Below are 101,947 nucleotides of genomic sequence, written 5' to 3'. Positions count from 1 at the left end.
ATAGGACACATAGGTCATCGGTTCACTGCCGAGCGAGGAATCCCAGATCACAGTGAGTTTGTGCCAGGTGGGCTCAACATCCGGAGCTCTGCATGTCCTGCTTAGCCTGGGCAGGAGGATCTCCCAGAACCAAACGGCATCCCAACATGTGAGCGTGCACACACACTCAGCAAGGCCAACCCTGCACACCCCTGCCACGTGGCCGTACCTGGATACAGGGGCACTCAGCTTTCCTCACCCAGCAAGCTCAGGAGACAGAACGACAGGACAAGGTCTCCAGAGAGGAAAGAATATGGGTGGGAGTGGCCGGGCACAATCCGCCTTCTGGGCTAGGCACTGGGCCGCCCAGGAGCCTGGATGGCCTGGCAGGCATCTTGGCTGGGCCAGAGCCCATATGGGAGAGTAGATCCAGCACTGCCTTCCCCCAACACACACACACATCCACACACGCATGGGACACACTCTCCGCCTCAGCGCGCAGAAGCCCTGAGTTCCTCACTCGATAGGAGCGGGCACGATCTCCCGGCCGGGGCCCCACCTCCAGGCCTGGGGAGCTGAAAGAGCCCGTCGCCCCAGGGACGCCAAATCCCATCCCGCAAAGAGGGAACGGGAGGAAAAAATAAATAAATAAAGGGCGGGAGAAAGAGGAAGAGTGGGACCTCCCAAGAATTAACCCTCCTCCCTTGCTCCCTGCGGAGCTGCCCGAAGCTAGGGGTGGGGAGGCGGCCGCAACTGCCTGGGTCCTGGGTCCGCGGGATTCTGCCTCTCCCTGTAGACCCGCCCCGATCCCCCAGGAGCGTGCGGGCGTCCGGAAGCCCATCCGTGGACCTCGGAAAAGTTCGCCGGACAGAGACCCGTAGTTATTGGCACTGAGAGACGTTATTTGTGGAATGAAAATTGAAAACAAAACCCGGCAGGGTTCAGCAGGGGCTGTTCTATTTTTCTTTGAACAGAAACTGGGGCCGCCCTGTGGCCGGCAGAAAATCGAGGGCTTGGGGGTCGGGAAGGTTGGAGCCTAGTGTTTACTTTCTGCTTCTTACATGAATAATAAAAATAAGTAAACTTGAAAGAGTTAGAGAGGAGAAAGACTGAAATGCAGAGCGAAGGCGACCAGCGTCCGAATGGGCAGGGGTGGAGGGCACCCTGGCCCATGTGGGGGTCACTGAAGAGTTCTGCCGCCCTTCCAGCGCATGCCGCCTGGGTCCTTCCAACCGAGCTCGGATCTGCGGGGTCGCACTGCCTAGGTCCTCCTGTAAGTACAAACTTCCTTCCCCCCAGAGCCCCAGGGGCCACCAACCGTCAGCACGCAGAGCTGGTCCACGCTGCTCTCCCCTCTGCACACCCTGTCCAGCACCCCCACACCGTCCTGCGCTCCCCTGCCCTACCCAAAGTACCTAGTGGCCAAGTTTCTTTCTTTACTATCTTCCTTTCTGTTAGTACAGAGCAGCAGTCCTCCTCCCCTGCACCCTTTACCCTCCCCTCTTCCTACCTCTCAAACCCTTCACCAAGGCACTGTTAGTCACTCAATTACACAATTGGGGCGTCCAGCCCACCTCGCCTTCTGCTGGGGACATTTGAGATTGGACAGAAGCACACGCACACTGGACACACGCTAAGGCACCGACACACGCAGTCACATAACGGCTCGCCGAATCATGGAGGAGGCACCAGCCACACACTCAGCCGCGCCACAGCCGCTTACCCCAGCACATCCATGGGCCCTGCCCCCGAAGACACTCATCCAGACGCCCGGACAGACTGGAGCACCCTCGCTCACCCGAGCCTGCGGGCCGGAAAAGGAAGCAAAGTCTGTAATGACGGCGCTTTAGCGGAGGGGTCACTGGCCCTCCCGCGCACACACACCTTGTACACACATCTTCGCTGAGGTCTCTCAATCTCTCTTCGGGCCCCTTTCTGAGTCAAACGAAGGGAACGAAGGGCCTGTCCTGTCCTGGTGCTGTCAAAGGAGAAGCTAGAGTCGGGCGAGCACGGGCTCCTTAGAAAGTGCTGGGAACCGGGACGCCTCGGAAGGCCGAGCGCTCTGCCCAGAGCCCCCCACCGCTTGGCTTCCCAGCGCAGCCGGCTTCTAGCAGCGCTCACCTCCGCGCTTCGCTTCTCCCACCCCAGGGCTGGGGTAGGGGGCAGCTCCACGGCGGCGGCGGGGTGGGGGTGGCACAAGTAAACGCCCACCTGCTACCCTAGTCTGAGGAGGCGGGCCCCGCGTGAGGGCCTCCGGCCGCAGGGGAACCCGGCGTTCGCTGCCTACCAGTCTCGGCCTCACTCGACCCTCTTGGTTCCTGGCCCCGGCAGTCTATCTGCACGTGTTGTCTCTGCCCCGGCGAGTGCGGGTCACTCCGTCACTCCCCTGGCCTCACTCAGGTTCACTGACCACATTCCAGGCCTTGCTCTCCCAGGAGCGCCAGGACTGGCCTGCGGTCGGTGTTCGTGAGTGTGGATGGAGGTAGGAGTCTGGGGGCGGCGGTGGAGCACTGAACCCCAGGCCCGAGTCCCTGCCTCCATCTCCCGACCCCGCCAAGCGCCGGAGCAAGGCCAACCTCCTTTCTGCTTGGTCTCTCTAGGGTGGCCTTCCTGGAGCACTATGGTTATTGATCCCTCTGAAAGAGCCAGAGCGCGGAGCCGGCGCTCCCCCGGGGATGAAGGGAGTGGGGAGGAGAGTAGGCGAGGGTTGGGGGAGGGAGTTGATAAACTTTAGGGGAGGACGTAGGACAGGACCCCAGGGCCGCTCCAGCCTCCCTCTGCCGAGCTGGGTGTGGGGCTAGACTAGGGGTAGAGGAGTGGGGCCACCCTCTCACCCGCCCCGCGCAGCTCCCGAGGGAGCGGCTGGGAGTCGGAGAACCCCGGCTCCCGCCCAATCAGCAGGGACGGGTGGAGCAGCCGGGCGGGGGCGGGGCGGGGGCGGGGCCGGAGGAGGAGGAGTCGGGCGGGGGTTGCGAGGGGCGGGGAGCCGCGGGCTGGGCTAGCGTAGGCTGGCCAGGCGGTGGCGAAGGCGGCGGTGGCAGCCGGCATGGGCGATGGGGGCGCCGAGCGCGACCGCGGTCCCGCACGCCGGGAGGCGCGCGGCGGGCGCGGCGGGGACAGAGGCGGAGCGGAGGACTCGGGTGCTGATGCTGGCCTCCGCAGCCCAAGGGAGATTGGAGGGACCTCTGCTTCTAGCCCCGAGGGCTCCAGGGAGAGCGGCGCCGACAGCGACGGCCACCCCGGGCTCGGTGAGGCAGACCACTACCGCCGCATCCTGGTGCGAGGTAAGCGGACAGCTCGCGGCCCTGGCCCACCGGACCCCCACCCTACCGCTTCTGCTGCCTCCACCTCCCAATTCATATACTCAACCAGTCAGTCATCGCTCAGTCATTCATTCAGCAAATATTATTCTGAGCGTCTATTGTGTGCTGAACCTTGAGCTGAGTGCAGGGGACAAAGCGGCGAATGGGACCAAAGAGATCCCCGTGTCACTGCCTTACAGTTCTCAGCCTCTCGGGCCGGCCGCTCACCCTAGGCCCATCCCAGCCGATTACGTTGGCGGGGGACAGACGCGAGTGCCGGCTGCCGAGAGCCAGTCCCCGCCCCGCGTCCCTAACGGCGGGTGCGGAGAAAAGCGTCACTAGCGCTCGGCGGGGTCAGGACGAGGTGGGACCAGCGTCCGGAACCACGGGAGGAAAAGGCCGGCGCTTCCCCGCCGCCTGGCCAGCCTCGTTTCCCACTCCCAGCGACGCCGACCGCACCGGCTGCTCCCGGGAGAGGGCACCGCGACGCGGAGCGCGGCGTGCGCGGCGCTTGCCCGCCTGGGCTTCGCTCTTTCGGCTCCCACTTCCTCGCGGCGCCTGGGCCCAGCCGGCTCTCGGCGCGGCCTTCTCCCGGCCTGGCCTTTCGCGGCGCTCCCTTTCTCCCTCGCGCTTCGCCCTCCTCTCTTCTTTCCTGGCCTTTTCTCTCTGCCGAGCTCTCCTCAGCCCCCTTTTCGTGCCAGCGCTTCTGGACTGCTCCCGAGTACCCAGCTCTGCCTGGCCTCCTCACTGCGAGCCTGAGACTTCCCCGACCCCCAAAGACAGCCTCACGCGAAGCTTTAGGCTCAGCTTTCGCCGGATCCGGGCCTCGCCCAGAGAGATGGGAGGAGAAAGGGGATTCCGGGGTCTCGCGGTTAGCCCGTCCCTAGGAGCCTAAGGTCTGGAGCGCCGGCACCCGCAGACCGGGCGCCCAGAAGAGGCCACACGCGGGTAACGCCCCCCCCCCCCCCGCCACCCGACCTCCTTCTCCAACTCCCTGGCCCGGCTTCCTCCCGCTGCCCTTTTACTGCCTCTGCTTCCTGAGCGCCCTCTTGCAAGCCACGAGGCTTTAGGAGTCCACCGGCCAGAGCTGATTTCCCCCGCCACCAGGGCGTGGGGAAAGGTAACCAGCTTCACGCTGGCCCCAGGACACTCCAGCACCAGGATCCCGACTTTGTCTGATCTGACCTAGGCCACCCACACACAGACTAGGACAGGTTGGCCTGGTTTCACACAGCCTCCCCACAGTGGCTGGGTTTGGGTGGCTCTGGGAATGGGGGACAGGGCCAGTGTTGAGCATGGAGGCAGTCCAATGTAAAGTCGACTGATGACGGTCTGGACACAGACTCAAGGACCTTGGTCTTCTGGAAACACTCCTGGTGTCAGGTGTGGCCACCTAAAGATGGGGCACTAAGTGCTGTTTTGAGGGCAGGCTTGGGTCAGGCAGTTACAGGACTGTGTATGAGGATGGTCCCCACCCAGCAGTAATTCCAGCAGGTGTGTGGACTTGTTGGGCACCTGGGATTAAATTACATCCCTTCTCATAGACTGTAGGGTGTCCTGAATACAAGATGTCAGCAGCTAGCTTGGAGTTCCATTGAGAAAATCTGCAGGGCTTCCAGAAATGAAGAAATCATCTCCTTAAGCCCACACTCCCAGATTAAGACTCTCAAGTCCCTGCCTGTGACACTCACCACCTCAAACCCCATCTGTGGGTATTTGTGAGTTCTGGACAATTGTGAGTTCTATGCCCACCTATCATCCCTTCCACTCTACTAACTCTGCATGTAGAATAAATAAATTCTGTGTACAGATGGCCAGTTTAAGAACTCCCAGGTGTAGACTCAAAGAAGGTAGGAGTGACGTAGCATGGAGGCCACCCATGCTAGGAGCAGTCCACAGGTGGACAGAGATGGGCACCCCCCACACACACACACACTGTACGTGGGGCAGCTTGTGTGCATGGTCAGGAGATACAGTTTCATAAATGCATGTATGCACATACAGCAATGTCATTATATTTGTACAATAAAATCAAAATACAGCACAGAGGGTGTATTTACACACCTAAAAGAAATGAAAGGTAAACAAGACCCTCATAAATCCCTCTGCCCTTTCTCATTTAATGAAAAAGAGTTTATTTCAGGCCTGAGATACCTGGCATGTTATTTAGCCCTCATTCCTCCTAGCCAGGGTCACCTATGTCACTCCTGGCCCCATCGGGCCTCAGGGTAGGGGCTCTAACAGATGGAAGTCCTGGCACTGGTCAAGGGAAGCCTGTAGTGCCTTGGCCTCAGGATGAATGTCCTCCAGTGTGCTTTAAGCAGAGAGTCCATTTTGCCCTTGACCTCCCAGGACACATCCTCCCAAAGTACTTTTGCAGCAAATCATAAAAAGGTGGAAGGGAGGTGTTTGCCATCACAGACCGTTAGGTTGCTGATGGGGTGAGAATTCTGGAAAAGAACCCCACTTCCTCTGGGTCTTTGCACTTCTTTCTGTTTCTTTTCCACGCTGATCTGTTGGGGGGAGTTCCAAGGCACAGCGGAATAGAAGGAAAGTGTGTGTAGTGGAATTAAATGAAGTTGGTTTGGAATACCGGCCTTAGAGTCTTTTAAATTTGAGCCAGTTTCTCTGCCCCTCTGTGCCTCAGTTTCCTCATTGTACACAGAAACCCACAGCTGTCACTTTGAAAGTCAGTGCTAAAGGTCAGAGGTGATGTCTATAAAATTGCAAACACCCGGCGGTATCTCCAAAAATATTCTGTTGAATGAAAGGGGCCCGCTCTGAGGTGACCCACAAACCACTCAGGGAATGGGCCTCCTTCCTCAGAAGCCTCTCCCAGCTCAGCTCACCCCCCTACAGGGGACTTGGTGTCTTTTTGCTTTGGCAAAATGCTGCGCCTGAGTTGGGCGGTGAGCAGCCAAGGGGTTGAGAGCCGGCTGTGGAAAGGAGGATTAGTGCCACCTTGCAGACCACGAGGTGTGGCCTTCCCCAAACCCCTTAGAGGAACCCTCACTCCACCCATCGCTCAAGTTTCCTGCTCCCTCTGCGAAATGCAGGTCAGGGAGCCAGGGAGGCCGACCTTGCTGCATCCCCTCCTCAAAATGGAGGCCACTTCAAGCCGCACATGGACGCAAACAACTCGGCAAGGCTGTGAGGCGTGTGTGCCCAACAGGCATGCCTGCACACCCCCCGGCGTACCCAGCCACGGTTCTACGGGACCAGACCGCCGCGTAGGCCACCGCACACCTCTGCATGCACAGCCCGTAGGTCAGTGAGGAGCACGGATGGGGGATCCTTTTGTTTTGTATTTGGAAAGGGCGCGCCAACCACGAGCTGGAGGCGGCTGGACAGACCGCCTCCCAGCCGTGGCTCTGACCGCACTTGCAGACCAGATGCAGTGGCCTTTTCGGTGGAGCAGGGATGCCGGCAGTTAGAAGACGTGGACCAACTTTCACCCAAAACTTCCAGCAACCTCACAATCTGTGCTCACACCCGTGCACTGGAATACGCCTGCGTGATTCCCAGATTAATCCAGACGCAAATTCAACAACCCTTCTGGATAGAGCCGGCAGGGTCGCCCGCTAGTGTCACCGACTTTTACGAACAATGCTCAGCGCCGCTACCTGCTCATCCCAAGTGGTCCCTTACGCCTCTGGGTGTCAAAACCCCATTCTGGCTGCATCCTCTGTCCTCGACCCAGTGTGAGCACCTTGGCCCCGGTGAAACAGGATCACGGCTGCCCCCAGAGCGCTCCCCTGCTGTGAAAACTGGGGAGCTCCCCTCCTCATTTCTACACTTCTCTTTCTGGGAGCAGGAGGACAGGAAAAGTTAGAGATCCCTTGACTGAGTGAACAACTGGCCCCCACACCACCATTCACTAGCTGAGATGCTTTCACCTGGGAAGTTGATGGATGCACCTGGTGGCTAAGGACATAAGAAAACACAGGAAGACCAGAGCCTCTGGCTCTTTCTGGCAATTCTTGCTTCGGATGTGGGTGTGGGGAAGGGAGGCATTGAATTTAGTGGGGGCAGTGCTGGTGTGGTCCAGAACAGGGAAACTCTGGACGCTTACAGAGGGCACAGAAGCGTACACCAGGCAGGGCCCTGGCTGCCAGACTCATCCGAAGACGCTGGGCAAGGGGCCAAGGCTTCTGGGGCTTGAGCTGAGAGCGGCCTGGGGGGGAACAGACTCCCCCCTCCAGCAGCCAGATCTGGGCTCAGCTTCACTTCGAATCTGCTCGCTTTCTACTCGGATTTACAGAAGTCCCTGGACGTACAGCGGCTCAGCCCTGACCTTGCAGGCCCCACCCTGCAAGTTGGAGCAGCTCCGCAAGGGCACACCTGCCCGCTTGCCCAGAGGGCATTTTGGCAACGGAGAAGATGGAGCAGACGGGGCAGATCGTTGTATCTAAATGAACACCGGATTTTGAGTCCCAGCTCTTGGGCCTTCGGTGGACCTCAGGACCCTAGCCTCCACGAGAGTCTGTTAATAGACGCGGTTACCCAGGACCAGGCCCCAGGCTGCAGTTGAAAGGTTTGAATGGTTCATGCAGGGGACCGCACTTTGGAATTTTGGTTTTATTTTAATTTTTAGTTTGGGAGCCTGTGCAGATGTATTAGGTTTCTTTTTTTATTTCCCTGGGATTGTTTTATGTTTATTATGTTTTTCCTTTTGCTTTGTTTTGGCAGAAGGACCCACATTCTCATCAAGGGTCTGGACCCAGTGCTATCCTTTTGGTCTTTATTTTTCCCTTTATATACACGCCCCCCCCACCCTAACACACACACAGAAGCAGCCCCCACAACCAAATGTGTCGTCTTGTTGATGTGTCTTGCGTGCACTGTTTGCATTTTCAGGGAACTATGCAAGGCTCCTTGTGTTCTCATGCTATTTTTGTTGTTCTGGGCCATAGCTTGGATTCCAGGGCCTGGGGCCCCACTGCCACGTCTCCAGTGTGTGCACCGCGCCCACGTGCAAACACACACACACGCACCTGCAGAGTCAGAGCTTCTAGGTGCTCCCCCACCCCCTCCACCTCCAGCCTCTTCACCCTGCAGGGCCAGGAGGCTGGGACTGTGAGTGAGTACCTGCACTGGAGGGGAGGGAGGGGACCATGGGGGTGTTTGTCCTTGGGCTGATACAGGTCAAGGGATGGCTCCGGTTTGGGACATTGGCCCATTGTGCACCATCTGTAGGGAGAGAGAGCCTTTAGGCGTCCTGTTGGCTCTGGGCCATTTTCTCAATTACCCCTGACTGAGCCTGGGGCCATAGTGGCCCCGAGATCCCTCCCTATATCTCTTTGATTTGCATTGGGGGGGCACAGGAAGCATATTAATTATTCTTCTATTTCCTGTTTGCTTAATATAAAATAAAGATAGCTCTGGGGTGCCTGGGTGAGGCAGTTGGTTAAGCATCCCACTCTTGGTTTCCACTCAGGTCGCCATCTTAGGGTCATGAGATTGAGACGCGCTTTGGGCTCCCTGCTCAGCGCAGAGTCCGCTTGATACTGTCTCCCTCTCCCTCTCCTCTCTCTAAAAATAAATAAATAAATTTTTTAAAAAATAAAAGATTGGCCTTACTCCTCATAAAGTCGGTAGCGGGTTGCACAGCAGTGTATCCCGCCGAGTTCCCTACCCCAGTTTGAGAAATTCTGATAGAGGACACCGAGGCTGAGTGGGCCTGCCTAGGAATCCCTGGGAGCGCGGGGGGGGGGGGGGGGGGGGCGTAGGCGTCTGGTTCGTCCTCCACAGCATCCAGGAGGGAGTTTGGAGGGCGTGAGGGTGCCAGGGTGGCGTCGAACAATGCGGAAAGAAGTGGCAGCGCCGGACCGGATCTGGCCCACAAAGCAGATGAGTGGACGGATGTGGGAAAGCCAGGACCTCGAGCGCAGCCGGGGAGGTGGGTGGGGTCGGCTGTTAGGTGCTAGTTGGGGCCCGCAAAGGCTTCTCGAACCATCTCTCTCTCCCACGTTCTCCTGCGATCTTGCCCTTCACTTGTTGATTGACATCAGTCAATACCTACTAAGTGCCAGGAGCTGCTAGCGCTCAGCTTCCCAAACAAGAGACTGTCTCGGGCACTGGGAAGTGCGGGGTTCCCGACCCGCCCCCGCGGGGAAGCGAGGCCTGCGATAAATTCGAGCGAGGCAGGTGCCCGGAGCCCGGGTCCTGATGCCGCGCCAGGACCACGGAAGAGGTCCCCCGCGCCCGCCAAATCCACGATCTCCCCAGATGTGTTCCTAGCACACAGTACACAGTCGATATTTGTCGAGTGAATGAAATGAGACAAAAGGGTCAACGTCGCGTATTTCATTAGGAAGAAGACTGCAACGCCCTTCCCCGGGAACAACGTTCGTTCTGAGAGGACATCCTCATTTTTTGACGTTACAATACTGTTCCTTCTATGAAACGGTGATGGTGCCAGAACACAGGATAATTGTTAAAACATAAGATTGCCAATGCCATATTTTTGGAATTTTGTGGAGCCCTGTACTTTGGGAACCACCGAAATAGAAAACTTGGAAAACCTCCAATATGTTTCTTTGACTCGGAGCTGGGTCCCCAGGGCCAGCTGGGGAGGCCGCCTAGAGGCCGGTCCCGGCTGGAGCAGGAGGTCGCGGGAGGCGCAGGGCGGTGAGGTCGGTAGTGAGTCTCCCGCCTCTCTGTGGCTGTTAGCTGGAGGTTCCGCGCGCAGAGCCAGCCAGGGGGCGAGGAAGAAATTGCTAGCTAAATCCGCGCCCCTCCTCCGCGCGCAATCCACAGGCCTCCAGCCATGCGCTGGAGTTTAAAATCACTGGGTGACCAAAGCCTGTGTTGGCTCGGTGTTGCCCCTGCTACCGCGCACCGCGTGGGCTGGTGCGGCTGCGGGCAGCCCCGGCCACACTCGCACGGTGGACAGAAGACTGCATTTCAAAAAGCCGTCCGGGCTCCCCGTAAACCGAACCAAACCAAGCCCGAAGCGGTGGAAGGCTCCCCGAGATGGCCGCGGTGCCCCGTTTCAGGTGTGTCCTTCCAGGAGATTTCCCCACTCTTGCGTACAAACGTTAGCAAAAGCCGAATCCTATTACAGAAGCCGTTTTGCAACTTCCCTAGGGGTCATCTTTTCGGGTCAACCATTTCGCGCTGTTCCGTGACGGAACCGAAAGCATCCCTTTGGTTGGGGAAAGCCCGAATTCTCCCAACCTCTGGAGGGATGCTCCGGTTGTTTATCGCTAATGGAAACACTGTGGAATAAACTCCCCCCGAGGCACGCGTCTTTGCGCACTTGAGTGTTTCCGTGAGATAAATTCCTAGCAGTGCAATTGCTCCTCCAAAAGGTTACACACACGACAGTTTTTAAAAACGTGTTTTGTTTAATTCGAAAATAGTAATTTGCTCCTATGATTCGAACTTCAAAACGTTGTGTTGTTTTGCGTGCGCAGTGAAAAATCTCTCCCATCCCTGCCCTCCGTCTTCCAGTTCCCACCCAGCTCCAAGGCAGCCATTTTTTTACTTTCTAATTTCTCCTTCCAAAACCATTTCATGCTTATGCAAGTCGGGCCGCTGTATTATTTTGTCTTGCCTTTTTTTTTTTTTTTTAAACCCATATGGTGACATCTCTCTATATTTTTCAGCACCTTGCTGTTTTCACTTACCAGTATATTTGGGGATGTAAAGAATTTCTTTTTAGGTTTTTCACAGATGCATGGTATTCCATTTATATGGAGTGGGTGGACCATAATGTATGTTGTATAATTCATGTCCTATTGGTGGACATTTAGCTTTTTTCTTGTATGTTGCTATTATATGCAATGCTGCAATAAGTAAACTCCTTCTTCGTCATTTGCACGTGTGTAGGTATATGTCAGGGAAGTTCCCAAAAGCAGGTCACTTGGGTGTGTTTGTAATTTGGAAGATAATGCCAAATTGCCCTCCATAGATGGTATACCACTCCACTCCCCTGTCCCAGCCCCAGTAGGTAGCAATGCCTGAAAGTGCTTGTATCTCCAAATCTTGCCATCAGTTTGTACTGTATATCTTGATAGATATTGTCAAATTATTCTTTGCAATTTACACCCTCATATTGTCATCTTGTTCTTTGTAGTTTATAACCTCATCTTTTCCCTCTGCCCATATTGGGCATTACATATCTTTTTTATCTTTGTTAATGGTATAGGTGATAAGTAGTACCTCATTGGCATTCTAATTTTTATTTCATTTACTATTAATGTAGTTAACTATCTTTTCATATTTATTGGCCAGTATATTTCTTCTGGTGTTATCTATTAACTGATTTCCTTTGACCATTTTTAATTTTCAAATATTTCTTTCCTTATTGATTTGTAGAAACTCAGCATTAAGGATAGTAGCTCATTGCTTTCAATATGTGTTGCAGTTTTTTTAAGTTTATAATTTCCTTCTAATTTGTTTCTGATGTCTTTTATTTTCTGATGTATAAAATAACTTTCCAATTACAAAACCAACCATGCTGTTTTGCTATATCATGTATAAATTGAAACTTCTTCATTTTTCCCTCCATAAAGCATGTACACTCCCAGGATGTAACCTCCCAAACTTTCTCTACTAAATGAAAAATGTAAATATATAAGTTATATATTACAAGAGTGGGATTTTTTTTGCAAATTTTTTTCCGTTTTATAAACATTTGTCAACATCTTGCTGTCTAGAACTGACTTGTTCTTTGTAACAGCTGCATGATATTCCATTCTGCAGATATAATTAACTTAACCAGTCCCCTATTGATGGATATTTAGGTTGGTTCTACTTTTCCACTACTACAAACAATGCATCAGTGAGCATCTTTGTATCCTAGTTTGGACAGATGGTTTTTTAAGGTCTCATTTATGAGACAATCTGAAAAATGTGGAAACATGTAGGACTTTTTTTATATTAAGGAATGATTGGTAATGATTTTGGTTGTGACAGTAGTATTGTGGTTGTTTTTTTAAAGGAAGTCTTTTTTAGAGATACATATAGAAATATTTCTGGATGAAATGATACGATGTCTGAGATTTACTTAAAATTATGAGGATAGAGAAGAAACAGGATTGTTCCTGAATTTGTAATTGTTGCAGTTGGGGGATAGGTATATCAGAGCTTATGACACTATTCTCTCCAATTTTGTATATGTTTGAAATTTCTCATAATAAAATGTTTAAAATAATAAGCATTATTTCACATATATCATATTAAAATTGTGATAGATATTTCCAAATTTCATGCCAAAAATGTATACTCCCAGCAATTGTGTATAAAAGTGCCATTTTCCTCATCCTTCCAACCTAGGTATACTGGATCTTTTAGAGTGAGGTCTTTTCAAGTGAAAAAAAAAATATTTTTATTAGCATTTTTAATTACTAGTGAGGTTAAGCCTATATTCATATATTTATTCTTCATTTTAATTTCCTCTTCTGTGAATTTTTATTCATGTGCTTAGCTATTTCTGTATTGGTTTATTATTTTCTTATAGTTGTGAATGCTATTTTTATACTAAAGAAATAATCCCTTTTTCTGTGACATGTGTTGCAAATATGCCCAAATCTTTTTCTTTTTAAAAAATTTGCTGTGAGGTTAAAAAAATTTTTTTTTTTTTTTTTTTTTTTTTTTGCTGTGAGGTTTTTTTTTCTGAACTCAAATTTAAATTGTAATCATATCTAATGGTCATTTGTCTTGGGGCTTTTAGTTCTCTGTTAGAAAGTTCTTCTCCAACCAAAGATAAAACTCAATTTTGTTACGTAGTCTTTGCAACAAACCAAACAAAAAAGTACACAAGGTAAGATTAGGGAAAATTTTTCCTCCCTCACCAGCTTCCACTGTTGAACAGTGGACAGAAGAGAGGTGTTTATCCTGCAGACTTGATCCTATGTGGACACAAGTACACACACACACACACACACACACAGAGTGTAGTCTTAGTCTTACTTTTTGTTCTTTATAAAAATAGGTTTGTACATACTTGCTGTTTTTATATAGTAGTATATAAGGGACATCCATCCAGGTCAGTGTATGGGGATGTTCCTCATTCTTGTTAATGTCTACAAAAAAGCCAAAGGCATGACTAATCCTGTGATTTTATTAACAATATTTCTGGTGATAAACATTGAACTTTTTCCTTTATTTTTCTCTTACAGACTGTGCCACAGTGAGTCTGTCTTTATCAAAGTGTATCAATATTTCTCTGGAGTAGAAACCTCTATCAGATTTCTAGGACAATGGAATTAGGTGGTTTTTAATTTAGCTAGGCATTATGAAATTGTCCTCTACAAATATTCTTTTTTTTTAATTAAAGATTTTATTTATTTATTTGACAGAGAGAGACACAGCAAGAGAGGGAACACAAGCAGGGGGAGTGGGAGAGGGAGAAGCAGGCTTCCCGAGGAGCAGGGAGCTCGTTACAGGGCTCAATCCCAGGACCCTGGGATCATGACCTGAGCCAAAGGCAGACGCTTAACAACTGAGCCACCCAGGCGCCCCATCTCTACAAATATTCTTAACAATGGAGCTTGAGAGAACCTATATGTTCCCTCATTTTTGCCAGCACATTTTCTCCAGGCTGATAGATAAAATATGGCATCTGGAAAAAGAAAAAAACGATCTCATTTGCTGTTCTAACTTTGATTTTCTCTGATTCCCTCTGAGCTTGAGTATTTTTTCATAGTTATTAGACACTTGCATTTCTTCTTCTCTGAATAACCCTTTCATAAATTTGCTCAGTTTCCCACTGCTTGACTTTACTCATCTCAGTCTCTAGAGGCTGTTTGTACCAGATATTAGGACTCTGCTATGCATGTATTATGAATATTTTCTCCTAATCTGTTGTTTGTCTTTTAACTGTCTCTCATCCTGCAAAAGTTTTTATTTCTAGGTACTCAAAGCTGTCATTTATTTTCCTTTTTAAAAATTGTGTATGTTTTTCTTCAATTTTTGGAGCTTATTTTTATATGAAAAATGTTCATCTATCTCGTGTTTATTTTTGCACACAGTGTGAGATAAATTACTTTATTCCAAATAATGAGCTAATTGTCCAAAAGCCAGGCCTTTAATAATCCTATCTTTCCTCCCACTAATTTGAAATGTCTTCTTTATAGAAATCCTCAAATATGCATGGATTTGCTTCCAGACTCTGGTGTCGGCATCACACCATTTTAGTTGCTGTAGATTTGTAATATGTTCTGCTGGGTGGTAATGCAAGCAGTTTCTCCTCATTCTTTCACATTGTTTCTTCACTATTCTTCCATTTTCAATTTTCCCAATCAACTTGAGGATGAATTTTCCATAAGGAATTTTTATAATAATCACATTGTAGATTAGGCAGGAAGGACCTTGTCACACTTAAAAATCAGCACATTACCAGCTTGTCATGCAAAGGAACTACCCAGGTGGTAGGAGATGGAATCAGGTAGGGCTTCGTGGGAGTCTACTGGGAGAGGGACCAGGAGTGGGTAATATTTGGTCCTAGAGGTCAGGGGCATTGGCTAGCCATTATCAGACAGGAATGACCACCTCTCCCAAGGCAAAGGCTCCTGGGACAGAATCACCCTCTCCCATCCCCCTTGGGCTCACCCCTCTTTGAGGAGACCAGAAAGGCAGCAAGCCTCAGGAGTCATTCCCTTTAGACTCATGCATTTTCACCCTAAGGAGTCCCTACCCACAAGGAGGCCCTGGAATTAAAGCTGTCCCTCCTTCCAGGTGCTTCCCCCAAACTCCACCCAGAAAAGGAACAATTCAGGGAAGGGGGCTCTGTCCAGGGGGCTAGGTTTTGCATCCAAGACAACCCCAAATCTTTGAGTTTTAACAAAACACAACTGTACTTCTCACTCACATTATAAGTCCATCACAAGTGGGCACGGGCTCAGCTTGGTACTCCGAGATCCAGGCTATGACAGTCCATTTTGACTCCTGCTTCCAGGACCATCCCAGTGAGAGGAAAGGGGTGTGGCAAAGTATGAGTGTTCATCTGAAGGTGACTTCACCTTTTCCTTTTGGCTAAAGTAAGTCATATGGTCATATCTAATCTCAAAGTGTAGAAAATTAGTGCAACCCTACCATGTGCTTGGGAGGAGTTGGAAACACTGGTGAACAGCGTTCACGATTTATCCACTAACTTAACTTTGATGAGTGGCCTTCTCTATTATAGCTAAAATAGCAACCACGCACACACACACACACACACACACACACTATGGTTATTGGGTTTCAGTTATGTGGAGAGGGTCAGTAATATCCTCTTATCTTGTTTTATTGTCCTCCCAACATTTGTCATTACATACATATTCATTTTAAAAATTTATTATTTTTCTCTGTCCCCAGTACAAGATCTAAGGAAACAAAGACTTTGTTTATTTTGCTCATTTCTATATCTCCAGACCCTGGAATAGTATTTGGCACATAGTAGGTGGTCATTAAATATATGTTGAATGGTTGAATATGCATAGTTGTTTCGTTTACATAAGTGGGGTATTACTGCATACGTTGTTCTATAACTTTCTTTCACTTAATGTCAGTTCATATAGATACTTTGTCATTCTTTTAAATTGCTGCAATCTGTTTTGTAGTATGAATTACCATGATTTGTTCAGCCATTTCTCTTGTGGGGAACCTTGAGGTTGCTTTCAATATTTTGAAATTTTCAATATTTTGAACAATGCTACAACAAACACCCTTATATATGCTCGGGAGCACGTGAATGTATGCTTTTCTGGATAAATACATACTAAAATAAAATTGCTAGGGCAAAAGTTATGTGCGTCTTTAATCTTGACAAATGCAGCCTTAAAAGGTGGTGACAATTTACAGTTCCACCAACATTGAATGGGAGTGTGGCATTCCCCTACAGTTCATCACTGATTTATTAACCATTCATTAATGTCTTTCCAGTCCTATGGGAGATAAATGATTTTCCATTGTTGTGTGAATTTGCATCATCCTGATTTCTGTGAAGCTGTGCTCGTTTTTCTTATGTTTATTGGTCATTTGACATCTTTTTCTGTAAATGGCCCAGATAAATTACTTGACCATTTTTTTCTAATAGACTATTTCCTTTTTAAAAAATCATTTATTAGGGCGCCTGGGTGGCTCAGTTGGTTAAGCGACTGCCTTCGGCTCAGGTCATGATCCTGGAGTCCCGGGATTGAGTCCTGCATTGGGCTCCCTGCTCGGCAGGGAGTCTGCTTCTCCCTCTGACCCTCCCCCCTCTCATGTGCTCTCTGTCTCTCTCATTCTCTCTGTCTCAAATAAATAAATAAAATCTTTTAAAAAATCATTTATTATTGCATTATATATAATTTTTTTACCATTTTAAAAAGTTTTTTCTTCAATTTTTTTTCTTAATTTTACCTTGATCTTGGTCCTTTTGTCCTACAAAAGGCGTTAGCTTTAATATAGTCGGATATATCCTTTGTCTTTCCTTTACAGCTCTAGTTTTATATCTTGCTCTTCCCAAGCTCAGGATTATAAAAATATCATCCTATATTTCCTTTTAGTACTTTTATCATTTTATAGTCTATGATTTTCTCTCTAATCCATTTGAAAATTATTGTCATTTATGATGAAAGATAGGAATTTAACTTAATTTTATTCCAAATAGATGATTTATGGTCACCCATCTACTTAACTCCATTTATTGACCAGATCCACCTTTTTCCATTTAGAATGCTCCCATTATCATAAACTCTACCACTATGTATATGTGGGTCTTCTTGTGCACTCTTGATTCCATTGTTCTCTGATTTTCAGTCATTTGAATATCATCTTCACCATTTCTGTTATATTTATATTCTGTTTACTTACTTAATATTTTAGCATAATACATTTTAAGATTAAATACCTACTTCTGCCTTATCCTAAGTACATAAAATCATAGGTTTAAATTTTTTCTAGTAAACATTAAAATAAGTACATAACTTTCAAAATGACAAATGTTTATTTATGTACCATTTAAAATCACCTTCCAAATCACAAGTGGAATGTGGAGGCATTTTGGGGAAATGCTACTGTATTTTTCGCACCGATGGATTTGTCCTCATCGGGGACAAAACCTCATTGTAGCTTCATGGCATGTTTTGTTGCTGTTGTTAATGTCTTATTTTGAAATAATTTTTGACTCAAAAGAAGTTGTAAAAATAGTACAGAGAGGTTCTGACAGAGAGGTCCTATGTATCCATCACCCACCTTCTCCCAAAAGTGACATTTTACATATCTATAAAACATTATCAATTAGTTTTGGCTTGTTTTTAGATTTTATTTACTTATTTTTCAGAGAGAGAGAGCACAAGCAGGGAGAGCGGCAGGCAGAGGGAGAAGTAGACTCCCTGCTGAACAAGGAGCCCCATGTGGGACTCGATCCCAGGACCCTGGGATCATGACCTGAGCCAAAGGCAGACTTTAATGGACTCAGCCACCCAGGCGTCCCTCTATAAGACATTATCAAAAGCAGGAAATTGACATCAGTACAATATAATTGACTAGACTACAGACCTTCCTCAAATTTCACCCATTTTTACATGCACTCATTTTTTTGTCTTTATATATAGTTCTATGACACTTTACAACATTTATAGATCTGTATATCCACCACCACAAATCGAGAACTGTTCTGTCACCATCAAGGAACTTCCTCATGCTACCCCTTGATAGTCACACCCTCCCTTACCTAACCTCTGGCAACCATGGATCTGTTCTCTTCTTCTATAACTTTGTCATTGTGATCATTGTTATATAATCTTGGGGACCGACTTTGGTTTTCTTACTCAGTAGAATTCCCTGGAGATTCATCCAAATTGTCGTGTCTGTCAATAGTCATTCCTTTTTATTGCTAATATCCCATGGTATAGCTCTACCCCAGTTTGCTTAACCACTCACCCATTGAAGGACATTCGGCTTGTTTCCACGTGGGAGCTATTGTAAATAAAGCAGCTGTGAACATTCATGTGCAGGTTTTGCCGTGAACCTAAGATTTTGTTTCTCTCAGATAAAGGCCTAGGAGCGTGGTCACTGGGTTCTATGGTAAGTGTATGTTTAACCCTTTAAGAAACTGCCAGATCATTTTCCAGAGTGGCTGCACCATGTACATTCCCACTGGCAGTGTATGAGAGATCGAGTTTCTCTTCATCCTCACCAGCCTTTGACACTCTCAGTATTTTTTATTTTAGCTATTCTAATATGTGTCTCCTGTGGTTTTAACTTGCCTTCCCCAATGGCTAGCGATGTTGAATATCTTTTCCTATGCTTATTTTTATGGCAGGTTTTGATATCTGGCGGGCAAGTTGCCTTTCTTATATGATTCCTGCCTTCCCTAAACCTGAGAGGAAGAGCTGACCTTGTCTGTTCCCTGAGGCAGGAATGCTTGTCTCAGCTCTTCTACAAAGAGGAAAGGACAGGGGACATGTGTGATTTGACCCCAGTGGTCGGGAACGCAGGCTCCAGTGGTCTCCAGAGACTCACTGAGGAGATGTGAAACTGCTATCACCCATATGACACCCACCACCCTTCCTCCAGTCTACACCCCCCAAAACACTTTTAATAAAATCAAGGCCTTTAGGGGCGCCTGGGTGGCTCAGTCATTAAGCGTCTGCCTTCGGCTCAGGTCATGGTCCCAGGGTCCTGGGATCGAGCCCCGCATCGGGCTCCCTGCTCAGCGGGAAGCCTGCTTCTCCCTCTCCCACTCCCCCCTGCTTGTGTTCCCTCTCTCAGGTCTTTCTCTGTCAAATAAATAAATAAATAAATAAATAAAATCTTAAAAAAAAATCAAGGCCTTTAGAGATGGAGTCACTTGGGTGTTGTGAGGAAGTTCTGAGACAGATCTTGCAATTGGAAATAATAGGACCTGAGCAAAGGGAACCCAGTCAATGGGGTTGCAAATACAACCTCCCCACCTTTTCGGAATGTAGAAAGTATCAGAGAGGGAAAGTTTGAGTTGTCCCAAAAGGCCTGTGGTTCCCACCACCACCTCAAGAGCAGGGCCCATGTCCATCTGATGAGCTCTGCCCAGTCCCCTCACAAGACACGCCTAGTAAGGGGAAGACCACCTCTGAGAGTGACTGTATTCCCTGACCCAGACACAGCTTCTCCCCAGGCTCGACTGAGCACCTCCGAGGGCAGGGGCAGGACCTGCGAGCCAGGAGCCTACAAGGAGCTAACACATACCCTGGAGGAGGAAATGTGAGCAGGCCCTGGCAGGAGCCAGGAAGAACCATCTCATAAACCATATGGTGGAGGATTCAGAGGGACAGGGGTCAGGGTCACCCTCTAGAGCAGGGATTCTAAAAGCAGAATCCACAGTGGTGAGGCTCACAGGAGTCCCCTGACAGATGGTACATCCCAAATGCAAGTCTTTTCCTCTGCCTTCCAGGGCACTGAGGAACCTGTCCAGAAGATTCCATTTTTTTATACCCATGACCCAAGTTCTCTTCATTATAACCTATCCATTGAATCATTAAGTATTACCAAAAGATGGTATTCATAAAGTAAAGTAAGGGTATTTATACAGCTGATGGAACACTGTCAGTGTGGCCTCGGGTGAGTTACTTAAAATGTGTTCCTTCACTTCCCTATCTGTAGAATGGGACTAATAGGGACGCCTGGGTGGCTCAGATGGTTAAGCGTCTGCCTTCGGCTCAGGTCATGATCCCAGCGTCCTGGGATCGAGTCCCGCATCGGGCTCTCTGCTCCTTGGGAGCCTGCTTCTCCCTCTGCCTCTCTCTCTCTCTCTCTGTCTCTCATGAATAAATAAATAAAAAATCTAAAAAAAAAAAAAGAATGGGACTAATAATAATCCAGCTTCACTGAGACATTGGGAGGGTTCGAGTGCTGAAAACAGTGCCTGGCCCAGAGCAAACACAGCAGAGGTGTCAGCTTTTATTATGCCTAAAACATGAGCAGCTCTGCCATATGCTTCTAGAGGGTGAACATGGATCATCTCTGCCCCTATAGTTAAAGCTGGTGTATATACAGAAGCCCCCCCCTCCAATTCATATTTTACTTTTGCGAACATTTTGTTTTTGTTTCTCAGTTCTTTGAGTGGGAATATCCGGTGAATATAGGCTGCAAGGTTTTCAACCTCTCTTAAGTAGGCTTCAAAATATTAGAGACTCTATGCATGGATGGTATTAGGTTAGGACCCAGGAGGGTGGTCCTATTGCTCAGAACTAGGTACATGGCGAGTGGTAGAAATCTCCCCTCTGGAAGGCACCCCAGCAGCTTGATTGGTGGCAGTGGTCCTTGGACTCTTTCCTGGGGATCCCAGCTCCCCAGGCTGCCCTCCACCCCATACTAGCTAGCCTCTTTGTGGACCCCAGGAGGGTCTGTGGACTGAGTGCTCACCCATGCATGCACACCTGTCCACAGGGCTCAGGACCTGGCTCTGGACATCTCCTCCAGTAAGCCTTACCTGACTGATCAGACCCAATTCTAACCCATCCTCTCCTCTATACTTGAGGACTTGGTATATCTCTTTCCATTTGTCCTTTTACTCTGCTGAGGGAATAGAATCCTGGCTGGGTCAGAGCAAATCCTTTCTGCCCAGACTATGGCAGTGGACTTGAAATTTGTAATGAGGCCCATTCACATATATATGCTGAATAGATACAACATACTGCATTGAGTGATTAAGGAAGCTAGGCCCAGAGAGGGTAAGCCACTTGTCAGAGGTCACAGAGCCAGACCCAGGCCCAAAGAGCTCCCCATTAGATCACACTACCTCTTGTGAAGATGATTGTTGGTGGCCTAACTCCTTACCTAGTGAACTAACCAGCCTCTTTTCATGGCCCTGCAGATGCCAAAGGGACCATCCGGGAGATCATCCTGCCTAAGGGTCTGGACCTGGACCGGCCCAAGCGGACTCGCACATCCTTCACGGCCGAGCAGCTCTACCACCTGGAAATGGAGTTCCAGCGCTGTCAGTACGTGGTGGGCCGGGAGCGCACCAAGCTGGCCCGCCAGCTGAACCTCTCTGAGACCCAGGTAAGCCAGTAGGGCCAGGCCGCTCCACCCCTGCCCTGCAGCCTGGGGACTTTGTGGGGTATGAGACCTGTGGGATGCTAAAGGGAGACCCAGCTTTGGAGGAGTTCAGATATGCGTTAGGGAAAAGCTTAGAGGTAAACCAGAGTAGTAAATATAGTGCGGACAAGAGAGCGCTGGCGTAGACCAATAGGGGGCCCCGCGACTGCATCAGGCACTTTGGGGTGGAATATGGGAAACGGCCAGAGAAATAGGAAGGAGGGGCGTCCAGGATGCAGGGAGTGACTCAGGGAGGTGTTGGTGCGGGAGGGACCCTGCAGTAAACGATGGGGAGGGGTTGGCTTGCCAGGAGCAAAGATTCCAGGGACGAGAAGAAACATTACAGAATTGGGTTGAGGACTTCTCATTTCCCCATTCTGGGCCTTTCCCCACCCTCCATACATTCCCTCCATACATACCCTTGATCCCACTGTGCCTCAGAAGTTCTTGCTGGAGAGAAGGAGTCTGAACACCCCCTTCACCCAGGAAGGGCTTAGCATTTTAACAATAATAAGCTTAAGCCAAAGGAAAAGCGTTTGCACTCTGTGTGAATGGAGGCATTTTCAAGCTGGTAACAGAGATTCAGGATAACGATAGTGATAATAAGACCACCGAGTGCTCAGTGTGCCCAGGAGCGGCTCTGAGGGCTCCCCATATGGTAATTCACCAATGCCTCCCAGCAACCCAGTGATGTAGCTCCCTGTCTTATCCCATTTTACAGAGGAGGAGAGGTTATGCCCAAGGTCATACAACTAATAAGCCCCAGGGCTAGGACTTGGGCAGGCAGTCTGGCATCTTCATGCTACCTATCAACCGGCAACCATCCTGGAGCTTTTAAGGAATGACTCGGGGACCCTTAGTTGAGCAAGAGCTCTGGTAGGTTAATGTCATCTATGAGGGAGCTCAGTCAATAAATGTATGACAACGGCCAAAGCAAGACTTAGAGCAGGAAGAGGCAAAGAAGGAGAGGAGTGAGTAGGCAGACAGTCTGGAAGGGGGCGCTGCCGGGGAAGGCGCGGGCGGATAAGGGAGGCCCCGCAGTGCCTGGCACCCTGCAGCGACGTCAGGGGTGGCTGAGGTCCTGCGGGCCTGGGCCATCTCCGCCTGGACCTCTTGTCCTGCTGTTGCCAGTTGCTGAGTCCCAAGAGCAACCCTGCAGACGGCCTGGGCCAGCAGGGGCCCTCGCTGCAGCTATGCTTGGTCTGGAGGCTGGAAAGCCGGGTCCTGCCAGACAGAGGGCTGTGGGGGCTGGGCCAGGCCAGAGCTCCTGGGGGGAAAGTCAGGCATAGAGTCACCCCTTGATACCTGCCCCTCCCTGTCCTAACTCCCCTCTGCCTGGCCTAGTTTTGCCCGCACACTCTACCCGAAAGCTCTACTCTCCAAGGGCACCTCAGATGCCCAGGCTCCTTCTCGGTCCTCATCCTTCCCCTGCTCTGCCTCCTAGACACCCTACGTGTACCTGCCCTTGATGGTCAAGGTCAAACCCCTCCTCTTCCAGGAAGACTTCCGTAAGACCTCATTCCGAGAGACCCTTCCACATGGCTTGGTAAAGTGTGTGTGTATATGTGTGTGTGTGTTTGTGTGTGTGTGGTGTGGTGGGCACCAGCTAGCGCCCAACTTCCCAAGGACAAGAATGTGTTTGAAAGCCCCATCTCCTTTTCAGGTCTCCTTGGGGAGCTTAGCACACAACTGGGCAAACAGAGACCCCTCAGTGAATCCTCCACTTACTGACTCTTGCTTACCCCCATCCTTTCTCTGTCCCCAGCCCCAGGTCTTGCAGATACTATAAGGCACAGTTAACCTTTACAGAGACCTTCCTCTGTACCAGGCTCTAAGTACTTGACGTGGCCTAAATTATGTAGTCCTCACCAAGACCTCGTGGGAGGGGAGTGAGGTTTTTCTTCCGACCACACTTCTGACACCCAATGTGTGGTGTTTCCCAACACCAACAGCAACCGATTCTGCCATTCTCTCTCACCAGCTGGGTGTCAAACTAGTCAATGCAATTCTGACGCCAACTCCTGCTGTGAGCACAGACGACGCGGCGTAAGCCTCAGTCCCACAGGACAGTCTCCCATCAGGTGCCAGATGCAAGTCCCCAGGGGCCACCTGTACTTCTGACTGGCCAGCTCTAAAATTGGGGGCGCCCACGTCTCCCTCCTCAGGTTTGGCAATGTGTTGGAATGACTCACAGAACTCAGGAAAACATTTTCCTTTCTTTTTTTTTTTTTTAAGATTTTATTTATTTATTTGACAGAGAGAGAGAGATCACAAGTAGGCAGACAGGCAGGCAGAGGGAGAGGGAGAAGCAGGCTCCCTGCTGAGCACAGAGCCCGATGTGGGGCTTGATCCCAGGACCCTGGGATCATGACCTGAGCCGAAGGCAGACGCTTAACCATCTGAGCCACCCAGGCGTCCCACATTTTCCTTTCATTTACAGGTTTATTGTAAAGGATAGAACTCAGAAATAGCCCAATTTGGTGGCAGGGGAGATAGAGCCAAATGGAAGAGATGCATAGAGCAAGATGTTGGGGTGGGGGTGTTCGAGGAGCTTCTATACCATTTCTGGGTGTGCCACCCCCCAGCATGCTCATCAACCCAGACGCTCTCTGAATCCTACTGCTGAAGAGTTTTTATAAGCCAGCCCCATTCCCTCCCAGGAGGGCAGGGGTGGGGACTCCAAACCTCTAATCACAGGTGTGGTCTTTCTGGGACCAGTGCTCCTGAAACTGTGCAAGGCCCACTGAGTCACCTTGTTAGCATAAACTCAGGTGTGGCTTAAAGGGGCCTGTTATCAATGACAGAAGACACTCCTCTCACTCAAGGAGTTCCAAGGGTTTTAGGGGCTCTGTATCAAGAACCAGGGACAAAGGTCAAATATGTACACTTTTTAAATACCAGAATAGGCCTTTATTATTTCTGCTTTAAAGAGAGGGAAACTGAGGCACAAAGCAATTAAATAACATGCTCAAAATTTAAGGTAGGCATATGTGGGGCACCTGGTTGGCTCAGTCAGTGGAGAATGCGACTCTTGATCTCGGGGTCATAAATTCAAGGCCCACACTGGGTATAGAGATTATTTAAAAATAAAATATTTTAGGGGCCACTGGGTGGCTCAGTTCGTTAGCATCGGCTCTTAATCTCATCTTAGGTCTTGATCTCAGGGTCATGAGTTCAAGCCCAGCATGGAGCCTACTTAAGAAAAAAAAAATCCTTAAAAAAATTAAAAATCAAGAAGGCACATTCATTAGCTCATGTAATCTATAAAAAGATGGTTTTATGGGTAATGCTATCCCCATTTCAGGAAACTCAGAGAGGTTAGTAACTTGCCCTAGGATATACAGCTAAAATTTGGTGGAATTCTCTGTATATTCACCCATACCTCTGTTCAAAATTATTACTGAATGCCTACTATGTGCCAGGAGATACATAGTATCTTTTGAGATCTTTGAGGAGATGAATGACAGTGGGCTGAGGTGTGAATGACAGGGAAGAGTCAGCCAGAGGAAGAGCCAGAAGAAGAGGAGTCAAGACTCAGGGTAACTGTGAAGACCTGGAGGTGAGAACTAGCATAGAATGTTCTGGAAGTGTCCGAAGGCCAGTGTGGCTGGAGTTGGAAGGTAATAGGAAGGTAGGTGGGGCAGAGCAGATAGTGTCTAGAGGCCCTGGTGAGGTGTTGAAGGGAGGACTGCTGGCATTTTACAGAGGTCACTCTGACATCTGGAGAATGGGGACGAGAGGACGAGGTGGGGCCACTGCCGTGTTGTCTCAGACTCTGAGTGATGGTGGAGGAGAGAAGTGAACTGATCTGAGATGTACTCTAATTTGGAGAACCTGTTAGGACTTGCTCATCATGAATTACGTGCACAGGGCAAGGGAGAGAAGTGGCTGGGGCTGGAACAGGTGTATGGTGAAAAATGGTCACTGATGCCACGTCAACAGGTTGAGAAAGCTGGGGAGGAGCAGGACAGTGGGAGAAGAACCTAGAGTTTTGTTTTGGATCAGTTCAGTTTGAGATCCAAGGGGAGAGGTCAGGAAGATATGTCAGAGTTTTCTCTGGGGGTTGGTGTTTCTCTGATTTACCTAAGTGTCTTGGTCTGGGCTCTTCTGGGGGAAAGGATAAGAGATTCCTTCAAGTGTGCTCAAATGACAGATGGACTCCGAAGGGGTAAAACAGGAGACACAATCTTCTGGAAATCCAAGAACAGGAACCATGGTGTAGCCAGGCCTAGTAGACAGCGGAAGCTGAAGGTCATTTTGGACCCAAGGACTTCAGTGCCACGTGCAGCCCTCCCCTCTGGCGCTCCCCGGACTATGCCCCCAACTGCTTCCGAGCAATTGCCTCTGTCCACTTCTCTTCCTCCTGCCAACCAGCATCTTTACCCCCTTCCTGGATATCAGTAGGGTCCTAATTCAGGCAGAGAGAATGTGGGCTCACTCAGGGCCCATTCTCATTCCCTATCTCTTCCTTAACCTCTATGTGCCCAGTTCAGTTGTCTGCACTTTTAATGAGAACCCCCTTACAGGACCTGGTGGACAGAACAGTGAAGCCTTCCCTCCCCACCACCTACAGAGTTCTGCAGGCTGAAGTGTTCTTCAGAGCTTGGGACAGCGAACCAGGCAGAACACAACTGACCTCTGGCCCTGGGATTGCCGAGACTCCAGGGCTAGAGAGCAGGAGGGGGTCTCAGAGAGAGCTATTTCTCAGAACCATCAGAATCACCCCCACCCCCCATCCCCCTAGAGTGGCATGTGCTCTTCCCCACATCAGAGAACTAGGACAGTCCCACTTAGCCCAGTTCTCCCTGTGTTTAGAAACCCCCTGATACACCTTGTCACCATGCTTTGTTTCAAGGAGAATATGTAGCGCGTGGTTAAACCAGTGTTTCTCAAAGTATGGTCTGCAGACCACCTTTATGGAGAACCCCTGAGGTTCTCATTAACATACAGAGTCCTGATTCAGATTCCATGCTCGGCCCACAGTTTCCAAGTCAGAATTTCTAGGAAAGACCTGACAACCTCTATGTTTTTCAGCTAATGTGGTACCACCCTATTGGAAAGACTTCAGCATCTGCCAGACATTTTACTAAATCCACTAGTATTAGCTCATTGAGTTATCACAGCAAATCTATGAGGAAGCATTATTACAATCCCATTTTACAGATAAGGAAACTGAGGCACAGAGAGTTTAAGTAACTTGCCCCATGCCATTCTCACTAATCAAGGAGAGAACTGGCATTGAATCCAGGTCTGTCTGACCCCAGGATCTTCTCCACTATCTTGTTTGCTGCTTCTACCAAAACATTTACTGTCTTGTAACACTTGCTGACCTGTCCACCTCCCCCACTGCTGGTGTCTGAGAATTAAATGGGTGCAGATAAAGTTTTAGGTATTCCTTTTTTCTCAGCACCTGGCAATGCTGACATGGACTGGATGCTTGCTGTTTATGTGTTGTATGAATGAATGACTAGAGGCAGAGCAGGAAACAAGAAACATGGCTGTGGAGAAAGGGAAGGTGGGAGGCTGGCTTCAGGACTCCCCTCACTCGGCTGACCGGGGGACTTTTTCAAGGCCGGGGCCCCAGGCTCTAGGCTGAAAACAAACTGCCAAGTCCCAATACTGACTTAATCACCACTTAGCTTGGATAAGAGCAGCTCTGGCTCTTCGACAATTACTTCAGCCCCATACCCATCACCTCTGCCCCAGATGACTTCGTCCAGAACAGCAGAGTAGGTGGTACCTTCCAGGTTACAAAAACCAGGGCCATCCCAGATACACAAGTACCGTTCATAGGAATGTGCCCACAGTCACAGGAAGCAGCCTCTTAAAGATTAATGCCATTTCTAAATCCACAGTGAGGCTTGGGATTTAACACCAACCATGAGCCCAGAGAGGAGGATAGATGATCTCCCAGAAAACACCTCCCTAGTCTTGGCAGCCAGCTGGAAACCATGCCCCTCCCCTGGTGTGTGGCTCACAGTGTGATCCAGCAAGGGATGAGGGCATGAAGGCCCCAAGCATTCACTGAGTTCCAGAGGAACCAGGAGAGGGAGGAGGCAAGATGGCAGCCTGCAGGGAGACCACAGCAGGGCACCAGGAAGGCAAGGGGAGGCCAGCACCTCAGGAAGTATGCTTCTGCACAGGACCCAGGCCTATCCAGTATGCAACTGAATTGGGCATTAAAGGACCTGTATCCAGATTTAACCCTGAGAGAGGGTGGCCCCTTGGTAGAATCGAAAGCTTCCTGGAAGAAAGGGGTGGATGAGCCCAGACGCTCTGAGCCTGTCTCTTACTTGTTTGCTGAGCCTTATGAATTCACCCTTTAGGCACTGTGGGACTGATGATAGGAAGTAGACAGGCAGGGTGCTTCTCCCCCACCTTTGCAGCTCCAGGACCTTCTACCACAGTTCACACGTTAGAGTCACACCCAGAAATATTTTAAAAATATGGACGCCTAGGCCCCATCCCGCAGAGATTTTGATTTAGTGAGCTGGGATGGGGCATGGGCATCAGGCTTTATAAGAAAATGACTCCATATAATCTCAAAGTGCAACCCAAATTGACAACCCCCAATGGGGCCCATAAGGGCCCAAGAAATGGGCATGCCAGACCCCAGCCCCTGCCTCCCTTACCCTCCTCCCCAGGAGACTCCCCCACCCAGGGCCAGCCTACATGTCCTCCCTGCTGCCCCCGCAGGACAAGACGCCCTGTAAAATCTTTGTCCATCCTTATGGATCACATTCTTTTTTTTTTCCTTAAAGATTTTATTTATTTATTCATGAGAGACAGAGAAGAGAGAGAGAGAGAGAGGCAGAGGGAGAAGCAGACTCCCAAGGAGCAGGGAGCCTTATGCGGGACTTGATCCCAGGACCCTGGGATCATGACCTGAGCTGAAGGCAGACGCTTAATCATCTGAGCCACCCAAGCGCCCCATGGATCACATTCTTGTTACTGCCACTCCCTTTGTTGCTGGGAGTGGGTCAATGCCACCCTCCCCCTAGACCCTCAGCTCCCCCAGGACAGGAATCCTGACTTCTGGGTCTGTCCTCTGCCCTGAGTTCAGAGCCAGGAGCTCACAGGAGGGTGGGCCAGGCACCATGCGGAGCCATCTACATGGACTTCCTTATCTGATCCCTGCAACAGTCCAGGTATTTTTGTCCCCATTTTTGAGATGAGAAACTGAGGCTGGGATGGTCTTGGGGTGGTGCCTAGGGCCTACAAGGGTGGCTGCTAACCAGGGCAGAGAAGCCAGGGGACTTCCCAGCAGGGGAGAGGAATCCAGTGACATACAGAGCCACTTCCCCCGAGGGTCTGGTGGGACCCTTTCCTGGAGTTTCCGGGAGTGACAAACTTAGAAAGGTTTTCTTCTTTCCAGTCGCTTCCTTCAACCATATTTGGTCGAGTGCTTCTTGGCCTTCCCTTGCTGATATCTCCTTCAAATGTCACCTTTTCAGAGAGGCTGTGTTTGCCACCCAGGAATAAGCTAGTCCCCTCTGCTCCCTCTCCCCCTTTTTTCCAAACCAGTGTCTCTCCAAGTGGTGTTCTCGGGCTGGTGTCCCCCGCAAACTGTTATCTGTCCAGGACCGGTTAAGTGCAGAAATGGAGAGTAAGTGTAATTCGTTTTAACTGTATTTGACAAAAACATTGGTCTATGACAGACTGGAAACTTTAAAAAGTGGTTCCTCAGCAAGAACAATTTGAGAGACACTGCTCGAAGCCCTTCGCGCCGCCTGACAGTCGCGACTGTTCTCATTTGCCCTCTTCATCCGGCTCCCCCTCCATGCTGTCCCCTCCACACCAAAGATTTGCTCTGCTTTCCTCACTGCTGATTCCCCACGTTGAGGGCAGCGCCCAGCAGGTAGTAGGCACTCAGCACACATCCGCTGAATGAATGATTGAGCGAATGAACGAATCAATCAACCTCAAGTAGATCCCATAACCTTCTGGTTAACTTCTGTCATTGAAACTCAATCCAGTCCAATTTAAAACACCAAACTCATGTCTGTTGCAAATCCCTTCTTCCCCTTCCCCACTCAGAACAGGTCTGACTCACTGTTGAGGGCGCTGGAGGGGTGGTTGCTCCTAGGAGGTGGGGTCCTGAGGCATCGCCCTAGGGAGCCCTCATCCTCACCCAGGCAGCCCTCCCACTCCTGCCTCCTCCTCCTTGTCTCTGAGCTCCTTCACGGGAGCCATAGGAGTGGCTGGCCTCCCTTACACCCTCCCAAAGCTGGAGGCCACCAGCAAGCCCCTCCCGTCCTTTATCTTTGTGCGCCCTCCACTCTGCGGCATCCCCCCTTGTCCTGCGGGCACACACTGTCCCAGCCAGCTGCCAGCCTCCTGAAACCTCCAGGCCAGAAGCAAGCCCAGCCTCTGTACTCCTGGGACACAAATCTGGGCGCAGCAGGGCTGGCTTTGACAAGTGTTCCAGCTGGGGAGCTACGTCAGACTCTCCTCTCAGGCCTTTCTAGTCGCTACACATGGTTCTTCCAGAGCCTGCTCCTGGCTGTCCGTGAAGGGGGCACGCTGTCCTTCTCACAGTGGGGAGGAAATCCCGGCACCATGAGGGCTGACCACTGAGCTTCCCTCCCAGCCTCCGGTTTCTTCTACAGACCAGGGCAGGGCTGGGAGCACCAGGCGCTGGGTGATGGTAGAGGTTGGTCCTGCCTCCTCTCATAGACCTGGGAAAGGGGCTCTCTCTGCCCTTTTGTTGGTGGCTTCACTTAAGATGTGGAGGACTTGGCACTCTTTGTCCCCAGGTTTGAGAGTGTCGCCCTTGGAAGCCCCCCCTCAACATGCTGCTGTATGCTGTCACACCTGGTGTCATGTGAAGAGACCTGTCATGTTGTAGGGGATGAGGTGGGAGGTGGCTGCTGAAAGGTTCAAACAGATGGGGTCAGAAAGCTCACTTCAGAGGCAGTGTGGGGGTCAAGACCAGGAGCCGTGGGATGGTCCTCACACCGGGCAGGGGCGGCTGCCCGAGGCCGCATGCTTTAGAGGGCCCTGCTTTGGCCCTTCTCGGGCCATGCCCCTCCCTATGGGGTGAGCACTCTGCGAGGCCGAGGATGCTGCCCACCAGGAGTCTGTGCCTGCCTTCTAGAACACACCCCATGTCCGTGATCTGGAGGGCAGGGTCCCTTATTGGCTCACCCAGAGCAGGCTGGTGTGGGAAGGCCTTAATGCCGCTCTGAATGCTCTTCTTCCCCCTTTCGCTCCACCCTTGCTCCCCCACTCCCCACTCCCTTACCCCCCATGTCCTCCCTCTCCTCTTCTCCTCCCACCTGCCCCACTTTGCTTCGCCCTTCCTGACACCCCTCCCCACCCTCTGCCCCAAGGTGAAGGTCTGGTTCCAGAACCGCCGCACCAAGCAGAAGAAAGACCAGAGCAGAGACCTGGAGAAGCGGGCGTCGTCCTCAGCCTCCGAGGCCTTTGCCACCTCCAACATCCTGCGGCTGCTGGAGCAGGGCCGCCTGCTGTCCGTGCCCAGGGCCCCCAGCCTCCTGGCGCTGACCCCTGGCCTGCTGGGCCCGCCTGCCGACCGCAGGGGCACCTCACTGGGTGACCCCAGGAACTCCTCCCCGTGCCTCAACCCAGTGACCTCGGCCCCGGCGTCCCCGCCGCCGCCACCCCCACGGCCAGCCCTCTGCTTTTCCGCTGCCGCGCTCCTGGACCTGCCCGCCTGCTATGAGCTCGGCTCCTCGGCCTTCGAGCCCTACAGCCGGAGAGCAGGCAGCCCTGGCGGAGGCAAGAAAGCCAACGTGTAAGCCTCCACCGCCCCCCCCTCCCCCCCCCCCCCCCCGCGACACCGAGTCCCCAGGCACCTCACGCCCCGCCTCCCCTGCCCCGTGCACCGCCCGGAGCCGGCTCGCAGAGCGCGGGGAGCAGCGCACGCCGGCCCGGCCGCCCCCCCGCTCAGAGACTGTCCACCGAAGGCCTTGGTCCCGCAGCTTGTGTGTGTGAGTGCAGTGTGCGTGTGTGCCGCTCACTGAAATAAAAGGAAAACACTGACAAGAAGGGAAATAGAGTCCCCACAGCACCACCACTGCCCTCAACCCCCTCTCTCCTCCTCACGGGGAAGGAGGACGCGCTGAGCCAGGGACGCGCTAAAGGGCAGAAACGAGAGCCCCGACAGCCACGGTCACAGTTGCGGGGTGGGGATCGGGGCTCCACACGTGTGGGGGCTGACGGGCACCTGACTCCTACTCCCAATTAGAGCTTCCACCTGCACCTAGCAAAGCCCGTGGTGGCAACATTGATGCTTTCGTTGGTTAAACATTGCTCTTTGCAAGCTCCTCTTTGAAACAAAAATACTTGGGAGGTAGCAATGTTAAATCCTTCAAGAGGGGTAAACGATGAAAGGTCAGATCAGAATCCAGAGAGCCAGAGACGGTAAATCCAGGCAAGATCCCACACGCCCTAGAAAGCACGCCTGTCGCGAGCACCACCCCACAAAGCACTTTTTAAAAAGTGTTCGGTTTTTGTCTTTTTGTTCAAGTAAGACGCTTGTATTTAACTTTTTGTTGGGCCATGACTGTGGATTTATAGCAGGTTGCAAAGATACTGTAGAGAAATCCTGTACCCTCCACCCAGTGTCCCCCTTGCATTTTCCAACACCGAAGCTTGATATCAGAAGCAGGAAGTGGACATGAGTACCGTGTGTGCGTGGTTCCCTGTCATTTTGTCACCCATGTGAGATCTGTGCACCCGCCACACTGCGGTCAAGGTGCAGTGCCTCCAGTTACCACAAAGCTCCCCCTTCATCGTCACCCCCCGACCCTGGAGGCTTCTTTGAAAGAATGGAAATCCTGAGAGAGGGACCAGGGACCGGAAATGGGTCCTCAGGCCAGAGGTTAGAGGTGAGAGTTCAACTCTCTGGGGAAGAAAAGACAAGCACGTCCACTCCAGTCTGCTCCGGGAAAGACATATTTGGTTTCAGACTGGCTGTCCTGAGTCACCCAGACGGGGGTTCCCCATACAGTTGTGCTTCCTCCCCTCCCTCTGTGCTGCTGGAATCATTTGGCGAGGTGCTTGGAAATGCCCTGACATCCTGAGTCTGGAATGAAACGTGGGGGTGACCAGGGCAGACCTTGGGTTCAGTGGGTCGAGCCACCACCTAGTGCCCACCTTGCCTTGTCCAGCAGACCTATGCCCCATGACTCCTTTAGCCACTTGACACAAGGAGGGTTCCTCCATTTGTACTTTCTGCTCCGAGCTGAAAACTGTCAGGGCAGACCTGCTGCATGACACCCTAGAGGTAAAATATAAAAAGGTAAGACAGGGTCCTAGGATCGGATAGAGGGAGACCTACCCTGGTTTCCAGGAAGCTCTCGGTATGATGAGATCGAAAGGCTTAAAGAGACCCAAGTCTGATGGAGGAGACATAAGATCAGCTCCGTGGGGGCTCAGAGTCTAGGGGCAGTGACAAGAGGCAATGCTCCAAAAGGGCATGACAAAGGGAAGACACCAGATGTGTGGTGAATCCAGAGTGCTGGAGGATGCAGGGAAGGCTTCCTGTAGGAGGTGGCCCTGAAGCTGGCAGAAGAATGATCCTCTATAGATGTTCAAAAAAAGATGATGATGGAATGGTGCAGGGGAAGAAGTACCCGGGTACGATCAGGGTAAGGGGTGCAGGGTGAGGGCAGGTCAGGGGAGACAGTGAGGAAGCGACGTGAAGAGAGGGCAGCCTGCCAGAAAGTGCATGTGGTGCGGAGACCAGGAAGAGATGTGGTCTGGAGCAAGGGGCTGTGAGAGCACCTGGAGTTCCAGGGGGAGGAGCTGAGTTCATACTGGCTGCAGGCTGGGGGCGAACGAAAAGCCAAATTCAGAGGTTAGAGGGCCAGCCTTACCCCTGCACGCCTCCCCTCCCCTCTGCTGCTGCGGCAGGTGGCTTAGGGCCCCTCCCAGATCTGGAAGAGCTCCAGGACCCGATTTCCCTGTTTACAGTCAACTCAGGGAGGACGGGAGTGGCGAGGGGAGGGGTGGCCACCGGGGCGGTCTGATCAGTTCTCTCCGGCTCGGGCCTGGCTTGAAGAGTTTGCGCTCGCCACCAGCAGGCTCAGGTCCTCAGCTCCCAGGCTGCCGCCTCGCCATGGACACAAGGGTAGGCAGTAGGCCCAGGGGGCTCCCCGGCAGTGGCTGTGACCTGGGCAGAGCCCGGGAACACATGCAAGCGGTCACCCGAAACTACATCACCCACCCCCGTGTCAGTGAGTACAGTCCCCGCAGTGGGTGAGGGTGGGGGCTGCTGGGTGGCTCGAGCTTCTTAGGCTCAGGGAAAGAGGAGGCTCTGAGGCGGAGGAAGATCTAGGGGGCTCTCGGTCCAGCAGAGTGAGGCAATGGACCGCCCAGACAAGGGGCCACCTCTGCAGATGGGGGATGGGGTCCACAGCCCAGGCTACCCCAGAGGAGAAGGCGGGGGAGTTCCTTGTGGGAACCTCTCGGTCATCACCCTTACCCTGCCCTAAGACCCCAAGTCCAGAAAGAGTTCCCCACTGCCCCAAGGGTGTGTGTTCATGATACATGCTCTGTGTGAATGTGTGTGTGTTGGGCGTGTGTGTGCGTGTGCGAGGAAATGTATGATCAGGAGTTCTCAGGGAATGCGTGCGGCAAGGTGGACCATGTGTGCATTCTCAGGATGGGGACAGACACGCCACTGTGTGTCACGTCAATGGGTCCATGTCATGCGTGCCTTTGGGGGAAGGTGTCTGTGTGTATAACCCAGGGGAAGGAGCGTGTCTGGGTATGTGCGTGCTCCCACCTTCACTTGGGTGAGGATAGGTGTAAATATGTGCGTGAAAGCTTTCAAGTGTGTATGATCAGAGGGAGGAAATGTGTAACAATATATGTGCATCCTTGTACAGTCAGGGTGAGTGTGTGGTTCCGTGCACAAGCATGCGTGCTCGTGGGGAGAATGTGGGTACGTGGTCAGGTGATGTCATATGTTTGTGCCTCTACAGCTGGGGGCGGGGGGAGTGCCTGGCACGGGGAGAATTCAGAATTCAGAGGGGACCATCCCGAGGTGTGTCCAGGTATCTGGGGCACAGAAACCAGTAAGGCTCTGAGGACCGAAGGGAGTACCCCCTCCATCTCTCCTTGCCAAGGTCATTCTCCAATTCTCGAATTCTCGGGCAGCTCAGCTCACTGGACTAAACCGGCCTGGCCAGCACAGGCCAAGTAGAGCCAGAGGCTCCTAACAGCGCGTGTGTGGAGAGAAGCTGGCCTAGAACAGCCACCCCGCCCTCCGCCCTCGGTCTGTTGCTACCCAGACCACAGCGGGAGGAGCCAGCTGGCGGGGCAGCCCAGAGAGCCGGGTCTGCATTGAATGGGGCTGGCATCTGCCCAGAATGGACCAAGTGCAAAGCGGGCAGGCCCGGGGTGCAGAGGAACGGAGCAGGGGGTATGAGGCACCTCCAGAGGCCTGAGGCAGGCACTGAGGGGTGGAGCACATTCCAGCTGAGGAGGAACTGAATGGGACCAGATTTAGCAAGGAGGCCCTGCAGGCCCTGCGCTATGGAGGCATGGGGGAAGTGCGGAGGCCCAGATCCTCCCCTGGGGCAAAGCAGGGGTCATGAAGGCCCAGAAATACCCCGTGACTGGCCCCCCCCCACTTGGGCCCAGAGCCCAGGCCTGGTGGAGATCTGAGCCCACCCTGGCAGGCTCTTCCCCCACCCACCCCCTGCAGCGTGCCTTCCCCAGGACCCTGCTGGGTGGCACCTCACCCCAGGGCCCCCTCCAGCCGGTTGCCTCTAGCCAGCACCTTATTTAAAGTCAACAAGCCCTGGTACAGGGAAACACCCAGGAGATGTGACCCAGGCTGGAACCCAGGGGTGGCAGCGCCCTCGTGTCTGCCTCTGTGTCACTTCATGGGGCCCTCACTCAGGTGAATGTGTCACACCCAACAGCTGACCCCGAGACAAGGTTCCGCAGACGGGGAGCCCCTCCACCCCTGACTCTTCTCCGGATCTGCATTAAAGACGTTCCCGCCTTTGCTGCACGCCAGTGCCCTCACAGGGTACCCCCAGGGGCCAGCCCCCAGCCCCCCGACAGCCTCCCCCACCCAGGAGCAGATCGGATTCCTCAGTGTGCTTCTCCACCCACGGCATTCTCCGGTTCCCACCCCCTTCCTCCTCTGGGGGGCCTGAGGGGTTTCCTCCCTGAGGGGTGAGGATGGGGGTGGGGGGAGTATGTGCAAAACTAGAGCTGCGCCGTCAGGTCAGGAGAGGCAGGACTCCTGAGTCTCTCTCTGCCCATGTCCCCCAGCCTGGCCTCCGACTGGAGGACTCTATGGACTCTACGGATTTCTGGGCAGGAGAACTTTAAGTAGAGACAGAAAGTCTAGGAGGAGAGCTGGGGGACCAGAGGGACAGGGATGGGGCAACTGGCTCCCGGCCCCAGGGCTTCCTCAGCCATGGGTGGGGTGAGTCGAACAGAAGGCTTCCTGGAGGAGGAGGTGGACCAACAGGCCTAAGGCCTTAAGGGTGATTTCACTGCAGTGGCTGAGGGAATAAGCCAGAAAGGAGGGGGCAGGGTAGAATAGGATGGGGGTGAATCCCAGCAATATCTGCCCTGGTTAAGAAGGGACCCGGCTGCCTCCCTCAGAGCTAGAGCTCTTTCCCCAGGGGAAGGAGGTGGCATGGAGCTTTATCTGTTGTGTGGGGCAGAAGGTGCTTGGCGGGGGCAGGGGGGAGGCAGTGGGAGGAGGGAGGGCAGGGTGCAGCGGGAGCAAAGGTTGGACCGACAGGCTGTCAGCCAGGCTGGAGGGGCAGAGCCAGGTCAGATCACCCAGGGGCTGGAATGCCAAACCCCCAGCTTTGCTGCCTGTCTCGGTTTCCTCGACCGAAAGGCCAGAGAGTTCCACCCGGCAGGTCTTGGGCTGATTCTAAGAAGCCTGGGCTTCCAGCCTTGGCCCTCCCTCCCCTAATCCGTCCGGAGGGGATAAGGGAGGAGGTGGGAGACCTACTGGCCCCCGGCTTGCCCCCACCCCGGCTTCACGCCTGGGCAGCCGGCTCAGCCCTCTCCCAGGACGCTGCAGGTGTGGCTGGGCAGGCCCTAATTAGTGGGCTGCACGGAGCCCCGCTGAGCCTTTGACAGGGGAAGGCAGCGGGGGAGATGGGGGCAGGGAGGGGCGCCAGGCCTGCAGCCCTAAGTGCAACCCAGAGTGTCAGCTAGGACAATGGAAAAGGAGAGGGGGCAGAGCAGAGGGAGGGAGTGTCTGCAAAGTCTCAGGAAGGCCTATTGAGGGAGTGCCCCTCAGAGGTCTTCTGGGCCAGCCCCCTGCCTCCAGCATGACCCTCCCCCACTTCCCCTCACCAGGGTTGACCAGTAGGTCCCAAGGCTGGGGGAGTGCCACAGGGTGCTGACTGACTTGTGGGTGCCCCAGGAGAAATCAGCCAACTTCTGGGCCTCAGTTGGCCACTGCATGCGATGGACACAATCAGTTGGGGGTGGGTACACACAAAAAGCCTGGCTTCCTGACAAGGACATCTTTGTTGCTCAGCCACCACCTTGGCTGTGTCCAAACGAGACAGCCTCGAAGAAAAGATGTTCTCTAGTCTGACCGGGGAGACACAGAGCTCTGGTCTGAGGGGGGAGACATAATCCATCTCATTAAGGACCACAGGCTGGGGAAGACACCTCTAGGGTGCCAGCCTGGGGCCTGTGGGACTTCAGGGGGGAGCAGAGCCAGGGGGCTGCAGGACTCAGTCAAGGGCAGGGTGTTGAAGGATATGAAAAGCCGGATGCTGAACAGAAACAGAAACAGCCAGAGTGGATTATCTGCAGTGAAGGGCCCAGGTTATGGAGTGACGACTCCCTTAGGAAGCCCAAGAGAGAGAGCCAGGCCTGTGCTTCTGGAAACCCAGAAAGCCCGCTTATGGCTGAGGCTGGTGGGATGGACTGGGGGCTCACAGACCACACGCTGGGCGCCCAGCCTGAGGGCCCTGCTGCAGGCAGCATTCCTCCTGGCCTCTGGGCTGCCCCCAGCCGCTCACCACTGCTCCCCCCACCTCAGGTGCCCTCCCCAAGATAGCGCTGTGGGGATTTCCATGTAACACGTTTCCCAGAAAGAAGCTGTGAAATGGGGGAAGCCTGCTGTGAAGGAAGGGAGGAAGTTGAAAGACTTGACTGACTCTGAGGCAGAATTGGAAAGAGTTCCCTGGGGCTTTGTGGACCTTGAGCCCCAACTGCCCCCCCCCAGCCCACCCACTCGGCATGTTGCTTTGGTCATCTCAGCCCTTTTGGCCAGTCTGGTATTTTCTCTATAGGGCCAGCAAGAGGCCAGCTCTTCCCAGGGCTTTTTAAAATGAGGCTCTGTTCCACTGTGCCTGATCCCTTGGGGTGGCCTAGAGAGAAGCCAGAGTGGAGAACGGCAGGAGAGGGTGGAAGGTGAGCAAAGGAAGTCAGCAGTGGAGCATACTTGCCAGAAAGTAGGCTGTGAAGGGCAGCAGCTGTGCAAGGACTGGGGCTGAGGGGGTGGTTTTTGAGATGGGAGATACCAGGGGCGCCTGGGTGGCTCAGTCGTTAAGTGTCTGCCTTCGGCTCAGGTCATGGTCCCAGTGTCCTGGGATCGAGCCCCGCCTTGAGCTCCCTGCTCAGCGGGGAGCCTGCTTCTCCCTCTCCCACTCCCCCTGCTTGTGTTCCCTCTCTTGCTGTGTCTCTCTCTCAAATAACTAAAATCTTAAAAAACAAAACAAGATGGGAGCTACCAGAGCTTGCTTGATGGGAGGGCCAACAGAGGGGGAGATGCTGGCCCTCTGCCCTAGAGAGCAGTCATCTCTGGGGATGGCCCCAGTGGGGAGGAAAGGTGGGCCTAAGAGGGAAGGTTGGATAGATACCTCCTCCCATCTTCTGAAGGAAGCTGAAGGAGTTCCCCTGCTCCAGGTCCAAGCCCAAAAGGATGGGTCTTCTCGTGCCCTCTTCTTGAGTTTTCCTAGCAGTCCATAAGCTCAGAAGAGCCTTGCAGACATCCCCACAAGGATCGCCTTGCCCAGTCGGTCTTCCTAGCCCAAGTCTCAGTGAAAGGAATATAGATCAGACGAGGGGTTTGACCACTGAGCCCCAGACTGGGGAAGACGTGAGCTGGGGGCATTTAGTTTCTCTTAGTGTGGGGTGACTTGGCACCAGGCTTTCACGGAAGCATGAGGGCAAGTGGCTGAGATCCCAGCCCCAGCTCTACCACAAGCATGCTGGGTGACCCTGGGCTAGCGTTTTCACCCCCATTCTCCTCCGCTTTTGCAAAGAGGGTTAGACCACTCTTCCCTCTGATGTTCTTCCAACCTGTGAGTGACCCAGTGACCTTAGAGACACTCTGACCATCCTGCCTTGTCAGGGCGCCTCATCTCAGCTGTCCCACTGGTGCTCCATAGGGACCCCAGGGAAGAGCTGTATATCCCAGGGTCATGGGTGAGGGAGAGTTCCACGGTCTCCCAGCTAGCCTCCAGCAGAACCAAGATAGGCTTCCTGTCTGCCAGTCCATGGCTTTCCTGTTGGGGTCCCCAAGACTGGAGTTAGAGGCTCTCTGTAAGGTGAGCTCATTTCTCCATTTGTGGGTCTCTCCAGCGACTAGGACTAGGGCATTCTTCTTCCTCCTTCCTTCTCATTCTTTCCCCTCCCCCACAGGCACTCAGGGAGCCCAGGTTGTCCAGGATGCCCCCTGGCAAGGCCTCATGACAAGGCACGGACCCTGGCTGGTTTTTCTCACTGGTGCCTGACCCCTCCCCCCCCCAACAGGTGCACATGTGCACAGACACAGTGCTTAGTCAGTGTCGAGTGACCCCGGAGGGCCACAGAGGGAGGGCAGTTCTCTCATCATCTCTAGCTGGGGGCCAGAAGCTTTTGGAAAATGTTGTGGGTCAGAGAGGAGGGAGTGGGTAAGATGGGGGCTGAGGCCAGAGGGGAAGCAGCCTCAAGATAAGAAAGACTTCTTCGCGGCTGAGGGGGAGGAGAGGACTCTGAGGGGCCTCTGCCCTCCCCCTGGCCCTCCCCTGCCTCCTGCAGGTGTCCAAGCCAGCAGGTGGCCCTGCGGGCAGGGGCATGACCCTTGCAGCAATGGTGGCTGGCCCTGTCACAGCTAATGACCCTGACAGCCCAGACTGGGAAGGGGGTGGGGGTGGTGCTTACAGGGAGGGAAAGCGGAGGATGCCTCTGTGTGTGTGTGTGAGAGACCCTCACCTACCTCCACCCCTCCCCCAGCCTACAGGACGGTGTGCGGCGTCAATGGGCCCCTGGTGGTGCTGGACCAGGTCAAGGTAAGATTTCCACTTCTTCCCAGGGCTCCCAGCCCCTGTACGGGATTTCTTCTAAATTGCCCTGCCCCTAGCTGTCTCCCATGGGCCCACCCATCCCTTGTAATTCCCTGTCACCCATCCCCACGTTCTTCCTCCCCAGCGTCTCCCCAGCCACCCCTGGTTTCCCTTCCTGCATTTTCAGTGCCCCCGCTCACTCCCGCTCTGGGCCTTCCGGGACCCACACCTACCACCAAGGACCTGGGGGATCCAGGCTATTGTGCCTCTTTATCAGTGGGATGGTTGTATTGAACTTGCTTACAAGGCTGGACTCTTCCATCAGCTGCTTCTTTTCAAAGGAAGGGAAGGCAGAAGAGCAACGTCAGCTAACTCTTCTCCAGAGCTCAAGGTTTTCAGACGTTTTTGGAATATCTCAACCTGGGAACCAGCAGCATGGGCAGAAAGTAAAGTGGGCCTCCCAGAAAGAAATGGGATGTGGGCTCCTTTGTGTCCCCTGGAGAACCGCAGGACCATGGCAGAGACTGACAGCATTTTGAGTCTGCGGTTGGGGATTCTTAAGGCATAAAGGGCCCTGCAAAAGTATGAGGTCACTCTGCTGTCCTCCTGCCACCAAACACTTCCACCCCCAGGTTCCCACCCCAGACTGGAAAACTGGTGCCACCCTGGAGTCATCCCTTCCTCGACCCCAGTCCATCAGTGCCAATGATCTATGAGCAATCTCCCACCCCACTGCTCCCTGATTATGGCCATGGCCTCTGGGCCCCCAGACTGGGGCCCTCCTCTCCATGCTGCCCCCCTGCAACCTGAACCCCTTCGCTTCCCTGCTTCAAACTCACCTAGTACTCCCAGCACCTTCACCTTACAGGCCCTACATTCTGTAAGGTTTCGTGTGCACCTCCCCGCTCTCATGCCACATCCTCTCCCCTCCCTACGTGGAAATCCACGCTGCCTCTGCATGGAGCTGCCATTTGATGTCTCTAGGCCTTTGCTCATATTTTCCCTCTGCCTCTCCCACTACCTTTCCCCCATACCTTCCTCCGACTCACCCCCAGGGCTAGCTGAGAGGTCACTTCTAGAAGTTTCGCCCAGGCCCCTGGGCAATGAGCCTGTCCCTCCTCTCCCTCTTCTGTACTGTCCCATTGGCAGCTCCATCAAGTCATTTGATCACCACCTGGCCACATGGGCCCTCCCTGCCCCCCCAATGTCCCTCCAATTGCACATTACTCCTGAGCCCCCAGAGCCCCACACGGCACTTCTGCTGAACACCCAGTCCATTGTGGGTGCTCAGTTTGTTCAGAGGAAGGGTGTGTAAATGAATGAGAGGCCTGAATGAATAAGTGTTAGAATGACTAAATCCAACCCTCTCATTCCTGGAAACCAGATTCCGAATTCATACAGACCTTCCCGTTTGACCCACTAGCCTTGGGGAGGCACTGGGAAGGAGCGTGATGGAGTGTTTACGCGTGTGTGGGTGCACGGGTCACGCAGTCTGACTCCTTCCCACTAGCTACCTGTCAATTCCAGATCGGCAGCATCAGTACTACCTGAGAACTTGTTAGAAATACGGATTCTAGGGCTCCTACCCCAGACCGACAGAATCAGAAACTCTGGGGTGGGGGGATGTGGGGTGGGGGGAGGATGCAAAAGTCAGTCTTTAAAAGCCCTTCAGGGGCTGTGATGCTCCCTGAAGTTTGAGAAGCATCTATTTAGGCTTGCAAACTCTAGTTTCCTCATCTAGTAAATGAGTTGCTGTGAGGATCAAATCAGATAAATGTATTTTTATGGGTCCTCCTTGAGAACGGTTAGCACTCGCTCTGCTTGGAATGCAGAAGTGCTAATGCGCCTGATTAACAGTTGGTGCCATCTGCTGCCCCCTCGTGTGGTATGGAGTCAGTGCCTTCACAGACATCCGCTCTCCCGACTACTAAATGGGGCTAGACTAGGAAACGAGAGAGATCTTCAGACCTGTGGCTCTGTGACGATTAGATGCATCTGTAACTCTCTTAGAACAGACTGAGTGGTTGATGGAGACACCCTGAACTTGCAGAGGGAAAAAAAATCAGTTATGTATAGTCTCATAAGTTCAGGAGATGGAGAAGACAGCTTTACGTACCCCTCTCCCCATCCCACAACCACTTCCCTCTTCCGGAGTTGCTTGGGCAAAATGCCACAATTCCTCCTCCACGGCGCCACCTTCTGCCCAAATCGAACCACACCAGCAATTACGCTTCCTGCTTCCATCTTTCTCAAATGGAAAAATGCTTGGGGGTAAGAATTTTGTGCAGACTGGAAGATCTTAGCCCAGGGAATAAGGGCCTCGAGGTTGTACGCAAACCTTTGAAGCCGTATATCCGTGTGCCTGTGCATTTTTCTAGAGGTAGTTTCCACAGTTCCATCTGATTTTTGGAGGTGTGAGTGTAGGCTGTAAAATGCTAAATGCTAAACCCCTGAGTGTAGACTGTAAAAATGGCCCCGCTAGATTATTAAACATCCACACTCCCAGCCCTGATCTCACAAATGGTCACACACAGGTTGTGCAAGCATTAAAGAGGAGTCCGGTTAGTGGACAGCCACCTGCCTGGGATATATTAGAGAGATTTCACTAGAGCAGTGGTTTTTAAACTTGAGCATGCATGAGAATCCCCTGGAAGGATTCTTTGGGTCCCAACCCAAAGTTCTGATTCAGCAGTCTGAGGTTGAGGCCCAAGAATCTGCATTTCCGGCAAGTTCCCAGGTGCTGCTGCTGGGCTGGGGACCACACTTGAAGATTCACTGCTCTAGAAGATCTTCTTCCAACTGCTGTGTTTTGATGCAGACCAGTCCTTACTGAGACTCGAAGGCAGCTGTGCTAACCACTATACCACCAACGCCTTATTGAGTCTTGAAGATAGCACTCACCTTATCCACCAGACTTGGTTCCAAATGTCTGTGGCTACTTCAAACTTTTAAAAGAAAAAGCTTTCAGAAGCATGTATATCAGCTCTGAAGACAATTTCCAAACGGGGCTTCCCAAACTGCCCTGGGCATTGTCAGAAGGAAAGGACTGGAGGCCAGTGCTTCCTCAGAGGAGTCCTGCCAGGCTTGCTAAGAACTTTCTAGTCGGCCGAGTGCACGAGTGCGGGCAGCAGCTCCTCTCTGCCTGACCCCTGGCTGGCTGAGAACTCAGCAGAATCCCCAGCGGAGGACGCGAGCGTCACTGAACCCTCCCCACCCCCTGCGGTCCTCCTAGGGACCCAGGGTGGGAGTTGAGAGAATCAGCCTCTGAAATGGGGTTCCTCTGAGGATAAGCTCATTGTCGCGCCCTGGAATTCTCCCCCAGCACTCCCCGTTGTAACTGGCTGTGACCACCCCTGCCCCCACTGATAACTCACGCAGACACACACAGAAGAGCCTGGTACTCTCTTCCTAGAGGGTTCCAGACCACACCCTCCATGACGGGGTGTGATGGTTCTGACCTGGTTCTGCCCGTTCTTCCCGGCGTCAGACTGCAATCTCTCTGCTATGCACAGTTCGTTTCCTCTGATTTCACTGATTTCATCTTTCAGGGACACACAGGGCGCCACCTCCTCTCCGTTCCCCTTTCCTCTGCCCTCCCTCACCCACATAAACCCACATAAAAAAGGAGGACTTTATCAGCCGGCTGCCTGGTTTTTATCGGGCCCATGGCCTGCGCTCTGTCGGGCAGTTTTCCTCCCGAGGCCCACAGCCCACCCGGCAAGGAGGCCGGCGGCTGCCTCGGAGAGAGAGACCGCCCGCAGAGCGGCCGCCGAAGGCCAAGGACTTGCGGTCAACGTCGGTCCCGGGGCCTCCCAGCCCTTGCTCTTGGGCGCCCTCTTGTGGTCGACGAGCCAAAGACCGCTAGACTGGAGCTGCCGCGCAGACCTCAGCTCCTTCCTCCAGGGGCCGGCCCTGCTCTCCCAGCAGCCCCGCTCGAGGGATGGTTTGGGGGAGAACGAGGGCGCTTTCCTGGCCTCCGAGGACGGGCCTGCGCCGAGCTTCCTCCAGTGACTGTCAGAGCTGCAAACGCTCTGGTCTCAAGTTCCACCCTCCCACGCCCGCAGGGGTGCCCTGGGGGAGTGTCCCCCCCTTCACATCCCGTTAGGAAATTGAGCCATCCACACACCGCCCCCCACCCCCCACCCCCAGACCCTTAACGTCACTATGTTAGGTAGAGCGGGGTATTTAATATAGTGGGGATGGTGATAACCAGTGGCGCTGTACTTGAACATCCCAAATTACATTTTAATTACCAAAAAATAAAAATAAAAAACATGCTCCTTGTAACTAGTGAAAGAAAAGACAAGTTAACTGTTTGTCCCTAACCTCTTTATTCCCAGCCTCTTGAGATAACCAAGGTAAAGATCCTGATGTAAAGAGGCAAATAAGGTGCACGTTGAAGGGTTTACACTGGTGCCAGTCTCTTAAAAACCTGATTCCCTCCTGGCAGTAGCATTCTTCTTGATCGCAGTGCGGTAGCCTGGACGCTCTGTGATTGATTCGGTGGTTTCATTACCGGCAGACATTCGGTGTGTTTCCAGGCTTTGTTATTACAAGTAGTACAGCAAAATGTATCCCTTTCATACTGGTGCCTTTATTGCTATAGGGTAGATCCCCCAAAATGAAATTGCTGCTTCGAAGTGTATATTGGTTTGTTTTTTTTTAAGATTTTATTTATTTATTTGAGAGAGACAGAGATAGCGAGAGCAGGAACACAAGCAGGGGGAGTGGGAGAGGGAGAAGCAGGCTTCCCGCCGAGCAGGGAGCCCGATGCGGGGCTCGATCCCAGGACCCTGGGATCATGACCTGAGCCGAAGGCAGACGCTTAACGACTGAGCCACCCAGGTGCCCTGTATATTGGTTTTTTTTTTTTTTTTAAAGATTTTATTTATTTATTTGAGAGAGAGAGACTGAGAGAGAGAGAGCATGAAAGGGGGGAGGGTTGGAGGGAGAAGCAGGTATATTGGTTTTAAAGTAGATTTTAACTAGATATGGATGATTTGGGGGCAACATTGCTAGCCCAGCAAGGTTGTGGGGATTCACATTCCCGTCAGCCATGTGTTGGAGGACCCACTTTCCAGCATCCTTGCCAGCCCCAAACATGTTCTCTCCTGGAATTTTGCCTGTCTGATCAATGAGAATAATACTACCTTGTTTTTTATTTACATTGGAGTATCTTTTTATGTGTTTGGATTTCACTTTCTCCTCTGTGAAATCTTCCTACATATGGAGGTGTACGTTTTGAGTTGTGGGAGCTTTGTTTGTTGTTCACATTTTTTCATTAAGATTTTATTTATTTGCGAGAGAGAGAGAAAGATACTGAGAGAGAGCATGAGCAGGGGGAGAGGGAGAAGCAGGCTCCCGCTGAGCAGAGAATCCTGATGTGGGGCTCGATCCCAGGACCCTGGGACCGTCACCTGGGCTGAAGGCAAACGCTTAACTGCTTAACCGACTGAGCCACCCAGGCACCCCTACAATCAAATATCTCTATTTTTGCATTTATGGCTTCCAGATTTCTTATCTTAAAGACATCTCTCTCACCCAGCTTTTCTAGAAAAGCTAAGAAAAGGAAAGAAGAAAGGCTCTTGTATTTTGTTCATCTTAGCTTTATATGTAAAGGTTTTATATGCCTGGAACGTATGTGTGTTTATGATGTGGGTATCTTCTAAGTAGATACCTGGTTATGTTAGCACCATTTATTCAATAAATTCTGTTTTTCCTGTGAAGTAATGTGCCACATTTGTTCTACAACAGTCTCCTAAAATCTGGGATTTGTTTCTGGACTCTGATCTGCCCCACTGATCCATCTGTCTGCCCCACACCAACACTTAACTGACTTCAGTAGCTTTAGAGCATGTTTTCATGTCTGCTAAGGCAAGTCCTCCACGCTGATCTTTTCCGTAACTATTTTTGGATATTGTCAGACACTTACATGAATTTTAAAATGATCTTATTAAATCCCAGAAGAAACAAGAATCCATTGGGAATGCATTTAATTTATGTACTTCTGAAAAGGATTGGTATTTTTATGACAGTCATTCTGCCTTGGACAACAGTATTGTTTTCCATTTGTTCGGGGCTTGTTCGATGTCCTTCAATAAGATTTTATTATTCTCTCGTGCCTCTCTTGTCAAATTTATTTCCAGATATTGTATGGGTTTGGGCCCTATTGTGGATGGATCCATTTTTCTCCATTTCCTCGTCCGTTTATGGCTGGAATAGAAAAAAAGAGATTCTTTTTTTTTTTTAACTGAAGCATATTGACACAAGTGGTACAAGAGATTGATTTTGTGCATCTTGTGTACAGCTGCCAACTTCTCATGAATTCTGGGGCTTCTGTCTTTGTTTTTGTTTTGTTTTTTTTGGCTAGAGCCTCTTGGGTTTTTCTAGATATACAGTATCATCAATGAAGGGACTTCTGTCTCTTTTTCCATTGGCACACTTTAATTATACTTGTGATTTGAAGCAATTTCAAAAAAATAAAAATAGTACGGGGAACATACACCCAGTTGTTAACATTTTACCCCATTTGTTCTCTTTTGCTCTGCGTGTTTGTGTGTACATAATTTTTTCCTAGATCTTTTAAGGGTAAGCTATCCCCAAAACTCCGGTGTTTATTTCCAAAGAATAAGGATATTCTCTTACATAACAACAGTAGTTACCAACTTCTGAAACTTACACCGATACATTTATCTGATCGACCATCTATATTCCAGTTTACCAGCTGCCCTAATAAAGTCTTTTATAGCATTTTCTCCCCTGCAACAGAAGACCCAGCCTGGGGTCAGGTTCCGCCTTTAGTGGTCACGTCTCTGTAGCCTCCTTTAATCTAGAACATTTCCACAGCCTTTCTTCTCTGACATTTCTGAAGAACACAGTCTCCTCTCTTCCTCTCTCACTACTTTTTTTTTTTTTCTAAATAAAGCTTTCTCCACCTATGTTTATTAGTATACTTTTTCATTTCTCTTTTTTGGGTCTTATTGTATAAACTATAATTTCCAAAACAATATTAAGTAACAACAGCGATAGTCATCTCTGTGCATTACTGATTTTATTAGAAATAAAAGTGGATTTAGCGTTTCACCATTGGGAAGCTTGTTGATGTTGGTTTGGTAAATAGTGTTCAAGTCATTGCCTTCCATTCCCGTCTTACGGAAGATTGTATTAGAAACACTGCTGAATGTTATCAAAAGCCTTTTGGGTTTCTATTTACATAATCCTGTAGGGTTTCTCTTTTAATTCGTGTTTACAAAAAAACTCCCTATTATTACAAATTATATTGTGAAATGTTGACAAATTCCCAGAGGTTGATTTATCTAGGCTTGCATTCTTTTGATGAATCCTATTTGGTCATACCTGTTTGTTTACTTAATACACTGATTGGACTGGCTAATAGTTTATTTATAATTTCTGTATCTACATTTATAAGAGAAATTGGTCTACATTTTTTGGAGGGTCCTATTTTTTTTTTTTTTTAAGATTTTCTTATTTATTTGACAGAGAGAGAGAGAGCCCAAGCAGGGGGGTCAGCAGAGGGAGAGGGAGAAGCAGGCCCTTCGCTGAGCAGGAAGCCTGATGTTGGGCTTGATCCCAGGACCCTGAGATCATGACCTGAGCCAAAGGCAGCCACTTAACCGACTGAGCCCCTCAGGTGCCCTGGAGCGTCCTATCTTTACTACATTTGAGATTTGGGAAGTTTTCTATTTTACAGTTTCCTTGCCTTCTAATGTTTCTTTCTGTTCATCGTATTATGTTGGCTGATTCTTCCAATGTAATGCTGAATAGAATGATGATAGCAGGCATTGTTGTTTTGCTCCTAATTTTTTAACAATTTATTTGACAGAGAGAAAGAGAGCAGAGTGAGCAAGAGAGAACACAAGTGGTGGGGAGAGGGGCAGAGGGGGAGGGAGAAGCAGACCCCCTGCTGAGCAGGGAGCCCAAAGCGGGGCTCCATCCCAAGACCCTGAGTTCATGACTTGAGCAGAAGGCAGATGCTTAACCAACTGAGCCACCCAGGCACCCCTGTTTTGCTCCTAATTTTCAAAGGGATTGTTTTACATCAGGGTATGTTTTCTGCAGGTGTTTTGAGGATGCTTTTTGGAGTTAAGGAATTTCCCTTTTATTCTGTTTTCAAAGAGTAGTTTTGTTCTTTAACCATGGATATCATGATTCTTTAATCACCAGAGTTTTTGTTTTAATCATGGATAGTTTTTTAAATCGTTTTCTGGTATATTAAGATGAACAAAGTTTTTTTCATCCTGCAAGTCATTAATAAGGTAAATTTATTACATTATCAGATTTCTAATATTAGACTAACCTTGAATTGTCAGAATAATTCCAACTTGGTCTTTTTAATTTTTATTTGTGTGTGTGTTTGTCTTTTTTATTTTTTGGTTTTTGACTTTTTTCTTTTATCATTTGGTTTGTAACTCGACCTTTTTTATACTTTGCTGGATTTGGTTTGTTAGTATTTTACATAGGTCTTTTGCATATATATTCATAAGCAAGATTGCCTATAATTTTCCCTTCATTATCTTATTTTGTATCATGGTTATCCTTGCCTCATAAAACTAATTAAAGACAACCCCTTTCCATCAGTCTTTTGAAAAGCTCAAGTAATTTTCAAATAATTTGTTCTTTCATTGTCAGAACTCACTTGTAAGACTATCTGGGACTGGTGTTTTCTTTATGGAAAGATTTTACACTATTTATGTAATATCTTAAAGACTGTGGGACTATTCCGGCTTTCTATTTGGTTTTTGATTGGTTTTGGTTTGAGTTGTATTCTTCTAAGACTTTATTCATTTCATCTAAGTTCTGAACTGTATTGCATACAATTGTTCATAATTCCTTTTTATTACTTTTTAATATTATTAGCGTAGCTAGTTTTGACTTTTTTACTCCAACAATTATTTATTTATGTCTTTGCTCTTAATCAGTTTTATTTTATCAGTCTATTTTATTAGGCTTTTCAAAGAACCAATTTGGCTTAATCTTCTTTGTTATATGTTTGTTCTCCATGTTGATTTCTGACCTTTTATTATTTCTTCTACTATATTGGACTTTTTAAAAAGGTTTTTCTTTTAATTCTAGTTAGTTAACATACAGCATTGTATTATTTCAGGTGTACAATATAGTTCCATATGTCCACACTTCCATATGTCACCCGGTGCTCATCACAAGTGTACTCCTTAATCCCCATCACCTACTTCCCCCCATCCCCCATCCTACTTTATTGGGGGTTTTATTGCTGTTCTTTTCTCTAACTTTTCATGTTGCATACTCTTAAACTTACTCAGTTTTTTTCTTTTCTAATATAAGCATTTAAAGCTTAAATATGGGGCGCCTAATGGTGCAGTCAGTTAAGCATCTGACTTTTGGTTTCAGCTCAGGTCCTGATCTCAGGGTCGAAAGATCAAGCCCCACATCGGACTCTGCACTCAGTGTGAAGTCTGCTTGAGATTCTCTCTCCCTCTCCCTCTGCCCCTCCCCCCGCTCTAGCTCTCTCTTTCTCTCTCTAAAATAAATAAATAATCTTTTAAAAAAAGAAAAATAATGTTTAAATGCATCCATATATGTCAATACGTAGTTTTTCATTATTGCTTAGTGCTAAATATTTTCTAATTCTACGGTCTTCTACATTAGGTTTTTAAATTTCCAAATACATGAAGTTTATCTAACCATCTTTTTGTTTTTGATTTCTAACTTGTTTTGATTATGGTCAGAAAACATGGTACAGCCTGATTTATTCTACAAGGCGCTCTCCTTTCTCATTGTTTTCTATTTCATTTATCATGTCAGTTCTGATTCCCTCTAATGCCCAAGGAGTAATTTAGAGGAGTACTTTAACTCAGAATATGAGGAACACGTGGGCAGGGATGTCATCTTTTTACCATTTTATTTTTATTAGATTCCGATTCTCACTTACTCCCTGAAATAACTCAATCACCAGGGAAGCAAGGTGAGGGAGCCTGAAGGATGCAATACATTCTCTCCAGTACCGCCCCTGGAAGAAGGTGCAGGTTGCAGGGCTTAGCTCTCTGGGGGCTGATGAGAGCTGAAGCCAGAGGCAGTGGGGAGGGTCTGCTCTCCCAGCCCAGCTCTCCTGGCTCAGCTCATAGCCTCTTCTGGAAGTGGGGAAAGACTGGGACCCTGGTTCCCGGAGCATGCACAGACTGCAGGGCTAGGGGATTCCCTTGGGGCAGACCTCCACCTGCCCAACCTGCTACCTGTGGTCCTGGAGGACAGCCTAATTGTCTTTTTAATTGAATTATAATTTACATATCATAAACTTCCTTCTTTTAAAGCACATAGTTCAGTGGTTTTTAGTATATATATATATATATATATTTTAAATATATATATATATTTAAAATATATATATATTTTAAAAATATATATATATTTTTTTTTTATTTTTCCAAGATTCAAAAGGTTTATTTGAAAAAAAATCAGTACAGGACAAAGATATCCTTAATATTCCTTCTCAGAATATTTGAATATTCAAAATGTATATGAAATGTAGACAGCAACTCTGATTTCACAGAAAGAACATCAATGGTTTATACAAATGTAAACCCATTCCCACATCCCTCCCCAATGTACTATTCTATCCACCCCTTACTGACATTAGCTTTCACTAAGCTTCTATCTTCAGTGCTACTTGCAAAAATTAAAAAGCAGAAAATCATTTTCATTTTTAAATGGCTGGGATTAATTAAAGCAACCAAAGTATATACACAGAGTTGTGCAGCCATCACCACTATTTGATTCCAGAACATTTTTATCACCTCCAAAAGAACCCCTTGTACCTGTTAGTTGTCACTCCCAATCATCCCTCCTTCCAGCCCCTGGCAACCTCTAACCTTTCTGTCTTTATGGATCAGACTATTTCAGACACTTCCTATCAGTGGAATCATATAATCCGTGACCTGTTGAGTCTGGCTTCTTTCACCTACTTAGCATGTTTCCAAGGTTCATCCGTGTTTCGCATGGATCAGTATTTCATTCCTTTTAAGGCTGATAATATTCCACGGTATAGATATACCATCTTTTATTTCTCCATTCACTGTCTGTGGACATTTGGGTTGTTTCCACCTTGGGGCTATTATGAATAAGGCTACTACTTGTATATGAACATTCATATACATTCATACACAAGTTTTATATGGTCACATGTTTTCATTTCTGTTGGGCCCGTGGAATTGCTGGGTCATATGGTGTCTGTATGTTTAACCCTTTGAGGAAGCGTCAGAGTGTTTTCCAAAGTGGCCGCACCATTTTAAATTCCCACCAGCAGTGTCTGAGGGGTCCAATTTCTCCACACCCTCAACTACACTCGTTATCTGTCCTTTGGACTCCAGCCGTATTCATGAGTGGGACGTGGTATCTCATTGTGGTTTTGATCTGCATTTCTTCAATGGCGAATGATGTTGAGCATCTTATGTACTTATTGGTCTTTTGAATATCTTCTTTGGAGAAATATCGATTTAGATCCTTCGCCCATTTTTAAAATTACGGTATTTGTATTTTTATTGTTGAGTTGTAAGAGTTCTGTATATATTCCCGATATTAGCCTGGTTCTTTTCAAACGGATAAGAAGAGATACTACACTTGCTCATGGCCAAAAGAGAAGTGATTGCCTGATTCTTTTTATTCCTGAAGCTGTGAGGACAACACATGAATCAGTCCCAGCCCCATGGCTAGGGAAAGACTGCCACTGGTATGAGGGGACACCTGGCCGCCCAGGAGAGCACTGTGCCAATGTGTTCACCATTAGTCCACAGGGGCAGGGACAACTGTGCTGTCCATGGGACCTAAACAGCCATAGTAATGATTACATTTTATTGAGCTGTTACAGGTCCTGGGCCCCAGCTAATGACTTCATATAGATCACTTTCTCCCCATAGAAGCCCTTTGAAGTAGGCATTATTATTATTCCCATTTGAAAGACGAGGAAAGTAACATTCAGAGACATTAAGTAACTTCCACATGGTCACACAGCTTCTAAGCATCAGAACTTCAGTTCTAACCCTGGTCTTCCAACTCCAAAGTCAGTGTTCCTGCCCATCCAGGTGTACAGCCTCCCAAACAGAATCCAAATGTCCCACCTCCGGCCCCTCAAGTTCACTTCTACTAGTGCCTGGTCACAAAAGGGGAGACAGAAGCTTGAGACTGGGTCAAGGAGGGATGGGGGGGACAGGGACTTCACCTTTGGTCTCACCGCTGCTCTGGGCTGCTTTCCCCCCCCTGCCAGTTTGCACAGTATGCTGAGATCGTCAACTTCACCCTTCCTGACGGCACTCAGAGAAGCGGGCAGGTGCTGGAGGTGTCTGGGACCAAGGCAATTGTTCAGGTAAGTGGTGTCAGGGTGATGTTGGCTGGCTGAATAAATGAATGAGCCCACAAAGTTCCTGACTATCTTATAGGTTCCGAAGGCAGGAAACGTCCTATTTTCCCAAGAGCGTCTTGCCCAGAGCTGGGCACAAAGGGAGCCTAGAATGGAAGGCCCCATTCTCCCCAGCAAGACCCTTATTACAGTAACTAACCTCTTGTCCCATAGGTGTTTGAAGGAACCTCTGGGATCGATGCCCAGAAGACCACCTGTGAATTCACAGGGGACATCCTACGGACTCCAGTGTCAGAAGACATGCTGGGTGAGGATGGGGGGAGGAGAGGCGGCTGGGGGGTGCACCTCTGTCCTCCTGGCCCAGCTTTCCTGACCTCACACTTAGCACACTGTGTTGTCCTTGCCTCTTTGCCTGTCTGCCTCCCCTGTGAGTTCTTTGAGGTCAGAAGTTGTGTCTTCTCTCTCTGACCCCCAACCCCAGCTCGGGGCTGGACATACAGATGTTCCGTAAATGAGGAAGGCTGGTTCAATCAACTGGGGGCACAGTAGGTAGTCATCTATTTGGGGTTAGGCTGGAACAGAGTGCACATCCCCCAATTTTCTCCCAAGATCTGTCATACCTGGCCCTCTCCTCTTTCCAGCCCTAAAACCCTCCATTAGAGTCATTTCCTGGGCCAAGGCCTCACCTGTAAAGATTTCCAGGAGAGGAGGGAAGATCCCCACAGAGACAGTCACTGTAGCCAGCTCTCTCTCGGGGGGTAACTGAGGGCTGAGGGGAGAGGGACGTGAGGGGTGGGTGGGAGCCGCTGGTTGTGTGGAGGGTGAGCAGCAGCGAGGGAGACCCAGGGCTGGCCCTAAGCATCCCCCAATGGCCTCCCCCACCCTCAGGTCGGGTCTTCAACGGCTCCGGCAAGCCCATTGACAAGGGGCCAGTGGTCATGGCAGAGGACTTCCTGGATATCAATGGTGAGTGACCAGAGAAAGGCTCTGGACAGCTTCCGGGACCCAGCCCCCAATCACCTTCCCCACCCCCAGCCACCACCTCTAACACCTTGCCCTTGGAAGTTCTGCCCCAGACACAGGCCAGGGGCAATGGGCCAGGGCTCACCCGCAGGCTGGTCAGACTACCAGACAGATCGGGTGTGCGACGAGAACTGCAGAGGCCTCTCTGTCCCCAAGTCTGCCACAGAGCCTGAAATACTGTCATCGGCACTTCATGTCCTGTTCCTTTCAAAGCCATCATCAGGTGCAGAGTTCCACTCTCCCGCCTCCCAGTGCCCTGTCCGCGCCCCTCAGAGCTGCCGGGGGTGGCTTGCCGTAGTAGACACAGCCCCTTCCTGGTGGGAGGCCATCCTGAGTCCTCCAGTCCTGTCAGTTCTGAGGACGAGATGGAGGCCCATAGGTGGAGGACCACAGAGGACCACAGCTGCCCCAAACCACTCAGCAAGTCAGGGCCAGAGCAAAGAATACACATCCCCTCAGACAGGAGCTCTCCAGGCTGCCCTCTGTTCCTTCGAGCCCCACACGACACCTGCTCAGCCTCGGGGGCCTCAGCCTGAGCTCCCACCTGCCTGCCACTTCTGCTGGGCCAGGCAGCACTGTCCAAGGGAGCACTGGATTGTGGCTATTTAGATACAAATGAATTCAAGTGGAATACACGTTCATGTCACATGCCCACCAGCCGCATGTGACTAGGGCTACTGGACCGGGCAGGGTAGTTAGAGCACATTTTCATCATCACAGAGAATTCTGCTCCACAGTGCTGCTCTGGAGTCGGGGGCAGGGCTGGGGGAGGGCAGGGACAGACTTGAGCCCTTGAGCATGGGTCCATGATCGCCCTCTCCCAGGCCAGCCCATCAACCCCCATGACCGCATCTACCCAGAGGAGATGATTCAGACGGGCATCTCTCCCATCGACGTCATGAACAGCATTGCCCGTGGTCAGAAGATCCCCATCTTCTCAGCAGCCGGGCTCCCCCACAATGAGGTGAGGCCTGCAGGGTCCTGCAGACATGACCAAGAGGAACGCACAGGGCAGAGGCCAGTGAAGTGGGTCTCCTGAATCAAACAGGCAGGGACCAGCCACGCTGGGGTCATAGCTGTCCAGACTGGTAGCTGTCCTCTGGCAACTCATGGGCTCAGGGCCTCAGAACACCTCCTCAGTGCCCCCAAGCAGGTCTTCAAGCCTTCACCCTGAGGAAGGCTGTAGGACCTGGGGCAGCCCTTTCATCTTTCTGGCCTAGGATCCCCCCGCGCCCCCACCCCCCAACCAAAGGCCTTGGCAGGAGGAAGGACTGGAAATTGCTCCATCCATCATCCTCTATGGTGCTCACTGGGCTGGGCTCTGGGCTCTGGTTCTGACACCCTTCCTTCTAATCCACTCCACCCCAGATTGCCGCCCAGATCTGCCGCCAGGCTGGGCTGGTGAAGAAGTCCAAGGCTGTGCTGGATTACCACGACGACAACTTTGCCATTGTCTTTGCGGCCATGGGGGTAAGAGAAGCTGGGCAGATTGGCAAATTCTGGAAGCTGTGGGCAGGCAGCCTTGTCTCTCTTGGACCCTGGCTCTGCCTGATATGATGAGGGAGGCATAATCCTTCTCCCTGAGAAGCTGTCAGTGTCCAGGCCTATCTGGTGAGAGAGGCAAGAGCATGACTGCAGGGGGAAGGGGGCTCAGTGACTAGGTACAGTGTGTCCCCCCGTGTATTCCAAAGGACATGGCAGCTGTCAGATGAGTCCTAGGGTGGCCTGGAGGAGGGAGAAGCCAGGGAATTTGGGAAGACGGCTTCAGGGAGGGGATACCACGGGGCCCTCAGGGGGCCCAAGGAGGGGTTTAGCAGGGAAGCAGCTGGCTAAGTGAGGGGTCAGGATGCAATGAGCAGAGCACAACCCAAGAAATCTGAACTTCTCTTTGGGGGCCTGGGGAGTGCAAACCCAGCCCCTGCCTTCTCAAGTGCTGGGTCATCCCAGGGACTGACAGTCAATAAGCTCTACTGAGAAGAGATGGGAGGGGCTGGGGCCCCAGCCCTTAGGCTGCAGAGACGCCCCCTCCAGCCCTCCCTGCTATGTGTCCAGGTGAACATGGAGACAGCCAGGTTCTTCAAGTCTGACTTCGAGCAGAACGGTACCATGGGGAATGTCTGCCTCTTCCTGAACTTGGCCAACGACCCCACGTGAGCCATCCCCTGGTACCCAGACTGCCTTCAGGCAGCAAGCCCTGTCCCCTCTCAACACCCAGAGTACCAGAGCTCAGGAGTATCCCAGAACCATAGCCATGGGCCGGAGTTGGGAAAACAACCCCTTGTTGTGCAGACGGGGAAACTGAGGCTGGGTAAGGGGTAGGGATAGCCCAGGGAGAGACGGAGGGGACCAGACCACAAGCCCGCCTGCCACCTGCAGCCCCTCTGTTCTTCCCATAATGTGCGTCCAGCCACTGTCCCCAGTCAGACCTCCTTATTCTTGAGTCACTTCCCCAAAGTCACCACTAAAACTTAAACCACGTATTTACAGAAACTGTTTTATTTTTTAATTTTCTTACTTGAATAGAGTTGACACACAATGTTAACATTAGTTTCAGGTGTACAAGGTAGTGATTCAGTTTCTCTGTAGGTCCGTGCTGTGTTCACCACGAGTGTATCTACCATCTGCCACCAAGTAGCACTCTCACCATACCACCGACCCTATTCCCCGTGCTGCGCCTGTCTCCCTGGCTGGGAGCCTATGACTCCGCCCCTCGCCCCCCAGTTTGCCCATCTCCCCACCCCTTCCCTCTGGCAACCATCAGTTTATTCTCTGTATGTATAGGTCTGATTCTGCTTTTTGTTTATTCATTTGGAAAAACTGCTATTTCTAAAGTTCAGGAAATGTGAGTTTAAATCTGTGGGTCAGGGGGATGAAAAAAAAATTCTAATAAAACTGTCCTGGGTACTGAAGGGGCTCCAGAAGCGAAGTAACAGAATTCTGGAGGCCAAGATGACATCACCAGAGAAAAGACCCACAGGACAGAGCTTAAGCACTGAGAGAGCCTGGAGCCAGAGGAAGGGACTCGGGGGGGCTCAGAGTGGAAGGGGGCTGCCAGGCGGGCAGGGCACGCCTATGGAATATGCACACTAGCCGTGCTCTGGAGCAGTGAGGGGAACCTTCCGGAAGGAATCCAGGGTGTTCTACCTGAGCCGAGTGTGGCGGGGAGGAAGCTGGGGAAGAGAAGCGCAGCAGGAGCCCCACCCCTGCCTCGCTCTGATAGGCCAGCACCCCCCCCCCCCGCACCTTCAGGCCCACAGGGACAGGGTGCTGTCATCCTCATCAACACTCCTGGCCCTGCCTGTCCCACTCCTGCCCAACTCCCAGCCTATTCCGGGCTCCCCCCCTTCCTCCCTAGGACAGCAGGAGGGAGGAGTGCCAGACGTGGTGAACTGCCCACCGCCAGGAACCACAGCTGACATGGGGCCTGGGAGCTGGGGCTCATCCCACCCACCCCCCTGCTGCTATGCGCAGTCCACTATCCACTCAGCACTTGGGGCTAGACAGAGCACAGGCGTAGGCCTCTGGGCTCTCTAAACACAGGCTGTCCCTCCAGGATCGAGCGCATCATCACCCCACGCCTGGCACTGACCACTGCTGAATTTCTTGCCTACCAGTGTGAGAAGCACGTGCTGGTCATACTGACCGACATGAGTTCCTACGCAGAGGCCTTGCGGGAGGTGAGGCAGCTGGTGAAGGGTGTCGGGGTCATGCCGGCCTCTCCGTAGTCCTTCCACCCCAAAACTCACCCATCCAAGCCTGCCGCCACTCACTCCATTTCTCAGTCACTGAACCTCCCACTCAGCCTCTTGCCCCGCTTCTTACCCCAGCGACACTGACGTTGCAGGTCTCAGCTGCCAGAGAGGAGGTGCCGGGCCGCCGAGGCTTCCCGGGATACATGTACACAGACCTGGCCACCATCTATGAGCGGGCAGGCCGCGTGGAGGGCCGGGGAGGGTCCATCACTCAGATCCCCATCCTCACCATGCCCAATGATGGTGAGTCTCTTCGCTGCCCACTACCCTCTGCTACCCCCTGCCCTCCCTTCCCACCGGGATGCCTAAAGGGCCCGTAGTTTTGTGCATAGATGTGCAGTAGCTCTGTTTCTTCATCACGGGATTCACTGTCTTTTCCTTGCCTCCACATACCCCATCACTCCCATGAGAGCCATAGAGCCCAGGCGGCCCTGAGCGGGTGGAGGCGTGGGCCCCGTCTACACTGACTCCAGTGCATTTCCTTGCAGATATCACCCACCCAATCCCAGACCTGACGGGCTTCATCACAGAGGGACAGATCTACGTGGACAGACAGCTTCATAACAGACAAGTACGGTCCCCTCCCTACAACTTAGTGCTCTCCCCACCACCCCCAGAGACACTAACAGATGTCCCTTCACCTGCTGTGCTTCAGTTCTCTGTGAATTAGGAGGGGCCGGGCGAGGCTAACTCCAAAGAGGAGATGACCCAGGAAGACTGTGTGGTCACAGACAAAGACAGGTCTGGCTAGAATCCAGACCATCTGGCTGTGGGAACCTTGTGAAAATCATCTCATCCTTCTGATGCTGGGTTTCCTCACCTATAAAACAGAACTAATAGTATTTATCACTCAGTGGAGTGCATTGTGGAGGATACAATCATTTGGCACATAGAGAGCATCCAGCAGATAGTAGATACTCAATAAATACCACTTCTCTTTGCTTTCCAGTAATTTGCTCTGGTGAACAAAACAATGGGTAACTGACACAAGTAGATGGTGAATAATGTGCTAACAGGTTAGAAAATGTGTCTGTCCCATCTGAGGTCAAAGGCAATCCTGTGACTTTTACCTCTTTGCTCAGTAGGTTCCTTCTTTACAGCTATTAACTATTAAGCTTCAACCTGGTTTTTGTCCAAATAATCAAAGGTTTTAAAATAGTGACTTTCATTACCTAATGTCACGTCACGCCCCCCCCCTCCTGTCTAGGAGCACACATGTAGACACGTGCATACCCAAGCTCTAGAATTTGTGGGCGATAAAGGAGGGCAAGGCATGACCAGCCGACCTCTCTGTGGGAGGAGGGAGGAGCAGTCTCTTGAGAAGCCCAGGGGGAGGAGAGACAAGTAGGGGTAGGAAGGAAAGTCAAGTCTGGACCCTGCCTTCTGCCACTCCCTTCTTCTGCTTGCCCAGATCTACCCCCCCATCAACGTGCTCCCTTCCCTGTCGCGGCTGATGAAGTCTGCCATTGGGGAGGGCATGACGAGAAAGGACCATGGAGACGTCTCCAACCAACTGGTAAGGAGAGAGCCCAGGGACTGGTGGGTAAGCTAATTTCAGAAGCTAGAGGTTTGAGCCCTACCTGGACCACGAGCTTTTCTCTGGGAAATCCCTCCCCTTTTGGGGTCCCCACACATCCAAATTGGGGGCCACTGAGCTCCTGTGATCCGCCTGCGGTGACCGCTAGGACCGCCCCCCTTCACCCAGTATGCTTGCTACGCCATCGGGAAGGACGTGCAGGCCATGAAAGCAGTGGTGGGGGAGGAGGCGCTCACTTCGGAGGACCTGCTCTATCTGGAATTCCTGCAGAAGTTCGAGAAGAACTTCATCAACCAGGGTGAGGCGCGCTGGGGGCGTTCAGGCAGTAACCCCCTTACCCGGCCACATATACGCGCACACGCTCCTAACACTCCTGCCCCGTCCCTAGGCCCCTACGAGAACCGCTCGGTGTTTGAGTCCTTGGACCTGGGCTGGAAGCTGTTGCGCATCTTCCCCAAGGAGATGCTGAAGCGCATCCCGCAGAGCGTGCTCGATGAGTTCTACTCCCGCGAGGGGGCGCCGCAGGACCCCGCGTCCGACACTGCGCTCTAGCCCCACCCATAGCGGACCCCGGAGCTCGTCCCAGAAGCCCCTGCTCTACGCCGGTTCTACGCACGCCTCCGTGTCTTCCAAGGTCCCACACACCTGAACCAACCGCTTGAGTGCCCACTGTCAGCTACCCACCCCAACCACACCCCCTCCGCCTCGAGGCGGGGGTGGGGGGAGGGGGCTCCCACGCTTCATCCCTCTCCCTGGATTCCCCGCACTGGGAAAGAACAAAAGGCTGTTAACGCCTGTATTAAGCACATGAGAATCACCTAGAGAACTTTACAAAATACCAAGGCCCAGGCTCCAAACCAGATCAGTTATCTGAATCTGGAGGCAGGATTCCTCTGCACTGGTATTTTCCCCCCAGGTACAGCTGGAGTTGCAACCACTAGTTTAGAGGCTGCAAGATAACCCAGGTAAAGACAATGAGGGTGCACTTGAAGAAGTCCTGAGACACTCTCCAACCCGACATACACATAGGGTTTTGTTGTCATTCTTAGGACCCTAATACCTCCGAAGCAACAGCCCACAGAATCCCCCAACTGCCAGGAAATCCTCAAGCTTTGTCCCTGCAAAGCATTATCACTTCATCTTAATTTGAAGCCAGGTGTTAAGGCCCCACTTGGGGCAGAGCCCCAGAATTTGCTAGTTTTTAAAGTGCTCAGGAGGGGTGCTAACTCCTTCAGACCACTGGGGTTGGGAGGTGAGGGGACTACCAGAGGAGGTTTCCCTGGAATGAGGGAGAACTGCTTTGGGTAAAGAATCTGCATTTTTGTCCCTCCCTGTAGGTCACAGTGGTCTTGGGAGACCCTCCCCACTCCTTAGATTTCTCTGGGGGAAATACCAGGAATGATGGGGCCCAGAGGGGAGAAGGTAGTTAGAAGTGAGTGGTGTGGTCCGGTATACCTAGAGTTGACCCCTGGGGCCTCAGTAAACCTCTGATAAGCTTGGGGTCATTCCCTCTGAGAAGGGATGGAATGTGGATGGTTCACTCAACACTGAATCAAGCTACGTTGATTGCTTGACTACCATATATTAAAAACTTAAAAGGCAAACTGAAGAAAACATTGATGACAAATATATATAAAGGGTTACGGTTAATAAGTTTTACAAATCCAGTAAGAAACACTTTGAAGACCCTCAAAGAACAATGTGAAGAAACAGATAATTCCCAGAAGAGAAAAACACTGATATTTGTTTAACTTTTGGTAGTCATCAAGGAGTCAAATTAGAACATTTCCACTACCAAATTATTAGCAAATGTTTATTTAAAATCACAATATTCAGCGCTGGTGGTGATGGTTCAAGTAGGTCCTCTTTTAACAATAGAAAATTCTAGATAGCTGGCCTGGTCTCACTGCTCCAATCCCCTCCCTCCTTGTGAAGTAGGTGGTATTATTCCCAGTTTGCTGATGCAGAAACTAAGACACAGAGGTCAAGTAACTCACCCAAAGTCCCACGGCTGATGGTCCCTGCTTCACTGCGGGTAGAAGTGTAAATGAATATAAAACCTTGGTGGTGGGCAGTTTGTAAACACATATTAACAATTAAAAAATGTTCGTTCCCTTTCACCTAGTAATTCTACATTCAGGAAATCCATCCTAAGAAAACGACCAAGATGAATCATTTTGTTTTCTGCCGCACATGTCAAATGATAGTACGTCCATTATGACGCTGGGCTACAGTGGCGTCATAACGTACGTTTAGTATATGGCATGACAATGGATACTAGTTCATAATAAAACGCTAAATGAAAAGAAGTACAAAAAATGTAGGACATGTATATACATATCGTAACGGACCGTGATTTCTGCGGTTGGTGGAATTGTGATTTTTAATTTCCTTGTCCCTTTCTCTGTTTTTACAATCAGCACTTACCAATTTTATAATCAGAAACAAAACCCAAGTGTCTTGTGGTTTGTGTGTGTGGCCCACGCTGTTTCCAGGACGAGGGGCCCAGGGCTCACCGGGTGGCGGAGGGGTTAGCCGGGCAGGATCTCCGGGAGGCGGCGGGCGGGCCCCTGGAGACGGGGCGGCCGGTTACTCAGCCGGGGAAGTGTTGCGGTCCGCGGAGGAGCAGCCCTGGCCGCAGGGCCAGTTCGAGCTTCCGCCGGCGGGACCCTGCGGGCGGGTGGCGCGGGCCCGCCGGCGGGCAGGCCGTGGGGAGGGGGGGGAGCAGCCCCCGCACACACGTGTCGCCATGCAGCCGGCGGAGAAAGCCTCCTACAAGGTCACCTGGGGTGAAGCTGCGTCCCAGCAGCCCAGGTGGGCCGGGGATGAGGTGGCCGGGCTGTGGGGGGACTCCCTGGAGGGGCAGGGCCCGGAGCATGTGGGAGCCCTTGGGTGGCGCGAGGAGCCGGGAGAACGGGGCTGGGGTCCGGGCTCGCCTCCGGAGAGGCGTCCGGGGACGGTGGTTTCCTCATTGCCCTGCCGACCAGCGAGCCCCGGCCCGGCCTCCCGAAGCGCCTTGGTGCTCAGTGACAGCCCTCGCCCTCACGCACGCCCCTCCGCAGGGCCAACGGCCCAGACCCAGACTCCGCTTTCTTGCTCACCAGCCCACTCCGGACCCACGCTTACCCCGACGATGAGTGGGACCAGAGTGCTATTGGGAGGTACTACGAGCTGTTCGCGGCCGCACTGGGCAACCTGGAATGGTTGCGCTTCTGTCTGAGTCGGGACCGTGACAAAATCCCAGCAGATGACAAGGTAAGGCCTTGGAGCTTGGGGGCAAGAAATGAAGTCCTCTGTATGCACAGAAAGTTCCTCACATAGTGGTTCCCTGGCAAAGATCTGCCTATGGCAGATCCACAGATACCCTTTTCTGTGTAGTCACCTTCTATGAGCAGACTCTGCTCTGTAGGTTAGGTTGGGGACCCTGGGGCCCCAATCCTGCTCAGTCTCCTCCTACCCTCCTCCTGCCCCCACAGGGCTTCACTGCCATCCACTCTGCAGCCCAGAGTGGCAAGCTTACGTGCCTGCAGGTCTTGGTGGAGGAGTACAAGTTTCCCGTGGACCTGCCCACCAGCAATGGCCAGACACCCCTGCACCTGGTCATCCATGGGGACAACAAGACCATGACCCTCCCCTGCATTCACTATCTACTTAAGCAAGGGGCGGCCCTCAACACGTGAGTCCAGCCTGTGTCCAGAAAGTGTCTTGGAACCTGGGCAGATAGGAACCCCACTTCCAAGTAGGCAGATCCATGCAGGACAGGCAGAGGGCTGTGGGGTGACAAGGATTGGGTCCCACATAAAGCAGTCAGTGAGCCCGCATGCTGTAGTAAGGAGATCAGGCTCTGGGAGAGGACAGACCTAGTTCACACCCCAGCTTTGCCATCTGCTAGCAAACAGCAAGACCTCCAACAAGTCACTCAACCATTAGCCTCAGTGCTCTGGTTCCCAAGCTTGTCAGCACACTGGAGTCCCGTATGTAGCTTCAGAAATACCAGTGCCTGTGTTCCAGTAAAAGGCTGAAATTGGTATGGGGTGCCATCTGAGCTTTGGAAGGCCTAAAATATCCCCAGGTGTTTCTAATTTGCAGCAAAGTTTGGGAATTATTTCCTGAGTGTCTTCAACTGAAATGTGGGAAGATGACATGAGACTATTGTGGTAACTGAGGAAATGCATGGAAGTGCCCGGATGGCCCATGGGAGACTGCACTCGCTCATATTTACAGAGCCCTGTGTGCTCGGTGCCAAGCCTGAGTTGAATACAGCAGTGAAGACATGGAAATTGTCCCAGCCCTCATGAAGCTGATAAACTAGTGCAGGAGCAGAGGGTGAACTAGCAAACCAATAAATGAATGAAATGACAGTGTAGTAAGTAGTTACAAAGGAAATAAACAGGGCAATGAGGTGATGAGTGAAAGGGGTAGGGCAGAGGACCTATTTTGGAAGGGGAAGTCACCTCTAAGGAAATAACATTTAAATTGCAGCCTGAAAACTGAGAACAAGGCAGCCATGGGCAGAACTGGGGAAAAGAGTCCCAAGCAGAGGGAACATCATGTGCAAAGATCACACGTTGGGAAAGAGTGGGGCAAGGTCAGAAGATGAGGGTGGGGAGGAGGCAGGGCCCAGGTCACGCAGGCCTTGTGCGCCATGGCCAGGCAGGGGAGGGGGCAGGAGGGCTGGCTGACTTAAGAGCCAATAAGGTTAGTGCTCTCTGAGCTCCAGCCAACCCAGCTCTTCTTCCAGCAGATCTTTACTGTTGCACATCCATATAGTCAGGCTCCCACCATTCATTTAGTCCAAACCCTCCTCCTACGGTTGAAGAAACTGAAGCTCAGAGAGAAGAAGGGACATATCAGAGTCACCCAGTGGGCTAGTGGCAGAGCAGGTGCGGAAGCTGGTTTGCCCACCTCTCTGATGGGCAGATGGCCTTTGTCCTTCCTTTCTGCTCTCTTCCCTGCCGGCGGGGCCCTCTACAGTCAGACATGCAATGGCTCCACACCCCTCCACCTGGCAGCCTGCAAGGGCCTGCTGAGCTGCGTGAAGGTGCTGGTGCAAAATGGCGCCAATGTCCATGCCCGAGATGCCATGGGCTGCAAGCCCATCGACTACTGCAAAATATGGAACCACCGCGACTGTGCCCGGTGAGGGTGTGAGAACCACCCACAGCCTGCCACCCCTTCCCTCCCTCCCAGCCCTTTCCCTGGGGCCCTCACCTAAGGCTGAGCCTTTACCAGGAGGGTCTGGGCTGAGAGATAAGTCTGCGGAAGAGACCCCCCGGCACCCCCCCCCCCCCCCAGGATATTCCCAGGGCTTTCCACAGGGCCTCACCCCTTTGGGTTGAGCACTGCCCTTCCTTGCCCTGAGGCCTTGGATCCTCAGCAGGGGTGCTGATCAGACTACCACTTTCCTCTCTCACCTCAAAGGTAGTGGGAGGGGCCTTGGGCAGTGGGGAATGGCGTCTCTGGTGGCTCCTCCCACCCTCATCGGGGCCCTCAGCAGCAGCCAGTCTTCCCAGTCCAGGGTGAAGCTCGGTCACTGGGGGATGACATACCCCCACCTTGGCGTCAGGTTCTTGAAGGATGCCATGTGGAAACGGGACAAGAAGGACTTTGCTCGTGAGATGGGGAAACTGAAGAGGCTCAAGGACCAGCTGGCCTTCATGGAACAAGACTACCTGACTGAGTATCAAGTAAGGGGGAGGGGGGGCAGGGGCGCCGGGCCCGCACTGCTCTCCAAGCAGGTGAGCACAGGAGGCCGTGACTCACAGGCAGTTAGAGGAGTGGCTGGTAGCAGTCCCACCCAGAAAAAGCCTCCCTCTCCCCATCCTCTGAAATTCCACCCTTAAAAGCCACTCCCCTAGGTCAAAAGTCTTACTTTGTGTTAGAGAGTAAATACAGCTTAAATTGGCAAGAAGTACAGCACCCCTCCTAGTGCATTGCCTCCTTCTGGATGAGGAGGAAAATCTCTAGCGAGTTCCAGGCCCTGCCTACATTGGGATTCACATTGGTTAAAAAGATCCACCCTCCTGGCGCCTGGGTGGCTCAGTCTGTTAAGTGTCTTAACTTCGGCTCAGGTCATTATCCTGGGTCCTGGGATGGAGCCCCGCATCGGTCCCCCACATCAGGCTCCCCACTCAGTGGGAAATCTGCTTCTCCCTCTCCCCCTCCCCCTGCTCATGCTCTCTCTCTCTCTCTCAAATAAATAAAATCTTAAAAAAAGAAAAAAAAGATCCATCCTTTGGGGCATGTAGCTGGCTCAGTTGGTGGAGTACATGACTCTTGATTTCGGGGTTGAGAGTTCAAGCCCCGTGTTGGCAGTAGAGATCACTTAAAAATAAAGTCTTCTAAAAAAAAAATACATCCTTTCCAACAGACACTGAGCATTTCCTCTCTGCTAGGCACCTGCTGGACCCTGAGGCTCCAAAGACAAATGAGATGTGGTCCCCTCACTGAAGGAGCTTAGGATCTAGAATGGGAGGTGGGTTATATTCCCACAGAGGAGGAAGGGTCCAGGAGGATGCCAGAGAGATAATGCTTAAGAGGATCTTTAAAGATGGGCAGCAGTTGGCTGTATGAAGAAGGGAAGGGCTGACCAGGCAGAAGGAACAGAGAGCCCTGTGGAGAGGCACAGAGGTACAGGAGAACGTGGTATATGCCGAGAAGCACAAAGTCAGTACAGCGAGGGGAACAGATGTGAGCTGGAGATTGCCAAGCGAGAGATTTGGGAGGGGCTCAGATCTATGATGGACCTTGGCTAGGGAAGAATGGGGAAGTAAAGGATTTTAAGCAGGTATAATGATATAGGATGCAAGAGCCAGAAAACCCAGAGAGAAGATGCTGGGAATCCTAAGTGGATCCAGAAGTGGGGAGGGCTTCAGGGCTGGCAAAATCCAGTACTCCAGCTTGGTTCCAGCTGCATTTCTCTCCAGTTTTCTCAGCCCTGTCCTCTTTTAGTGTGTCACCCAGTCCTCATAGCCCCTTGTGTCCAGAGGAGGCAAAGCTCATCCGTTCCCGTGGCTCTAAACTTTCCCAGAAGCCCCTTGCAGATCTCCCCTTATCTCTTATTGGCCTCAGTTGGATCCTATGTCCATTCTTGTGCCAATCCCTACAGCTAAAGGAAAGCCATGTGCTGACTGACCTGGGGCTGGGGCAAGGCTGATGGAATTATTATGATTGGCTTAGCCTAATCAGAGCCTACCTCCCGAGCTGGGTCAATCTCCGTACCACCTGATGGCTTAGCAACGGTCCGGGGGGTGAGACACTGAAACAAGGGGGTGGACAAGGGGCAGTTCTGTGGCAAGCCAAAGGTTCAATTCTAGTGGAGGCAAAAACAGAGAGGTAGACCGAGTCATGACCACCCAGCCCAGAGGGCCAGCCAACTATATCCCCCAACATACAAGGCCCACCACTTCCAGAAGCCAATCCAGACTGGCTACCCCCAGTTCCAGGCCTTCCAAACCTTTCTGCTTTCTTCCTCCCCCATTAATCCAGAGATTCTCTCAGGGCAGGACATATCTCCACTATCAGACGAGGGACTTCTCTGGAGGTGGAGGCTTGTCTCCCCCATGAGACTTGAGGTTTTCCGTAGGGCAGGGACTGGAGACCTCACTTAGGGCAGAGGCCGTATCAGGTTGGAGGTCGGAGAGGTTCTACCTGCCCCATCAGCCCACGGGCTCCCTTCGGGCAGTAGTTATCTCCCCGTCAGAACAAGGGCTCCCATAAGGCAGGCGTTTCTCTCATCAGACTTAGGCCTCCTGGGGTGCAACTGGATCTAGCCAGTGATACCTGAGGTTTCCAAGGGCTACAGCCACAAGGCCCCCCTCCACAGGAGCAGGGAGGAGGGGCAGCCCTCCATGACTATCTTGTACCCTCTGATGTTGCAGAAAGAGCACCAAATTCTGAGAGAAGCTGATTTCAAGAAGTGGCTCCATCGCAAGCAGCTGCTTCAAGGCCAACCCCTGATCCCCAACGCCAAGCAAGCGCCTTGTGCCCCCCCCCAGGCGATCGCCATCCCCCAGACCCCCAAGCACCAGGGGCCTCGAAAGAGTTTCTACCCCTCCCCAGAGGCACGCCTGCGGCAGACATCAACACCCAAGCTGCAGTCCTTGGGGACACCCACAGCCATCTACACGCAGCCCATGGTCAGGCGGCCCAAGCGGTGGAATGTTAGCAACAATCCTGCCAGATGGCCCACCACCCAGATCAGCTACCCACAGGGCATCCGCCTCGGTGTGCATCCAGACCCCAGCCCGGAGCGCGACTTCCAAAGCTTCCTTAAGGTGAGGTCTGACCGGCACGGCGGGGCACAGCTGTGCACGGTGGCCGGCAGCCGGGTGGCACCTGTGCCCCAGCTGCCTTTCAAGGTGCTAGTCCAAGAGCTGTACCCTTCAGTGCGGCCACGCAGGATGAAAGTGCCCCAGGGCTTTTGCCCTGTCAGCATAAGGCACGTGCCCCGGAAGCGGCTCTCGGGTGACAACTTCTGGACTGACGCTCTGGCCATGAACCTGCGTGAGACATTTGATGAAGCCTTCCTGGCAGCTGTGCAAGCCCATCAAGGGCTCCCCACTCTGCCCTCCCCCAAAAGCCCCCCATAAACTTATTTTGGTAGGCTGTCAACCTGAGACAGCCCAGTGAAGGCTGAGGTGTGGTGATTCACGTTGGGGATGGAAGAGAGGGAGAGGAGTACTCACAGGCTTCCCACTTCCCACTCCCAAGCTTGAAGATCGGAGCCCCTTCTCTCTTAACAAAAGACTAGGTCCCAGGTCTCCTTTCTCCACAAAGAAATTCCTTGGACTCCCCAAGAGGTTTAAGCTAGGGCGGAGGCCTCAGAGTGGGCATCAGTCTATCCTGGGCCCTTGCATCATGAAACTGACGCTTTGGTGTCCCTACTACCTCTCCTCCCCCCGCCCCAGCCCACCAGGAACAAGGCTTCCAGGATAGGGAACCACAGGAAAATGCTGCCTCTTGTCCAGACTAAGTCCTTCAAGGTCTCTGTAGTTCAGGGAGGCACAAGCAGCATATCTTGGGGGGAGGGAGGGAGGACCCGTGGCTTCGGTTGCAACTATACAAGCACTTGCACTTCCTCCAGGAAGCTATCCTGGATCCCCTGTTATCCCCTGGACACATCACTACAAATCATTCATTAAACAAACGTTTATTGAGTGCTTTCTATGTACCGGGCACCAAGCCAGGCACTGTTAATACAAAAACTGAAGGACAGTCCCTGCCCTCAAGGAGCTTACAGTCTAGTGGGGAGATAGACCAGTAAGCCTAGAGTGATTTGTGTGGTGTGCTGGGGGGAGAGGGGACAAAGCTCAGAGGAACTGAAATCTAAGCTGAGAACTGACAGAGAAGGTATCCAGGTGGGCAGAAGAAAGGGGAATCAAAGTGGCATCTCTGAATACAGGAGGCGGGGACATAGGGTGCAAGGTGGCAAGTGATGAGGCCAGAGAGGCGAGCAGGAACCAGACATCACAAATTTCACAAGCCATGCTAAGGGGTCTGGACTTTATCCTGAGGGCAGTAGGGAGCCATGGAAGGTTGTAGGCCAGGAAGTGACTTGATCAGCTATACATTTTAGACAACTCTGGCTGTGGGACATAGGAGGAGAAGGAGGCTGTCACAATAATCCAGGTGTAAGCTGATGACAGTGGGTGTGGCTCGAATCAAGCGATGTTAGGAAGGTAAACGTTAACAGTTTTTAGAGATTGGATGAGTGGGAGGGGCAGAAAGAGAAAGCAGGGCTAGAAAGCAGGTTTCTGGTCTGGCTCCTGAGGGGTCTTGGGGCCACGGCAGGTACCCAAAAGAGGCAGGTTTGCAAAGGACAGCAGCAAGTGCCCTCTGGGCCATGAGAGTTGTCTGTGCACCCAAAGGCGAGAGGAACTATGGTTCAGAAGATCAGGAGGGATGCTGGGGCTGGAGGCCAACTCTTAGTTCCTCGGCAAAGAGTCCTTGACGCCATCAGCTCGGATGGGCTCCTCCAGGGAGCCCACAACAGAACCCTGAGAAACCCCACTGTGCATGGGGCAAATGGAGAAGCCTGCACAGGAAACTGAAAGGAATAGCAGAGGCAGGAGGAAGACCAGCACAGGAGTGCCAGGGAAGTGCAATTCAAGAAGCTGGGGGTGAGCAGCCCTGTCAGATGCTGCAGAGATCCAGTGTAAGATATGAAAGGGTCTGCTGGATTTAGCACGAGAAGGCCACTGGCAACCCCTAGGAGAGAAGCCATGTCGTCAGGGTGAGGAACAAAGAAGGAGACAGCAAGGGAGAGCTGAGCCAGCTGCTGACCCAGCAGTGAGGATGATATTGGCCTCCTGTGTCCCCTACCTTGTCTTCCCTTGTCTGCATAGGATAAAAAGGCCTGGCCATCTCATTCCCACCAAGAAGAAACCAAAGTGTGCTACTTCTCTCAGCGAAAGGGAAAGGCTGGGATTTTTAAGAGAACAGGAAGTGCTGCAGTCAAGGGAATGACTTGGTGGGACTTGGGGCAGGATATAGAGAATTTCAAGCACAGGGGCTTCCCCGGCTTAAAGGTACCGCATGTGCACTGTCCATCTCCGCACCTGCCACTCTCGATCTGAGGTACAGGACATGGCAGGAACGGCTCTCATGGGGGCTTCACTCCTGTATGTACTGCTGAGTACTTGCAAGGCACTGTAGTTGGAGTGCAAAGTCAGCAAATGCTGGTCTGTGCCAGGACCTGGCCCACCTTCTTAGAAGACTGAGGTCAGCTCCTCAGGAGCCAAGAGCACACAGAAGAGAGGGCCAGCCCTTGTGTGCTCTTAGAGCGACAAACCGTTTCTCCCCTCAGTCCCCTTTCTTAAAAAATAGGCTGTAACCCAGGCTGCCTGGAAGCCAATTTCTATTTTCTTTCCTCTTGGGCCTAAGATAGAATTCAGCCAGAAACCACTCCTTTTCCCCAGGGGAAGGCTTACAAATAGGATATTGCAGATGTTCCAAAAATCCCACCCAGTCCCAAACCGTCCCTCCGCTGCCCCCAGCGTCACAGCCATGGCGCCTTGGGGAAAGAAGAGATGGAAGAAAAGGGAGGGGCACGAGAAAGGCTGCCTCCACCCCCAACCCCCCTGACCCGGCTCAGCTCCTCATCTCTGCCCACTTCCCAGGAAGGGCCGTGAGAGCAGTCCCTCTGGGAGGGCAAGACCCAAACCCAGAAAAAAAGCCCCTGGAGCAGAAAAGCCAGTCCAGTCCAGGGCAGAAGGTCAACAGCAAGAAAGGGAGATGAACTTTCAGGATATTAAGGCAAACACTGCCACCTAGAATCTTTATTCAAATGGGAATCAGCACTTGGGACAGAAATCACAGTTCAACAGCAAAAACTATTTCTCCTGGAAGTGCCAAGCTATGGCCCCTCCCCACGGCCATCTGCCCAGAGAACTTATCCCTGTCTGCTCTCCAGCTTCATAGCCCCTGCCCTGCCTGCCCCGGCTGAGCCAGAACCTCCCGACCCATCACGGAAGTGGGCAGGAGGGTCATAGGGAGCTCAGCTCCCGCCTAACCAGGGGGCCTATGGCCTCTTGGCTAAGCAGGCTCTGCCATCCTCCTGGTGCCCTCTGAGGTCACAGCCTCTAGCAGCGTCAGATCTGAGCCAAGCTGAGCCCTTCGAGGAAGGTGGGGATGAGGGCTTCAGGGAGAGTCAAGGGAACGAGGGCCAGGGCTGGGCGAAGGTGCCTTCCAGGCTCACGGTCCCCGCCTAGTGCAGAGGCCCAGGGGCCCGACTCTCCTGATCTTGCCCCCGCATCCCCTCCCAAAGGGGTTCAGTATATCTTCTGACGACTGGGTAGAACGGCCTCTTTGATGAAGGAGAAGACAATCAGGATCCCTAAGCGTTTGCCCCGCTTGCCTTTGGTGAAGTAATTGGAGACCACGTCATCTGTGGAGACACAGGCAGGGGGATGAGTGTGTGTGTCTACATGTGAACATGGATCTCCCCACCTGGAGCCCAAGTGTCTCCATCACAAGGCTGGGCTCGGGCTCCCCACACAACCCAGGCCTTCCTGAGGCGATCCCACCATGACCCCTGACAAGCCCCTTCTCACCTCCTGGCTGCATGGTGGAGGGCAGGACGTTTTCCCCAGCCGACAGTGACACAAAGAACGCAAACGGGATTATCCACAGACAGAAAGTGAAATAGGCCAGGACCTGGCAACAAGAGACACTGAGAGAGGGTGCCCCGGAGGTGCCAAGGGTGGGCCCCACACGGCCACCATGCATCTTACAGAGGCGGTCAAGAACGCACAGAAGGCCCCACACCTGATCTCTGAAGGAGGCTAGGGCCCAGGAAGCAGAGGCAGGGCAACCTCAGACATGGAGAAAATTCAGTGGGGAAAGGTGGAGGCTGAGGATGACCGAGTATGACCACAATCCCCAAATCCTGGGCACTAGGACAAACAACTCCTCTGAACTAAAGGAAGCAGATGGAAGGCAAAATCATGACTGACCCATCTTCCCCCCAAAAGTGACCCTGTTCTTCCCAGGGGTCAGAACTGGAGCAGCAGGGTGTGGAGAACCCCTGAGAGGAAAAAGGCTTGGCAGTCTGCTGGGAGGAGCCGGGCTTCAGGGCTGCAACCCGCCCAGCCCCATGAGGTCTGCATCAGACAAGGCCACCCCAGTGCCCTGTCCAGACCTCAGGGTGTTAGGCTGTGATCTTGGGAGAACCAAAGGACTCACTGGGGGAGAGCAGTGACCTCCCCGCCTCAGCCAAAGAGATCCCTGCTCCTCACCCCACATCACTTTCTAGACTCATCAATACTATTTTTTTAAATGCGTTATCCCTGAGCAGACTATTTCAAACCCCAGCTAAGTTCACAAAGCAAATCATGCAAGTCCCCTTTACTTCTTCTGTCCCTGCTAATAGTTTGATGTACTGAACACTTCTTACCTCTGAGAAAGGATAATATTCCTCTGCAAAAAACTGAAATGCTAGGTAATGATTCACCACCACTAGCCCTGTTGAGGAAATGAAGAGTCAGTCAGTTTGGGGGGAAGAATATAAAGCTGGACTTTTAACCTTCAAAGGCCCCTGAGAGTTGGGAGTCCTGAGTCTTAGTCCTGATTTTACACCCAACTCAGAGTATGGCTATAAGCCAAGTACACTACTCTCCAGAACTCAGTTCTCCATCTGTGAAAATGGGAGGATTAGCTCCTACCTGCCCACTGCAGAAGGCATTTATGAACAAAATTAGAAGGCAGATAAGAAAGCTCTTTGAATGGTATAAAAATGAGATTTGTTATGTAATCCAAAGCACCGTGACCATTAACCTACTTTTAAGTGGACGTGAGTCCCGAAGAGTGCCCTCCCATGGGCAGTGGGCACAGGAAGTCACAGGGCAGATAACATACTCCCAAGAGATTCCACTCTGAACTGGGCAGCTGGGAGAGGGCCTCAAACAAAGAGGCTCTCACTCCTCAGGAATAAAAGGGCACAGTTTGCTAGATGCTTTGGGGTGCAGTTTTAGGGTTCCTCCAAATTCTGGGGGAGAGGGTCCTTTCTCATTCTGCCCCAGGGTAGGGCTCACTGGTCTAAACTGGTATGTTCTGGACTGACACCCACCTCCTTAGGGTGCAGCCACATTTATGGAGGAGAGAAACAACCTGCAGATCCTGGGGATGGGCTGCTCAGAGATAGGCCTCCCTGCCTGTTCTCATGGTGAGGTGAAGGGCAGGCACCAGAACAAAGCCCCACTCAAACTGAACACCCCGCACATCCACCTCACAGCCAATGCCACGTCTTGTCTTTCTTTCCTCCTCTTGCCTTTCCCCTTCTAAGGCAGAGCTCTGCCGTGCCTAGCCACACTCTAGGACTGGGGAAACTGGAAGAAAGATGGTGCCTGATGCCCACAGATCTTCAGGAAAAGTCTCTCAGGCATCTAAAGGGCAGGTTGGGGGAATGACAAAGGGAAGCCAGGAGGGCCTGCTGCTGGGGGGATGGGGGGTGGGGAGGGTTCTATCCCCTGGTAAGATGCAGAAGGGGTCTGGTCTCCAGGGAAGGACTCTCCACACCAACCCCCACCAAACATCCTCTGGTAGAATCACACCAAGGCACTCAGGGAAGAGGCCAGTCCTAGCTTTAACTGGGTGCCCTCCTTGTGGGTAATATTCTCTTTCCAGATTCTCCCACAGAAATAGAAAGTAGCTCTAAGAAACTCCCAATTACATCTCATATCCTGCCCAAAGACTAGATGACCAGTAACAATTAATGGGAGAAAAAACAATCCTGGTAACCAAACACTTCCCAGAATCTTTTCTGGGGATATCTATAACCGCCTACTGTGTGTCACCTGAGTCCATCATCAAGAACCCAAGGCCAGAGAGAAGAAATGACTCCCAGGATCAGAAAGTAGTGCCAGCTTAAAGGCAGAACGGTCAGGGTCCTCCAAACACATTTGTCTACCCCAGCGCCGGCACCTGCAGGGGGACCCACAGCCCCATGAAGCTTGTGTTAATCAAGACTTTGGGCCAGACGACGAGACAGGGAGCTACCTGCCTCCCAGGGTAGGGCTTTGGGCTTTTCCTGGCCAAGTGGTTTCTTAGAGCCCATAACTACACAGAAAACCCACCTTTTCTCCCTTCTCAAATTCACCGCCCTGGGAAAGCCCTCCCTAAGTATCCCAGCCCCACCCCCTCATCACCCCAAATACTAGTCACTAGAGCCAAGGAGACTAGGCTCCTCAAGTGTAGGAAGTCCATGTTCCCAATCAGCCTGGCCTCCTGGAGGACCCTAGTGGTTTGCCACTTTTCTCTATATCCCCATAGTGCCCCAGACTGAGCTGGGCACATGCAACCACCTCGACGGCCTCCCCAACTCTGCCCCCTCTCACCGCACGAAAGGATGAAGTTAGGCGAGGTCAGCATGATGAAGGGGAAGGTCTGGAGGAGGCCAAAGTAGACGAGGTTGGTGAAGAGGCCCACGCCAATCATGAAGGTGGGGAAACGCTCAAACACGTAGAGGCCAATCAGCACAGCTGTGGAGAACTGAAACAACGAGAGGTACACAGTGCAGGGAGCCTCTTCCAGGCAGCCTTCTTGGTCTCACTAACCCCCAGCCTGCTCCGGGCAACACTAGGTTCATGCTTCGATCTCTCCCTATTTCACAGTCCTCCCCAACCTGTCTCTCAGCTCCCAAAGGGCAGCATCTTTTAAGGCCATTCTCAAAAATTTTTGACAGCAACCCACAGTAAACGTTATAAGATCAAAGTTCAAATTTCAATTCTTTTCTATTCTATTCTGTTTTTTGAAAATGCTGACCGTGACCTACTGAACTGATGACACAACCCAATAATGAATGAGACCTACAACCTGAAAAACACTGTTCTGAAGAATTTATAGTTGTCAGCGCTTAACAAATGGCAGTTGGTAGAATAAAGGTCTAATTCCTGTACCAAAACCCTCAGGCCAGGCCTCTGAACCCAGAGCTGAGTGCTATGGTCTCGTCTCCACTACTAACCCTCTACCCCAAGCCATGCCCAGAGTGGCTGCTGACACCAGGTGACTTGAGAGGCACTGGACTTCTCCCATCCAAATGGTCCCAATCCCCACCCCTTCCCACAGCTGGCAGGAATCTACCCGCCAGCAGGCACTCCTGGAGCTTTGACATCAATGGCAAGGATTGTGTCTTCAGGAACAGAAGCCTTCCATGAGACCTCAGGAGGGCAGGGACTGGGCCAGGGAAGGTGTCTCCCTCTTAGGACAAGTCACTTGATCTGAGGACAATGAGTACTCTAACTCAAGTACTCAAAACTGTTCTTAGGTAGGTTCTTCGTAGTTCTTCGCAGGGGTTAGAGACAACGGGAAACAACCAAGCAAAGGCCAAGCCATGGTCCTGTCAACACAGAGTGTGCACTCAGCTGTCACCCTAAGGAACTGAGAACAGGGTCTGCAGTGAAGCGCTGCTACTTGGGGAAGGGGCGAGGGAACACCTGGACCCAGAGAGCAGACTCAGGAGACAAGGTGCAGGTGAAGGAGGTAGGGGTGGCACCCTCAGGAAACAGCAGGGACAGAGATCTCACCATTCATGCAAAACTCTCCCTACCTCCTCCTTTGAGGCAGGGCAAAAGAGGGGAAAATCCTGGGGAAAACTGCCACTTACCCAGATCATGTATTTTATGATCCTGCTGGTGGCCACTGTATATTCTTCTATCAGTTCTGCCAGGTAATAGAGTCCAGCCGCTGGGGGGGTTGGGAAGAGGAGCAAGCAGGGAGAACATTAGCCAGAGTCACTCCCACTATCCTGGTCTTTCTCCCTCTGCAGCTGGGTCCCCATCAACCCCTCGTGGACTCCCTCACTAAGGAACAAACCGAACAACCCATGTGGGGTCTTCCCAAGCCTGAAGAAGCAAAACTTTGTCCGGGCAACTGAAAAAAGATTTCATAAAACTGAATGGAAACCTGTATCTGATGCCTCAGCACAATGCTAACCTCTGGTCCATAAAGGGGCATTTCATTCACTCATTCACTAAATATCTGTTGGGCACCTGGTATGGGCCAAGTGCCGCTCTGAGTGAAGAGAGAACAGGATAAGACAGGCAAGGTCCCTTCCCTGACCCAGCGCGGGTAAGTGGGGGTAGGGAGAAGCGTCAGACGAGCCCAGTGTGACAAGTGCTACTTCAGAGAAAGGACAGGGCACCACCAAACCCCATAAGGAGGGCCTCCCGGAAGAGGTGAGATCTCAGCAGAGAGCAAGAGTAGGAACTAGCCAGAAGGGAAAAGCGTGTCAAACTCCGAGAGAGTAGGCAGTACGAAGGGCCAGAAGCGAAAGGGCGGGGATAAGTGTCCGGGAAAAGTTCAGCGCGATAGGCCCGCGAGGGTGGGCACGGCAGCGGTTGGCGGTGCGCGAGCTCGGGCAAGGGGCACTTGAGTCAGCCACTCCCAGGCGGTGCCAGGGCGGATTTCGTGACACGGGGAAGGACCCGCGGTCCCACGGGGCTGCTGGGGTCAGCAAAGGGGGCAGGATCCGGCGGGACAGGAAAGGGGAGGGATGCGAAGGCCGGGAGCACCGGACAGGAGTCCCCCGTGATGCGACCGCCTTCGTGATGCGACCCCCGGCCAGCACAGATGCCGGGAGAGGAGCCCGCGCGGACCGGGGTCGCGCACTCTCACCGACGGCCAGCGTGATGAAGGCCACCTGGATGAAGAGCGAAAGCCAACTCAGCACGTACATGAACCACATGGCGCCCCCGCCCCGCCCGCCCCCCGACCGCCGGGACGGGCCTGCGCGCTTCGGCTCCGGCGACACGGAGCCGCCGCCACCGTCGCCGCGTCCCCGCCCTGCGGACGGAGGGACGGCCGTGCGCCGCCGCCGAGAGGAGCCCGGCCGGAGCGCCGCCCCCGGCCGAATCCGGACGAGCGCCTCCCGCCGGCGCGGAGGACCAGGCGGCCGCGGCCTCGTCCCGCACCCCGCTGGCGGAGCTCCGGCCACCCGGGGCTGCACCCAGCGGAGGGCCGGCGACGCAGCCCGGGGAGGCAGGACGGTGCCCGGGGACGGGGGCGCGGCGCCAGCCGGGGGGACAGCGTTCGGTGCACCCCCTGGGCGCTCCCGCGCCAGCGTGGAGGGGTCCGGGGCGCGAGAGGCCCGCCCGACCGCTCCCAGCAAGCACCCGCCAGAAGCGCTCAGGCGGGTCGCCCACCGGGCTTGTTTGCCACCGCGGCTGCCCGAACAAAACTGTTGCGTGCCCAGCGCGGGCCAGGCACTGTGCTAAAGGCTACGCTGTATTTCCCTGATGGCAGCTGACTGTAAATCATTTCAGGATGGGGAAGCTGGGGCCAAGGAAGGTTACTTGCCTCGGGTCATACATTTAGGAAGCGGCACCGGCAGGAGTTGGGGCGCCTTTAATCAGTCATCCTCAGGCGTAACTCTCCCTTTAGGCCGAGTTCCTTGAGGGTACCTTCTGCACCTTTGTATCGCCTGCACATCGCCAGTGGCGGGCACGCAGGGTGCCCACCGGGCACTGAATGCACTTACTCTACCACGGGAGACTCACTGAGGGGGCGGAAGGCGCAGGGCAGCCCTTGTTGAGAAGTTCCCCATCTAGTGGCCAAGACAGGCATGCAAAACAAAGTGTCTGTAGGGGCCTGGGCTTTGCTACTCATCTCGGGATAATCTTTACGTGCGTAAAAACGAATACATATTCCTCAAAGATTAAACATAGAACTACCACATAGTGCATCGATTCCCCTCCTGGGTAGATACCCCCCCAAAGATTGGATAGGTGATAGGAGTGTCTGCAGGACTCCCACTCCCTTGGAATTTCCAGGTGAGAGGAGCATTTTGGATCTAAAGAGGCGACTCTGGGTGGGCTCCTGGATAGATCAGGATGGGGGCTGGTCACCAGAAAGACCAAGCCCTGATTAGAAGCTTGGAACTTTCGGTCCCATCCCCCATCCTCCACAGAGGGGAGAGGGATGGAGATTGAGCTAATAATCAATCATGACTGTGTGATGAAGTCTCCATAAAAATTTCTAAATTATGGGTTCAGAGGTTGGTGGATGCATCCACATGCTTGGAGGGTGGCCCACCCCAACTCCACAGGGACAGAAGCTCCTGGGCTCGGAAGCCTTCCAGACCTCGCCCTATGTGCCCCTTGATCTGACTGTTCATCTGTACCTGTATAATATCCTTTGTAATAAACTGGTAAGTGTAAGTAAATATTTCCAAGTTTTGTCACCCAATTATCTTGTAAGTTATTATTTCCAAGTTTTGTCTAGCCAATTACCCAACCTGAGGAGGGAGGTTGGGAACCCCGCACGTTGTAGCCAAGTTGGACAGAAGTGTAGGCACCCTGGCGACCCATGACTGTAACTGGCATCTGAAGTGACAGCAGTCTTGTGGGACTGAGCCCTTAAACTTGGGGAGTCTGACACCAACTCCAGGTAGTTACTATCAGAATTGAATAAAATTACAGAACACCAAGTTGGTGTCAAGAGAGTTGAAAAATTGGTTGACGCACACATTTGGTGTCAGAAGGGTCATTAAGTAGAGAAACGTTTTCCTTTACTACCACAATGACGAGGTATGAATGAATGTAGATGATATTTCAAAATATCGTTAATCATGGGAGAGTTACAGATACTGCTAACAAGTACCAGAAGTTTGTTGCCTCTATTTACAGTGGAGGGAAATGTTCAATAGAGGTTAGTGCAAATAAAGATGGAAAATTTCTTTCCTTCCAATTTTCCAGGGTTCTGGAGTTTATCTCCCTGAATTCTCTGTCTGCTGACTTCTAAGGGGTCCCAAACCCCTGCTTAAGAATTCCTGAGGGGGGATAAAAAAAGAACTCCTGAGGAATATGTATGAAGAGCCACGGGAGCTTCGAGGACTATGGGCTTATCTACAATAGCCTTCTCACTACAGCACGGGGAGTCACTGAAACCAGCCTGAAAGTTCACTAATAGCAAACTGGATAAGTGCCTTTGGAAACATCATAGAGCAGAGCTGTAAAAATAAATGAGGACAGAATAAGTCATGGGGGTAAAAAGTACAGCACAGGGAATATAGTCAATGATATTGTTAAAGTGTTGTGTGGTGACCGATGGGAGCTACCCTGTGGTGAGGACAGCATAACATAGAGAGATGCTGAATCACTGTGTTGTACACCTGAAACTAATGTAACATTGTGGGTCAACCATACTTTCATTTAAGAAAGGAATAAAAACAAACACAAAAAACTGTGGATGTTCCATATAAGAGGATCCCCCTTTTGAAAAAAGTAAAAGGCTGGGAAGAAAGGACTAGGTATTCTTTATAGAGGTATTTCTTTATATAGACTATCTCTGGAAGGATACATTCTAAAATGGTGACATTGCTTGCTTCCTAGGAAGAGAGGGTAGGGTTCAAGAGTAAGAGAGAGCCTTTCTACTGTATGTCTTTTTATATTCTTAATATATTGAACTATGTAAATATATGTAAACACATTACCCATTCATAAGTTAAGTTTAAAATTAAAATATTCATAGTATGCTGGATCTGCTGGGATGGCTCAAATTTCTTGTTATTACCCCATCCCTTTGTGAGGAAAGCCACTGTGTAGTAAGGTGGCCAGCCTCGGATCATGTGGCCTGGCCATCGGGGAGTTTGAATTTGAGACATGGACGGACGCCTCAGTGAGTAGAGGCACCATAAAATCTCAATTGTTCTTACTTTTTCCTAGACATTGTCCTCCCGGGGAGGGAGGAGAATGTAGAAGTATTCCCCCACTCTTCCCAGAACTGTAGAGAAGAGAAATTTGGGGGCCAAAAAGGTTAAGTGCATTGAGATGACCCGATGAAGGATTGTTTCTGCAGGGCTGGACACTTTCACTTCCCCACAGTCTTGGGGCCAAAACTGGCCCCAGGAACGAAGGCTGAGCACTGGTGTTTCCTCCCACAGCAGGCAGGAGAAGCCATGGTTTCCTGAGAGCCGTGAAAAGCAAGCCAGGAGACCCTCGCTCCCATCAGCTCCCCATGACCCAACAGGGCTGGACAGGGCTCAGGGAGGCTCTCTGGGACCCATGCTTAGGCAGGGGGTCACAGGGGAGAGCAAACCCAGCCTCTCCAGAAGGAGGGTTGGGAGGGAGCAGGAGGGCTCCTCATCCTCAATTCAAGGGCCTCAAGGGTGAAAGGGTTTGTAGATTCAGAAGTTTGTTGACCTACATACTAACAGTAAGTATATACACTTATCCCAATGTTACATGTAACCCTTTAACTTTTCCTAATTCACACACTCATGTGTTACCATTTGATGCTGGCGTGTGTGGGGACCAATTCCCATACATCTCATGAGGATGTTCTAGGGGAGACCAGCTCTTTCACCATCATATGGACCTCTTCCTCAAAACACTAACTGCGAGCATTTTTAGTGTTCTCAGTGGGTGCCAGACACTGCGCTAAGTGATTTCTGTGTATAAACCCACTTAAGGTTCATAGCGAGCACAGGAGATAGTGTTACTATGATGTCCATTTCACAGATAAGAAATTGAGGCACAGAGAGGCTGAATACTTTGTCTACGGTCACACAGCTAGTACTTGGAAGAGCCAGGGTTTGAATCTGGGCATTCTGGATCCAGAGCCACATGGTTTTCTCTGGTCTCTTAAAAGTCACCTGCCTTTGTTGTGAGAGTGATTCTGCCTGTCTTGTCATCACCTGCCATTTGGCCAGTGGACTCGATCCTGTTTTATCTCCCCAAAGGCTGCCTGATCCTCTGGCTCTCCCTCTTTTCCCTCCACCTTTATCCTTAGAGGAGCTGATGAATACACCTAGGGTTCTCGTCACCTCTGGTCCCTTCCTGCATCTTCACTAACTCCCCTTCTCACATTCTCACAGACTTACACCTTCACTGAGCCCACGGCCAGGGACAGGAATTACTTGGTTCTGTGGTCCCAGTGACCCACACAGCTGGGGCCTGCACATCCCTACGGGCTGGGAAAAGTAGAGGGGTGTGGAATGAAAAGGCGGGGCAGTGCAGAAGTGTGCGGTTCAAGTCCCGGGCCCGGCTGTGTTGGCTGCCGCCCTCTAGTGGCGCCCAGAGGAGCTGCAGAGGACCAAAGCCAGGGCCAGTTCAAGACCTACTGAAGGAGTTTTGAGAGACCATGGGAGTCCCACCATCAGTGTTAGAGTGTGGGCCAGGAGGGCAGGCGGGAGAGGGGACACACACGGACACACACACACACACACACACTACAAACTGGTGAAGACAAAGTCCACATCGGCATCTGGGCCTCCGCGGCCCCTGCCTGGCCTGGCTGCAAACTGACAGTCGGGAGAGAGACATGGTGAAGTCAGAGACAGAGAGAGGCAGGCCTGGAGACCCAGGCCCCTCTTCCCTCATCATCCTCTCCTCCCCCTGGGGAGTGCTTGCCTCTCCCTGCCAGTGCCCCAGCCCCAATGGAAGCACAGCTATCCCCTACCCCACTCTATCCTTACACACACGATGTCACCGCATGATGACCCCTCTCGAAAGTGCCCACATCCTAGGGGAAACTTCTCCTCTGATGGTCCGTGTAATCAGCAGCTTTATTGTTGGGCACCTCACCTTTCTGGTCTTGGTTTTGCTGCACCTGCCAGAGCAAAATTTGGTAAAAGACAAACCACAAACAATGAAAAGCAATGACCACTGCTATGTTCACATCATCTATTTGTCCCCGTAGTCTAGGCCTCCCGACCCTGTTTCTCTGCTCTGCCTCTGTCTCCCCCACCCCAAACAGCTGTCCTGGTGTTCCTGGCACCCCTGTCACATACATGCCTGGGGCCCCAACTCAAGTGGCTGAGTTAAAGAGCTTTCTCATGACAAGTCCTCAGAGGGCTCTATTAATTGCCTCGCATTAAGCTACTAGGCCTGCGAGGACCATGTGGGGGGCGGGGGTGAGGGTGTGAGGCTGGGGAATAACAGGAAAGAACAAGGTGGGGGAGGGGAGCAGTCTGGGACTTTGCATGAGACCCTTGCTGACCTCTCTCTCTGTCTTTCACACACACACACACACACACACACACACACACACAGCAGAGCCCCTGAGCGGGGTTGTGAGGAAGCAGTCGGCTAATGGAAGTCCAAGGAGAGGAGGCACAGCCCATCAGCCAGAACAGCAGAGAGCCATTCATGTTTGCTTCTGTCTTTAGCATAACAGAGATCGCTGGATTCATGGCTGGAATGTCTCTGTCTTTATTCAAGCAGCTCTGAGTGGTCTCTGATGACAGGAATTGCTGATTAGAAGAAAAGAGACCACTCTCTCTGATAGGCTAGCTCCCCTGGGGGGGGGGGCGGTGGGAAGAGGATGAGATTAATTTATCACAGGACTAAGATATTTCAGGACCAGGAGGTGGCTAGTTCTACCGTCCACTTCATAAAGCAGGCCAAATATTAGCCTATGTTTGAATACCTTAGCACTCACTACCCCCCATCTGGAAGGAGATTTTTCCTTCTACTGAGCAGGTTGGTCCCATTTTCTCCCCTGGGACTGCCCAGAAAACGTCTCTATATCTAATATAATATTGTTATTAATGGCTAATGCTTGTTGAACATGTCTTTGTGCCACGCACTGAGCTATGTCCTTTACACACACTCTCTTGTTTAACCCTCACAAAAATTCTATAAAGTAGGTTATTAATTTTAGGCCCATTTTACAGGGGAGGAACCTGAGGCACAGAGAAGTGAATAAATTGATGATGTTCACACTGCTGGTCAGCCCCGGGCTGGGTGACCAACCATGCGGGTATACCCAGGACATGGGATTTTCAGTGCTACCCAGGAAAGTCCTGGGCCAACTGGGATGAGTCTCCCCGGCACTAGCTCCCCACCTGCCTAACCACTGAGATACTGTCGAGCAGAATACCATGATGGCTAACTGGTGTCAGGGGAGCACTCCAGCTATGTGGAGGATACAGCCAAGACCACCACAATGCCGGCCACCAGGGCCAGAAATCCAAACACTGCCCCACTGCGTCTAGGTGTTGTTGGAATCACTGAGGAAAACACAACACGGTCAAGCGCCCGATGGAACAATGCTTCACTCCCATAGAAAAGAGACAAAGGATCAGCTTCAGCAGCAGGTATCAGTCCCTCATGGCCAGCAGGGGGGCCCCCCCGGCAATGGGTGCGGCCGGCAGGGCGTTGGGCCTCTGCGAACCGGCCTTGTACCGCCTCGGAAGGCCCCTCCGCGTCCTCGGACTTTGGAATACAGGACGCTGCGCGTGTGCCTGAGAGCTGTCCAGGTACTGCTTGGGCAGAACAGAGCCACACATTGAGCCTGAACCAGGGAAAGACATCCCCACGGGGGCGGTGAGCCCAGCACAGCTGTGTGGGCTCGTTCGTCTCTTGGTGAGGAAGTGGTCTGGGCCCGAGGCTTGTTCTCAGGCCCTGCACAGGAGCGCGCCTTTCCCAACAGATGCCTGGCCTCAGCATACCCACTCTTCGGACACTTCACGCGCACACACTCCCCGCACGGCCTCTCCTTCCAGCCGGACTCATGGGCAACACTCTCCTCTGCTTTTATAAACTTTTCATTGCCTCCCCTGTGCCCCTGTGGTGGTCTGGGTCGGGCCCTTACAATAAAGGGGAAGGGCTGTGTGTATGCAGGCTGAGGGACTGCTGCTGGACCTCCTCCTTGCCTTTCCCCCTCCTGCCACAACCTCTGATTTGTTTAGGGGAGCAAGGGTGCCCTGCTTTTTGAAAAAACCAAACCCAAACTGTCTGTTACCAGCCTCAGGAGTGGGCGGGGGCAGGAGGAGGAGGTGAGATGCATTTCAACTCCAACAGCATGTAAGGGTAGTGTCCCTCTGGGGAGCCCCCCTTGCCTCCTGGCTCACATAGTTAAGAGAGAGAAAGAGAGGGCGCCTGGGTGGCTCAGTCGTTAAGCGTCTGCCTTCGGCTCAGGTCATGATCCCAGGGTCCTGGGATCGAGTCCCACATCGGGCTCCCTGCTCAGCGGGAAGCCTGCTTCTCCCTCTCCCACTCCCACTGCTTGTGTTCCTGCTCTCGCTATCTCTCTCTCTGTGTCAAATAAATAAATAAAATCTTTAAAAAAAAAAAAAAAGAGAAAGAATCAGAGGTTCCTTCTCCTTCTGTGGTTTCTTTCCTCAGATGCAGACTCCAGCCTTGCCCATTACACCCAGCCCCACCTCTCCAACTGGCATACTCCTACTCACTCTTCAAGACCCAGCTTAAATATTTCCCGAGACTTCTGTGAGAATGTGCACCCAGCACCCAGCACGAGCCTAGAACAAAGAGGGGCTGATGGTGGGCAAAACCACCCCACCTACAGCCATATTTCTGCTGGGTGATACTGTACCCCTTGGAGAGGGAGAGCCTTAACCCAAGAGAGCCAAACTGATTCTTGTTACCTAAGCTAGCCAAACACATTCTCTTTCCCAGAACTGGGAAGGTGCCTGAGAGAGAAAGAAGAACACAGGAGACCATGGGAGGATGAGAGTCCCGAGTACTCACACCCTTCTCTTCCTCCCAGCTAGAGCTGCCCCGCCCAGCCTGCCCAGCCTGCCTTTCTTCTTCCTCCCCTTCCTTCCAGCCCCTACCCAGGAAGGACAGCCCCCTGGAGCCTTCCTGGCCCTCCCCCCAATCCCCACATAAGACACTCTGAGTGATGGCTCTGGATCCCTAAAGAATCCTGCTCATCCTGGCCCCTGCCCTGCACAGACTCTCCTACCCGCCCCTCTTACTTCACTCACAGTGCTCTTCCTCACCCTTCTCTCTCATCAGTTCCTACCAGGCTTTCAAGACCCGGGCAGTGCCCCTCCTCCAGGAAGCCTTCCTGAGTGCTCTAGCCCATTCGAACCCCTTTCTCCTTTGACCTCCTGTTTGTACTGAGTCCACGGTCCTCATCAGATTCATCTACAGCCTCCTCGTGACCTCTGGGCTTCTTAGTGAACTTCCCAGAAGTTGACGCCTTCCTTGCCTTCCCAGCTAATCTGTGAGACCGTGTCTGCCCACCTGCAGCCTGGCCCAACCCTGGGGCCAGGTGTGTGGAGGTGCTCAGAAGCGATGCCCTGGTTGCTTGCTGCTGGAGCCCCTTTCCCTCAGCTCTGCACCTCAGATTTTCAGGGAGGGGCCCAGCCTTGGGAGAGTCCTAAGGGGTCGGGTTACATAGGAGCAGGCTCCCTCTCACCCAGAGACACAGCTCTGGCCTGGCTTATGGAAAGGATACATTGGGGAGGGGGTTGCAAACCTTCAGGATTCTGGGAGGAGGGGAGTCTTTGGGGCACCTGGTAGGGAGGGGCAGAGCCGGTCAGGACAGCTTCCTGCCCTGCAGCAATTTCGCAGCCTCTGTTTTCCTCACTTCTCTCTTCTACCTGACTCCAGGGACTGTCCCTTCTCTTGCATGGGCTCTTCCTGGAGGCCGTGACCCAGTCCAAGGCTTGAGCTGCTTACCATACGCCCAAAGGCAGACACTCGGTGCCTGCTAAGGGGGTCCTAGCCAGGCTCACCTCCAGGAGACAGAGCCCCAGAGGTATCTGTCTTGAACTCCTACCTCCTTCCAGGAGCCCTGCTGGCAGAGGCCTGTCTGATCCTGGGACTGCCCTTGCACTTGTCTCATCCTTGGGTAGCAGCTGGGGCTGGAACAGGTGGGGACTTGCCCTGAGAGAGGACCCTGCCCAGCCTCTATGGGCAGCTGCCTGCTCCAGTTTCTGTCCACCAGAAGTCTGAGCGGAAAGGGAGGCCCTAGTTGAGACAGGTGCTAGTCTGGCAGAGGTCCGTTTATCTCTTCTCCCTCCTGAGGTCCTGACCCCCGCAGGCTCGGGAGGTTGGGCTCTCGTCAGCCCCTTTCCCAGCAGACAGTTCCTCCCAGCCTGGGGAGGGATACTCAGCCATAAGGGCTCGAGGGTGGGTGCCAAAACATGGCGTTTCTCCTGATTTTTCAGGTTCTTCTGTGAGGCTCAAGAGTTTGCAGATAAGGAGCCACAACTTTAGAACTTTTTGGCCATTATATCGATTCTTGTATGTGTGAAATATTTTACTAGAAAGAAATACACTACATCTACAGGGTGGAACCCTGCTCAGCAATGGGAAGGAGCTCTCGAGACGTACCACAACTGGGATGGACCCCCCAGGGAACTGCGCTAGGTGAAAAAAGCCTCTGTGTAGATCACATTCTCGAAATGACAGGATTTTGGAAATGAACACATCAGTGGTTGGCAGAGGTCAGACCAGCCCTGAGGTCAGATGCTCCCAGAACAGGCCTCCTCTGGAAGCGGTCCCTCCACTGGGCAGAGGGGCTGCTTTCCCTCCTGGCTTCCATTATTACCAGTACCTTCGTCTTCGCCTCCAAGAGACAAAAAAGCTCCGGCTGCTATTGCCCGGCTGCTCTCAGTGGCTCCTGACATACTAAGCCTTGACCAACCTGCGTAACCCACCCTACCCTGAACCCTTTACCCTTCTCTCCCGCGACTTAGAATGTCCGTAGCTCAGAAAGTCCTGTGTCCAGGGCTCCAGCTAGGTGCAAAAGAACAATCCTGATAAAGGAATGGGACAGGTTGGGAGTGGAAGCTGGTGAGACTTATCCCCCTGGCTGTACGCGTCACAGATTCCCTAGAGGAGGGTCAGCCTCCCAGCCCACCCTCCACACACACTTATTTCTCCGTTTCCTGGTGTACCTCAGTGACAGGGTAGGTAAAAGTTGGTGCAGGGTCAGATAATGGAATTTGGAATTCTATGATTTCTTTGAGCATCAGTGGCCTAACCCATCATGACCAAAAGCATGTACCAGGTGCCCCTAATCCACTGGGAATTGGGGCAGTCTGGTAGAGTGAAAAAGCTTTAGAGTCAGAAAGAACCGGGTTCAAATCCCAGCTTGGCCTTCTATGAGGCCCTTGACCTGGGGACATGTTGGTGTGTATAGGATGGGCTTGCAGTTTAGCTCATGGGCATTGTGTAGTTAGGTGACATGATGCTCCCCCCTCCAACCCGTTAATCCTGGAGGCAGTAGCCTGGAGGGAGAGTCCAGGAGCCCAGAAGGAAGGAAACATAAAACCTCTGAACCTAACAAGCAGACAGGTTCTAAAAACCGCAAGAGATGGAGACTGGTTGGAGGCCCAGACAGGGAGACTGGGCATCTCGGCAGCGGCCGTGGCCGCCCCTCCTGGCACTGCTTCCTGCCATGTAACCCTGGCCCTCAGATGCAAACGTGGGAGCCACGAGCAGGCTGAGTGTTAGGTCTAGACTGAACCCTGGAATGACTGAGCTCACCTGTACATGATTCGATTAGGAGCAGAGGATTGAGAGAGAAATTCAGCTCAGCTGTAGGAAAATAGTTGGAGGTTTGCACCCCTGAGTTTGTGATCTATAAAAGAGTGGACCCACGACACGGGTGCACATTTTCATATATGTACTTGTACACTGATATACCCGAAGCACGGACGTCTCACACACATAAAACATATGTGCCCAGTGTGTGCTGGTAAACGTTTAACAGCCAACTTTCTGGAAGACAACAACCACCTGATTTAGAGCAGTTACTGATTTCTGTGTTGTAAATATTCCCACCATGGCAATTTTGAGCTACAACGCGATGTCACCTAATGAGAGTTAGAAAGATGTGCACAGCTAGTTCTTTGTGAGCTAGGGCGAGCCTGTTCCAGCATCCCATTGTCAAGTTACATTTACACATCTGTGCATCTGCTCACAGGTGCCTAAATATCCAGGACTGCTTAGGTTCCTTTAAGAATTGAAATTCTAATTCCAGTTCTGTACATACACTAAGCACAGAAAAATGCATAAAGATATCTCAAATACGTGTGCTTGTAAACACATTAGTCACTCAGAAACCTATACAAGTTCAAATATATAAACAAGTATATACACATCTACCTATAGATACACATAAGCCAAAACATGCAAAGAAACCACACATAGATACCCACACACTCAGGAAAGGGGAATAAACCAACCTGATTTTCTGGGGTTGCTGCACTGGCCTAAGACCTCACACTTTCAGATCGAGGGGCAGGAGACTAGAAGATCAGACTTTTTATATTTATAGTCAGCCATCTATACTTGTTTCTGCAATCTGTCCCCCACACCCCTCCTCGCATCTCCTGGCTGATTCCTGGCTGTCCTGCAGGTCTGGAAGAGCCCTTCTCTTGCCTTCCAGCTACCAGCTCAGGAGTCCCACCTCCACCTTTAGTAAGGCAGTTCCTTACCCCTCTCCTTTCACTGTGGGAAAGTCAGCTCCAGCTTCTGTCTCTGCCCTCATCCCAGATCAATAGAGGGGGAGGTCAGCATGACCTCCGACTTGGATCCGTCCTCCTGACTTCTGCTATGCCCTATCCTTCATCACTTCCTTGTTCATTTCATTCTTGCCTGGGCCATTGCCCCAGCCTTCTGAACGTCTCCCTGCTCCAGGCTCTTCCCTCCCATTTGTCCTGCTATAAGGAACTTCCCAGATTAATGATCCTAAGCACAGTGCTGAGGTCACCCTTGTGCTGGCAACTTCCCAATTCAGGACAGAGTAGGGCTGGATCCTTTGGAGGCCCCTTGATTACTTCTCCAACTCTTCCTTCCTCAGGCCAGTTTCCCTACTGTTTTCTCCAAATCTGTTCTGCAAATTTTCTCTGTACAGAATCTGCTTGCTCCCCTCTTTAGTTCACAGCGGGGCATTTACTACCTCTCATGACTGTGATACAGTGCTTTATCATTTATAAGCACTCTCAAAAACTATTTACGGACCTCCTCTCATGTGCCTGGACCGAGGTTAGCCCTGGAAACACAATGAGTAAAAACAGATGTGGCTGTGCTTTCATAAACCAAGTCAACATAACCTGTTGAAGACCTTGGTCCCAAAGTTCTCTGACCCACAATCAAGTGAATTTGGGAGGGAAGATATTTTCCTGCTGTTCCTTTTGCCTGCCCCACCCCCAGTGGAAATCTGGCCTCCCTGGAGCCACGGGGACAAAGAATAAGACTGTGTCTTGCAGAAGAGGACTTTGCCAACCACATGAGCATCACAGGGGCAGCTGTTGGGATGTTGCAAGCCCAATAAAAGGGGCCATTAAACTTCTACAAAGCTAAGCAGAAGTTAACACTTGTATGTATTGCAACATCTTTATTTCCTTCCTGTAACTAACACAGCCACAGTGAGGAGCATGTACCTGTGTGAGCCCAGGCTAACTGCTTTGGTTTCAGAGCCTCAGTTTCCTCACTTGTAATAGGTGGTGAAAAATCTCTGATATTTTCATGGGGTTGTTAAAATAATCAAACAAGGAGCACCTGGGTGGCTTGGTTGGTTGAGTGCCCCCAACTCTTGGTTTCGGCTCAGGTCATGCTCTCAGGGCTGTGAGATAGAGCCCCTCCTCGGGCTCTGTGCTTGGGGAGTTGGCTTGGGATTCTCTCTCTCCCTCTGCCCCTCCCACCCCTTTCAAAAATAAATAAATGAAATCTTTAAAAAAATAATCAAACAAGATAAAAGTACACGGAAGAGCTTTAGAGAACTATAATGGACAGCACTGTTAACAGTTCAGAAATAACAGAAGTAAAACCAATGAATCACTGAAGTAGTAATTAATACAAGTTTACTGCGCGCACACGAAAAGGACGGTTTGCAAATCAGGAGCACTCAAGCCAAAACATGGAATGAGGCTCAGAGATAATATCGTTATAAAACAGCTTATTTAGTGACAAGACCGTGACTGTTTATTCTTTACTGCGATTGGTTATTGTGGTGTCTAAATGGGGTATCTCTCAATCAGATGGCGGGCGAGGATCCGGTGGAAGCTGGTTGGGAGGGACGTGAAGGAATTCACCCGTGGCAGATATTGAATACACCGCAAGGGAGAGGTGGCAGGACAGCAGAGGAGAGGCTGTCTGCAATGAGGCAGTGAGTTGGGGCTGTTTTTAAAGAGGGAAGGTGAAGAGGTATAGCAACATATGGAATTCTCCCCTTTTTGGTAACTGTGCCTGGTTTTAAGTAGCTCATTGGTCAGTTAGGGCCTATGGTCAGCCTGTCTGTATTCAGCCAAGTGGTTGCTATGGGCCCTTTCTTCATACCATTGCTCAAGCCCGTTTGCCTAAAAGCAGCCTGTACAGTTACAGATTTAAAATTTTCTTAAATGATAGGGAATTGGTCAGTGGTTACCTCTAATGAACCTTGGGAAGCAGTTCAAGTTGTGCTTATGATTTCTAGAGGCCTAAGCGGCAAATAACCCAGGTCGTTAGTCTTGCAAAAGAAGCTAAATTAAGCCTTGTGTGTATGACTAGACTGATTTTGTCCATTCAGGGAGTTTTCAAGGCTGCTCTGTTACCTTATTTTGCAATCCTGTATTTTACAATCTCAAGTGTGCTAGCCACATTTCAAGTGTTTAGTAGTCCCATGTGGCTACTGTGCTGGAGAGCACACGGTCTTTAGTAATGTAAGTAAAAATTAGTTACCATCTGTGTAGTACTTTAAGGTTTCCAAAATTCTTATGATATTTAAATCTTGTGTTAGTCTGGGTAGGTGGACGTTTATCGTTTCCATTTTGTAGATGAGAAGCAGCCACAGCAGCGACTGTGTATAATTCACCCAAGGTCCTCGGCTAGTAAAGCTAGTAAATGGTGCACTCAGTCCTTGTCTTTGAATCTGGGCACTTTCTCTTTTGCTTCCTTTTCTAAACAAGCAGTACAAAGGGAACCTATCATACATACAGGTCCCAGGGCTCACTGCCCTAGTGTGCAAAAAGGCACAGTCCTTTCAAAATCCACCTACAATCGTCTCTCTAAAAATCCTGCCCAGTTTAAGCCCACCAGAATTTATGAGTTCCATTATTCTAAAAACGTGTGTTGGATTAAGCGCCTTCCAGCTCAGATGTTTTGCAGATGTAAATGACACAGGTGGGCATTAAAAAAAAAAAAATCCTGCCTCTCTCTCTGATATTTTCTATGACTGTAGTGATTTACTTTTCAACTACTCCTGAGGGTTACATTGTAGTGTTTCAGCGTCCCAAATAAGTAAGTCATGTGATAAAGACTCCTCTCTTCCAGTCTAAAAGAGCACATATATGCCAAAGGTTCACACCAAAACATAACCAGACCCAACTGGCTATCAGGGAAAGAAGGTACTAGTGCAGGGTGTCTCTAAAGTAAGACAGAAGGTACCTCCAGGGATGGGGAGCGGGCAGAGCAGGGACCAGGCCAGTTTGAGAACTGCCCTGTGAAGGACTCGTCCCTAAGGCTGAAGTTCCTGAAGAGATGCCAAGGGCAGCTGACCTCACTCCTGGCCTGACAAGCTGCCCCACCGTGGGCCCGGAACAGCCTGGAGCAACCCACGGAGGCTCACAGGAGCCCCCGCCTGGTTCCGGACCGTGGCTAGTATTTACCCCCTTCTCGCTCCCTTTCCCTTTTCCCAATCCCATGGAAGTAAGCAGAGTGGGAATGGTGGCTGGAGGGCAACAAAAGGTTTCTAGTCTATGTCCCCGCGGATACCCCGCACAAAGAATTGAACTGAGCGGGTGCTAAAAGCTGACCGCCCCCTTCTCTGGTTGCAAGGACAGCCTCCAGGGCTTTTCTCCTTTCCCTGCCCAATTCTAGTTACTGCTGATTACCCATACTCGGCACAAGTGCAGCGCGAAGTCTGCGTGTGTTTGTGTACACAGAAGTATGACTTTTGCTATGGCCAGGCAGCTGCTGGGTTGGGCAGTCTAATTTTTTAAAAAGATTTTATTTGACAGAGCACAAGCAGGAGAAGCGGGAGGGAGAGGGAGAAGCTAGCTCCCCACCGAGCAAGGAACCCGGGGAGCATGACCTGAGGCGAAGGCAGACGCTTAACCTATGGAGCCGCCCAGGCGGCCGGCACAGCCTCATTTTTGAGGTGCCCCCCCAATACCCTTGCACCGAACCGCCCGGGGCCGCCTCTCCGCGCCGGTCACCCTCAGTCTACGTGGCTCATAAGCAGTGCGCACGCGGGGGGCGGAGCTGTCAGCCACTTCCGGGCGCTGGGGGGTGTGGGCAGGGCAGGAAATTGTCCAGTGGGTGGGAGCCGACACCTGTTTCTGGCTGCTCCGCTTGGGCTCCGGTATCCATCTCCGGAGGAAGGGTCCAGGAGGCGGATAGGCGTCCGGCCGGAGTCCGCAGGAGCCGCTGAGGACCGCGCTCGCCCAGCCCGGGAGTCTCGCCCAGCCCGGGCCTGGGGCTAGCGGCGCCCCGCCCCGCGCACACGCTGTCGCGAGTCAGCTGGACGGCGCGGGCGTTCACGTGACCGGGGGGGCGGTGCCGAGCGGGCGGGAGAAGAGGAAACTGCGGGATCTGCGGCGGCGGCGGCAGCACGGCCATGGCCGCACTGTACGGGGGTGTGGAGGGGTGAGTGTGGCTCAGCGGAGGGAACCAGGGAGGGGCGGCTTGGAAGCGGCAGGAGGGCGAAAGCAAGGAAGCCTATGGCCAGGCTGGCAGGCTGGTGACCTCCCACCTTAGGGGCCGGCCGCTTTGGGCTTCTGAGCTGCAGGGTCTTGCGGAGGAGGGGTGTGTGCACGCGCGGCAGTGCCCTAGCGCTTGCGGGGACTCTGCGTGTGCACGGCCACACCCGGGGCGGGGGGTCTTTTATGTTTCACGGCGGAACCACACCCCTCTCTCCCACGAACGACCCACTCCACCGTCCCCCGCTAGATCAAGAAGCTCCTCTTCCTCATTCCGGATCCCGGAGAGAGTTCAGCTGAACAGGTGTCGGGTGTGAAGTTGCTGGACTCGGGGTGGGGAGTGGGAGTGTGGTGGAAGCCGGGGACAAAGACCTTTGCCAGAGAGGATCTGGTAGCTAGAATAGCTGCCAGCCAAAGTGCTAGCCTGTGCTGATGCCTGGACACCCCCGTTCTTGTCAGCATTCCAGATCGAACCCTCTGTCATTCTCTGTCACATCTGGCCATAAGAGAGGGTGGCTTTTGTCACAGCCCAGGCACTTACTTTTGAATCTGAGATTGGGATTACTTGTGTGCTGCGCTGACTCACAGACCCCCATGTCTTTTTTCTTTTGTTAAGGTTGATCTCCCCCATCCTGTGTCTATTGCACTTTTTAAAAATCAGTACAGGAGCTTGCGCTCATCCCTGTTATATTCATGTGTAAGATATGACCTATTTTTCTAGGTTGTCGAGATGCTTACGGACATTGAATCTGTTGCCTCGTGCATTAACTACCCCTTGAAACGTCTTGTCATCTTTGAGTTTGATCAGCAGGTCTTTAGTGTCCTCTTTTGATATTCCCAAGAGTTCTGATCAATGAAGAAACATACATCACACACCACAGACCTCCCTCCAAACTACCATTTCCCCCACTAATAAGCATTTCACCATTTGGTTGCTTAAGTAGGTATAAACTCTGTCTGCCCTCTGGTCAGTGTTTCTCCCAAGGGTGTCTTGAAGAACTTGGTAGCTGGAGCTGGATCTTGAAAGGCAGCCTTTAGCTATTGTGAAAGAAGCAGAGACATGTGCCACTCCCTTTAGTCACATTTACTGCGTGTTGGCCCGTGCCAGGCATGAGGATGGATAAAGGATCGGGAGCTTGTAGTGCAGTGAGAGGCAGACAGAAAAACAAACACTCTTACCAGAATCTTTCCGAGTTGTGGGGGCACTGATGTGGTTTAACTAATGGAGCTGTGGCGGTAGGCCATGCGTCAGGGGTTTCAAGGGCTAGGTGATAGAGAAGTAGGGTCTTGCAAGGTAAGTAGGACATCCCCGAGGGAAGCTGAGCAGTAGCAACATTTCAGTCCGGTAGCACATCAAACCAGACCGCAGAAGTGGGCTTGGGAATGGGAATTGGGTTTGCCAGAGCTGTCACCATGGCCCTGGGCTCTGCTTGTGACAAGGACTGCACAAGCTTAGCTGTCCCTGCAGGTTTGTCTGAGCAAGGCTGAGTGCCCCCTTGTGTTCTGTAGGGGAGGCTCACGGTCCAAGGTCCTTTTACTCTCAGAGGATGGGCAGATCCTGGCAGAAGCAGATGGACTCAGCACAAACCACTGGGTAAAGACCCCACTGAGGGACCAGTGGGTTTGGTTGTGGTTTTATTCTCTGTAACTCCCATTAAGATGGTGGCTGGGTCCGAGTATAGCAGCCTTTTGGGGCAACACAGGTCATGCAAGCCTGTGTAATTCCTCCTTCCCTTGATTGGGGCCAGCTAATCGGGACAGACAAGTGTGTGGAGAGGATCAACGAGATGGTGAACAGGGCCAAACTGGAAGCAGGGGTGGATCCTCTGATCCCTCTACGAAGCTTGGTGAGTCTGGGGTAGAGCCTGGGAATTAAGGCGCAGAAACACAGACAGCCATTTTGACTAGAGGAGTCTGATGACTGCAGAGTGAAAGGCCTTGGGGGCTTAGTCTCTGGTCTAGAAACATGTATTCTCACCGATTCTAATGGCTTCAGTTGTCACCTACAAGCCACAAGGATGGGAAGAGCCCAGGGCTTTGGAGAGCCCTTGAGACCCTGGTTTGAATCCCAGTTTTGTCACTCAACATCTGCGAGACCCTTAGCAGGCTACTTAACTCCTCTAAGCCTCTGTCTCATTTGGGAAATGCAAGTAACGGTAGCTACCTCAATTGTTGGGAAAGAATAATGACGTGGTACATCCCAAAGTGCGTAGCGTAGAGCCTGACCTATAAGCACTTGTTAAACGTCAGCTGTGAGTCTCTGCTCAGACGTTTCTCTCAAGCTGCTGTAGCTCCGACTACCCCTGGCCGTAGCCTCAGTGAGAGGTTCTGCAGGCACAGGGAAGCCCCCTGTATTCCACACCAAGCCCACCTCCTCCGCTTGCTCTTCTGCCTGACTTTTCCGTTGAGGGCACTGCTGACCCTCCCACCCTCCAAACCTGGCATTATTGAATCCCCTCTCTGGGTTCATTCCCAGACCAGGTTCTTCTCGCAGCCAGCAGCCTCCTGGTGGGTCATTGGGTGGCGCGGAAGGAGGACTGGGGCTGGATAAGCAGGCTATGCCCAGATGTGGAGGGAAGGGCTGGGAAAGGAGCTGGGTCTGGGGCCCTGCCCACTCGCTCACATCCCACGCGGCCTAGGGCCTGTCCCTGAGCGGTGGGGTGCAGGAGGACACACTGAGGATCCTGACGGAGTTGCTGAGGGACCGATTTCCCCACCTGAGTGAAAGCTACTTAATCACCACCGACGCCGTGGGCTCCATCGCCACAGCAACACAGGATGGTGAGGAGGAGGAGGGCGGGGTGTGGTTGAGAACTGGTTTTCTTGGGAAAGCCCTTTAGTTACAGCTGGCAGAACTTGTCTCGAAATATCTGGAAGGCAGCCTCCAGCATACCCCGCCCCCTTCTCCCTGCTCTTTTTATTGGCTTAAGTCCCTGCCAGAGCAAGGACCAGACAGAAGGTGCGAGGGCAGAACGGTATCTCGGTCAGACCTGAGCCTCCACTCCAGAGGCCATGCAGTGAGGAGGCTGCCTGGGAGAGCAGTTGAGGGCTAAGAAGAAGACGGGTAGAGCTCTGTGCTAGTGGAAAAGGCCTTCGTATCCTGAGATTGGCATTTGAATCTCCGCTCCTATTTTGTCAGCAGTACCGTCTTGGAGAAGTTATGGAACTCTTGAGTTTCAATTCTCTCCTCTATAAAATGGAGGCAGTCATAGTCACAAAGGTGGTTTAGGATGTTGAATGAGTATCACTGTGTGAACAGGGTCTAGCACAATCCCTGGCTCATAATAGGTACGCAGTAAGGCAGGTAGTCACTTAGGTGGGCAAGGAGGCAGGCTTGTGTTCCTCTTCGTCTCCTAGAGAAGGGCTCTGTGTAGATTGGAGCTTCTTTGAGACGCAGGCCCTCCACTTTCAGGCGGGAAACTAGCTGGGCTCAGTTTTCTCTACAAGATGGGGTGGTGATCCCGGGGCTGGTTTCCATCCTCTTTACTCAGTCAGAAGCTGTGTGCTCCGTGCAGGGCCTTGGCCACACTGAGCCTCTGTGCCCTTTCCCCAGGTGGGATCGTGCTCATCTCTGGGACAGGTTCCAACTGCAGGCTCATCAACCCCGACGGCTCTGAGAGCGGCTGTGGCGGCTGGGGCCACATGATGGGGGACGAGGGCTCAGGTGAGTTCATGGCAGCTGGGCCTGGCTCTGAGGCTTAGGGCCCTGGACCCTTCCCTTCCTGCCGCTCCCCATCTTCCTCTCCGCTGCCCTTGGCCACCAACCCCTTGGGGCTCTCTGGGACAGCTCCTGAAAAGTTGCTCTGCGTCCAGGATAATGGCTTAGAGAACACAGGGTGCAGATGACGGACTAGTGGCTGCCCTTGGTCTCTGCAGCAGTGATTCGGATCCAGCTTCAGACTCACGCCTCAGCGTAATAGTTGTTGCCCACCTGTGTTGACTTTTGGAGTCCTTGGGGAGGAATTGACACTGTGAAGGTTACGGCCGTAGATGCCAGTCTGCTAATAGGAAAGGGTATAGAAACTCCTCCTGCGTGACCTCTTTATAGGTAGCAGGTACACCTTTTCATAGGGGCCTTGGGGGCCAGCTCATGGCAGTGACCACAGTGGTCTTTGTCACAGCTGACTGACCTTGTCTTTATTTGTAGGTAGGAGCTGGCGTGACCCAGCCTCACCTCTTGTCTCCCCCCTAGCTTTCCCTCTGTGGGTTGTCAGATACAGTCGAAATCGGGGCACCTAATTTGCTGTAATACCGAAGCTGGTCATTAACCTGTGAACTCAGGGAGACTACCCCATCTTCTTAGCCCCCTCTGCCCTCCACAGCCTACTGGATCGCACACCGAGCAGTGAAAACAGTGTTCGACTCTATTGACAACCTAGAGGCGGCTCCTCATGACATTGGCTACATCAAACAGGCGATGTTCAGCTACTTCCAGGTACTTCCCCTGCCTCTGGTAAACATGCCCACCTGGGATGGGGCAGTGGGATACTGAGCAGCAGTGAATGTAGGAGAAGAACTGGGTGAGCCGAAGGGAAGGCAGGGTGAATGTGGGTCAGAGCTGGAGGATGGAGAAGTTCCAGGTGAGGATAGGATTCGTAATGATGGGGGTGATACATACCAAGAGGATGTCAGGCGTGAGGAGTGGGCAGGCTGGGGACAGGTGGTTAGCTAGAATTCATTCTTGGGCAGCTAGGCCCTGCTGGGAGATGAAGGTGGATGCCATTTCAGGCTGGAGTGAGAAGTGCGGGGTGAGATCAGGAGGTGGTGTACTCAGAGACAGCAGGGGAAGGTTGAACAGGTGTGTCAATGAGCTGCTTCTGGCCTGCATGGGTCAGGGAGGAGAGCCTGTGACAGAGGTGGGGACGGTGGGCGCCTGGGTGGCTCAGTTGTTAAGTGTCTGCCTTTGGCTCAGCTCATGATCCCAGGGTCCTGGGATCGAGCCCCTGCATCGGGCTCCCTGCTCCGCGGGAAGCCTGCTTCTCTCTCTGCCCCTTTCCCCCACTCGTGCTCTCTCTCTCTCTGTCTGAAATAAATAAAATCTTTTAATTAAAAAAAAAAAAAAAGAGGTGGGCAGGGAGAGTTCTTGGGGGAGGTATAACCTCCTACCCAGGGTTGTCCTCTGTCTGGGCCATGCTTATTTGTAGTGGACTAGGAAGCAGCTGTTTTTAGCTGAACCCGAGGTAAAAGGGGAGAGGAGAAGGAAGATAAGTCTATTCGATAGACCTCTCTGCATGGGAGCCACTGACATGAGCTGGGGACGGGCTCAAGGAAGGAGATTAGAGATGCTGGAAGGTAGGACCTGTATTTTCAAGGTTCGGGGATTAATTGATTACAGAGAAACTCTGGCCAGGGCCAAGGTGAGGAAGCGGGAGGGACCAGGAAGAGAAATCACTTTCGATAGCGGCTGCTGTGGAAGGTGCAGTTAAGCTACCCTGACCCAACAGATTGGTTCTAAATCCCGCTAGTAGGTCTGCCACACCCTCTTTTAGCCTTTAGTCATTCTCACAAAGTCACTACAAGGATTAAATGCGATCGTGTGTGGAACATGCTTACTGTATGGCTGTAGGTGCTCACATTGTAGCCTCCCTTCTCCCATTTTAGTGTGTACTCTGGGGAAGCGCCCATCCCTCAGTTCCTGCAGAGGCCGTTTGTTAGGGTGAGAGAAGGAACTTCTATGGTCAGAGGAGTTTGGGAGAAATGAATAGATTTCTGAAATAAATTTACACAGGGCCTTTAATTTGCTAGTTCACACTGTGACCCTGAGAGCCGCAATGTGCAGTAGTCCTTAGATTCTTTTTGCCAAAGAAATCTTTTCAGGAGCACCTCAAAGAACTGCAGAACGGGGCGCCTGGGTGGCTCAGTTGGTTAAGCGACTGCCTTCGGCTCAGGTCATGATCCTGGAGTCCCGGGATCGAGTCCCGCATCGGGCTCCCTGCTTGGCAGGGAGTCTGCTTCTCCCTCTGACCCTCCTCCCTCTCATGCTCTCTGTATCTCATTCTCTCTCTCTCAAATAAATAAATAAAATCTTTAAAAAAAAAAGAACTGCAGAACACACTTTGGTGCATATAGATCTGTGCTCTGTGCTGTGTGTATCCAAGCTAATCTGTAAGGAGTGATGGAATCCATGTGGGGAAAATAAAGAACTTCCCTCAAATGAGAAGTCTCAAATCCTTGTGTTCTCTAGAACTTAAAAAAACAAACATTATTCCAGCTTTTCAAACAGAGACATCAGGAAGATCAACTTGGGTGGGCAGACTGCACATTTTCCTTTGCTTCTGATAACTGTGCACTTTCTGTCTCTCAGGTGCCCGATCGGCTAGGAATCCTCACCCACCTGTATAGGGACTTTGATAAATGCCAGTTTGCTGGGTTTTGCCAGAAAATTGCAGAAGGTACGGCGGGGCGGGGGGAGAGGGCAGGGTTTTATTTGGTTTTGTTCCCCCCAAAGACTTCCCTGATTGGGGGATGGAGTGGGGTTCATATGGGAACTGGAAGCTAATTTCCCTTTGACCAAGTGACTTCAGTTCTTTGTACCTTGGGACTGGTAGGCCTTGGGCAGGGGCCAGAAGGACATGTGAGTTGTATTGACAATTGCTTCCTATTATCTATGTTTCTCTTCTTGACAGTTGCCGTGGCTCGTGCAGGCTATATGTCTGTTTCTGAGAAATTTCTGAAGCAATTGTCCTTTGGGCAAATCTGTAATTAAAAAAGATAAAAAAACAAACTAATGATACCGGAAGAGCTAGGAGATCATAGAGAGGTTCGGCATGGTGGGTTGGGGGTCAGGAGAAGCTAAACCGTAGGGCTTGCTTGTCTGCACAGTGCTGTTTCTCCACTATAAGGTTCATACTCCCTTCGTTTGGAGGCCCCTCTTAGATCTTGCTGGACTGAGGCCCTTTCAGAGCAGAGCTAGGGAGGGGCGGACGGACAGCAGACTATTGGTTGGGGGGTGGGGCAGGAGCACCCGCCAGCTGCTCCCAGAGTTGGGAGACCTTCAGGAACAGACTCGGTCACCCCGTGTAAGCTGGAGTACAGACCAGATGCCACTGTGCTTCTCTAGTGGGGACGGCCGCTCTCCTGCGCCCGGAGTGAGCCACCTCGGCACAGGACATCCCTCCTCAGCCGGGAGTAGCTGGTGGGAGTGGGGCAGTAAGGATGAGAGACCGCTTTGGGGGCTTGAGGTGGGCATCCATTCCTAATTTGGACCTTTCCTAGCTATAGGTGCTCCTCCTGTTTCTACCCTGCAACAGAGGACAGGCAGCTCCCTAGGTACTCACCAACTACCTTCCCCCCACCCCACAGGTGCCCAGCAGGGAGATGCCCTCTCCCGGTTTATCTTCAGGAAGGCTGGGGAGATGCTGGGCAGACACGTGGTGGCAGTGTTGCCTGAGATTGACCCGGTGAGTCGAGGTGGGAAAGGAAACCTGGATGCTGCTGGGCCAGATTTGGCTCTTTCCCCTCAGGGATGAGACTCTCCCATCAAACTCTGTAAAGGGGGCACAGTTTTAAATGAACTTAGGGTGTGAGAAAAACTCTGTATAAAGTCTCTAACACAGAAAAGTTCTTGGGTCCAGTGCCTCGCCTCTGTGGCTGGCCCGCAGCCTGTATTTATATAGAGTAAATTGCTTTAACATTGTACATGTTTCCGTCCACTTCCTCCCTTCTCTTTCCTTCCTCTGTATTGTTGCTTCACCCTTTTTCCTTTCCGTTCTCTCCCTTGGCTTTATGATTCTCCCTTTTCTTCAATCTACCTTGGCTAGAGGGAGAGTAACAGGGATCGGGTGGGCTGGTCTTAAGAAAGTACCTACTCCAGCGCTGGAGAGGTTTGGTCGCCCCCAGTGTCCACTTCTGCTCTCCGCCAGGTCTTGTTCCAGGGGAAGATGGGCCTCCCCATCCTGTGTGTGGGCTCTGTGTGGAAGAGCTGGGAGCTGCTGAGGGAAGGTGAGCCTGGGGTGGGCGGTGGAGGGGGGGTACCCGGGAAAGCTGCCTGCCCCGGGGAAGACTTGGGACCTGGGCCCTGAGGCCTAGACAGGCCACAGCCCTCTGCCTTCAGTCTGCCAGGGAACCCTTTTACTGTGTCTCACTCAGCTTCCTTGAACTCTTAAAAAGATACTCTTTTTCAAGAATTTATTAGCTATGCACCACTTCTTAAAAATTGGAGAAAGAACTCTGTTGAAATGAGAGCTTCTCACCTGCATGTGGTGACATCTCTAGTCAACACAGTTGCAGCCAGAAGGAGAAAAGGTGTCTTCTTTGCCCTTGCAGTGTTGGTTCAGGTAGCTGTGTGCTATCATTAGCCATCCTAAAGTAGTTGGAGGGCCCCACTGCTTCCTTGGAGGTCCTGGCATTGGGTCCCCGGTGGCTGCAGGCTCCAGTACCCCACAGCCCTTTCTGGGCTCATGTCCCGGTGCCCTTCCTGTTAGGGAGTTGGCAGGACCTGCACAGGAATGCCTCAGGGCTTGGGCCTCTCCTTTACCTCCCTGTCTTTGTCCCACCTTCTCCTGGTCTCGACCACAGGGTGCTGGTCTACTCTCACCTCCGCCCTCTGCCCTCTTTCCCTTCAGGTTTCCTTCTGGCGCTGACCCAGGGCCGAGAGCTGCAGGCCCAGAACTCCTTCTCCAGCTTCACCCTGATGAAGCTGCGACACTCCTCTGCCCTGGGTGGGGCCAGCCTCGGGGCCAGGCACATCGGGCACCTCCTCCCCATGGACTACTCTGCCAATGCCGTTGCCTTCTACTCCTACACCTTCTCCTAGGGGGCTGGCCCTGGCTCCACCCCTCCAAGCCCAGTGGACACTGGGTGCCGGAAAGGAGGCTTTTTTCCTTTTTTTAAAGAAAAACACATCTAAAAGAGAATAAATGCACTTTACCCACTCCCCAATTAGATCGTGTTACCAAGCACACTTGCTGTGTAGATCCTCAGTGCACCTGCCAGCAGGTATCCCAGAGAGCTCAGGAATGGCTGTAGTCTAGGATTTAAAGCCCCGTGCCCAGGTGCTTGGCCTGTGGTTTGCAATCTGCTCACCATACAGTTTGGCAGATAATTCATGTGTGCTATCCCTCCCCATGCCCCCCAACATTAGCATACTTAAATGCCGTGCTCTGCCAGGTAACTGTGATCTCAGTTTCTCCTGTCCAAGTGAGTAATGATTCCTACCCAGCCATTTGTGCTGGAACTAAGTGTTCTCTGTGGCCGTAACCTCAGACACTTAACACCCTCTCCTGATAGTCCCAGTAGGATTTAGGAGATGGTACCATTCTGGTCTGGGAGAACTACCTCACTGGATTTGGTACTTAGAGGTAAACAGCACATTTTGCAGTTTTTCCCCTATGAAAGAGTTCTTGAGAGGTTATGAAGATGGCTGAGATCTAAGAAGGCCAATTAGACACAAGGTGGCCTACTTACTCCTCGTGACTTCTAGCCTGGCTCTGGTTATAATATGACATTTTGCATTTGTTGTGTGACACGAATGATGAACATCAGTGAAGAGCAAACATGATTCCTGTCCTCTGGATACTGTTAGTTTAATCAAGCCCAAAGCTTCCTGTTGGGCGGCGCATGGTGCTTGGTGAACTGAAGACAGATCGTGATCCCCAGTGGCTGCCTCTACGGGCGTTCAGAGTGAAAGCTGTTAGAAGGCATGGAACATGTGCGTCAGTCATTCGAGATCTTGTTTTCAACTAAGATTTTTGTCTTCCTCCTCCATGAGGTGTCTGATTCAGTAGGTCAAGGAAGAGGTGGGAATGTTCATTCCTACCAAATACCTTGGGTGATTTGTGCTGCAGAGGTCCAGGATCTGCACTTGAGAGAGCTCTACCCTATAGCTTTTGAGTGCTGATTAAGCCCTTGAAGAGGTCTTGGATACTTGTTTCTCAGGTCAAGTGACACTGCTTTCACAGTGTAGAACAGAGTGGCAGTGGCTCTCCTCCCATCACCCTAGCCCAACACAAGCCGGGGTTTTGAGCAATAAGAACTCAAGCCAAATTCCTTCTGAGGAGACAGGCAGCCATCTTCACATCTCCTGTGGTCTAAACCACTAGGAGCCAGCTTTCAGCAAGTCCCATACATCTGATAAAAAGCTTGCAAAGAGGAGAAAGAGAGGAGGTGTCTTTGCTATATCTCACAGTTCAAAGAACACTTACTAATGTGCAGGGAGCTTTGGAGTTGTGTGTATATGTGTGTTTTTAAGATTGATTTATTTTAGCGCACGAGCAGGAGGGGCAGAGGGAGAGAGAATCTCAAGCAGACTTCATGCTGAGCTCAGGGCCCGATGTGGGGCTTGGTCTCATGACCCTGAGATCACAACCTGAGCCAAAACCAAGAGTTGGGCACCTAACACGACTGTGCCACCCAGGCACCCCTGGAGAAGTTTTTTACATGCTCTTGGGACCAGGAACAAGCAGTATTTTGGATTTAGAATCTAGACTCTCACTGGTGGAGAGTTTATATTCTTCAAGGATATGGCCATCTCTCTTCGTTAAACCGTTGTCTAGGCTCTACTATTCCAGTGGGAGAGCCAAGCAAGGAGCACATCGACTAATTTTGTTAGTCTTAGTACATAAATATTGAATAAATGTTAGTTGAAAAAAATAAAGCCAGTGGGCGTCTGGGTGACTCGGTTGGGAGTCCCAACTTGTGATTTCGGTTCAGGTCATGATCCCAGGGTTATGGGAGTGAGCCCTGCATCCGGGCTTCACGCTCAGCTGGGAGTCAGCCTGGGATTCTCTCTCTCCCTCTGCCCCTCCCCCATATTGTATGCACGCTCTTTCTCTCTCATAATCTTAAAAAAAAAAAAGACAGTATTAAAGTGTATACAAGGTCCAATGTGTTCCTAGATCCTTTAGCCAGAGATGTGACGAAGTGCCTTATTTTCCAGTTAGTAAGGCTTTGTTACCAGAGGTTGCAGGGCAGAAAGTCATAAATCATTTTTGATGAGTTTCCCCCCCTTTCATTTAAACTTGCA

The 101,947-nt window shown here is 51.7% G+C and overlaps 5 protein-coding genes across 10 annotated transcripts; 4 read left to right on the top strand and 1 right to left on the bottom strand.

Annotated features, from left to right (window-relative positions):
• The first annotated feature begins 2,998 nt into the window (after positions 1-2,998).
• On the top strand, positions 2,999-31,034 carry VAX2 (ventral anterior homeobox 2). 2 transcript variants are annotated; one of them, XM_035001349.1, is made up of 4 exons: positions 2,999-3,263; positions 21,049-21,236; positions 22,717-22,818; positions 30,605-31,034. In XM_035001349.1, the coding sequence occupies exons 1-4, from the start codon at positions 3,026-3,028 to the stop codon at positions 31,031-31,033; spliced, it is 957 nt and encodes a 318-aa protein (XP_034857240.1). In that variant the 5' UTR covers positions 2,999-3,025; the 3' UTR covers position 31,034. The 2 variants fall into 2 exon arrangements, with proteins under 2 accessions (XP_034857240.1, XP_034857241.1); XM_035001350.1 differs by lacking the exon at positions 22,717-22,818.
• Positions 31,035-33,357: 2,323 nt separating this feature from the next.
• On the top strand, positions 33,358-59,888 carry ATP6V1B1 (ATPase H+ transporting V1 subunit B1). Its single transcript, XM_035001346.1, has 14 exons — positions 33,358-33,475; positions 39,459-39,514; positions 51,765-51,863; positions 52,071-52,164; positions 52,746-52,823; positions 53,705-53,844; positions 54,249-54,350; positions 54,933-55,030; positions 56,434-56,557; positions 56,725-56,875; positions 57,121-57,203; positions 58,044-58,148; positions 58,338-58,467; positions 58,558-59,888. The coding sequence occupies exons 1-14, from the start codon at positions 33,358-33,360 to the stop codon at positions 58,719-58,721; spliced, it is 1,542 nt and encodes a 513-aa protein (XP_034857237.1). The 3' UTR covers positions 58,722-59,888.
• Positions 59,889-60,918: 1,030 nt separating this feature from the next.
• On the top strand, positions 60,919-67,008 carry ANKRD53 (ankyrin repeat domain 53). Its single transcript, XM_035000551.1, has 6 exons — positions 60,919-61,047; positions 61,203-61,424; positions 61,646-61,845; positions 63,144-63,308; positions 63,736-63,856; positions 66,050-67,008. The coding sequence occupies exons 1-6, from the start codon at positions 60,919-60,921 to the stop codon at positions 66,758-66,760; spliced, it is 1,548 nt and encodes a 515-aa protein (XP_034856442.1). The 3' UTR covers positions 66,761-67,008.
• A 2,402-nt stretch (positions 67,009-69,410) lies between these two features.
• On the bottom strand, positions 69,411-76,133 carry TEX261 (testis expressed 261). 2 transcript variants are annotated; one of them, XM_035001348.1, is made up of 6 exons: positions 75,963-76,133; positions 74,272-74,351; positions 73,004-73,157; positions 71,065-71,132; positions 70,223-70,325; positions 69,411-70,056 (listed from the first exon to the last, which is right to left on the bottom strand). In XM_035001348.1, exons 1-6 carry the CDS (start codon positions 75,970-75,972, stop codon positions 69,941-69,943), a joined length of 531 nt encoding a protein of 176 aa, XP_034857239.1. In that variant the 5' UTR covers positions 75,973-76,133; the 3' UTR covers positions 69,411-69,940. The 2 variants fall into 2 exon arrangements, with proteins under 2 accessions (XP_034857239.1, XP_034857238.1); XM_035001347.1 differs by lacking the exon at positions 75,963-76,133 and adding an exon at positions 75,282-75,437.
• Positions 76,134-90,620: 14,487 nt separating this feature from the next.
• Positions 90,621-100,451, top strand: NAGK (N-acetylglucosamine kinase). 4 transcript variants are annotated; one of them, XM_035001341.1, is made up of 10 exons: positions 90,621-90,931; positions 92,494-92,578; positions 92,733-92,831; positions 93,624-93,765; positions 94,538-94,648; positions 95,307-95,419; positions 97,289-97,376; positions 98,287-98,384; positions 98,847-98,925; positions 99,549-100,451. In XM_035001341.1, exons 1-10 carry the CDS (start codon positions 90,903-90,905, stop codon positions 99,737-99,739), a joined length of 1,035 nt encoding a protein of 344 aa, XP_034857232.1. In that variant the 5' UTR covers positions 90,621-90,902; the 3' UTR covers positions 99,740-100,451. The 4 variants fall into 4 exon arrangements, with proteins under 4 accessions (XP_034857232.1, XP_034857234.1, XP_034857233.1 ...); XM_035001342.1 differs by lacking the exon at positions 90,621-90,931 and adding an exon at positions 90,968-91,288; XM_035001343.1 differs by lacking the exon at positions 92,494-92,578 and having other exon boundaries at positions 90,725-90,931; positions 99,549-99,886.
• The last annotated feature ends 1,496 nt before the right edge of the window (positions 100,452-101,947 follow it).

Source organism: Mirounga leonina, unplaced genomic scaffold, assembly GCF_011800145.1.
Source record: "Mirounga leonina isolate KUSES-001 unplaced genomic scaffold, KU_Mleo_1.0 Mir_125, whole genome shotgun sequence".
NCBI classification, from domain to species: Eukaryota; Metazoa; Chordata; class Mammalia; order Carnivora; family Phocidae; genus Mirounga; species Mirounga leonina.
The sequence above is the reverse complement of the archived record's forward strand: the minus strand, read 5'-3'. Positions and strand labels throughout refer to the sequence as shown.

Coding starts and splice junctions, on each gene's coding strand:
- VAX2 (XM_035001349.1), top strand. CDS start 3,026: ATGGGCGATGGGGGCGCCGAGCGCGACCGCGGTCCCGCACGCCGGGAG. Junction 21,237..22,716: donor TGAACCTCTCTGAGACCCAG/GTAAGCCAGTAG, acceptor TCTGCCTCCTAG/ACACCCTACGTGTACCTGCC. Junction 22,819..30,604: donor AGACCCTTCCACATGGCTTG/GTAAAGTGTGTG, acceptor CTCTGCCCCAAG/GTGAAGGTCTGGTTCCAGAA.
- ATP6V1B1 (XM_035001346.1), top strand. CDS start 33,358: ATGGACACAAGGGTAGGCAGTAGGCCCAGGGGGCTCCCCGGCAGTGGC. Junction 33,476..39,458: donor CATCACCCACCCCCGTGTCA/GTGAGTACAGTC, acceptor CCCCTCCCCCAG/CCTACAGGACGGTGTGCGGC. Junction 55,031..56,433: donor AACTTGGCCAACGACCCCAC/GTGAGCCATCCC, acceptor CTGTCCCTCCAG/GATCGAGCGCATCATCACCC.
- ANKRD53 (XM_035000551.1), top strand. CDS start 60,919: ATGCAGCCGGCGGAGAAAGCCTCCTACAAGGTCACCTGGGGTGAAGCT. Junction 63,309..63,735: donor AACCACCGCGACTGTGCCCG/GTGAGGGTGTGA, acceptor CCTTGGCGTCAG/GTTCTTGAAGGATGCCATGT. Junction 63,857..66,049: donor ACTACCTGACTGAGTATCAA/GTAAGGGGGAGG, acceptor CTGATGTTGCAG/AAAGAGCACCAAATTCTGAG.
- TEX261 (XM_035001347.1), bottom strand. CDS start 75,351: ATGTGGTTCATGTACGTGCTGAGTTGGCTTTCGCTCTTCATCCAGGTG. Junction 73,158..74,271: donor TCATAAAATACATGATCTGG/GTAAGTGGCAGT, acceptor TCGTTGTTTCAG/TTCTCCACAGCTGTGCTGAT. Junction 70,057..70,222: donor CTCCACCATGCAGCCAGGAG/GTGAGAAGGGGC, acceptor GTGTCTCCACAG/ATGACGTGGTCTCCAATTAC.
- NAGK (XM_035001341.1), top strand. CDS start 90,903: ATGGCCGCACTGTACGGGGGTGTGGAGGG. Junction 92,579..92,732: donor GACTCAGCACAAACCACTGG/GTAAAGACCCCA, acceptor GATTGGGGCCAG/CTAATCGGGACAGACAAGTG. Junction 93,766..94,537: donor CGCCACAGCAACACAGGATG/GTGAGGAGGAGG, acceptor CCCTTTCCCCAG/GTGGGATCGTGCTCATCTCT.